Raw genomic sequence first — 116618 nt, 5'->3', positions numbered from 1 at the left:
TTTGCAGTGTAATAATTACCTGCCATTTCTACCTCATTCATTGTCAAGCACCTTCTGTATATTCTGTTTATACTATTAAAGTCATTTGCATTTCTTAAAATTTGCACTTTATCATTATATATATATATATATATATATATATATATATATATATATATATATATATATATATATACACACTGTATAAGATATATATATTAGGGCTTTTTTAATCCAGATTAATTGCATATTTTTTGTAGTTAATCGCGATTAATCACAGATTTTGAAAATGCTGAAATTTGACACCATATATATTTATTTTCCTGTCAAAAATGTATTAAAATTGGAAATACAAAACATTTGCTACATTTATGTTGTTAAAGAAGGCTGAAATTCATCATAGCAGGTCTGTGAAAAGGGTCCATTTAGTTTACATTCATTTGTATATAAACAAAATAAAAAAACGCTAAAAAGGTACTGTCACTTTAAGGGTTCAACGTTCCGGTTCAGCAAACATCAACGATAATCTCTCGGTTTCTTTAGCGCATCAATGCTATTTTTTTTTTTCTTTTTATCTGACTGTAAAGTACAGAAAGGATAATAAGACACATTATTGTAACATTGCTGGCACTGGTAATGACAAAGACGATGGAGTGAAGAACCCAAATGCAAATTTATTCCAAACGTGAAATCCAAAAACCCTAACTACAAACGTGAACAAAATACAAAACATGAACTTGAATATAACATGACAACATAAACTTGACTTGGACTTGGACTTGGACTTGGACTTGGACTTGGACTTGGACTTGGACTTGGACTTGGACTTGGACTTGGACTTGGCTAATCCATCAAAGTACATTCACACACACAATACCTGACAATGGACCATGGAAAACATGAGGGTTAAATACATGACATGAGAGAACACATGACAAAGATAACCAATAAACACAAAGAACTCTAAACAAGATAACAAGACAATCAACCAATGAAAAACAAGACACAAGAACATGGAGGGAAACATGAAATCACATGACAAGGGAACCACATGACATGAAACAGGAACTAGAATTTCAAAATAAAAGACATGAAAAACATGAACCAACAAAATATACATGACAATTATTCAATGAAAGTGGAATCGCCTCATCTTTTTTATGGACTCTGCAAGGAGGAAGCAATCTGTTTTAATCTCAAGCACTTTTCATCAAAACAATGTTTGATGGGTCATTTAATTTATGATCACATGGACAGAAAACAATGTTTCAAATTTCGAAATGCCGAGTTATGCCACGATATGGTTTGTAATTTTTTTGGTTTACGATTCATTGAAATTCGATATATCGTCCCATCCCTGATAGACAGATAGATAGATAGATAGATAGATAGAAACAACAGAACATTTAATGACATAAAAAAAGTTAATTTCATTAAACATTCATATTACTGGCCATACTCAGACTCATATAGTCCTTCTCACCATCCAGGGTAAAGAGTAATTATGTTCCTTTTGTGAAGATCCAAGATAATTTTGTACTCGGACTGTCCATTGTGTTTTCCAGTGCGTTTGAAAGACCTGGGCACCTTCTCGAAATAGTGGTGCCAAGTCCCTTTACTGTTTGAGCCAAACCCAAACACATTGACCTAATCAGATGAAAAACAATCCACAAAAGTATAAATTACATTGGTACACATCAAAATGTTATCATTTACTAGCCCTCATGTCGTTCCAAACGTGTATGACTTACTTTCTTTTGTGGACCCTAAAAGGAGATGTTGGACAGAATGTTAGCCTCAGTCACCATTCTCTTTAAATGACCATGTTTACATGCACTTAAGAAAACGGTTTATTCCAGGGTTTTTGTAGAAAGCAGCGTTCTGAAACATCATGTAAACGAGAATGCAGATTTCCTTATGCTATTTAAGGGATTAAGAGAAAGCGGTTTAACACACTTAGCTTTCTCCCGGAGAACGAGGCTTAATGTGGCCATGTAAACACATGAGCGCCATTCTAACAGGTTTTTAAAGAGTAAGCATGTGCGTGGATCAGACCAGAGATGGAGCCCAACAACATGTCAGCACAGTGGAAAGAATTAAACATTTCTGGGACTATAGTGGGAAATGCACATACACTATATACTATACTCATTTACACACACCAATGTAAAATATTGAAAGCGGTCCCTCACGTTTGCTTATATGCGCTCATACATTGAGGGAATCCCAGAGTTTTATGTAAGAGGGAAACCCCACTATTACAGTGCAATTCCGCTGCATATCGTAATGGAAAGTTAAGGTAACAAACACAGTAACAACTCTGGAATATCTGGAAATAAAGCAAAGAAACAGAGAATAAAATAGTGAAGTCTTCCAAGGATACCATGTTTGTTATTTACACAAGCATTGCAGGGAAATTACATTGCTGTGGAGAAAGCTGAGACACATGTGTACGGGAGTAAAGAGTACGGCGCATGTAAACCAGAACACTGCTTTCTCACAATAACCCGCTTTCTCGCAACAAGTCGCTTTCTGGTGTCCATGTAAACATGGTCACTGTATCGTTTTCCATACAATGAAAATGAATGGTGACTGAGGCTAAAATGCTGCTTGACATCTCCTTTTGTGTTCCATGTAAGAAAGAAAGTCATATGGCATTGGAACTAAATGAGTAAATGATGACAGAATTTGTATTTTCTTTAAATGAAAAATACACTTTATAAAAAACAAAATTGCATAAACAAGTAATCATTGTATGAAAGACTGTGGAAATACTTCCAATTAAGGCATTTCTGGCTACAAATTTAGGCATTAATGGATTAAAAGATGTACCTCATCACAGATGTGTGTGGCAAACATCAGCACAAGGAAACCTGTGGATGGATAAGATCTTGGTGACTTGATGTGCAGCCACGTATTGTGCACGTAATGCATAAAAGCAGGGTGAATAACCATCACCTAAAAGAACATTTTACACAACAAAAACCAAAAATTACTGAGTGCACCTTTAAGACACTTCAGAATCGTATATCTAGCAAAACATTTCCAGCTATGTTAAGTAAAAGAAAGAAAGTAATTTGGGGTTATAACAATATAAGGGTGAGCAAACAATGACTGAATTTTCATTGCTGGGTGAACTACCCCTAAAGTACTTTTGAGTTGCTAAAAGGTTCCCATGGCAACAAGTTTTACAATGGAATTATCTCCAGCCAATGTGTGTAACATGGAATTAGGCTCCATAGAAGATACATTACGTCTCCAGGGTGGAGCCTTTAAGCAGTGACACAAGCACACAACTTTACATTTGACAAATTTGTCCTAATTGGGAATGATACCCCTGGAATCTATGTCCCTGGCTGACATGTCTATAGCATGCTCTTCTTAAGATTTATTACAAATAACCCAGCGACAAAGTTTTTTTATTATTATTATTATTATTATTTTATGAAATTCTGCTTAAAACTACTCAAACACACCCAAAGACAAAGTATTTGGAAAGAAAATGCTTATCAGAGAAATGCTAAAATAAGATTTGAAACAATTTTATAAGGAGAAACTTTAGCCTTAAGGGTCATGATCAGCCTTCTGTTCAGTAGGTGTATTGTTAAATTTAATTACACTGAAATTGTTCCTTGTTAAAATAAAGATATTGTGTGATCTTACATAGTCCTTGTTGGCTTGTATCTTGTCTATAACCTTAAATCTGGTTCTGTTGAGAAATAGAAAAATGAAAAAAGGGTCAAATCATTCCTTGCTGTACAACAAGTGGACAATATACAGTGTCCCCCAAAAGTATTTGGACACTTGGATACACTTGAAAATAAATGTGTATCATTGCATTAGATATATTAGATGTAAAATATAAAGCAAGTGGCATCTGCAAACACATGATACAAAACCTTTTCAGACTTCACTTTCCTCAGTCATTTTTAGTGGATGTATTAAGTCAGTTCTCGTAAAATGTTCACACAGGTATGCTAGAAGCAGATGGAGTTCAACACATTAACTATGGACATGTGTCCAAATGCTTTCTTTAAAATAAATGCCACTTGGTTTTGTTATCTAATGCAATGGCATTCATACTTTTTTATGTGTTGTTGAAGTGTCCAAATACTACTGGGTGACACTGTATACAGTGGCAAGAATATAATCTTCATTTCTCTCTTGAGGTCATTCCACATATGGCGCCCTTTTCACACTGCCTGTTCTTCCCAAACAATTCAACCTTAGTTTCATCAGTCCACAAAACCTTTTCCCAGTAGCATTGTGGAGTGTCAAGTTGGTCTTTGGCAGACCTCAGGCACGCAGCAGTGTTTTTGTTGGAAAACAGCGACTTCCTTTGTGGTGTCCTGCCATGGACACCATGCCTGTTTAATGTTTTCCATATAGCAGACTCATGAACAGAGATGTTAACCAGTTTCAATTATTCCTTCAAGTCTTTAGCTGTCACTCTAGGGTTCTTTTTTACCTCATTGAGCATTGTGTGGTGAGTCATCTCGGCAGGACGGCCACTTCTAAGATTAGATTAGATTAGACTAGATTCAATTTATTGTCATTGTGCAGAGTACAGGTACAAAGCCAATGAAATGCAGTTAGCAACTAACCAGAAGTGCAAATAGCAATATGTATATATATAAAAAATATATATAAACATATATGAGTATATACAATAAAGATTTTTATGGATTGCAAAGTTATGAGGTAGAGAAGCAGAGACCAGCTCAATGCAAATGTCTATGAATACAGTACAAGGTGCAAATGAAGAAGTATAAACACTGAAGGTGCATTGTACAGAATGAAGTATAAATATATATATATATATATATATATATATATATATATATGGCCGGTGACCATAACAGTGCAAGCGGCATCAAGAAGTAGAAATTATGTGCAAAGAAATGTGCAAGGGAATGCGCAAAAAAAATATGTAGTCTGAGTGGGATGTAGTGTTCAATGCCTGAGTTTAGACTTCAGTAGGCTGACAGCTGAGGTAAAGAAACTGTTCCTGAGTCTGCTGGTGCAACAGCAAAGACTCCTGTAGCTTCTCCCAGATGGGAGAGGAGTAAACAGACCATGGTTGTGGTGAGAGGTGTCTTTGATAATGCTTCTCACCTTCCTTAAGCAGCGTTTGTGGTGAATGTCTTTGATGGAGGATAGCTGAACACCAGTGATGTATTGGGCAGTTTTCACCACCCGCTGGAGGGCCTTCTGGTCTGAGAGAGTGCAGTTGCCATACCACACTGTGATGCAGTTTGTTAGGATACTTTCAATAGTGCAGCGGTAAAAGTTCAGCAGGATGTGGTACAGGTGAGCTTTCCTTAGCATCCTAAGGAGGTAAAGGCGCTGTTGCGCCTTTTTGATCAGAGTGGAGGTGTTGTAGGTCCAGGAAAGATCTTCAGAGATATGAACACCTAGGAACTTGAAGCTAGTCACACGCTCCACTTCGTCCACATCAATGTAGATGGGAGTGTATGTGTGGCCCTTCCTAGTCCGCTGGTAGTCCACAATCAGCTCCTTGGTCTTCTGGGTGTTGAGTGTGAGATTGTTGTTGGCACACCACACTGCCAGGTGCTGTACCTCTTCCCTGTAGGCCGTCATCGTCGCTGCTGATCAGACCTACCACCGTGGTGTCATCTGCAAACTTGATTATGGAGCAGGAGCCATGCTCAGGTATGCAGTCATGGGTGAAGAGGGAGTAGAGGATTGGACTCAGCACACAGCCCTGTGGTGCACCAGTGTTCAAAGTGAGGGTGGAGGAGTTGTGGTCTGTTAGTGAGAAATTCCATGGTCCAGTTGCAGAGGGAGGAGCTGATGCCAAGATCAGTGAGCTTGGAGATTAGCTTGGATGGAATCACAGTATTGAAGGCAGAACTGAAATCAATGAATAGCTTCTGACGTATGTGTTGTTTTTGTCCAAGTGAGTCAGGGTGGAGTGAAGAGCTGAAGCGATAGCATCCTCAGTTGACCTGTTGGGTTTGTAGGCGAACTGATATGGGTCCAGTGAAGGGGGCAGGCATGTTTTCAGGTGGGAGAGGACCAGCCTCTCAAAACACTTAGCAATGATGGGAATAAGAGCAATGGGGCGGAAGTCGTTGAGGGCCACTGCATCAGCATGTTTTGGTACTGGTACAATGGTGGCTGTTTTGAAGCAGGTGGGGACAATGGCCTGGGCCAAGGAGAGGTTGTAAATGTTGGTGAAGACATCTGCCAGCTGTTCTGCGCAGGCCCTGAGCACTCGGCCAGTGATGCCATCAGGGCCAGCAACTTTATGTGCATTCAATCTGCTCAAGTGGTGCACACGTCACTGGTGGAAAATGTGAGCGGCAGATCATCATGTGGGAGCTCAGCTTTTATGGGTGGTTCTGTTTTCCAGGTGTTCAGTTCATCTGGGAGGATGGCATTACTGGTTAGGGCAGTGCTGTTCGCTGGTTTGTAATCTGTGAGGGCATGGATGCCTGTCCACATACGTCGGGGGTCGTTGTTCTTAAATTTGTCCTCTATCCGCAGTTTGTAATTGTGTTTGGCTGCTTTAATTCCCCTCTTCAGATTGGCCCTGGATACATTTTAGGCTTCCCGGTCGCCAGATCTGAAAGCAGCATCACGTGCCTTCAGCAGGAGTCGGACTTCCTTGTTCATCCAGGGTTTCTGATTGGGGTATGTTTTAATTGTTTTATGGGTGGTTACTTTGTCGACACACCTGTTGATGTGTTGCAGAACAGAATTTGTGTAGGTATTAATGTCCATGTGAGAGTCCAGGTTGGCCTGAGAAGCAAATGCATTCCAGTCTGTGTTCTGGAACTCATGCTGTAGTGAAGAGTCTGCTCCTTCCATCCACACTTTTACAGTCCTCACTGTGGGTTTCACACGTTTGATTATGGGGATGTATTTGGGGAGTAGGAACAGGAATAAGTGATCAGATTGTCCAACATGGGGGAGGGGGTGGCTTTGTAGGCATCAGAGATGTTTGTATAAACATGATCAAGAGTGTTGTCTCCTCTTGTAGGGCAAGAAATGTTTTGATAAAATTTGGGGAGTGCTGTCCTCAAACTGGCGTGATTGAAATCCCTAGCAATGATAAAAGCTCCATCCGGATGTGTTGTTTGCAGTTTACTAACAACAGAAGAGTGTTCCTTCATGGCTAGCTTAGCATTAGCAGTATATATACTGCAGCGATTATGGTAGATGTCAATTCACAGGGCAGGTAAAAGTGTCTGCACTTGATAAAGAGGTACTCAGTATCAGCAGAACAGTGGGATTTGGTATTAACAGCATCGGTGCACCAAGTTCTGTTCATATAGATGCAAACACCCCCACCTTTGCTTTTACTGGAGTCCACAGCCATTCTGTCAGCTCTATAGTTATTGCGCCCCTCTAGCTCAATCGTGCTGGTTGGAATGGTGCTATTGAGCCAAGTTTCTGTGAAAACCATAACATTGCAGTCCAAAAACATTCGCTGAGTAATCCGGAGCTGTAGTTCATCGATCTTATTTGCCAGAGACCGTAAATTAGCGAGGAAGATGCTCGGTAGTGCTGGGTGATGTGGGTTGAACTTTAACTTAGCCCGCAGGCCGCCCCGCTTACCCCGTCTTTGTTTACGCTTGCGGCGCTGGCAACTGGCACTTCCTGTCGGACTGGCTGACTCACTCAAGTCCGGGGACCGGGGTAACTCTGGAGGTAACAGATGGAGGTCTAATGTTGTATCCACTGTGGTGTTTGTGCAGCGAAATTTGATGTCCAATAGTGTGTGACAGCTGTATGAAGTTAATGCAAAGTTGTGACGAACAACTGAGCTGAAAATAACTAGGTAAATAATAACTAATTTGAAAAAACTGGAGAGACGCTGAGCCTCGCATTGTGCACTTGCCACCATCTTAGAGCCATCTAAGAGAGTATCTAAGGAGAGTATCTACAGTACTAAATCATCTCCATTTACAGACAGTTTGTGAAATTGTGGGCAGATGAATATCTAAGCTCTTCGAAACAACAGTGTTACCCTTTCCAGCATTATGCAAAGCAAAAATTCTTGATCATAGGTCTTCTGAGATCTCTTTTTTGTGAGGCATGGTCCACGTCAGCAGATGCCTCGTGTGAATAGCAAGCTCAAAATGTTTGAGTGCTTTTTATAAGTCAAAGTAGCTCTAACCCACACCTCCAAACTCATTTCATTAATTGGATGCCAGGTTTGCCAACTCCTGTTGATGCTTTTGTTGATGTCATTAACCTAGAGGTTCACATACTTTTTCCAACCTTCACTGTGAATGTTTGAATGATGTATTTAATATGTACAAGAACAATACAATAATTTGTGTGTTATTAATTGAAACAGATTGTGCTTGTTCATTATTGTAACTTAGATAAAGTTCAAACCAGATGTTATGACAAACTTATACATAAATACAGGTAATTCCAAAGGGTTCACATACTTTTTCTTGCCACTGTATGTTCATGAAAGATTTGAATTTATCAATAACAACTCATTGTATGAATTTGTATCTATTATATTTATGTGTGTGTGTTTGTTCACTGACCGTTTGATAGTTCCAGTAGTTAGAGCACTGGTGACCCACTGGATATCCAGTGTTTTAAAGGGCAATAGCACCAGGTGGGTGGTGTTGTCCAGATGGGTTGCACTTTCTGGGTACATGATCCGGTGGGTAGTCCTGAACCCCACGTCATTCTCAAAGCCTTCAATTGGTGCCTTATTCATCCTGACGAAAGGGGGATTGTAATGCTTGATTGTGCTTATCACATTATATATAATAATTATTTCTTTCCTTACTTTTTGCAAGAGTTTACCTGATTACAAAATCATTGTTGTCTATAAGAGGACCATAGTGTGACCCTAAAAGGTTGCCAGAGTTTCCCACAACAGCACAGGTTCGGCAGCGATGTGGACCGGCGTCTCTGTAGTGTCCTTCTCCAGGAATGACTGCAAACAGCTCCTTAATTACTTCAGAGTAATTAGCCTTTATCTTGGAAGACTGTAAACGCTGCAGATGGATAAAGAGTGAATCTGATGTCCTCAATGAGAAATCATCAAAGAAATCATCGTAAGAAAGAGATTTGAAAATCACAGGTAACACTTTGGGTATGTTCCAAAACCTAGTGAGCTGCCTTGCTGTCTCCTGACTATGTAGGCTGGTGCCTTATATGGCAGCATCCTAACTGAGTGGTTCTCAACCAGGGGGCTGAAGCCAACTTCCAAGGGGGCCTCAAGATGACTACAAATTATTAAAAATAAGTTAGATGAAAATGTGATAACTTTATTTAAATGCTAAAATTATTTAAAATCATGATTTAGGCCTACAATATATAAATTGACAGTTCCTGAAACTCCTAGAATCACAAAATTAATTATGATAACCATTTTAAACAATTAACACTCTTAAACTCTTGGCATGGACAATGGTGTTGGACAAGAGGTGGTGCTTCTAACACTCAGCACATGAGAGACTTGTTTTTCAGCTGATATCAATACAAATAGTCAGTTTTCTATCATTTTGAACTATTTGTATTATAATTTCTCACACTTCGTCCGCCACCTTGGATGCTTTTGCTTTGTTACTACATTGAGCTGTTCAGGTTGTGAGGTGTGTTTAAATCCTCCTGGGAAGTTCGTACTTATGAGGTCAGAAATCGTAAATACGATGTGATATGCACTGAAGTGATTTTAGTTTCCTCTATTTTTTTACATACTAGTGTAGGCAGAAAGGTTTTTTAGCGCCAATGCAACAAAATGAAAAGCAAAACCATGCATTAGGTGTTTAATTAATGCATTATCTACCTATTTTATTATTCTTGTAAGGCCACATGGGAAATGTAGTTTTGTTGCAACGCTTGTCGCTGCATAAAGTCTTATTTTTCTGGTAAGTATCATTATTCTTCTAACCAAACTAATGTAGAATCCACAGTCAAAATCCTCAAGTAAAACTAAATTATTATTTAAGGACCACAACAGTTTTCTGCTTTGTCAGGCACGTACTCTTATTTGCTTGTGGTAGTTGTAGTCATTATTTAGCAACTATTTAGCACATTGTTGAAGATCTATCACAGATCTTCCGTGTGGATATCGACTGATGTTTTACATACTGTATGATGCATGTGTAACGGTAGCCAGCTGGTACATGATAGCTGTGCAGTGTGTAAACCTCACTCTCCTGGCCTTAAAGTAGAGTAAGCGATTCCTGAGAAAGACTGCTGATATTTGAACTCAACAAACACACCCCTCCCTCTAGTGCTCCTTCAGAAGCTCATTGCACACGCAATAGTGTTGTGTGGATTGGTTCAAACGGTGCAAACACCAGATTTTTTTTTTTCAGTGCACACACAGAACGGGCAGCTAGCGGACCGTGAGGAGATATTCGCGGAATTTGACAAAAAGTGTATTGGATTAAAATTACTTAATCCACCTTTAAGAGATGCAATAGCAACCGAGGCTAGAGGCCATGACTTTTATAGACTCCTTGCTAGCGCGTATGACTCCCATGCGGGTCAAGTAGGACCAGTGACACATGTAGTAATGTGTAATTAAGGCAAATCAAGCTGATATAATTTGCTATCATAACATTCACAGTGTGTTGCAGATTCAATTTAACACAACAGTAAATAAATATTTTTTATTAAGTTAACAATGTCATCTTATGATTCATCAAGTAAAAATCTAGGATTATCTACCACAATCTGAATGTATTACCAAGATAGAAAGACAGAACATTTGCATGACACTGTGCTAGATCACTTCATATATTGTTTTTGTCTTTGGCAGTGTCATATTACAATTACATCTATACAACAGTCCACTGAAAAAGAAACTGACCCACACCAACCCGTGAGTATAAAATGTTTGGAATGTACTGTATAGCCTACCTGCCACCACTTATAGATGTTGTCAGACAGCTCGCTGTTTTCAAGAGAGAGAAGTGGTGGAATATCTTCTCTGAAGACTTCCATAAACCACTCATCATCATTTGCCGTCAAACATCTTTCCATACATGCACAGGGTTCTTTATGAAAGAAACGCTCCGCCATGGTATTGTTGACAAAATAAATGATATTTTCATAAGGTTCTTTATATATAGTCACAGTACAAATACAGATTAAGCTCAGCAGAACCACAAAGTAAACCTTCTTTTGTTTACAAAGCCCCATTTTGAAATCTGATGTTGGGTTGGCTTGGATGGAAGTTTAGGATGCAGAAGCATCAGTTGATTCGTCTGGTACCTTTGTACTCCTTATCATGAGATCAGCTTTGAGAATCTGAAAAATAAAAAATCAACAATATAAACAATTACAATAACAATATTTAACAATGAACAACTAAATGGGTAAAGTTGTCAAGATGAACTTTGATGTTGGCTTGACAAAGCTTTGTCTTAAAGTTTAGAAAGTTTACAGTGTAAACCCTAATGCTCAAAATAATTAATTGTTTTGAGTAGGGTAAATTAAATCATACAAATCAGTTCAAATAAATTAAGTAGGCGCAGGGGAGGAGTGACTTAAGTGCTGTCGAGTCTGACAGTTCTCACTTCTCGTAGTGGATCAGCCACCTATGAGATTTAGGACAGATATCATGTGATTCGCATTTATGTGCTTTATTGCTGATAAGTGTATATAATTATAATTATGTTGCTTTTAAATGAAAAAAAATATGATGAACAAGACACTCAATGTACCTCTTGTTTAATTTCCCCCATAAGACGTGTCTTTCCATCCATTTTAAGTTGAACACACATTTCAGAAATATGATAACAATCACCTATCCCCCATACTGAGATCGCACTGTGAGAGTGTTGGGAATATTCATTCTTAATTTATACACATAAAAACATGATTTCAGAGTTAAAAATCAAACATTTTATAAAAGAACATAGAATCACAGTGTAACAAAATGGGAAAGGCGGAAGCTGGCACCGGCTTGACAACACACGTAGACATTTATTAACTATAAAACACTTTTCAGGGTCACACACAAAGGGTTTGCTTTTCAGCGGTCCCTGACACATGCTCTGCTTTTCTGCAGACACATTAACACACACACACTCAGATAGCTTAGTGCATCTCTCTCTCTCTCTCATCTGCCACTGTCTCCTCTCCTTAAATACTCCTGCCACCCCTCACTGTAACACGCGACCGGTGTGGCACACAGGTGGAACTCAAAATCACCACTTCCCGGCCTCGCTCCGCCCAGACACTGCTTGGCCCCGCACCGCTCGCCACATACCCCCATTGCCAAACTCAGGTCGGGGAATTCTCCGGCCTGTGACCTACTCCCTTCCCCCATTTCTAGGGAGGGAGCGTTGGTACGTCAGTATGGTCTCCAGGTCCGACCCACACGTGCCTGGGAGTGGGAACAGGATGAAAGAGAGGAGAGGGGGGTAGAATAGAGAGAGAGGAGAAAGCAGAGAGATAGAAGATAGAGACAGGCTCGCCGGCCCTGGACATGGCATCAACTGGCCCACAGCTCACTGTACTTCTTCCGTCCGCAACACTGGGAGATGGAACTGGACCCCTCAGCTGTCCCTTTTGGTTGCCGGTTGACGCAGTGCTCCAGTGCCACCGGATCGAGCACTCCCTCAGCGTCGCGATCCTCTGTCAGCAGCGAGGACTCCTTGACGGCGCATCCTTTCTCCTTCCCAGGTCTCGGCACCAGTGTAACAATTCAAGGATGGGAAAGGAGGAAGCTGGGACCGGCTTGACAACACATGTAGACATTTATTAACTATAAAACACAGCGGTCCCCGACACACACTCTGCTTTTTCAGCAGACACATTAACACACAGACACACTCAGATAGCTTAGTGCATCTCTCTCTCTTCTGCCGCTGTCTCCTCTCCTTAAATACTCCCACCGCCTCTCACTGGAACGTGAGACCGGTGTGGCACACAGGTGGAACTCATTCACCACTTATCTTCCTGGCCTCGCTCTGCCCAGACATCGCTCGGTCCCGCCCTGCTCGTGTCACACGGTTGTGTTATTTAGAAGAGTTTCTGTAATGTTAAAATTTTTGAACATTCCGTCAATATAAGTCTTATGGATTTTTCAAAGATTTGATCATCCGCTGTGCGAAAACTGTAATTTTGATCAGTTCGAAAAGTAGCACACTAAGGGGTCGTTTACACGACAAAGTTTTCAACTAAAAATGGAAAACTTTTTATGCGTTTTGGCTGTTCGTTTACAAGACAACGCCGTTTTGGGGCCTGAAAACGCATACTTTTGAAAACGGGTTTCAAAGTGCACGTTTTTGAAAACGATGCCGTTATCATCTCCGTGTAAACATACAAAAACGAAAATGATAAAGTCATGCGCACGCGTATTACGTGTTCAGTCTATAGGCATGCGTGCGAGTACTTCAAAACAACGTGCAAGACATTCAAAACTGCAATGGCGAACTACAGGGCTGTGTTTGTGCTGCTCAAGATTTTGTCAGACAAAATTGCTCTATGCTTTCGCCATCTTCATTGTTTGAATTCACCGCTCTGTGGAAGCATGCTTATGTGCGCAGGCACATAGTTTCTTTACAAAGTGACATCGCCAACTACTGGCCTGGCATGCATAATAAAGCGTTTTTAGTCGTTTTCGCGGATCCGTGTGAACGGGGATCGTTTTGATGTCATCTCTACGCGAAACTTTTCAAAAACGCAAAGGAAAAACTTTTCAGTTTTTAGTACATCGTTGTCATGTAAACGTACCCTAAATCAGCAGTCTGAAGGTCTGTGCCGAGTTTGTAATTAGGTATTAATTTTCTCACAGATGTTGCTGTAAATATCATAATTTACATTTAAATCCCAACCTCAAAATCAATGCTTAATTGTCAAATGTACATTTTAAATGCGCAAAATATACAATATTATTGGATATTTTTTTTTTTTTTTGGATTTTCTCCCCTTTTCTCCCCAATTTGGCATGCCCAATTCCCAATGCACTCTAGGTCCTCGTGGTGGCGTAGTGACTCACCTCAATCCCGGTGGTAGAGGACAAATCTCAGTTGCCTCCACGTCTGATACCGTCAATCCGCGCATCTTACCACGTAGCTTGTTGAGCGCGTTACCGCGGAGACCTAGTGCATGTGGAGGCTTCACACTATTCTCCGCGGCATCCACGCACAACTCACCACGCGCCCCACCAAGAACAAGAACCACATTATAGCGACCACAAGGAGATTAACCCAATGTGACTCTACCCACCCTAGCAACCGGGCCAACTGGTTGCTTAGGAAGCCCGACTGGATTCACTCAGCACGCCCTGGATTCAAACTTGCAACTCCAGTTGTGGTAGTCAGCGTCTTTACTTGCTGGGCTACCCAGGCGCCCATATTATTGGATATTGCATTGTTGCTACCAAATCAGATTTTCAACTGGCCCTTTAAGGGTGCATGTAACGCTGAAGTGGCCCAGGATCAAACTGAGTATGACACCTCTGAGTTAAAGGGATAGTTCACCCAAAACTGAAAAATCAGTCATTTTGTTATAACCCTATATCACTTTCTTTCTTTTTGTTAACACAAAGAGAGAAATTGTGAAAAAAAAAAAAAGAATTGTGCTCAGTGATGTCACACAATGGTAGTTTACGGTGATCAACTCTTCAAACTTCAAAAGAACGCAATATAATTCAGAAGTCTATTATTCCAAGAAATTATTCCATGAGACTCGTGATTATTATGAAAGCAAACGATTTAATGTATTATTTAGTGAAACATTTACATGTTTCCATTGATTATGGTATAAATAATGGGGGGGGGGGAGGGGTTATACTTGTTTTGATTAGTGTTGATTAAACTACTTTCAAACCATTTTAAACAGCCCAGTCATTATAAACAGCACTGACAGAGAAATCATGAAGCAGTGCACACACACGAATCAGAAGACTTTTAAATCCACATACACATCATAAACCTTACAAACATTTACCACAGATTTACTGTAGAAACACTAGCTGTATTAATTACGGTATTTTGCCAGTAATAGTTTCTAAATGTATTTAGATTACTGTTCCTCCATAGTTTTCATAATTATTATGAACCAAGCTATCAGTTTTCCTTCTGTGTAAAATCTGGTCTCTTATAATGCTGTATGATTGTAGGAAAATTTAACTGGGTTTGTTTGCCTTCATAAATTCTAAGCGATGACTGTACTTTAATAAGAAGGAGCCTGATGAAAGACATCTATAGAGGAGACCCATTTTAGTTGCTGTCAAAATATTACAATTTAGACCTATACAGATTAGGTATTAATTTTCTCACAGATGTTACTGTAAATATCATAATTTACAACTACATCCCAACCTCAAAATCAATGCTTTATTGTCAAATGTTCATTTTAAATGCGCAAAATATGCAGTATTATTGGATATTGCATGGTTGCTAACAAATCAGATTTTCAACCGGTCCTTTGAGGGTGTGTATAACACTGAAGTGGCCTGGGTCGAAATTGAGTTTGACACCCCTGAGTTAAAGGGATAGTTCCCCCAAAAATGAAAAATCAGTAATTGTTTACTCACCCCTGTTTTGTTATAACCCTATACGACATTTTTTCTTTTTCTTAACACAAAGGGAGAAATTGTGAAAAAAAAAAAAATTGTGCTCATTTATGTCATACAATGGCAGTTTATGGTGAGCAACTCTTCAAGCTTCAAAAGAACGCAATATAATTCAGAAGTCTATTATTCCAAGAAATTATTCCATAAGACTCGTGATTATTATGAAAATAAACGATAAGTTTTGATGAGAAACAAACCGAAATTTAATGTATTATTAAGTGAATCTGTGGACCGACCGTCAATCTCCTGTGCGTGTTCATGATAGGGCACGAGAGCAACAGTTCCCGCATCCACCATGTGACAATGGGGCATTCAAGCAGAAGCTCATTTTTATTTATCTAAAAACAGGTCCTCCACAGCAATAACGACAACAGAACACAACTCAGCTGCACGCAAAACAGAAAACATAACTTGTTTTCTATTTTTCGGCATCACACAGTCAAGGGCGTAGATTTGTCTTGAACATTGGGGGGTTGCAGCATGAAGCATTTACATGTTTCCATTGATTATGGTATAATAATGGGGGGGGAGGGGGGGGGTTTGTATTTGCTTGTTTTAATTCGATCAAAACAAGTGCCCCTGCATGCGGTAACTCTGACCACTGTGAACTGCCACCGGTCCAAAAACTTTCAAAAAAATAAGGCTCAGCATAGAAATGCATCAATTCTTCGACTACAAACTTTTCAGACATGTTTAGAAAGTTATGTTCTCTGTTTTCTGTGCAGCTGTGTTGTGTTCTGTTGTCACAATCGCTGTGGATGACCTGTTTTTAAATAAACAAAACAGGTTTTTGCTTGAATGCCTCAATGTTGCGAGGGGGCTGCTTGAACTGTTGCTCTGGTGCCCTGTCATGAACAATACACGTGACCAACATTCAGTGAACATTTTCACTAAAAAATACATTAGATTTTGGTTTGCTTCTCACCAAAGTTTATCGTATGCTTTCATAGCAATCATGAGTCTCATGGGTTAATTTATTAGACTTCTGAATTATACTTTGCATTCTTTTGAAGCTTGAAGAGGCAGTCACTATAAAATGCCATTGTATTACATCACTGAGCATTGTTTCACAATTTCTCCCTTTGTGTTAAGAAAAAGAAAGAAAGTCATATAGGGTTATAACAACACAGGAGCGAGTAAACAATTACTACATTTTCGTTTTTGGGTGAACTAATCCTTTAAGATGAGTGTAAAAGCTTAAGCTGCAATTTTATCGGAAACCCAGCCCGGGTTGATTAGACACTACGCTTGGCAGCCCTTGATTGCACTGCAAGTCACTTCTGATAATAGCGTTTGCTAAAAGCATAGGTTTAATGTCAGTGCAAACTATATTAATAGCCTCAACTGAACAGGTTTTAAGCCACTGGGAACGTGAATCAACCTCCCATGGAGTGATATCATTATATGCAGTGCTTGAAGTGGAGCGGTACGCAGCGGTACCTGCGTACGTAGTACCTGCACTTCTATAATTTTCTCTACAGAATACCGGCAGTTTTTCTTGCGTACCACCACTTCTCAGAGTCTCCCAGTATGATATAATGTCTTTATTTAATGTAAGTCAGTGATTTGATGTGGCTGCCAATCACTTTTATCTGACCTTCCAAATGATTTTGATAAAATTGTGGTAAACATCTGAACGCTCTCTGAGCAAAACTCAGCGGTGAGTTTAACATTACTCAACACATGCAACAGCGTTGGTGCTCGTCAAGCTATCCGTGGTCCAGTTCCGGAGGAGCGCGTGTTTGTCTGGACATAGTTCAGTTTCACTCTTCTCCAAAACATGAACCAGCAACTTTTGGGTGAGCACATTTTATTATGTCTTATTCACGCAAATGTATTTATGCAAATTATTTAGCTGCTGGGTGTAGTCAAATCTACAGACCTAAAAAAAGCTGTTACAAAAGTGGTCAGCTCATATGTACAACCTTTTTTCACAAGAGGCAAATCAATGACGAAAACCAAACCTTAAAAGAAAATACATACGAAAATTTGCTTTTATTCTCCATTCTTTTCTGTAGTGCTCGTAAAAAGATTATGTGAATTGTCATTGAACTTGCCTATGCATATATCCTGGTAGTGTTTGGTTCTACATCGTTCTCAGTCCTGAACATCATCAAATCAGTTTGTTCACCATTTCTAATGATTATTATCTGCACATGTATCTGGCTCCTGTGTGCAAATTGTTGTGTGCAGGATAAGGAAGGCAAATTTTGCCCTCACTGAATGGGAGGATAATAAAAATTTTAAAAAGGAAAAACAGACATAATGCTCTTTTTCAGTTCCCTATTTGTCACTCACTCGACGTTGTGTCGATGTAGTGACACTAGGGGTCACTCTTGGGAGCCCGAAACACCTCTGGTCTTTGATAAAAGGCCAATGAAAATTGGCGAGTGGTATTTGCATACCACTCCCTCAGACATCCGGGTATAAAAGGAGCTGGTATGCAACCACTCATTCAGATTTTCTCTTCGGAGCCGAATGGTCGATGTTCACTGAGCTGAACTCCACAACTGTTCATTCACCTCTGCTGCATCTGACGGCACATTTCAGCGGCTTCTCCCTCCTCTGCACTGGTGCACTACAGAGAACGCCCCTGGGCGCTTTAGCAGAAATAAAAGAGTATATTTCTCTAAAAGAGCGGCACACACGGTCTTTTTAAAGATGCCTTTCCATTTGTGTGTTATTCCTGGTTGCGGTCGTTATCTCTCGCCTTCTGATGGTCACGATTGTCTTTCGTGTCTGGGCGCGACCCATGTGGAGACGGCGTTCGTGGATGGATCATGTACTCATTGCGAGAACATGACCATGGCAACGTTGCGGTCACGGCTTGCCTTCGTAAGAAAGCAAGCCACCCCAGTGGCTCCCCATCTTGGTCCTTCTACCTACGGGTATGAGGCCAGCGCGGCTAGCACTAGGGTCGATTTAGGGATCCCAATGGGACCACCTCCGCTGGGTATCCCCCCACGGACCTCCCATTCCCTAGCATGCTCGTCTGCCCCGATTGGGCTTCCGGATGAGTCCGCCAGCTCGTCTCACGGCAAGTTCGACTTCTTGTTCGGAGCCCCCGAAGGTGATGAGCTCTCGAGCGCAGCATCAGAGAGTGGGCTCGTCCAGTCGGATGTGGAAGCCTCAGCTGGGTTCCCCCCCTCGGGTATGGTCGCCCAGTCACAAGCTGACGCGGAAATAACGGACATGCTTTCCCGGGCAGCTGCGAGCGTCAGGCTAGAGTGGAACCTTCCGCTCTCCCCTGAACCCTCGCGCTCGATGATTGGTTCCTGGGCTCACAGCGCCGCTCACAGCCACGCCCCGCCCCAGTTCCTTTCTTCCCGGAAGTGCACGAGGAGCTGACAAGGTTGTGGGAGGCACCTTTTACTGCCCCATCCCGATCTTTCAGCTCCCCCGCCCTCACTACCCTTTATGGTGGGGCGGCCAGGGGCTATTCGGCGATTGCCCCAGTGGATAAGGCGCTCGCGGTGCACCTATGCCCGCAGAGCGCTACCACCTGGTGTGGGCGCCCAAAGCTCCTGTCCAAGGCCTGTAGGTTTACGTTGTCCCTGACAGCCAAAACCTACAGTGCCGCTGGACAAGCCGCCTCTGCCCTGCACGCCATGGCTCTCCTGCAAGTCCACCAAGCCAAGGCGCTAAAGGAACTGCACGAGGGTAGTTCCGCCCCGGGATTGATGCAGGAGCTGTGCTCGGTGACCGACCTCGCTCTCCGGGCGATGAAGGTCACGGCACGGTCTCTCGGGCGGGTGATGTCCACCTTGGTGGTCCAGGAGCGGCACCTTTGGCTCAACCTGGTCAAGATGGGAGAGGCCGACAAGGCACGGTTCCTTGTTGCCACCATTTCCCAGGTTGGCCTGTTCGGTGACACCGTCGAGGACTTTGCCCAGCAGTTCTCAAGATCCCGCACCCCACCTGCTCGTCACCAAGGGCGTCTGCCTGCGGTGACTGCACCAGCTCCGCCGCAGCCCACCTCTGTGGCCCGGCCTCAGCATGGAGCCCACCGCAGGAAGCAGACACCACCCGTCTCATGGCCGGCCGCCAAGAAACCGCGAAAGGCTTTGAAGGGCCCCTGAGACGGGCGACCCAGGGACGACGAAACCCACTGCTTTGGAGCTGGTAAGCAGACCGCTCCAACCCCAGTGGAGGGCCAGGAGGAGAATCTTTTGTTGCCTTTTCATTTAATTTCGCCACATGCCCAAGTGGCTGCGGTACCCAAGAGTTCAGCAAAAGAGCGGTTTCCTTGTTCCCTGGGTCACATACCTGGTGTGCACAGCCATCATCATGACCACCGTCCACCATTCCATTTTGGCAGGTTTGGCGCTCCAGCAGCGGTCTCCCCGCCCCTGCACGCCCAGCTGTGGCACAAATCCGCCCCTAATGTGACAGTCTCCACGGGTCACGAGGACAGGCCTCTTCCTCCCCTGTCCCAGGCTGTTCCAGGGGTGGTCACAAGGAGCCAGGTAAGTGCTTTGATGTGCCTGAACTCAGCACGGCCACGACACGGCGTGGCACCTCAGGCTCCGCCCCACCGCAAGGCCCCACCCACCGGTACGTCTGACGAGATTGTCCCCTTGGTCCCCCTCGCCCGGAGCTTGGACACGTGGCTTGCGCTTTCCAACCCGTCGCGATGGCTGGTCCGGACCGTCCGACTCGGCTACGCGATTCAGTTTGCCAGGTGTCCGCCCAGGTTCAGCGGCATCCACTTCACCTCGGTGAAGGGCGAGAATGCCGCTACCTTGCGCACGGAGATAGCTACCCTCCTACGGAAGGATGCGATAGAGGCTGTCCCTCTGGCCGAGATGAAGAAGGGGTTTTACAGCCCCTACTTCATTGTACCGAAAAAGGCGGTGGGTTGCGGGCAATACTGGACCTGCGAGTACTGAACCAGGCTTTACACAGACTCCCGTTCAAGATGCTGACGCAAAAACGCATTCTAGCGAGCATCCGGCATCAAGATTTGTTCACGGCGGTAGACCTGAAGGACGCGTACTTCCACGTCTCAATTCTACCTCAACCCAGACCCTTCCTGTGGTTTGCATTCAAGGGTCGGGCATATCAGTACAAGGTCCTCCCTTTCGGCCTGTCCTTATAGCCTCGCGTCTTCACGAAGGTCGCAGAGGCAGCCCTTGCCCCGCTAAGGGAAGTGGGCATTCGCATCCTCAACTATCTCGACAATTGGCTAATCCTAGCTCACTCTCGGGATGTGTTGTGCACACAGGGACCTGGTGCTCTCGCACCTCAGCCGACTAGGGCTTCGGGTCAACTGGGAAAAGAGCAAGCTCCTCCCAGTTCAGAGCATCTCTTTTCTCGGCTTGGAGTTGGACTCAGTCTCATTGATGGCACGCCTCACGAATGAGCGCACACAGTCAGTGCTGACCTGTTTGAAGGCATTCAGACAGAAGACAGCGGTTCCACTGAAACTGTTTCAGAGGCTGCTGGGGCATATATCATCCTCAGCAGTGGCCACTCCACTCGGGTTAATGCATATGAGACCGCTTCAGCACTGGCTCCAGACTTGAGTCCCGAGATGGGCATGGCGCCATGGGACACATCACGTGGCCATCACGCCGGTCTGTCACCGCCTCTTTAGCCCTTGGACCGACCTCACATTTCTACGACAGATGCCTCCAAACAGACTGGGGCACTGTATGCAATGAGCACGCAGCCACCGGCTCCTGGACGGGACCGCGGCTATGTTGGCACATCAACTGCCTCGAGTTGCTGGCAATTCTGCTCGCCCTGTGGAGGTTTTGGCCGTTGATCCAGGGCAAGCATGTGTTAGTTCGGACAGACAAAACGGCAATGGTAGCATATACTGTATCAACCATCAAGGTGGTCTACGCTCCCGTTGTATGTCACAACTCGCCCGCTGTCTCCTCCTCTTGAGTCAGCAGCACCTCAAGTCGCTGCGAGCCACTCACATCCCGGGCGACCTCAACACTGCAACTGTAACACTGCAACTGCAACTGTTGAGGGTAACCTGCCGCTGTCACGGCAGGTTACCCTCAGGGGAGAGTGGAGACTCCAACCTCAGGTGGTTCAGCTGATTTGGAGTCGATTCGGGCAGGCACAAGTAGACCTGTTCGCTTCCCAAGAATCCTCCCACTGCCTGTTACCCTCAGGGGAGAGTGGAGACTCCACCCTCAAGTGGTCCAGCTGATTTGGAGTCGATTCGGGCAGGCACAGGTAGACCTGTTCGCTTCCCAAGAATCCTCCCACTGCTCGCTCTGGTACGCCCTGACCGAGGCACCTCTCGGTATAGATGCGCTGGCACACAGCTGGCCCCCTGGACTTCGCAAATATGTGTTTCCCCCAGTGAGCCTACTTGCACAGACCCTGTGCAAGGTCAGGGAGGACGAGGAGCAGGTCGTCCTGGTAGCACCCTACTGGCCCACCCAGACATGGTTCTCGGACCATACGCTCCTCGCGACAGCCCCCCGGCGAATTCCCCGCCGTGTCTATGAGGGCACCTGTATGCCTTTAAGTGGCGTCTGTTTGATAAGTGGTGTTCTTCCTGATGCGAAGGCCCCCAGAGATGCACAGTCAGATCGGTGCTTTCCTTCCTGCAGGAGAGGTTGGAAGGGCGGCTGTCCCCCTCCACCTTGAAGGTGTATGTAGCCGCTATAATGGCACACCACGACACAGTGGACGGTAAGTCCTTAGGGAAGCACGACCTGATCATCAGGTTCCTGAGAGGCGCCAGGAGGTTGAATCCCTTCAGACCGCGCCTCGTTCCCTCATGGGACCTCTCTGTAGTTCTTCAGGGTCTACGGAGAGCCCCCTTTGAGCCCTTGCAGTCAGCTGAGCTTAAGGCACTCTCTTTGAAGACTGCCCTCCTGACTGCGCTCACTTCCATCAAGAGGTTAGGAGACCTGCAAGCATTCTCTGTCAGTGAAACATGCCTGGAGTTCAGTCCGGGCTACTCTCACGTGATCCTGAGACCCCGACTGGGCTATGTGCCCAAGGTTCCCACGACCCCTTTTAGGGACCAGGTGGTGAACCTGCAAGCGCTGCCCCAGGAGGAGGAAGACCCAGCCCTGACGTTGCTGTGTCCGGTGCGCACTTTACGCATCTATTTGGATCGCACGCAGAGCTTTAGAGTCTCTGAGCAGCTCTTTGTCTGCTTTGGTGGACAGCGGAAAGGAAGCGCTGTCTCCAAGCAGAGGATCGCCCACTGGCTCATTGACACCATAACAATGGCATATCATGCCCAGGATGTGCTGCCCCCGGCAGGGCTACAACCCCATTCTACCAGGGGTGTAGCGGCCTCCTGGGCCTTGACCAGTGGCGCCTCTCTAACAGACATTTGCAGAGCAGCCGGCTGGGCAACACCCAACATCTTTGCGAGGTTCTACAATCTCCGGGTGGAACCGGTTTCCTCCCGTGTGGTGGCAGGCACAAGCAGGTAAGTCCATGACAGCTGGCTGGGTGTATCGCTTGTGCATAGCACCTTTCACCTCCCTGAGCTGAAGACGTGTGCAAAATTGTGTTCCCTGGATGATTTCCTCTGAGCCCTGTGGCAGACGAGTTCATGGAGAAACTCGCTGCTGGCTCAGTACATGTGCTAACAAAGCCCTGTACTGGGGTAGATGCTCCGCATGTGTTGTTTCCCCATAGGTAACCCCATGCGATGTATATCTTCTGCTAATTTGTTTCCCTGTTGGTAAACTGCGTCTTCCTTGGGCAGAGGCCCCTCTGCCCCAGTCACCATGTTTGTAGAAACTCCTCCCCCATAGGGTAGGACCTACCATGGGACTTCTCCACATGACATACTTCCGACAAAGCTCGGCAAGACCATGTGATGTATTTCCACTCAAATACCCCCCTCCGCGGTGTCTTCCCCTTGGGAGGGACACCCCCCTGACATAGATCTGGTGGCCCCAGTCGGTTAATTCCTTTTTTTGGGGGGGAGAGGGAAAAAAAAGAGGATAAGAGGCCACGACTGGGCTAGCCTTTTGGGCAGTTGACTTGTCCCCAAAGGGCCGTTCGACACTCATAACAGCATTGGGGGAGGTTACGTGTCAGCCTGGTGCGCTGACTACGAGGCACACAATGGTCTGCCCATCACACACCGCCAGTTCACGTAACATAGTTCAGCCAGTTATGGCGTTTCGTATAGGGACCCCTAGTGTCACTACATCGACACAGCATCGAGTGAGTGACAGATAGGGAACGTCCTGGTTACCTGCGTAATCTCCGTTCCCTGAAGTTTTACTTAAAACATAATAATAATAATGAAGGTCCAAGGTGCCAACTCAAGAGAACACTAATCACCATAATGGTGACTTCAAACAAAACACAACTATTGATAACAAAACAACAACACTAATTAAACTCAAACTTCTATTAAGTCTAAATAAAAACTTTTGTATATGTTTTTTTTTTCTTTATAATTTCTGTAGCCCCAATGTATTGCCAAAGCATACATGCTTATTCAAGCGCAAAGGCTTATGGGTATTTCGCCATTATAACCTACAATGCAGTTCTATACAGTTATTTTACTGTGTGCAGGTTGTTGTTGTTTTTTCATAAAATACACTATATTGCCAAAAGTATTCACTCATCTGCCTTTAGATGCATATGAACTTAAGTGACATCCCATTCTTAATCCATAGGGTTTAATATGACGTCGGCCCACCCTTTGCAGCTATAACAGCTTCAACTCTTCTGGGAAGGCTTTCCACAAGGTTTAGGAGTGTGTTTATGGGAATTTTTGACCATTCTTCCAGAAGCGCATTTGTGAGGTCAGACACTGATGTTGGACGAGAAGGCCTGGCTCGCAGTCTTCGCTCTAATTCATCCCAAAGATGCTCTATCGGGTTGAGGTCAGGACTCTGTGCAGGCCAGTCAAGTTCTTCCACACCAAACTCGCTCATCCATGTCTTTATGGACCTTGCTTTGTGCACTGGTGCGCAGTCATGTTGGAACAGGAAGGGGCCATCCCCAAACTGTTCCCACAAAGTTGGGAGCATGGAATTGTCCAAAATCTCTTGGTATGCTGAAGCATTCAGAGTTCCTTTCACTGGAACTAAGGGGCCAAGCCCAGCTCCTGAAAAACAACCCCACACCATAATCCCCCCTCCACCAAACTTCACAGTTGGCACAATGCAGTCCATCAGATTGCCAGATGGAGAAGCATGATTCGTCACTCCAGAGAACGTGTCTCCACTGCTCTAGAGTCCAGTGGCGGTGTGCTTTACACCACTGCATCCGACGCTTTGCATTGCACTTGGTGATGTATGGCTTGGATGCAGCTGCTCGGCCATGGAAACCCATTCCATGAAGCTCTCTACGCACTGTTCTTGAGCTAATCTGAAGTCCACATGAACTTTGGAGGTCTGTAGCGATTGACTCTGCAGAAAGAAGGCGACCTCTGCGCACTATGCGCCTCAGCATCCGCTGACCCCGCTCTGTCATTTTACGTGGCCTACCACTTCGTGGCTGAGTTGCTGTCATTCCCAATCGCTTCCACTTTGTTATAATACCACTGACAGTTGACTGTGGAATATTTAGTAGCGAGGAAATTTCACGACTGGACTTGTTGCACAGGTGGCATCCTATCACAGTACCACGCTGGAATTCACTGAGCTCCTGAGAGCAGCCCATTCTTTCACAAATGTTTGTAGAAGCAGTCTGCATGCCTAGGTGCTTCATTTTATACACCTGTGGCCATGGAAGTGACTGGAACACCTGAATTCAATTATTTGGATGGGTGAGCGAATACTTTTGGCAATATAGTGTATATACTGTTCAATACTGGCATCATTGTAAAATATAAGTTTCAAAATGTCACTAGCTTTCACCAAGATAATATCATGATTTTAAATGTTCATATTCCCCTAATGCCTTGAATACAACAGCTATTTACCGTAAAACTAGTGGCTTAACAGTGAGCCTGCTCTTGATCTCCCAGAATGCAACATTTTTAACTGCAAACTATTGTATTTAAGAATCACAGTTGACTGCTGTAGGAATTTGGCCGTAAATTTACAGCAATTTTTTAGAGTGTACGAACACACTCTTCACGGAGGATTCATCACGGATCTGCTCACACATCAACGAACACCTATCACCTTCTTACTGCAGCCAGTGACGGGTAAGGATGTGCGGAACGACTCATTTCACTGACATTTAAACTAAAATGTTGAAGTCGACTAGTCTAAAAAGAAATTAACCTTCAAGAAAACAGTAAAAAAAAATAAATAAAATGTGACCCATTTAAAATTAATTTACATTAAATACAGAACATGACATGCATTCACTGAATCAATGTTAGCGAATTTTTAACAGGCATATGTATTAAAAAACAATTGATTGAATAGTGCAGGACCAATAGAACAACCCAGCCTGCTCTAAATGGAATTCAAAAAAAGTTAAAGTTACTTAACATATTAACAGTCAGTAGCAGGGCCGGAGTGGCAATCAGGAAGATCGGGAGAATTCCCAGTGGGCCGGTCAAAAATTGGGCCGGTTAGGTCCGCATGTTGATTGACAAACTTTCATCATATGTCGCATAACAATTGCCAACAGTCCGTAACATCCGGTATTTAAAGTATCAGAATTGCGTTCCGTATTATAGCAGAAGCAGTCTGTATTTTATCATCTCACACATAACAAATGAGAGAGTAGCCTGTGAAATGAAACTGATGTTGCCCCGCTTCACTTGACAGCGCGGGAAGGATCATGGAAGATCCATCGAGAACAGATAGGCGTCTAATAGCTGAATGGATGAATGTGCTTCAGATAGCCTAAAAGATCATCACAAGTTTAATACTGACTGCAGTCTCACAATCTCAATCAATTAATCTCTGAAATCCTCTTCCCTAGCAGTGCAGAATGATAATAGCATAATTATGTTTTGTCACAAAATAACAGAATACTTAAAGTAAATGAATACAGATGCAACAGCACGACACGGTATGAAAATAATGGGACTTTACAGCTCTCAAAAGATTAAACTCAAGGAAACAAACTGCACAGAATGCCTTCAATGTTGTATCATGCGATAAAACCCTCTTAAAGAGACAGTAACCATTTTGCCTTTGTCCTGAACATTTACATTCCAAGTAAAAGAAAAGTACAAATGTGTTATTTTTAGTCTTTTATTTCACTCTTATTATTGTAAAATGGCACGTTTTTGAATGGCGTGTAAAAATTTAAAAACAATCACTCAACCTTAATTGTTTCACTGGATCTGTTGCTATTTTAATGATCTAAAATACAAAGCACTGACCATTTAAAGTGTGAGCCTGTACATCTTGAAAGAGTTATAAACATTTACAGTTCTATAGTGTTATTATGTGCCTAGATAGTCTTTAAAATAAACTTAGTTCACCCAAAAATGAAATTTCTCTCATCATTTACTCACCCTCATGCCATTCCAGATGTGTATGACTTTCTTTCTTCTGCTGAACACAAATTGAGCTTTTTAGAAGAATTTCTCAGTTCTGTTGGTCCTTTCAATGCAACTGAATGGTGATCAGAACTCAGAAGATACAAAACTCACTTATAAGTAATAAAAGTAATCCATACAACAGCATAAAAGTAATCCATACAACTCCAGTGGTTTAATCTATGTCTTCAGAAGCGATATGATAGGTGTGGGTGAGAAACAGATCAACATTAAAAAAGTATTATTATTATTATTTTTACTATAAATTCTCCTCCCTGCCCAGTATGGGGCGATATGCTTATGTAAATCACCAAAAACAGAAGAAGAACTCTTAAGAGAGAGGAGTGCTTATGAAAGTGAAAGTGGAGATTTATAGTAAAAAATGACTTAATTATTGATCTGTTTCTCACCGCTTCTCATTTACTTGCATTGAATGGACCAACAGTTCTTCTAAACATCTTCATTCATGTTCTGCAAAAGAAAGTCATACACATCTGGGATGACATGAGGGTGAGGAAATGTCCCTTTAACATTCACTTATTTTTACAACACATACAATGATGTCTTATGACAAAGTGAAAATCTTAGTGAATGCCGTATGTGGTATAATGACATGGAGAGCTTAAATAATTTTCAAGTAATTACATATATTGCACATTTTTGCTGTGATCTTGTTTTATTGTTATCATCTTCACCTCCAACCCCCCTTTTGGGTGTGGGCTGACTTGGACATGACATCCTGGGCTGAATATGAATCCCGTTCCGGCCCTGGTCAGTTGGTTACATTGTTGAAAATAATTAACAGGTAGGCTAAACCAAATACGAGAGAAAAAATATGTTACGGAAAATGTGCTGCTATTTCACGATGTGCAGTCTTGCATTAGCCATTGATCGCATATGACAGCTGTTCGGTAAAGAACATTAACCAATAACATGCAGTTACGATGTAAAAAAATAAATAATAATAACAATAATAATAATAAAATAATAATAATTGCTATAGGATAGAAAAAATAGGCCTGTGATGTAGCCTACAATAAACCTAATGTATTCTAAACATGACGTGCACACAGAATATCAGATAGTTACAGTTAAGCAGTCGGCACCTCGTTGAAAATAGCCTTCTTAATCGGCAGATTAAAAAATGGCATACCAAGCCTAAAACAGTCATTTTCTAGGCTACTTACTCAAAAGCGTACAGGGCTGCCAACTCTCACGCAATGTACACTGTTTTCACGCTCTCACGCCACACGTCCCTTTTCTCACACAGTGATGAGTCGCTGAGCAAAATGGACACTGACAGCACACAGACAGACAAGACAGAGCATGCATCACCGTGTAGCGGCGAGTTATTCAGACCAATCAGAGGAAAGCAGCAGCACAGCGTCTCTCCCTCTCCTCTCATGCATTCCAACTTGTCCTAAAATCATGAAGTAGCCTACAAAATCCTATTGGCAATTACTTAAGATCATAAAGTGGAAGGTTTTCTTTCTTCCCACAGCTGTCAAACAAAACGAACCCTTAGGGACATATTTCATAATGGGCCATGAATCATGAAGTCACTTTACAGGCTATATAGGCCTAGTTCATGTGCATTCAGATCTTATATGAATCAAAGGTTAATGGCATTTTAATTTACATTATGTTCTGTAAATCATTATCATTAGTCAAATGTTATTGATGACAGTAAGTATAAAGTTTAAAATTTAAAAACGAGAAAGCACACCAGTTTTCATAGTTCCATGACATTCCTGTGTGATGTTCTTCAGTAAGCAAAACCGGTTTGATATCAAGATATAGCCGACTGGCTTGAGCAGTTAGGAACAATCTTCCGCTGCCTTTCACTTCAATTTTGTATTTTCTTGTATTATAATACAACTATTATTTATTTCTGTATAATAATAACAATAATAAGACAACGGTGAATGAGAAGGAGACCAAGAGGAATAGGCAAAGGTGGTCTGTTGTAAGGAAGCTTCCCTTCCAAACAAATAAATTACATTAACACCTAATCAAATCTTCGGTTCTAAGAGTAGAATCTTCTTATTTATTCTGTAACCTACATAAAACAGTGCTCTTAATCGAATCTTAAAATCGTATCACAAACCATTATAGCAATAACACTAAGGAATTAGTTAAAGGAAAATACATTTACAAACAAACGAGTTCGATAATGTCGTACTCGTGCCACCTCGCATAAAATCACGTTTTCAGACAAGGGTGCATGGTCATTTTTTTTATTTTTTATTATTATTATTATTATTATTGTATGTTTATTGAGATTACTCAAGGTGCCCGAAGCAACATTCATAAGTGGAGGGAAAAAAGCTACTGAATGATCACTGAGAAGGATGAAAGGAAGAAGGATAAACTCACTTTTCAGAAAGCCCTTTAGCCATGAAATAAAACAGTCCAGCTTTGCTATGGATCCAGTGCTGTCTGATCTGATTATTTCAGGATTGTGTAAGAGAGCTTAAAATGTCTTTGAACTGGTTAGATTGGAGAAATGGGCGTGTTAACCTTTACTTTGGACTAAAGTCCAAAGCACCATTATAACATATCCGCTGACATTCATATCAATGTAAGCATTTTGGTACAGTGGTTAAATAGCTGTGTGCTTCAAATGAAAATTCTCTCATCGTTTACTCACCCACACGACATCCCAGATGTGTATGACTTTCTTTCTTCTGCTGAACACAAACTACTTTTAGAAGAATATTTTAGCACTGTAGGTCCTCACAATGCAAGTGAATGGTGACCAGAACTTTGAAAGTACAAAACGCATATAAAGGTAACATTAAAGATATGAATACGATTCCAGTGGTTTAATCCATATCTTCAGAAGTGAAATTATAGGTATGGGTGAGAAACAGATCAATATTTAAGTCATTTTTAAAATGAATTTCCCCCCTGCCCAGAAGGTGGCGAAATGCACAAAGAATGTGAATCCCCAAAAACAAGAGAAGACTAATATGAAAGTGAAAGTTGAGATTGATAGTAAAAAATTACTTAAATATTGATCTGTTTCTCAACCACACTTATCATATCACTTCTGAAGACATGGATTCAACCACTTTATGCCACCTTAATTTGTTTTTTGACCACCATTCACTTGCATTGAATGTTGAGAGCTGAGATATTCTTCTAAACATCTTTGTGTTCAACAGAAGAAAGTCCTACACATCTTGGATGGCATGGTGGTGAGTAAATGAGATAATTTAAATTTTTGGGTGAACTATCCCTTTAAGCATCACTTTTTCTTTTTTTTTTTTTACTCTGTAATTACTGATTTTGAGGATATTTAATTGTGCAAATAAATACAATGGAAACTGTTAATATACATTTTGACAAAGATTATTTCTATGCATTTAGGAAGAGGAGCTTGACCAAGCACAGAAAGGAGCAATGCTTTGGAGCAGGAAGAGCAAAAGTTGCCTTTCAACCCACTGGATGTATTGATTGTCCTTGAAAATGAGCTGGGGACATTTGTCAAAACTTGGGTCAGTGCACTGACTTTTTGGGCTACTTTATGCCCTTCACATCAGCTACCCAAAGAAGCTGATACTTTTTCTTTCTTTTTTGAGGGTATACAGTAAATAGTGTTGCATCTTGATGATGGCAATGTCTGGCCAAGCTGAAAAGATCTTTTGAATGAATAGTTTCATTTATAAATACAAACTGTTTCTGGTGTTTTTGTTACAGTATTAGTTCAGAGAGTTTTCTCCTACCTGCATATATTTCTGCAGTGTGCAGTCTGTTAAAATGCATTTTGAATTGTGTTTATTTAGATTTACTGAAATTCTTTGTCACTGCATAGCCCACTTGTTTTTATGTTTTTTGTTTATCGTCATGATTTTGTTACTATTTTTGTATTTGAGAACATATTTTGGTTCTAGGAGAGCATGAATATCTATGTTAGATTGTGAATTTGTAAACAACAATAAAAAGCTTTGACATTCACCAGCTGTCTGTTATTTCTTCAGGTCATTTTATTTGAAAGTTAATTGAAAGTAAATGAACAGAACCTAGAATTTGAAGCTGCTAATAGCACGTACAATTGAGCTAAATGAGCTTAAAATGCATAGTTGGGTAAACAGAGACTCTTAGGGTTAAAAAACCTTAAATGTAGTAGCTGGTGTGGCACAGTATTTTAAGTAAACATTTTTGAATGGAAGCTCATTAATTTGGCCATAGCCAGCTACAGTTTTTTAGGTAATGTTGCTTAAAATTCCTAGTAGAATTTGCTTAAAAAGTGGGATGAAAAATGATGCACTATATTTTTAAGCAAATCCAGCACATACTTTTTTTTCAGTGCAGAAGTTCACACAGTACAAGACTAAGTCTACATTGCTAGCAATTTGCCTGTTTAGTCATCTTTTCTTTTCTTTTCTTTTTTTCTTTTTTTTTTGTGCTGTATCAAAGAAAAGACTAATATAATTTGAATTTCTTTTCATCACTGATGTATCTGTAAAATGACATGACTGTGTCAGCTGGCTAGCAAAAAGAAAATACACAAAAGTATTTACTGCCACCAAGTTGTCCCTCATTGTGTTTTTCCCCCCAGTAGAATCTTAACACAATCTTTTCTTCGAGAACCCAAATGCTGCTCTTTTATACAAAAATAGTTCATATTGAGCACTACTGTCAAGATCCAAAGATGGTGAAATGTAAGTCCACCACAATGATAATACAACTTCATTAACCCTTGTGTGACCTTCGGGACATTTTTGTCTTTTTCATTTGTTTATTCGTTCATTTTGGCTGTGTTAATGCCAGCGGCATACCTTTTGCCAAAGGTGTGTATTTTTGGGGGAATTTTGATATTCAACCCCTGTTCCTAAAATACATCTATAATACACCGTGTACACAAAATAGTTACACTAAAATCATGATTTCTATGATATTATGCTTTCATTCCAGAGCCCTGGCTTCAAAATTTAGATTTTATATTTTCCATCAGATGGTGCCATTTTTCTCATGTTTAGCCTATGGAGCAAATACATGCTTTTTTCCTATTTTCTGTATTATAGAGCACTGCAGGCCAGTTGAATAAATGATGCAGCTTAAATTTTGTGGGTGTGTTGGTATGGATGTCAGAGTGTGTTTTGTATGCGTGTATTGAGAAATGTGTGTTAAAAAAAAAACAACAACAACAGTGGCATTAAGTAAACAAACTGGCATTTAAAGGGTTAAAATCCTGAAAATGATTGAAAATGTGGTAGTTATGATCAGGACTGTTGTTGGTTAAATTAACTAATTGAAAGTGGGAAAACAGACTTTTTTTTTTTCATCTGTCACTGCACACATAAAAAAAAATAAAAAAAAAAAATAAAAATAAAGCATCAAAATCAATGTTGTTTCTAATCATTGACATATCCCAGACTGTGATAATCCAAAAAAAAAAAATAACAAATAAAAATTATATGAACAATCTGCCATTTACAATCCTGAAAATGAATATTTGGTAGTTATGATCAGGACTGATGTTGGTTAAAATTATCTCACTGAAAATGGAAAATAATATTAATATATAATATTGTTATGCCAGTTTTTGACGTGAATATTTTTGTCCTCGAAGGACCTCAGAGTAATTTTTATTTTTTTATTTTTTTATTTTTTTATTGATGCACAAGGGTTAACTAATATGATGTCCTCTAGGTTCTCAGATACTTTACAATCAAATCTAGTAGATGTACACAATCAGTCAAAAGTTTGGACACACTTGGCTGAATTTATGTAGGCTTAAGTTCTTGTTTTGCAATAAAAATATAATAAACCATTATAATATAAATAAATATAAATTGTGCATATATATATATATATATATATATATATATATATATATATATATATATATATATATATAAAACTAAAACTGTTGTTTGCTTTTAAATGGATGAGTTGTGATGCAAAGTGAAAAAAGACATACATAGGAACTGTTTAAAAAGCATCCCAAAATACCTTGATACTTTATGAGAATGTCAAAAGTGTGCAGAACAGTAATCTACTTTGAAGAATTTAAAATGTATGAAAGCTTTGACTTGTTTAACCTTTTTTTTGGTCACTGCATAATTCACATACTTCCGTTTGTGATATTTCATTCCTGAGTGTGGAAAAGTGTTCTAAAAAGGAATGAATAGGTGTGTCCAAACTTGTTAGTGTAAATATAGGTAAATGTAATATGTTAGACTTTATGTAACAACACATTTTTGTTAATTGGCTCCTGAATCTAGTTGAGATCCGTAATGTTAAAATGTGGATGCAAATCAGGGATTTATCTTGATTATCCTAAACCAATCCACAAGCACGCAAGCAAACAAAAGAATATTTGTTTTCCTTGATTCTAATAATGAGCTTTCTGAATGTTTGTACAAGGTCTATAACATTCAACACACAAAGTCGACCTGAAATGCAAGCTTATGCGAAGAAATTGTGCATACAAAGTAATTTTGCAGTTCATGGCCAATAGCGTGACCACGGCTTTACAGTGGTCAGGATCGATGAGCACAAGCCATTTTGTATAACAACATAAATACTTGTGGCCCCAGTAACATAGTTTCATTTTTTTATTATTAATTTAATTTAGTCTATTTTCCCTTATTTTATAAGCCAACAGTCATTATGTATTTATTTACTGGGGGTTTGCTATTTATTTTTACATAGAATAGCCATTTTAAAAAGGCTTTGAATTACACCAACTCTCTGTTCCCTTGTCTATCTGTCAGTGGATTACCAGCTTTCTGACAGACAGGCAGCAGCTTGTGAGACAGGGGAAATTCACTTCCATCACCTGTACAATCAGCACTGGTGCCCCCCAGGGATGTGTGCTCTCCCCACTACTCTTCTCCCTCTACACCAATGACTGCATCGCCAAGGACCCCTCTGTCAAGCTCCTGAAGTTTGCAGATGACACCACTGTCATCGGCCTCATCCGAGATGACGATGAGTCTGCATACAGAAGGGAGGTTAAACAGCTGGCTGTCGGGTGCAGTCAAAACAACCTTGAGCCGAACACCCTCAAAACGGTGGAAAAAACCCCCAACACTGTCACCCCTCACCATTCTAAACAGCACTGTGGCAGCAGTGGAGTCATTCAGGTTCCTGGGCACTACCATCTCACAGGACCTGAAGTGGGAGACACACCATTGTCCACTCCATTGTGGAAAAAGGCCCAGCAGAGGTTGTACTTCCTTCGCCAGCTGAGGAAGTTCAACCTGCCACAGGCGCTGCTGATACAGTACTCAGCAGTCATTGAGTCTGTCCTCTGAACTTCTATAACTGTCTGGTTTGGTTCAGCTACGAAATCGAATATCAGAAGACTACAAAGGACAGTTCAGACAGCTGAGAGGATCATTGGTTGCCCCTTGCCCTCCCTTCAAGAACTATACACTTCCAGAGTGAGGAAAAAGGCTAGAAAAAACACTCTGGACCCCACTCACCCTGCCCACTACCTTTTTGAACTGTTGCCTTCTGGCTGACGCTTCAGAGCTCTGAGCACCAGAACCGTCAGGCACAGGAACAGTTTTTCCCTCAGGCTATCCATCTCATGAACAGTTAAAACTGCCCTTTTGAGCAATACCTATGTGCAATACACAGCTTAGTCTTTTTTATATTTATCCAACACATCCTACCTCTTCTGCCATTACATTCCCTTGCATTGTATATAATCGATTTGTATTTAGCACTGCATATGCATATGTATGTATGTGTGTATGTATATATGTGTGTGTGTGTGTGTGTATATATATATATATATATATATATATATATATATATACTATATTGCCAAAAGTATTCGCTCACCCATCCAAATAATTGAATTCAGGTGTTCCAATCACTTCCATGGCCACAGGTGTATAAAATGAAGCACCTAGGCATGCAGACTGCTTCTACAAACATTTGTGAAAGAATGGGCCACTCTCAGGAGCTCAGTGAATTCCAGCGTGGTACTGTGATAGGATGCCACCTGTGCAACAAGTCCAGTCGTGAAATTTCCTCGCTACTAAATATTCCACAGTCAACTGTCAGTGGTATTATAACAAAGTGGAAGCGATTGGGAATGACAGCAACTCAGCCATGAAGTGGTAGGCCACGTAAAATGACAGAGCGGGGTCAGCGGATGCTGAGGCGCATAGTGCGCAGAGGTCGCCAACTTTCTGCAGAGTCAATCGCTACAGACCTCCAAAGTTCATGTGGCCTTCAGATTAGCGCACCAGTGCACAAAGCAAGGTCCATAAAGACATGGATGAGCGAGTTTGGTGTGGAAGAATTTGACTGGCCTGCACAGAGTCCTGACCTCAACCTGATAGAGCACCTTTGGGATGAATTAGAGCGAAGACTGCGAGCCAGGCCTTCTCGTCCAACATTAGTGTCTGACCTCACAAACGCGCTTCTGGAAGAATGGTCAAAACTTCCCATAAACACACTCCTAAACCTTGTGGAAAGTCTTCCCAGAAGAGTTGAAGCTGTTATAGCTGCAAAGGGTGGGCCGACATCATATTAAACCCTATGGATTAAGAATGGGATGTCACTTAAGTTCATATGCGTCTAAAGGCAGATGAGTGAATACTTTTGGCAATATAGTGTATATATGTGTGTGTGTGTGTGTGTGTGTGTGTGTGTGTATGTGTGTGTGTATATAATATATATATATATATATATATATATATGTATTGTCTATTGTGTATTCTATATATACTTTTTCTTTTCAATATTTATTCTTTTTTTTTTAATTCAATTTAATTATTTTTTAAAAGTCTTGTAGCTGTTTTGTATTGTTGTGTACTGGAAGCTCCTGTCACCAAGACAAATTCCTTGTATGTGTAAGCATACTTGGCAATAAAGTTAATTCTGATTCTGATTCAGTTATAATTAGGTTCATTATTGTTTCATATGTTATTTCATCTCTCTGAGATGAGATGCACCTATAGCCTAATCATTAAAGGAATATTCTGGGTTCAATAGAAGATAAGCTCAATCAACAGCATTTGTGGTAGGCCTATAATATTGATTACCATAAAAATACATTTTGTCTTGCCCCTCCTTTTGTTTAAAAAAGCAAAAATATGGGTTACAGTGAGGCACTTACAATGGAAATGAATGAAGCCAAGCCGGAAACGTTAAAATAGCCTACCCACGGTTTCCAGTGTACATCCACAAGACAAACAATACGTGTGTTAACATAATGATAGTGTTGGGAAAAAAACCTTTGTGTAAATTTATAGCCAATGTTACAACATCATTGCCATGACGATGTAATGTCAACAAACCCTATAACCGTAAAATAACTGTGAAGATGACTATTTAAACAACCTTAGAGCTCAAATCATGCATGAGTTTTAACATAAAAATTAATGCAAGTGCTTTTAAAAAATTATAAGATTCACATTTTTGCCTGTAAACTTCCAGGAGCTATTAAGTGTCTCACTGCAACTTCGATTTTTCCTTTTTTTTTTTTTTTTTTTTTAAAGAAAAGGATGGATGAGTCGAAGTTAATTTGTCTGGTAGTCTAATCAACATTTTGCCACAAATCCTGTCGATTGAGCTAACTTGTATTGAACATGGAATTTTCCTTTAAAGCTGATAAAACGTGCATTGAATGCACTGCAAGCCGCTTCGGATAAACTAGGCTAAATAGCCTCACCTGGACAGATTTAAGCCTGTCAGTCGACGTCAGTCAACCTCCCATGAAGCATTATTGCATGTATAACAAAGAGGTTTGGCAGAAAGTGGCTTGGAGTTGAGAAGAGATGGTAAATACATTCATTATAAGCTACAAACCAGTTTCAGTGACGCGTGTAATTCTACTCAACACAGTTTCTGTGAGAGTTCGCAATCATTTTATTTTTAATACCAGAAACGATTGAGATAACTGGATGATTGTTAATACTTATTGACAGTGACAAATGCATTTTGCCAGCATCAGCTGAAGTGATCGTCTAAAACCGGTCTAACGGATGAGTGATGGACATAAATTGTCTTTGTGAGGAGGAGTCGGATGCTTTGAGGACTCGGATGTCAACAAGGAAAGATCCTTTCATGGACCCTGATAGACACGGCAAAGTAAATAAAACGGCAAGAATTGGGGAAACTGTCAAACTGATAATCCGATCGATTGGGTAGGTGCACCTTTTACATTCTGTATTTTGGAAACTTTTATTAAAATTCGGATCAAATGTTCAAAATATTATTAAACTTTAACGCTGTTTTAATTCATTATTATTAATAAGACAACCATTGTGTATAGCCTAATAATGTTATGTATCCTTCTAACCCTTTTTTTTTTTTTTTTGTATTGTTAAAATTAAATCATTGTAAACTTACTGTTGTCCACTCGATGACTTTTTAACATTTAACAATAAATAAATAAATAAAATTAAATACATTTAAAAAAAAAAAAAAAAAAAATTTGTTCTTGTCATAATTTTCCTCATATTAGCTAAACCCTGTTTTTAATTTGTATTATTTTTCCTTTTCTTTTATTCGTTTATTCATAATACTATACTTAGTCTGTATTTGAATATTGTTTTATGTTTTATATCAGTTTTAAATATTTAACCTATATCCGATTATAAAACACGTCAAAGAGAACGATCTTAATTTATCATCCTTGCTTGAAATAATCAGTTCGTTATTGAAATGAAATACTAACACATTTTCTCCTCTTTTAGTAACCACAATATAGGCTATTTTTCCGGAAACATTACGGGTGCAAAGATGAATTGCTTCAATAGAGTGCGACTTCGCTCCATCACCTTGTTTTTGAGCTCTATGACAATTGGTCTGTTTCTGTACACCAAAACCTCACCAATGGGTTTTACTGTGGATTATTTTTATGATTTATCCCGGGAAAATGCATGCTCTTGCAAGACTTGCGTAATGGGCTTTATGGAGGATGACTGGTTCGTTTATCGTTACAACCCCACCGTTCCAACTCTGCTCAACAGAAAAAACAGTATGCTACGTGGAGACACCTACAGATGGTGGAATGTAAGTCCACCACAATGATAATACAACTTTAACTAATATGATGTCCTCTAGGTTCTCAGATACTTTACAATCGAATCTAGTAGATGTACACAATCAGTCAAAAGTTTGGACACACTTGGCTGAATTTATGTTGGCTTATACTTAAGTACTTATTTTGTAAAAAAAAATAAAAAAATAAATATATATATAATAAACCATTATATTATAAATTGCACATATACTGTATACATACATACATACACACACACACACACACAGTTAGTTGTGCTCAAAAGTTTGTATACCCTGGCAGAAATGTAGAAATTCTGGCACTGATTTTGAAACTTGGACTGATCATGAGAAAAAAGAAAAAAAAAAAGGTCTTTTATTTAAGGATTGTGATCATATGAAGCCATTTATTATCACATAGTTGTTTGGCTCCTTTTTAAAATCATAATAACCGAAATCACCCAAATGGCCCTGATCAAAAGTTTACATACCCTTGAATGTTTAGCCTTGTTACACACACACACACACACACACACACACACACACACACACACACACACACACACACACACACACACACACACACACACACACACACACACACACACACACACACACGATTAAATGGCAATTAAAAGTTAAATTTCCACACCTGTGGCTTTTTAAATTGTAATTAATGTCCAATTATAAATAGTCAGTGAGTTTGTTAGCTCTCACGTGGATGCACTGAGCAGGCTAGATACTGAGTCATGGGGAGCAGAAAAGAACTGTCAAAAGACCTGTATCAAGGTAATGGAACTTTATAAAGATGGAAAAGGACATAAAAATATATCCAAAGCCTTGAATGCCAGTCAGTACTGTTCAGTCACTTAAGTGGAAAATTCAGTGATCCCTTGATACCAAGCCAAGGTCAGGTAGACGAAGAAAGATTTCAGCCACAACTGCCAGAAGAATTGTTCGGGATACAAGGAAAAACCCACAGGTAACCTCAGGAGAAAATACAGGCTGCTCTGGAAAAAAGACAGTGGTTGTTTCAAGAGATTCCTGAATTTTCCCCATCTTAATAAGTGATTGAACAGTACTGACTGGCATTTTCAAGGCTTTGGATTTTTTTTTTTTTTTTTTTTTAATCCTTTTCCATCTTTATAAAGTTCATTACCTTGTTACATAGTTCTTTTCTACTCCCCATGACTCAGTATCTAGCCTACTCAGTGCATCCACATGATAGCTAATAAACTCATTGACTATTTATACACAGACACTAATTGCAATTTAAAAAGCCACAGGTGTGGGAAATTAACCTTTAATTGCCATTTAAACCTGTGTGTGTCACCTTGTGTGTCTGTAACAAGGCCAAACATTCAAGGGTATGTAAACTTTTGATCAGGGCCATTTGGGTGATTTCTGTTATCATTATGATTTAAAAAGGAGCCAAACAACTATGTGACAATAAATGGCTTCATATGATCACTATCCAAAATTTCACAATTTCTGCCAGGGTATGTAAACTTTTGAGCACAACTGTGTGTGTGTGTGTGTGTGTGTGTGTGTGTGTGTGTGTGTGTATATAGAGAGAGAGAGAGAGAGAGAGAGTGAGTGTGTTTCTTAGAAAACTAAAACTGTTGTTTGCTTTTAAATGGATGAGTTGTGATGCAAAGTGAAAAAGACAACAAATAACAAGCATACATAGGAACTGTTTAAAAAGCATCCCAAGATACCTTGATACTTTATGAGAATGTCAAAAGTGTGCAGAACAGTAATCTACTTTGAAGAATTTAAAATGTATGAAAGCTTTGACTTGTTTAACCTTTTTTTTGATCACTGCATAATTCACATACTTCCGTTTGTGGTATTTCATTCCTGAGTGTGGAAAATCTTTCTAAAAAGGAATGAATAGGTGTGTCCAAACTTGTTAGTGTAAATATAGGTAAATGTAATATGTTAGACTTTATGTAACAACACGTGTTTGGTCAAATTGGTTTAGCAGTCAGGCGAGAAGCTCCTGAATCAAGTTGAGATCTGCAATGTTAAAATGTGGATACAAATCAGGAATTTATCTTGATTATCCTAAACCAATCCACAAGCACGCAAGCAAACAAAAGTTTTTTTTTTTTCCTTGATTCTAATAATGAGCTTTCTGAATGTTTGTACAGGGTCTACAACGTACAACACTCAAAGTTAACTACACAGAGGTGGTGGACCAGCTGTTTTCTCTCTTCCCTGATGAAGATCACTACTCGGATGGTGGTCCAGATCGCTGCCGAACCTGTGCTGTGGTGGGAAACTCTGGAAATCTCGTTGGATCCAATTATGGATCTCTCATAGATTTCCATGATGTTGTCATTAGGTAATCTGTCAGATTATGACAATGTCTAGTATAAATTGCATGTAATATTTAGTGGTTCTTGTGAAGGTAAGCAAGGGTAAGGACATTTCTAAACCACTAATCCTGAGTACTAAAGTTTAGCATGTAACTCATCCCTCACCATTTGTGCTACAGAAATGAAAGATACTTCAAGATACTCAAGCCATTTCTAGGCACCAGAAAATCTTAGAGACTTGAAGGTGGACTCTTTTGACTTGTTTCCTCAAAATGCAATGTGCCAAAAACACCTCAGAACACCTTAGCAATGGCATAGCAACGGCAACCAATGGCAACACCCTAGTATCATGGCTTGGCTTAAGGCTTACGTTTACATTTATGCTCTTACTGTAGCAAATGCTATCAAAACATCTTAAAAGAAAGTGCAAATACCTGGTAAGTAGAAATTGCTGTGACAGTGTCCAGAATATAAGGCATGTGGCAAGCTTACTGTTAGTCTTAAGAGTTAAGGAGAATGATAAGAATAAGAATATTCCTCACTAAGCCCCACCCCATAGTTACTGTACCGTTAAAATTCCCTATTAGTGCTTATTGCTGAAAAGCGATTTGATTAATTTAATTAATTATCATTAAAATGGTGCATCTCAGGTGCCATGAAATCTAATTAATTCTAAAAAACATATGTGATGAAAAGGTATGCTCTAGAACTAAAAAGTGAGAAGGCTCATTGACGTTAATTGAGAAAGTTAAGTGCTACATTCGTTTACCTTGGACGTAGGTGTTCTTACTGATGCTATATGTGTTTAGTTGGATCTAAGACCCTTCACATATAGCTTATTCCATAATGTAACTGCAAGATATATTTTACATTTTGAAAAAGGTGCATCTATTCTGGCTACTCTTTGGGCTCACATTAGTCAGTAGAAATTGTTTGTGTACAATAGGCGGGCAGCAGCCATTGCCAAGGAAGGATTGTTTAGCCCCGTTTTAAGACGGGGTTTAGCGCAGATTCATTTGTGAACACTTTGAAGACAAGTGTCTCGTCGTGGTTCCAGTAGTATCGTTGCTGTAATAACTTGATATAGCCAACAGAGTCTACTATATCAGTCATCTCCGTATTATTTTGCCACTATTAACTCTTTATTGGTACGACATTATTTGATTCCTGTATTATTCTTGCCAAATATCTTTGGGGGACAGTCTTCAACATTTTAACACCTAATACCTGTGTGTTTTTCTTACAGGATAAATAAGGGCCCCACAAAAGGTTTTGAGAAGGATGTGGGTTCTAAGACCACGCACCGGATTCTCTACCCTGAGAGCGCTGTGGACTTGGACAACAACAACACTCACTTGGTGCTTTTTCCCTTTAAGATTCGGGACATACAGTGGCTCATTAGCGCCTTCACCATCAAACACATCACACAGTGAGCATTGTTTAATTAATATAGTTCAAGTACCTGTATGCAAATGTATGAGTTGTGTGGAATGTGTTTTAGATTTGATGTACAAAGTATTGAAACTTTTTAAATACATTTTGAAAGATATAATGAGTATAACATGTATTTCGTCTTTTTGTTTCTCAGAACATATATACGAGTAAAATCTTCAATAAATGCCAACGAGAATAAGGTGAGTCGACCAGACCATATAATTTAATTAATGAATCAATGAATTATAACTTTAAGAGTAAAACATTAATTACAAGGGGTAGATTACAAGCCCTAGAGTGAAAATAATTAGATTTACATTAGATTAGGATTAGTGTATTTCATCAGAGTTTTGTGTGGTTTGTTTTTGTCTAGGTGATGATCCTTCATCCTGCATTTATTAAATACGTCTATGATAGCTGGTTGCAGAAACATGGAAGATATCCATCCACTGGCTTCATTACATTAATATTTGCCTTACACATCTGTGATGAGGTAAACTGTGCTAATAAAACTGTGCAATGCTTTGTTTGTTTGAGTGGTGCTCCTTTGGGGCAGGCTATCTGTTTTGCCAATTTGTTTTCAACCAAAGTGTTCAAGAGACATTTTTGCAATTCTGTCTGATCATGCTAGTGGTGCAAGAATTACACTTTACCATGAAATAAAGTGTTAGAGGAGGTACGATATTTATCTATGAGGTGCAATTACGATAGCAAAATATTTAATACAAATTGTATCTGTTTAATCCTGAGTATCGCAATGACAAAAACGGATTGCTCTGTCTCTCACACAGGTGAAAGTTTTTGGGTTTGGTGCAAAAAACGATGGAACCTGGCATCATTACTTTGACAGATCTCACACTCACTACAATGGAGGCCCTCATGGTGGAGACTTTGAAAACAAAACAATGCATGAACTTGTGCAGAGAAACAAAATTTCAATATATAAAGGATATGGTTAAAGAAGGGTAAACAATGTTTACCTTTAATGAAAACACAATATGGATTCAGTATGCAAATATCAATGGTTAACAAAGACCCTACTGCTTTATGTATAATGATAATGACCTATATGAATTTCTGTATAATCTGATTTCATCTGGAATGTTGAAGGTTATATAAAGCAAAGTATTTCTATTATGAGAAAATCGTGTTTTTCTTGAATATGGTTTTCAATGGTTTAAAAAAGGTTATATTCAGTTGTCAGAAGTTTACATACACTTAGGTTGAAGTCATTAAACTTATTTTTTAACCACTCCACAGATTTTATATTAGCAAACTATAGTTTTGGCAAGTTGTTTAGGACATCTACTTTGTGCATGACACAAGTAATTTTTCCAACAATTGTTTACAGACAGATTGTTTCACTTTTAAATTTACTAGGTCACAATTCCAGTGGGTCAGAAGTTTACATACACTAAGTTAACTGTGCCTTTAAGGAAAATTCCAGAAAATTATGTCAAGCTTTTAGACAATTAGCCAATTAGCTTCTGTTACAAGGTGTACTGAACTGGAGGTGTACCTGTGGATGTATTTTAAGGCCTATCTTCAAACTCGGTGCCTCTTTGCTTGACATCATGAGAAAATTAAAAGAATTTTGATTTTTGAATAATAAAGAATTCTCTTTATTTTTCTGACATTTCACATTCTTAAAATAAAGTAGGGATCCTAACTGACCAAAGACAGGGAATGTTTTCTACGATAAAATTTCAGGAACTGTGAAAAACTGAGTTTAAATGTATTTGGCTAAGGTTTATATAAACTTCTGACTTCAACTGTATATGTATATATATATATATGTATATATATATGCAACATATATTACAAAAATGGTCATTTTCATATATGTAACATAGGCCTATATTTTCCCAATTACTATTGGAATTTGAATATGTACATATATATGCTCAAATATATTAACTATAATTTTATATATATATATATATATTGTCATGGATCCACTGTCCATCTCCCTCACTCCACACAGTGCTCACTCTCCCTTGAGTTGATCACACGCACCTGCACTTCATCTGTGTCTAATCAGGGACTGCATAAGAACCCCCGCTCTCACTCACAATCATTGTCTGTACACATTTTAAGTGTTTTCCTGGAGGCTATGGACTCCCTAGTTTGTTTAGACTTACCTGTAGTTATATACTTACTTGTTATTGTTCTCCTTGTCAGAGTTTGGTGTTAGTTCATCCTCTGTTTGTTCCCCAGCATTTGGATTCTCCTGTTTTGTTTACATTTCCTGTAAAGACCAAAATAATTTGAGAGTGTTCCCTTCATCTGCATATTATATTTCCTTGTTTAGAGTGTTGTGTGTCATATGGGCATTTATCAGATTTCTGTAGTGAATGTGATGGTGAAACTTTATACAATAGTTCTGTTATTTATTCACATTTGGAGTGGTCATATTTAAGGTAAAATAATTGTGGACCAAATCCCTGAAGGGTAAACACTCAAATATTTATCAGTCATTCTTTCTGTACTCTAGAGGGATAGGTGGAATTAACCATCTTCATATATGGCTAATAAAATGTAAAAACTTGTGTTTCTACTGTAAACATTAACAGGATGACAACTTTTATGATACATCCGCTTTATCTGTGCACCAGCAAAGCTGGGTGTGCAATAACTCAGTTATTGAGCAAAGGTCAGTTCAGAGAAACTTGTGGTATGCAGGTGAGGTTCTCTGCACTCAGTCTGTGCTTGGACAACAGCGGATGTGACAACTCTCCAGCAAGTCTCTTCAGTCAACAGGTATGTTCGAATCCCTTCAGTGCTTTCACTCAAAAAACCACTACAGTCTTTTGATTTCTGCATTCCACGTTTGTTCCATCATATCAGTGTTTGGATAGAAAGAGATCAAGTTCAATCTTGCCCCACCCTGATTTGAATGAATTTGACCGTAGCTTTATTTCTTTAATAAAATTAACAATTTTTTTTAAGGGAATTTTATTAAATCAAGTAATTATAAGACATATTTCCGTATATGTACAAAACAGAACGTTATTCAGTGGGTGATGCGCAGTAATATAGGCTGCACAGCGAGGTCATTTGGCCTATCGGTCCTCCCTATAGGCAAACTAAGCAAGTTGCTTAGGGCCTCTGATCTGCCAGGGGACCCCCACACTGTCAAAGACATAAGTAGTTTTACAAACATACTGATGGGGCCCCCCAAACAAATTATTGCTTGGGGCCCACCAAAAGGCTAGAACCGGCACTGCGCTGTATACTGTAGCTACAAATCAATCAGCATCAAGAACTTGAACTATCTGTTTCATAATTAACGTCCTATTTCTATGTAGCTAACTTATTATTAACACTGTTGGATGGAAATGGCCAGGTGGTCGCATACAGTCTAGCAGCACAAGTTGATATATTGGCTACTAACGCATCCGAAACTCAAATCAGATCTGAAAATTGCAAAGCCTAATCCTGCGAGCATTTTAGCTTATGGGTGTTGATCCAGACTATATTTAGAATATATGTAGCCTATTTAAATAAGTCTTTAATTTGAGCATAAACTCCATAATATAAACAGCTTTCACTCAAAAATAGTAATTTGATAATTTATGCATTTCAATTTCATAACAAAATTCCATAAAATTTAATTGAGTAGGGTACAATGGGGCTTAAGTCATGTTCGTTACATCGAAAAACATGTGATATCATGTAGATATAGGGGCAATAGTTATAGGGCAAAATTTGTCAACTAATTCAAATAATTTTGAGACCGCAAGATGCTTTTTTTGAGTAACAAATTAAGATAATGTTTTCTCAAAATAACTACAGAAAAGGGTGCACGATTTCCTGTTAATTTCGAACACATTTAGCATTTCATAACATCAAGTATTCTATAAACAAATTAATCTTCATTGTGAATGGATGTCAATGTGAGCCCACTTTGAAAATTTTTCAGATCAAATCTATTCGCCCCACTTTAAAATAAATAAATAAATGTTTGTAGGTGTCACAGTCTGTCTCCATGTTCTTCAAGGACTCTTATTTTGAAGTTTTCCCCTGCACTACATTTCCCAGAATTCACTGCTCTAATCACTTCCATCTCACCTACCTTCCATTCCCTCATTAGTTTTCTATGTATAAATACCCTCTAGTTTTGTTCAGTGACTTGTCATTCCTTGAAGTGTTGCGTTGAGTTAATGAAGCATTACATTGTGTAAATGAAGTGTTTCCTTAGTTTGCTATTTTGTGATGTTAGCTCCAGTGTTTGTTCCACTCCAGCGTTTATAATTAAAGGATTGAATGAATCTACTCCTGCGTCTCCTCTCTTCCACTCCTAGACACCCAATGTTACAGAAGGACTGACCACACAAAAAATACGGATACACTTAACTGTTCCTCCTAACGTCTTCCTCTACTCCAGCGATCCCACTAATCCTCCTCTCCTACGAAGACTCACCTCGATGAGCACATCACTGAGCATGGAGCCAACGGAGTTATTCTTGGAGTTGTTCAGGCAGGATCTTCCCCTCTTGGAATACACAGCCAAGTTCCTTCACCTGCTGCTTCGACATCAATACCGGATATATACCTCAAGCCCATTTATGGAATGGGATTAAACTTACACAGACCCTCAGCACTTCCGGAGGCGAAAGATCTTCCCTTGGTGAATTACATCCTAGCCACCCTGAATATCCATTACACTTCACTCATCACATTTGATAGAGATGTTGACTCCTTCCATGGCACCTGTCTCTGTGCCTTCCACGGCCCCCTATCTCCAAGGTAACTCCTCTCCAGACAATTCCCCTAAATTGTTTTGGGGGGCTCATCCTCTCCAGGTTCTGGTGGTCGATTCCCTGCCGCAGTCAGCGGTAGTGACCACGGAAGTTGCATTTCCCCCCATATGCTGTGAATTATGGCGGGAACGTCGGGACACAACCTGTGCCCATGCCTGCCACGGTTAATGAGCCTGTGCCCATGCCTGCCACGGTTAACGAGCCAGAGCCAATGCCTGTAGCCTCGACCGTCCCCGTAACCACGCTCCCTGCTGGCTGGAAGAGGAGTAGAAGGAAAAGGACACCTCCCCGGTCTCTGCCTATGCTCGCGACCACGGAGGTAGTTCCCCAGTCTCTGCCTATGCTCGCGACCACGGAGGTAGTTCCCCAGTCTCTGCCTATGCTCGCGACCACGGAGGTAGTTCCCCAGTCTCTGCCTATGCTCGCGACCACGGAGGTCAGTTCCCCAGTCTCTGCCTCCCATGGCTCCGCCCGCATCCACGGAGGTAGTCTCCTCCAGCGGTTCCACCTCCTGCCTAGTGCTTGCGACCACGGCAGACTCAGTCTCCCCAGTCCTCTGCCTATACTCTCCTACCCAGCAGCCTCTCAGGCCCCCCCATGGCCTGCCACCTCCCGTGGCTCCGCCCGCTTCCCCAGAGTTGTCTCCTCCAGCGGTTCCACTTCCTGACCCAGTCCTTGCCCTGTGGCCACCTCCAGACCCAGTCCTTGCCCTGTGGCCGCCTCCAGACCCAGTCCTTGCCCTGTGGCCGCCTCCAGACCCAGTCCTAGCCCTGAAGCTGCCCCCCCCAGTCCCCTGGATCCATTCACAGCCCTGAAGCCGCACCCTAGGCCTCCGGATCCTTTCCCAGCCCTGTAGCCGCACCCTAGGCCTCCTGATCATCCTCCTCGGATTCTTTATCTTCTGCATCACCCTACCCTCATCATCCGTTTTTGGGCACCAGGAGTCGGGGGAGGGGATAATGTCACAGTCTGTCTCCATGTTCTTCAAGGACTCTTATTTTGAAGTTTTCCCCTGCACTACATTTCCCAGAATTCATTGCCCTAATCACTTCCATCTGTTCATCGTCATCCTCACCTGCCTTCCATTCCCTCATTAGTTTTGTGTATAAATACCCTCTAGTTTTGTTCAGTGATATGTCAGTCCTTGAAGTGTTGCATTGGTTTGCTATTTTGTGATGATAGCTCCAGCGTTTATAATTAAAGGATTGAATAAATCTACTCCTGCGTCTCCTCTCTTGCTCTTCCACTCCTAGACACCCAACGTTAGAGTAGGGACCTTTAGCTCCTGCAACAGGGGGGATTTTTACCCCAAATACCCCTTTCACTTATTGGACAGTTATTAAACTTTTGATTTAATGACCTTGAACAAAACCGAAAATAAGTATTGTCTCAAAATAAATGTAATTTCAGGGATTTTCATTAGCTACATAAATTTGCAACATTTAAAATACTAAAATTAGTTTAAATTGCCTTAAACTTTAGACACCACATGCCAATATAATATTTTGGTGCGCATAGTGACAAACGGGTGTTTAGGAAAGTGCTGTGTTAGTTTTTGTTGCTATTTAGTGTTTTGGGAGAAATTGAAATCAAAGAAACCTTTAGCCCCCCTTTTTTTTTTTTCTCAATTCATTACATTTATATAGTGCTTTTCTAGGCACTCAAAGCACCTTACATAGTATAGGGGGAATCTCCTCAACCACCAGTGTGCTGCATCCACCTGGATGATGCGACGGCAGCCATAGTGCGCCAGTACGCTCGCCAAACACCAGCTATTGGTGGAGAGGAGAGTAACGTAGCTAATTCAGGGATGGGGGTTATTAGGAGGCCATGAAAGATAAGGGCCAATGGGGGAAATTTTGGTCATGACACCAGGGTACACCCCTACTCTTTACGAGAAGTGCCCTAGGATTTTTAATAACCACAGTGTGTCAGGACCTTGGTTTAACATCTCATCCAAAAGACAGCTTGTCCCGTCACTATACTGGGGCATTAGGATCCACACAGACCGTAGGGTGAGCATCCCCTGCTGGCTTCCCCAATACCATTGTACCCTAATCTTTAATTAAATAAAATTAACATTTAATGAATAAGACTTAAAATATTTAGGTTTTTTAAACACTACACAGTTCAATTTGATGGAATGTTATGAAATTGAAATGCGTAAATCTTAAAAATTGGATAAAATATTTTTTTTGAGGGTTTAATCTCTTTTAACATTTCATTACCCAAAAGGTAACCTACCAAAGCACGTCATTTTTGCAAGAAAATGAGAAAGACATGCAATGTATGCAGTCCATACCCATTACCGTTAAACAGTAGATTGTATGTATTATAAGGCATATATTATATATGCTAAGCATATACATAATGGTGAGTCTTAAAGGTATAGTTCACCCAAAAATGTAAATTTATCCAACCTCATGCCATCCCAGATGTGACTTTATTTCTTCTGCTGAACATGAACAAAGATTTTTAGAAGAATATTTCAGCTCTGTAGGTTCATACAATGTAAGTGAATGGGTACCAAAATTCTGAATCTCCAAAAAGTATATAAAGGCAACATAGAAGTAATCTATACACCTCCAGTGGTTAAATCCATGTCTTCAAAAGCGATATGATAGGTGTAGGTGAGAAACAGATCAATATTTAAATCCTTTTTTACTGTAAATGGATTACTTTATATGCTGCATTTATGTGCTTTTGGAGCTTCAAAGTTCTGGCAACCATTCACTTGCATTGTATGAACCTACAGAGCAGCGATCTTCTGCTGAACACAAAGATTTTTAGAAGAATAAAGGCATACAAATCTGGGATGGCATGAGGGTGAGTAAATCATGAGAGAATTAAAATATTTGGCTGTATTATTCCTTTTATTCTCTACTGAAACATACACACTGCAGCTGAGACTTGTCACTCCTGTTCTGTACACACAGAGCTTGGTTACTTACAACAGGTACAACCACGTTCTACAATCAAATTCTCTCCTAAAAATTATAGTGACAATTGATCTTTCATTAAATCCACAGTGTGTTTGGCAATACACCAAAATGTTGTGATGTCAGCAATTACAGATTCAGGAGTAACTCCTGTATTCTATTTGTACAATTTTTTTTTTAATAAATTTAAGGGTTTCCAATGCAGAGATCTGTATGGTTGCTAGGCCTTTGATGTAGCTGAAAGTACATTGAAGGGACAGTTTCCCTGAATCAACCTGGAGTTGAGTGCCTTGCTCAAGGTCAGAATGGTGATATGGATTGTCTCTTGCAGAGACTGAATCCACAACCTTCTGGTTACCAACCCTAATCTACGCATCACCACCCACAAAAATGTTCTTTGTTTGTTTGTTTTCAGCAGGAGAGAAGCAGTGGAAATATGCAGGTGTGTTACAGGTATTGCTATTTGACAATGGTCACATGTGTGATTATGGTCTGCATGTACCTGGTCTTCCTTAGCCCTGCAGACGAGCTCACTGAAGACATATGTGCGTGTAAACACTGTGTCAGGCAGCAGAGCCGGAGTACCTGGTTCAATGAACTCTACGACCTCTCTATTCCACCACTGCTTACCAGGGAAAATTATATGCTCAGTGGTGATGTCTACAAGTATTGGAAGGTATTGATGTTAAATTTCTTAAAGGAATAGCTTACCCAAAAGTTATTTCTCTCTCATCATTTACTTACCCTTCTGCCGTCTCAAACTCGTATGACTTTCCTTCTTTTGCGGAATACAAACAAAGATATTTTGATGAAGATGTGATGTGTTTTTATTCATACAATGCCAATCAATAGTGTTGAAAACTTTTAAGCTTCAAGAAGGACATAAAGGCAGGACTTGAGTGCTTTAATCCATGTCTTCTGAAGCGATGCAACTGGTTTTGGGTGAGAAACGTACAAAAATTCCTTTTTCCGGTTGCCATGTTATTTTTTAGAATGACAATTGAGTAAAATTAATGACTTATCAAGATTTTAGGTTAAAATTAGTACAAGATAAATGGTCAACATTTCTTTTAAGATCGTCGCCATTTTTAAACACATTTCTAACTTCACTAGTTCTTTTTAAATGGTCCTGCAGTGTAACAAAAGATTTTAAGTACAATATTATTCCATATAGTATCTCAATTACTAGGAGGTCATAAAAGCTGCATCCATAATAATATACAAAATATAAAATGCTGATTAAATATATTTAGATGGAAGAAATGCCACAGGACATGCAAACTTATCAAAAGTATTTAGTGTCAGCTACACCAAATAAGCAAAAAAGTGTACTCATCATATCATTATACAGTGCAAAACATATAATTGTTGACGGTGAATGTGTGGCAAAAATCTCCTCATAATATTAGTATTATTGCATACATATACTGTATGTTGTTTCATAAAGGAAAACCAGACAAACATACACATTTAAAAAATATTTCCTCTGTCTTAAAATAATAAACGATTGTCAAGATAAGATCTAACTAAATTGGCTCAGATGCATTCAATCGGGCTGAAAATCTCTCCCATACAGGCCGGGTTTCATGGTAATAACGTGGGAAATCACACAATTAAAATAATCGTAATTAATGTTTTTTTTTATTTATTTATTTATTTTTTTCAATTTGATGAAATCCTGGTTCCACATCAGCACGTAGAACGCACATTATAGTAGAACTGAAGCGAGCTGTCGGGTCCAAGATGTTAAAACTATGACAATCGTTTTCTATACCCACATCCTCTGGAGGTGAAAATCTTACAAAGTTCATTACTACAATTGGTTAAAAAGTATCTATACTATACAGGCATAAAACATTGTACTCAGAACAGTCCACGCTTGCTGTAGCATCAGAATTATGCTTGAAAATGCGCTTTCCGATGCACTTTCAATGCCAAGCAGGGACTGATATTAAGTTTTTGGCTCACCGGCCAATGTGGCTAGTGGTATTTCAAAGTCACTAGCCCCTCAGCATTTTCGCTAGCCAACATGCCCCACCCCACAAAAAGTGATAAAACTAACTGGAGACTGTAACCTATGGAGCCCCTTAAGTGACCTTTGCGGGGGAAAAAATATCCTAAGATTTGTGCATGCACACAAGAAACTTTCACGTGTGCACGAGAAAATTGTCGCGCTAGCACAAGAAATGTACACGTGTAAACGAGAAAATTGTCGCGTGTATGTACTGTTTTCCATTTGTCTTTTTTCTTTTCTTTTTTTTTTTTTATATACAGTGGATGAGAATTTCAGTGATGGGAATTTTGGATTGGATTTTTATTGCATATTTTCAAAAGGTCGCAACATGGAAGAGTTTGATGACTTTTTGAGATTGCAAGATGTTCCTCAGTTTAACTGAGAGACTTAAAGAGAATAAGGAAAAATCGCGCTTAGTGGCATGTATAACCAAGTAAAATATGACAATCTGTGTCACTTATGTGCTTTTTTTAAAGGTAAGCAAATTGCAATTGTTTTAGTAATGACTGACCTTTCCTTGTAGATTGATATAAGTGTTATTGCAATTATGCAATTAACTTTACATTTTAAATTTAACTAGCTAGATATGGGGATCATCTTGCAATCAAACCTTTTTCCATCAAAGACTCGCGGTCTGCAAAAATACAAAGTCAACTGCACTGCAGAGATTAAGAGACAAGATGCAAAAAAGGGGTAGTACATCTGCAAATGATGGATGTTTACTAAATAAACTTGCGGGAATCAGAAACAAACATGCATCTAAGGAGACCAGGCGATTGGAGATGGGGTGCTTCATTTTCATAATGGGAAATTCTCCCAAATTCGAAAAAGACAGGGAGGAGGAACATTTCTCAGATAAAAAGAACATTTCTTGATGATAGGGAAAGAATTATTTTTTACCATATAGTTTCAATTTGTCATAAGAATCAAAATGGTGAATGTACTTGGTCCTTTTGAGAAATAGTTACGCCGGTGAAGGCATCGTGCTTTTTTGCTAGGGTCTTACGAGCTAAAAATTAAACGTACGTCTTTAAGAACATGCACGCCTTTTTCTTTACATTTTGCATGCATCCACCCGCATTCATAGAGCTGTCCGGACATTTGGAGTTGATGCTGAATAAATATGTTGGCTTCTTCAATGCTTGAATACTCCTTTCTGTGGAACAGGCCTCTGGACTTCAAAATGCATTTTAAATGTCGCTCGGTGATTATATATCTATGTCGGAAATCAAGTACAGAAACAATGTCTTTGTATTGAAGGCCAATGCTTTAAATATATCTCTATCAATTCATGCGCATCCATGCTCTGAGTACAACTGCATGTTCCATCATTCAAAACGATATTTTTATGGTTTATGTGGAAGTTACAAGAATAAAATGGCATGGTATGCGGAAGTCACTGTCATAGCTTGTGAGGTACAGTATGCATGATGTAAAAACATATTCTAATGTCCATTTTTGGCATATGGACAATAGAAGATATAACAGCAGCCTTCCCTGCTCTAGATGCATGTAATTGCACAATATGAAAGTATATTAAAGAGTATTGTCATTTAATGGACATGTTAATGGAAGAAATGTTAAGTAAACAAATGAGAATCCATCATTTACATGCACGTTCTTACACCAGTTATGCTTAATTAGCCGACAACGCGTGCGTCATGTAAATGCAACAAATCGTGTTCCTTTATCAGTGTAAAGTCCATAAACGTCTTATGAATAACCCGGTCGACAAGGGTAGATTTTTGCGTATTACGCCGATTTTGCGTGCCATGTAAACACCTTACCTAGTGTTCTTGCTGGCTCATCCAGTGCGCGCACGTGTTGAGTGCATGCCTATTCATGGTTTGACGTCGAAAGTAGAGAATAACGCAATTATTTCAAATGTCATGTATACGCAGATTTCTTGCCTTGTCAAACTTTTTAAATAATCTGATTTTAGAGTAATCAGCGTATTGGTGAGCATGTAAACAGGCTCGATATTTCTTTAAATGTACACACGCATTCTTTTGGATGTTGTTTACTGAAGCCTTTTAAAGACAAATCAATGGAAGTTTACACAATTTAATTGGTATGTGTGACTTTATTAGCCTATGCTTAAATTTTCATAACTGTAATTTTTATGTTTTGAAATGTTGACACAGAAATTACTCTCACTGTAACATTTACATATGAAAGCTGGAGTAAATATGCAAAATATGAAAGCTGGAGTACACCTTTCTAATGATGTATAGGTTATCACGATGAAATAAGAATTGGCATTAAATGAAAATACTGATTGCAAGGCTTTAGTCAATCTTTGTGTGACTACACAAAACATTTTTAACAAATCGACCACTGCTTATAAGGCACTGAACATGGAATGAATCCAATTAAATTTATTCGGCTGCATCAGCATTTTAAGGAATCATAGGTAGAACTGTATTGATAAATAGTTCAATCTAATAAAAAATTTACTATTTTACCCAGTATTTGTGTGCTATGTATTTTGATGCTTATTATAGCATCATGATTTTAGCTTGGCAAAATACTAATGGCACTCTATTAAAATCACAGATTTTCACAGCAAGTTTGCTGTATTTTCATAATTTATTTACTGATGATCCCGAAACTTTCAATAATGTCCAAAAATGTTAACTTGTTCTTTGAAGTCTCTTTTACATGATGTTGCAGGATCTTCAGAAAAATACAAATGAAGCCAACTACACAGAAGTGGTGGAGAGGTTGTTTTCGCTTTTCCCAGATAATGAACATTACTTAGATGCTGGTCCAGCTCGTTGCAGAATCTGTGCTGTGGTGGGAAACTCTGGGAACCTTAAAGGATCCCAATATGGACATCTTATAGATCTTCATGACTTTGTTATTAGGTAAAGAATGAGATATAACAGAAATTGTCCAACCCTTTTTTTGAGTCTGTGTCTTTCGTTTTGTCAACATGAAAACAAAACTAACCCAATTTTATTTTTGTAATGAATATTTGTAGTCTTTTTTTCTGATCTGTACATGTTTCTTGACCCAGTCATGCTTTTATTGTTAAGCTAGGATAAATAAGGGTCCAACAGAGGGTTATGAGAAGGATGTGGGTTCTAAGACCACACACCGTTTTATCTATCCTGAGAGTGCTATGGATGTGGACAACACCACTCACCTGGTGCTTTCTCCCTTTAAGATTCTGGATATGGAGTGGCTCATCAGTGCCTTCACCACTAAAAATATCACACGGTGAGACTTGTGGGCTTAAAATTAAAGAACATAAATTGTTAGGGCTTCGATTACAGAGGCTGTGTGTTCTGTTCCCACAGAGAAGGAACTGAATGGTTGATGTACTAATTTTAGTGAGAATCCTTACAAATAGTGTACTGTTTAAGGAATAATTCCCTGCAACACAAAACACAGTAACTATATATTTAGTCAAATTTGAGATATAACCAAAATCAGGTCTCTTAGTCAATGAATTGTCCTGTGTCAGATGAGTTTGACCTAAGTTATGATGACTTAGATTGTAGTATGAAGTAATTTGTTGAAGTATTATGGAACCGTTATGCGGTCAAGACCTGGAAATACTTCATAGCCGTGCAATGAAAAATAATTGCACACCTTAGAACAACTGTCAACCAATCAGAATCGAGCATTCAGTGGTATTATTTTTCAGTAAACGCATGGTTGTGAAGTATTTCTCACACGATTGAAAAATAATTTTAAAATCATGCATTTAACCTCGGGGTGTGCATTATTTTTCAATGGTCCATCCTCAATTATTTCTCACATACTGAATTGCCTTCTTTTGGGGGCCTTTCTCAGTAAAAAAAAAAAAAAAAAAAATGTATATATGCGATTAATTGTGATTAATTGGATTGATTAATTGGCATGTCATGTAATACATTCAATTAATAATTTTAATCAGTTGACAGTCCTACTATTGATCTGTTTGTTTGATATAAATAGCTGCGTTTCCACTATCGGGCCAAATGAGGGCGTGCTAGTGCGTCATGACCAGTTGCTTTCTACTGTCACTTCTGGGGCTTCACTGTGCTTCCTTAGGGCTTTCTCAGGGCCAACAGCCAAGGGAATTTGGCCCGCCAATTGTCCTTGGGCAAAAGAAGCCAACTAGAGATTGAGGCAGGGTCAATGTCAAAGGCTAAGTTTTGCTTAGTCAGGTCAGTGGGTCAGCACCAAGATACTCATTTCCCAATTTTTCATATCTAGCTACCAGCTTCCCTCAACAGATCAACAGAGAATGGAGAACCATCAGTACTGGTCAGTAGATGAAATCAGGGTTCTTCTGAATATTTGGGCTGATGAATATGCGCAACAACAGATCAATGACGTCTACCAAACAAAAAGTATATTGTCGGCACTTGCAAATTGTGTATGCAGCGCACAACGGTACAGGTTCGAAAAAAAAAAAAAGAAACTGTGGGCACAGTACAAATCCAAGTTCATTTTGAGAGCTAGCTAGTCTCCAGAGTCTGATATCTCAGTTTGAGCTTCCCTCTTGCTTGTGAAATGGCGGGGTGTGTGATTTTGGCACCAGGCAGGGTGGCAAATTAAGGGAGGGTTTTAGGGCAACACTGCAGGCTATTGACCCGATGGTGGGAATGCAGATCAATTTTGGTCTCGCGCCTCAAGGTCCGAGGCTATTGCCCCCAGCTGAGCAGTTGATAGCCCTGGCTCGCACTCGCTCGATAGTGGAAAAGCGACTAATGGTGTTCCAGAACCAACAAAACATTGACCTAGAAACAGGTTAGACTTGGCAAAATTATGGACACCCTCATGGGGATTATGTCTAAATAACGTGATTTTGTACCCCCTTATTATTTCGTGTTTGACCTGTTTTTCTTTTCTTTTATCTAGCACTTACAAAAAGGTTAGGCCGAGTGTAAATGCCAACAGACATAAGGTGAGTTCTCTGAAATACATTTGCATTTGGCATTTTTTGCATGCTGGCAAGGGGCTGGTATTACTCGTATCACTGAAGTGTACGTGACACATCTATTGTATCTGCTAATACCTGCCATCCCTGTTCCAGTGCTGGTTGTGAAAAGTTATTTGTAGTCTCAGAATTGCATTGGTTTTGTCACAAAGATAAAAGAAGCCACATGGTGACGGCAATCATACGCAGTACGTGTTTATTACTAATTGAAGAACTTTTGGAATTTGCTGGGAACAAAGCTGAACTGATGTAGAATTTGGACAGCTTATTGGAAACGACATATTTAAAAAAATAAATAAAACATTTGACAGAGTGATGAGATCTGTTATGTTTCACTTCATTGTTGGTATTAAATCTGACCAGTGTTGGGGAATCTACTTTGAAACTTTAGCTTGCCAAGATACAAGCTAATCATAATCTAAAATTGCTGAAGTCAAGCAACCCTTTATAAAAGGCAAAAAACTTATTAATAACTGATTTAAATAACTGATACAGAAAATATATTGCCAAATAGCAGCATTTAAGTATATTTAAAGGAATATTCTGGGTTCAATTCAAGTTAAGCTCAATCTACAGCATTTGTGGCATAATGTTGATTACAACAAAAAATAATTTTGACTCATCCATCCTTTTCTTTATAAAAAGCAAAAGTCAAAAGTGAGGCACTTATGATGGAAGTGAATGGGGTCAATTTTTGGTGGGTTGAAAGGCAGAAATGTGAAGCTTATAATTTTATAAAAGCACTTACATTAATTCTTCTGTTAAAATGTGTGTATTATTTGAGCTGTTAAGTTGTGTACATTGTTTTTATGGTCATTTAAGGGTTAATAGCACTATGTCGTCATGGCAATGAAGTTGTAAAATTGGCAATACCTTTACACAGAAAAGGTTAGTAAGCGATTTTATCACACTAAAATCATAACAAGCATCCCAGATGTGTATGACTGTCTGTCTACAGCAGAACACAAATTAAGATTTTTAGAAGAAGATAGAGCTCTGTCAGGTCCTTATAATGGAAGTACATGGGTGCCAGCACTTTGACGGTCCAAACGTCACATTAGTCAGCATAAAAGTAATTCAAGCAACTCCAGTCGATCAATGAATGTCTCCTGAAGCTAATTGATAGGTTTATGTAAGAAACAAGTCGATAATTAAAACTTAATCATACGAGAGTTCTGACATTTCAAACTGCATCAGAGCCCTGTATGTAGGCGCCGATTTAAAGTTAAAAACGTTTTAATTATCGACTTGTTTCTTACATAAACCTATCGATTTGCTTCAGAAGACATTCACTGATTGACTTGAGTCACAAGGATTACTTTTATGCTGCCTAAATGTGACTTTTGGACCATCAAAGTGCTGGCATCCGTGTACCTCCATTAAAAGGTCCTGAGAGAGCTCTATCTTCTAAAAATCTTAATTTGTGTTCTGATGAAGACAGTCAGGGATGGCATCAGAGTAAGTGAATAATAAGAGAATTTTCATTTTTGGGTGAACTATTCCTTTAATAGATTGGCCCCATTCACTTGCATCGTATGTGCCTAACCCAGATTTTTTGCTTTTTATTTTTTTTTAAGAAAAGGAGGGAAAATATTATATAAATAGTTACTCCCCAACACTACATTCAACATCAAACTCTACCAATATATTCAGCCTCATATGAAATTTGAATTCCACTGTTGATTTTAAATGAAATTGGGTTATCATAATATCAGGACAGCAGCAGTGGAATCTAGATGGAAAAAAGATACAAATCATTCAGTTTAGCTAAAAAAAGAACAATTGTTCAAGCGTCTGATATCTTTTGGTACATTAAAAGTGCAGTGAGGGGGCCTGGGTAGCTCAGCAAGTAAAGACGTTGACTACCACCCCTGGAGTCGTGAGTTCGAATCCAGGGATCATAGCGTTCCTAAAAAGTGCTCAGTGAGTGACTCCAGCCAGGCCTCCTAAGCAACCAAATTGGCCCAGCTGCTAGGGAGGGTAGAGTCACATGGGGTAACCTCCACGTAGTTGCAATAATGTGGTTCGCTCTCAGTGGGGCGTGTGGTGATTTGTGCATGGATGCCGGGGAGAATAGCGTGAAGCCTCCACATGTGCTATGTCTCCGCGGTAATGCGCTCAACAAGCCACGTGATAAGATGTGCAGATTGATGGTCTCAGACGCAGAGGCAACTGAGATTCGTCCTCCGCCACCTGGATTGAGGCGAGTCACTACACCACCACGAGGACTTTGGGAATTGGGCATTCCTACTGGGGAGAAAATCAACAACTATAACAACAACAACAACAACAAAAAGTGTAGTTAAACATTTAGAGTAACAAAGTGCATCTTCATAAAAAGAATATAGTTTTTGCATAGGCAGGTTTGCATGTGATCACACCTGTTTTGTTTTTTGTCTGCAGTTGTATAACATGCTCTTCCATGCTACTGGTTATAATGATCCCCTGTATTCTAGGACCAATTTAAGGTGGGGGAGGATTGTTACACAGTGAAGCTAAAGAACAGGGATATTTTCATGCCATTAGAGCATACTACTGTAATTATTAATTTAATATAATTAAAAAAAAAAAAAAAAAAAAAAAAAAGGGGATTAAAAAACATTTATATAAAACTGCCTGAAATTACTCTATAATCAGAGCTCAGCAATAAGGATAACCCGGGGTCAGTGTGAGGGAATTTCGGTAGTGAATTTAGCTGATTCTGCAAAGGTAACATCAAAATCAATCAAATTGTCACACAACCATATACACAGGTGCAATAGTGTGTGAAATTCTTGGGTGCAGTTCCGAGCAACATAGTAGTCGTGACAGTGATGAGACATAATTACACACAACACAATATACAAATAATAACATACAATGTACATTATACAATACAGCAATTATAAATGAGTAATACTACTTTAAAATCAACCCTAACCTAACAGCAGTGTAATGCATAAAATCATGCAATTACGGGTCATGAGCTTCAGTTAATGTTTACATGAACCATCAGAATGGGGAAAATTTGTATCTCAGTGAATTCGATGTGGCATGATTGTTGGTGCCAGATGGGCTGGTTTGAGTATTTCTGTAACTGCGGATGGGCTACAACAACAGAAGACCACGTCGTACATAAAAAAAAAACAAAAACAAAAAACAATTAAGAACATGAAATAAGAATAAAAAGTAATAAAATAAATGTGAAAAAAAAAAATTAATGATTAAAATGAATAAGAAAAAGAATATTAAATTGTTAACACCATCTGTAACTGTTGTTAACCTTCCCTGATCAAACAGAGGATAACCAAAAAAAATTTATATAAAAATAAAATAAAATGAATCCAATAGAATAATTAAAATGAAAGAAAGACAAAAGCAAAATGATTCAGTGAAATCAATAAGTGCAGCACAGTGCTCAGTCAGAAAATGCACAGCTGAAAATATGTGTTATCAGTCTGGATATAAATGTAGCTACTGTTGCGGCACATCTAAACTCTGGAAGCTGGTTCCAGCTGCAGGTGGCATAATAGCTAAACACTGTCTCACCTTGTTTTGAGTGAACCCTCTGTATGTCTAACTGACTTGGTCCTAATGATCTGAGAGGCCTGTTAGGTTTATATTCAACAAGCATATCTGAAATGTATTTAGGTCCTAGGCTATGGAGCGATTTATAAATGAGTAATAGTACTTTAAAATCAATTCTAAATGTAACTGGAAGCCAGTGTAAAGACCTGAGGACTGGAGTAATATGCTCAGAGTTTTTGGTTTGTGTGAGAATCCTGGCAGCGGCATTCTGAATGAGCTGTAGGTGTCTAATGGTCTATTTGGGACGGCCGGTTAGGAGTCCATTGCAGTAGTCTACCCTACTGGTGATGAATGCATTAACAAGTTTCTCTAAGTCTTGACTGGATACAAAACATATAACTCTAGCTATATTTGTGAGATGATAGTAGGCTGATTTAGTTATTGCTTTCATGTGACTACTGAAACTAAGGTCTGACTCCAAAATGACACCAAGATTTCTTACTTTATTTTTTGTCTTTAGGCCCTTGGAGTCAAGGTATGTATTCACCTTTGGAATTTCACCTTTGTTGCCAAATACAATGACCTCTGTCTTGTCACTGTTTAACTGAAGGAAGTTTTGGCTCATCCAACTGTTAATTTCATCAATGCACTGGCACAGAGAGTCTATGGGGCTGTAGTCATTTGGCGATAGGGCTAGATAGATCTGGGTATCGTTTGCATAGCTATGGTATGCAGTGTGGTTCTTTTTCATAATTTGGCCTAGTGGGAGCATATACAGGTTGAACAGGAACGGTGCAAGAATTGAGCCTTGTGGGACTCCGCACGTCATGGATGTCCACTCAGATTCATAGTTGCCTGTGTTTACATAGTAACCCCTATCTTCTAGATATGACCTGAACCAGCTGAGTACCATCCCAGAGATCCTTACTCAGTTTTCCAATCTGTCTAGGAGAATGTTGTGGTCAACAGTGTCAAAAGAAGCACTGAGATCTAATAATACCAGCACTGATATTTTGCCTGAATCAGTATTTAGCCGAATATCATTTTGGATCTTTGAGCACTGTCTCTGTGCTAGGATGCGGTCAGAAGTCAGACTGTAAATTGTCCAAGTAGCCATTCGAGATTAAGAATTTGTTCAGCTGATTGAAAACAACCTTTTCAATGATTTTGCCTATAAAAAGATTTGAAATTGGTCTGTAGTTGTTCAGTATTGAGTTATCTAGATTGTTCTTTTTAAGAAGATGCTTGACAACTACAGTTTTCAGGGACTTCAGAAATGTGCCTGAAAGGAGTGACGCATTTACTAATTCTAACAGATCTTTTTTCAGACAGTTAAACACATTTTTGTGTGTCAAGACAGCAGGTTGAAGTTTTAAGATGCTGTACTATTTCATCCAGGGTTTTGCCATCAATGTCCTCAAAATCAGACATAGTGACTAATTTCTGAAGTTTTTGTGGTGGGTGCCCTCTAACCTCAGTGCAGCATGAGGACAAGCTGATTGCCATTCTAATATAATTTATCTTCTTCATGAAAAAAGCTTCTGTCAGAGAGCATTTCACTGGGAACCTGTGTTGGGGGGTTTGTTAGTCTCCCTACAGTAGGAAAAAGAGTGCAGGTGTTGTTTATATTGCTGTTAATAACGTTTGAGAAGAAGGTCTGCCTAGCTGTGCCTAATTCCAAATTGAAAACATGAAGGTTGTCTTTATAGATATTATAATGGACTTCAAGTTGTGTTTTCCGCCACATTCGTTCTGCTTTCCTGTGTTTTCTTTTCATGTTTTTCACTGCTGTTGTGTTTCTCCAAGGTGCTTTACGCCTGCCAGTGGTTGTCTGGAGCAATGCCATCAACAGTATTTTTAACTTTTGAGTTAAAGTTATCGAGGAGATCATCAACACAGTCTGCGGATATACTCTGTTTCAAAGAAATAATCTTGATCAATTGCACACAAGTGTTCTCATTTATGTACCTCTTTTTGACAGAGACAGATCTAACTTCAGTGGCAGGAGAAATCAATATTTCAAAGAAAATACAGAAATGGTCTGATAGCGCAATGTCCTTAATAATAGTGGATGAAATGTTCAGACCCTTGCTAATGAGCAGATCAAGAGTGTGTCCGCGTTTGTGTGTAGGTCCATCTACATGTTGAGTCAGATCAAAAAAGTTTAAAACTGTTTTGAGTTCTTTGGCAGTGTTGTGTTCAGGATTATCTATATGAATGTTGAAATCCCCAGCAATAACAAAACAGTCAAATTCAGAGGAAGTTGTTGATAACAGTTCTGTAAAATCATCAACAAAGCCAGGAGAGTATTGTGGAGGCTTATAAATAATTATAAATAGAATGCGTGGAGCACCTTTTAGTTCAGTACTTAGATATCCAAAGGTCAAGTAATCACCATGTGACGCTTGCATTGAAAGACATTTTTAAATATTTTCTCTAATCCTCCACCTCTCCTAACAGCTCTGCAGACACTCATGAATGTAAAGTTTGGAGGGGCTGATTAATTGAGGACTGTTGCACTGCAGCTGTATCTAACCAAGTCTCATTTAAAAACAAAGTCCAGGTTGTTTGTGGTGATGAGGTCATTGACTAGAACCGACTTGTTCTTTAGTGAGCGGATGTTTAAAAGTGCGAACTTGACAATATCTATTTTTGGCCCCACAGTAATGTTGGATTTACGTCTAATATGCAACAGATTACATTGGTTTGCCATACGTATTGAGAAAGCCTTAGTCTTCCTATCCCTTAACACAACAGATATTGGAAAAGCTACTGGCACAGCGGGTTCTTGCTTGTTCTATAAACAGTTGTGAGTGTTGCTGCTACCGTAGCAGGGACCCGATACACATCAATTAGAGCTGTTATCAGCTGTTTGTTGTTCATCAAGAGCAGAAGAAAGATGAGATGTACCCTTGCATTGTGGCAGTGGCCAGAGAGCTCTCTCAGAGGGAGGGTGAGCTGGGCCTGCAGGCTTTGGTGGTAGAGGGGCTCACCGTTTTTGGTTGGTATCTGGGGGATCACAGCAATGGAGTGGGAGAGCTTTCTATCAGCATACACTAGTTCCTCCATTTTCTCAGAGAAGCTCAGCAGTGGGGATGTTGATGAGAGGGAGAAGGTGTGTTGTGACTGAGACTGTGGCTCTGGTTTTTGTTGTTGTTGTTATCTTGGCTCCCTTGGCTTTTTTCCCAGAAATCGTCCTTGGGTCCTGTATCTTGGAGTAGTTTTAAGTCATCACAGTCTGACTGTAGTATGCTCTGTGTGTGGGGCTCAGCCCCATGTTGTTGTATCTTCGCTGTCTTATTGAGGGATTTGTCAATCAAATGTCCATCCAGGTGCTGAAGTGCGATCCTGTGGTTATTTAGACACTGCGGTGGTGTTTGTGTGCCTTCCAGGTTGAGTGGATTTGTGCACATTGCAGATGGATGGAGGGACCCCCATCATCAGTAAATGTTTTGAGAGACTAATCAGAGATTACATCTGCTCTGTATTGCCACTCAATCTTGAACCGTTGCAGTTTGCTTACCGCAACAACCGCTCCACTGATGATGCCATTGCATCTACAATACACACTGCTCTCTCCCACCTGGAAAAAAAGAACACTTATGTGAGAATGCTGTTTGTAGACTACAGCTCAGCATTCAACACCATAGTGCCCTCCAAGCTAGATGAGAAACTCAGGGTTCTGGGCTTAAACAGCTCGCTGTGCAGCTGGATCCTGGACTTCCTGTCAAGCAGACGCCAGGTGGTTAGAATAGGAAGCAACATCTCCTCATCACTAACCCTCAACACTGGAGCCCCACAGGGCTGTGTTCTCAGCCCACTACTGTATTCCTTGTACACACATGACTGTGTGGCAACACATAGCTCCAATGCCATCATTAAGTTTGCTGATGACACGACGGTGGTAGGTCTGATCACTGACAATGCTGAAACAGCCTACAGAGAGGAGGTGCACACTCTGACATACTGGTGTCAGGAGCACAACCTCTCCCTCAACGTCAGTAAGACAAAGGAGCTTGTGGTGGACTTCAGAAGAAAAGACAGAGAACACAGTCCCATCACCATCAATGGAGCACCAGTGGAGAGAGTCAGCAGCTTCAAGTTCCTGGGTGTCCACATCACTGAGGAACTCACATGGTCCGTCCACACTGAAGTCGTTGTGAAGAAGGCTCATCAGCGCCTCTTCTTCCTGAGACGGCTGAGGAAGTTTGGAATGAACCGCCACATCCTCACACGGTTCTACACCTGCACTGTGGAAAGCATCCTGACTGGCTGCATCTCCGCCTGGTACGGCAATAGCACTGCCCACAACTGCAAAGCACTGCAAAGGGTGGTGTGAACTGCCAGACACATCATCGGAGGTGAGCTTCCCTCCCTCCAGGAAATATATACAAGGCTTTGTGTGAAAAAAGCTCGGAGGATCATCAGAGACTCCAGCCACCCGAGCCATGGGCTGTTCTCACTGCTACCATCAGGTAGGCAGTATCGCAGCATCAGGACCCGCACCAGCCGACTCCATGATAGCTTCTTCCCCCAAGCAATCAGACTTTTGAACTCTTGATCTCCCACGATCAAAATACATCAGCACTGCACTTTATTACCCTTATTCTTATATCTCACACCGGACTGTTATAAATTATATTATTATTATATTATGTTCTCTCTTAACAACTGACTATCAACCGACAGCCTGAATGTCAATACAGTACAATACTGTACATTCTATATATATATATATATATATATATATATACTTTTTTTTAATATATATATATATTTTTTTTTATTTTTATTGAATAATGTGTATCTATATAGTAAAAAACAAAAACAAAAAACAAAAAAAAACAGCGTATTGTAAACTGTACAGTGTATGTTATTATTTGTATACTGTTGAGTGTAATTATGTGTATAACAGATGTTTAAATTGTGTTGTGTTAATTTGATGTTATTGTAAATTGGTATATGTCTCATCACTGTCACGACTGCTATGTTGATCGGAACTGCACCCAAGAATTTCACACATCATTGCACTTGTGTATATGGCTGTGTGACAATAAAGTGATTTGATTTGATTTGAGTAGATGTTGTCCTTTAGCACTTTTGCACCAAGTTTGTTTGGGTGAAGGCATTTAAATCTGATTTAAACAGTTCTCTTGACTCCAGAAAAGATTGAAATTATCAATGTATTTCAGTTCTCTCATATTGCAGGTTTGTGCAGCCAAGTGTTTAGACTTAGCAACCGAGAAAACATATTTGTTCCTTGGGCTGGGTGTGGTCCACTGATGAATGACTGAACTTTCATTCTCCCAAGTGTTTCAAAGACTTCATTGAAATCCCTCTTAAGGAGTTCTGATTGCTCTTTCTGAATATCATTTTTCCCCACATATATAATAACGCGATTCACAGCCTTATGGTTCATCAGAATGTTCATAAGTTCCTTATTTACCTCAGAAACCGTTACTCGAGGAATGCAGCAAGTAGTAGTAGCCCTGCTACCAATGTTTCTGATAATGGAGTCCCCCACTAACAGAGTAATAGGCTCGGCTGTGGTCTCAGCTGAATGCCGCTGCCTGCTCGAACTTGAGCGCCTGCCAGCTGTAGTGTTAGCTGCTGGCTGTTGTGATCTAAGCCTGATCACGTATGGGGTTTCTACCTTGACATTCTTTAATGGTTCATGTAAAGAGGTTCAAGCAGGAAGGACACGGGAGGCGGTTCAAAGTCTACGGGAGGTGGTTCAAAGTCTACGTGAGTCAAACTTTGTGTCTTCAGCTCTCAACAAAATATCTGCTTTCAGCTTCACAATAACACATCAGCTTCACAATATCAAGCACCCAGGTAGTGACTCTAGACTCTCTCTCTCCGTCTTGCCACTGGCGTGGTCCCTTTTATACCGCTCTCCCCAAGCTTACTGCAATTGGAAACAGGTGTTAGTCATTATCTGGCTCAGGTGTATGCACCCTTACCGCTTTCTCTCTCTCTGGATGAAAGCTCAACCACGTCCCCGCTGCCACATATCCCCTCTGGCCTGTCTACCACTCCCCCCCATTTCTGGAAAGGAAGTCAGCGACCCTGTGGACCACCTTGAACTTAAATGGCTGAAGAGCCAGATACTAATGGGTGATCCACGTGTTGGTATCTTTCATGCGGTGGAGCCACTGGAGTGGGGCGTGATCTGAGCAGAGAGTGAAGGCCCACCCCAACAGGTAGTACCAGGGAGTGAGGACCACCCACTTGATGGCGAGACACTCCTTTTCAACGGTGCTGTACTTAGTCTCCCTCAGAGAGAGCTTGCGACTGATGTACAGCACCGGGCGCTCCTGTCCCTCCACCACCTGCAAGAGCACCGCCCTCAGCCCTCTGTCTGAAGCATCCATCTGTAACACAAAGGGAGAGAGAAATGGGGTGAGTGTAAAAGTGGCCCCCCACAAAGTGCGGCTTTAACTTGTGTTAACGCCTGTTGACACTGCTCCGTCCACTGGACTGGGTCTGGAGCTCCCTTTTTAGTGAGATCAGTCAGTGGGCTGGTGATGTCCGAATAATTAGGCACAAACCTTCTATAATAGCCGGCCAGCCCCAGGAACAGTCTCACCCCCTTTTTGGTCTTGGGTCTCGGGCAGGTCGCAATCACCGCAGTTTTGTCAATTTGGGGACGCACCTGCCCGAGGCCAAAGTGGAACCCCAGTTACCGTACCTCCACCCGTCCAACTGCACACTACTTGGGGTTTGCTGTGAGTCCCGCCTGCCGCAGCGATCTCATCTCAGCAATGTTGCATGTGCCACTGTCAATGAATGAATGAATGTTACATTTATATAGTGCTTTTATGACACTACACTCAAAGCGCTTTACACAGTGAACAGGGGACTCTCCTCAACCACCACTGTAAATGATGATATCATCTAGATAGGCAGTGACGTAAGCCAAATGCGGTCTGAGTATTCGGTCCATGAGGCGCTGAAACGTAGCCGGGGCCCCAAACAAACCGAACGGAAGCGTCACAAATTGGTGTAATCCAAATGGTGTGGAGAAGGCTGTTTTTTCACGGGATGTTGGTGTCAAGGGGATCTGCCAATAACCCTTTGTCAAATCCAGTGTCGAATAAAATTGAGCGGTGCCCAACCGATCGAGCAACTCATCAATACGAGGCATTGGGTAGGCGTCAAATTTAGACACCGCGTTGACTTTTCTATAATCCACACAGAACCGTACAAACCCGTCACGCTTAGGAACCAGAACAACCGGGCTGGACCAATCGCTGTGGGATTCCTCTATTTCTCCCATCTCGAACATTGTGTCTAATTCTTCCCAGACTACTTTTTTCTTGTGTTCGGGTAGTCGGTAGGGATGGCTACGTACCACTACCCCCCTGGCTCAGTCTCGATATGGTGCTGTATGAGATTTGTACGACCTGGCAGAGGAGAAAACACATCTGCAAAATCTTATTGCAACTTGGCCACCTCTGTGACTTGATACGGTGAGAGGTGGTCTCCACAAGTGACCAGGGCGATATGATTGGGTTTTGTGATCACCTCCGACCCGAGCTCCGCCCTCTCCGGAAGTACAGTAGCCAACGTTACAGAGACTGCCTCCCTCCATAATTTCAGGAGGTTGAGGTGGTATATTTGACGTGCGCCCCCTCTATCGGTTCGTTTCACCTCATATTCGAGATCCCCCACTCGTCGTGTGACCTCAAATGATCCTTGTCACTTGGCGAGTTATTTGGAGATCGATGTGGGAAGTAATATGAGCACTTTGTCTCCCGGTGCAAATTCCCATAGCCGAGTTCCTCTGTTATACAGTCGGCTTTGACGTTCCTGAGCTTGAAGCATATTCTCATGTGTTAGTTGTAGAGTTTTGCTCTAAGATCAAGAACGTATTGAATTTCATTCTTATTGTTTGAAGGACCCTCCTCCCAAGCTTCCCGGACAGCAGCTTGAAAGGAGAAAACCCTGTGGAGGCTTGTGGGACCTTTCGCACTGCAAATAACAGGGGATCAAGCCATTTATCCCAATTTCTAGCATCCTCGTGCATGAACTTACGAACCATATTTTTTAGGGTTTTATTAAATCTCTCAACCAACCCATCTGTTTGCGGATGTAAACACTAGTGCAGCTCGATATAATACCCAACAATTCGTAAAGCTCGCGGAGTGTCCATGACATAAATGTAGTGCCTTGATCAGTGAGGGTTTCATTCAGAATCCCCACCCGGGAGATTATTTTGAAGAGTGCCTCTGTTCCTTTGTGTCCTTGAGGAAGGCACTTAACTCCAGGTTGCTCCAGGGGGATTGTCCCTGTATTCCAAAGTTGCTTTGGATAAAAGCTTCTGCCAAATGCATAAATATAAATATAAAACACAGGGGGAGGGGAGAGAGAGTGGGAGGGCTCTTCCGCCCTCTGGTACGCCAGCTGGACAGCTTCCTCCAGCAACGCCAGGTGGTGGCACTGGACCCACTCCACCGATCCTTTTGGTAGCCGGCGGATCAGCTGCTCCAGCACCACTCCTTTTACGTTGTGGTCCTCCGCCAGCAGCCACTTCCAACAGGCGTCTCAGAGCCGTTGGGTGAAGGCAAATGGGCAACCGGTCCTCACGGTATTGTTCCAGACTGCCTTGGTCTTCTTCAGGTCGGTGTAAACCAGGAGTCCGGCAGTTGTTGGACAACAAGGGAATAAGCCTGGCTGCCCATTGAGCACGTGTCCAATCCCAGATCTCAGAGGTTTGCTCGAAGAGGTCCAGGAAGGCTTCTGGATCATCTTCCGCCCCTATCTTTATGAGTGTGGGCGGGGGCATGGCTGGGGCTTTCTCCTGGCTGAGGCGGCTCCGGATCGCATGCTGGTCCTCTGCTTGAGCTCGGAGGATCTTGTGAAAGCAGCGATCTTGGTCTTGTCGAAGCTCAAGCAGGGCCTGTTGGTGGGTGTGGTGTAGGCCGGCGAGGGTCTTGAGGACTTCTGCCAACTGCGAGGACTCCATGAGGCATACTTCCTCAAACCTTCCTGGGTTTCGGCACCAGTGTAAAGAGGTTCAAGCAGGAAGGACACGGGAGGTGGGTCAAAGTCTACATGAGTCAACCTTTAATGTAAGTGTCTTCAGCTCTCAACAAAATATCTGCTTTCAGCTTCACATTAACACATCAGTTTCACAATATCAAGCACCCAGGTAGCAACTCTAGACTCTCTCTCTCCATCTTGCCGCTGATGTGGTCCCTTTTATACCACTCTCCCCAAGCTTACTGCAATTGGAGTGTAACGTTCGGGCAAGGCAGGACAGTCTGAAGACAGGAACGGACGAGGATGAGACGAAGATGAAGTGAGAACCCAAGTGCAGTTTTATTTTAGAAAGTGCAATAAATCCAAAAACATGAATCCAAAACAAAACAAACATAAATTACTTGACAACATTACATCAACAATACTCGACAAAGGACTAGAGAACATGAGGGCTATAAATACACAGACTAGGTAAACAAGACAACCATTGAAAATACAAAACTGATAACAAGACAATGAAACATGAACCAATAACAAGACTAAACTAATAACAAGATACTAACAACTAGTAATGAGTGTTACATCATGTGGGGGAGGGGGCACGTGGGGTGACAGGCTTCTGTCTCCCCGGGCCCCCAATCTAGAACCGCCACTGCTCCAAACTGTGCTCACCATTGTTTACGTAGAACCCATGTCTCTGACATTAGCACCAGAGGGTAGGTAAACACAATAAAATTGATACAAATGTGTCTGATGGACACATGGGATGGAATGGGGTCGATTTCAGGGTCCAAGAACATTTGGAAGCAACATTTTGATTTCTTAGATGATCATGTTGTAGTTGAGCCCCCAGACAATGCTTCTTAAATCCTTGTATTTTTAGTAAACTGCCTGTGGTTAGTGTTTGTGGTGGTGTGTAATCTGTGTAATTTTTTTTTTTTTATTTTTTTTTAGGTGATGATTCTTCATCCTGCCTTTATAAAATACGTACATGAGATATGGTTGCTGAAACATGGCAAATATCCATCCACTGGCTTCCTCGCAATTATATTTGCCCTACACATCTGTGACCAAGTAAATTTCACCACATTCCTAACCCCCACCCTTCTCATTCTTAACATTTTGATGTACAAATTAATAATTTGCTTCCTCTTTTATCCAGATTTCTGCATTTGGGTTTGGTGCTGACCAATATGGAAACTGGTACCACTACTTTGAGAAAACCGCTTATAACCTTCGTACAGGTGCCCACAGTGGCAGCTTTGAGTTTGACACTATGATGCAACTCTATTTGGAGTACAAAATTCAGGTGTTCAGAGGAAGATAATATAATGTTGTGACGAGGAGGAGGGCAGGGCCGGGCCGTGACTACGCATGCCCAGCCCCCAATCGGGCTAATCAGCCGAGGAGAGGGATAAGGGCAGCCGGATGCGGCAGTTCAGGAGTGCGTAGTCACAGCTCAGCCCCACCCTCCTTTTCGTCAGAAATGTGTTCACATTTGTTATGCAAAGCTTTTGTAAATGCTTTGAGAGCAAACTGTCTATGTGGCATTCTGTGTCATTATGATGATAGAAATTACCACACTGTCATACCTCAAAAGATACAACTTATAGATAAATTTCGAATAATTGGTCATGGCCTTTTTTCAAACACTGAGGCTTTGTTTAATGTCTTTGCCTTGAGCAAAACTGTTGTTAACAGCTAAATTTATACAGTATGTGCATGTAGGCTAAATGTAAATTAGTGTAAATTATTCATAGATGTTCTGTAAATGTTCCCAAGAGCAGCTTCTTTCTTGCACTGGTAATAAATTTGCTTCGATTAAACTTTTTATAATTCTGTCTTGTGTTAGCAAGTGAATTAAAAGTGTACAAAATTATTATTGCATGAATATACATATATATATACAGGTGCATCTCAATAAATTAGAATGTCGTGGAAAAGTTCATTTATTTCAGTAATTCAACTCAAATTGTGAAACTCGTGTATTAAATAAATTCAATGCACACAGACTGAAGTAGTTTAAGTCTTTGGTTCTTTTAATTGTGATGATTTTGGCTCACATTTAACAAAAACCCACCAATTCACTATCTCAGAAAATTAGAATATGGTGACATGCCAATCAGCTAATCAACTCAAAACACCTGCAAAGGTTTCCTGAGCCTTCAAAATGGTCTCTCAGTTTGGTTCACTAGGCTACACAATCATGGGGAAGACTGCTGATCTGACAGTTGTCCAGAAGACAATCATTGACACCCTTCACAAGGAGGGTAAGCCACAAACATTCATTGCCAAAGAAGCTGGCTGTTCACAGAGTGCTGTATCCAAGCATGTTAACAGAAAGTTGAGTGGAAGGAAAAAGTGTGGAAGAAAAAGATGCACAACCAACCGAGAAAACCGCAGCCTTATGATTGTCAAGCAAAATCGATTCAAGAATTTGGGTGAACTTCACAAGGAATGGACTGAGGCTGGGGTCAAGGCATCAAGAGCCACCACACACACACATGTCAAGGAATTTGGCTACAGTTGTCGTATTCCTCTTGTTAAGCCACTCCTGAACCACAGACAATGTCAGAGGCGTCTTACCTGGGCTAAGGAGAAGAAGAACTGGACTGTTGCCCAGTGTTCCAAAGTCTTTTCAGATGAGAGCAAGTTTTGTATTTCATTTGGAAACCAAGGTCCTGGAGTCTGGAGGAAGGGTGGAGAAGCTCATAGCCCAAGTTGCTTGAAGTCCAGTGTTAAGTTTCCACAGTCTGTGATGATTTGGGGTGCAATGTCATCTGCTGGTGTTGGTCCATTGTGTTTTTTGAAAACCAAAGTCACGGCACCCGTTTACCAAGAAATTTTGGAGCACTTCATGCTTCCTTCTGCTGACCAGCTTTTTAAAGATGCTGATTTCATTTTCCAGCAGGATTTGGCACCTGCCCACACTGCCAAAAGCACCAAAAGTTGGTTAAATGACCATGGTGTTGGTGTGCTTGACTGGCCAGCAAACTCACCAGACCTGAACCCCATAGAGAATCTATGAGGTATTGTCAAGAGGAACATGAGAAACAAGAGACCAAAAAATGCAGATGAGCTGAAGGCCACTGTCAAAGAAACCTGGGCTTCCATACCACCTCAGCAGTGCCACAAACTGATCACCTCCATGCCACGCCGAATTGAGGCAGTAATTAAAGCAAAAGGAGCCCCTACCAAGTATTGAGTACATATACAGTAAATGAACATACTTTCCAGAAGGCCAACAATTCACTAAAAATGTTTTTTTATTGGTCTTATGATGTATTCTAATTTTTTGAGATAGTGAATTTGTGGGTTGTTGTTAAATGTGAGCCAAAATCATCACAATTAAAAGAACCAAAGACTTAAACTACTTCAGTCTGTGTGCATTGAATTTATTTAATACACGAGTTTCACAATTTGAGTTGAATTACTGAAATAAATGAACTTTTCCACGACATTCTAATTTATTGAGATGCATCTGTATATATAGATATATTATACCCATATCTACATATATATATATGTAGATAGATATACACACACACACACTACCGGTCAAAAGTTTTGAAACACTTATTCTTTATTATAATTTTTCTTCACATTTTAGAATAATAGTAAAGTCATCAAAACTATTGAATAACATAAATGTAACTATGGTAATTATGTTGTGACTAAACAAAATCCAAAATAAATTAAAACTGTGTTATATTTTAGCATCTTCAAAGTAGTCATCCTTTGCCTAGTATAGGCAAACATGTACTCTTGACATTTTCTCAACCAACTTCTTGAGGTATCACCCTGGGGTGCTTTTTAACAGTATTGAAGGAGTTCCCATCTATGTTGGGCACTTATTGGCTGCTTTTCTTTATTATTTGGTCCAAGTCATCAATTTCAGAAACTTTTTTTTTTATATTATAATTCAATTTTAGTTTTGTAATGAAATAAATTAATATGGTGGCACAATTATATTTTTGTCTACAAAACTAATTTCAAACATTTAAGCATACGCCTTCAGATCAAAAGATTTTTAAGATCATGAGAAACATTTCAGTGAAGTGTTTCAAAACTTTTGACCGGTAGTGTGTGTATATATATATATATATATATATATATCAAATCAAATCACTTAATTTTCACACAACCATATACATAAGTGCAATAGTGGGTGAAAGTCTTGGGTGCAGTTCCGAGCAGCATAGCAGTCATAACAGTGATGGGACATATACCAATTTACAATAACATCAGATTATACAACACAATTTGCAATCTAATATACACATAATTACACAACACAATATACAATAATAATATACAACGTACAATATACAATACACGCAATATAGAATACACATACAATATAGAATACACAGTTACAATAAAAATAGTATATATAATATATACAGTATGTTGTATTGTGCTGTATTGGCATTCAAGCTGTCGGTTGATAGTTAGTTGCCAGTATCGTTAAGAGAATATAATTTATGACAGTTCAGTGTGAGATATAAGATTATAAGATTAATAAAGTGCAGTGCTGATGTATATTAATTGTGAGAGATCAAGAGTTCAAAAGTCTGATTGCTTGGGGGAAGAAGCTGTCATGGAGTTGGCTGGTGCGGGTCCTGATGCTGTGATACCGCCTGCCTGATGGTAGCAGTGAGAACAGCCCATGGCTCAGTTGGCTGGTGTCTCTGAAGATCCTTCAAGCTTTTTTCACACACCACCTGGTATATAATTAATTAATTATTAATTATTATAATTATAAATTATAATTATAATTAATTATTATAATTATAATTATAATTATTATAATTATACAGTATGTCCTGGAGGGAGGGAAGCTCACCTCCGATGATGTGTCTGGCAGTTTGCACCACCCTTTGCAGGGCTTTGCGGTTGAGGGTGGTGCTATTGCCATACCAGGCAGTGATGCAGCCAGTCATGATGCTCTCTACAGTGCTGGTGTAGAACCGTGTGAGAATGTGGTGGTTCATTCCAAACTTCCTCAGCCATCTCAGGAAGAAGAGACACTGGTGAGCCTTCACAACGTCCACAATGTGGACGGACCATGTGAGTTCCTCTGTGATGTGGACACCGAGGAGCTGGAAGCTGCTGACCCTCTCCACCAGTGCTCCATAGATGGTGATGGGGATGTGTTCTCTGTCTTTTCTCCTGAAGTCCACCACAAGCTCCTTGGTCATACTGATGCTGAGGGAGAGGTTGTGCTTCTGACTCAAAAGATACAACTTATAGATAAATTTTGAATAATTGGTCATGGCCTTTTTTCAAACACTGAGGCTTTGTTTAATGTCTTTGCCTTGAGCAAAACTGTCGTTAACAGCTAAATTTATACAGTATGTGCATGTAGGCTAAATGTAAATTAGTGTAAATTATTCAAAGATGTTCTGTAAATGTTCCCAAGATCAGCTTCTTTCTTGCACTGGTAATGAATTTACTTCGATTAAACTTTTTATAATTGTGTCTTGTGTTAGCAAGTGAATTAAAAGGGTACAAAATTATTATTGCATGAATATATACACTATATTGCCAAAAGTATTCGCTCACCTGCCTTTAGACGCATATGAACTTAAGTGACATCCCATTCTTAATCCATAGGGTTTAATATGACGTCGGCCCACCCTTTGCAGCTATAACAGCTTCAACTCTTCTGGGAAGGCTTTCCATAAGGTTTAGGAGTGTGTTTATGGGAATTTTTGACCATTCTTCCAGAAGTGCATTTGTGAGGTCAGACACTGATGTTGGACGAGAAGGCCTGGCTCGCAGTCTTCGCTCTAATTCATCCCAAAGGTGCTCTATCGGGTTGAGGTCAGGACTCTGTGCAGGCCAGTCAGGTTCTTCCACACCAAACTTGCTCATCCATGTCTTTATGGACCTTGCTTTGTGCACTGGTGCGCAGTCATGTTGGAACAGGAAGGGGCCATCCCCAAACTGTTCCCACAAAGTTGGGAGCATGGAATTGCCCAAAATCTCTTGGTATACTTAAGCATTCAGAGTTCCTTTCACTGGAACTAAGGGGCCAAGCCCAGCTCCTGAAAAACAACCCCACACCATAATACTCCCTCCACCAAACTTCACAGTTGGCACAATGCAGTCAGACAAGTACCGTTCTCCTGGCAACCGCCAAACCCAGACATTCAGATTGCCAGATGGAGAAGCGTGATTCGTCACTCCAGAGAACGCGTCTCCACTGCTCTAGAGTCCAGTGGCGGCGTGCTTTACACCACTGCATCCGACGCTTTGCATTGCACTTGGTGATGTATGGCTTGGATGCAGCTGCTTGGCCATGGAAACCCATTCCATGAAGCTCTCTACGCACTGTTATTGAGCTAATCTGAAGGCCACATGAACTTTGGAGGTCTGTAGCGATTGACTCTGCAGAAAGTTGGTGACCTCTGCGCACTATGCACCTCAGCATCCGCTGACCCCTCTCTGTCATTTTACGTGGCCTACCACTTCGTGGCTGAGTTGCTGTCATTCCCAATCGCTTCCACTTTGTTATAATACCACTGACAGTTGACTGTGGAATATTTAGTAGCGAGGAAATTTCACGAATGGACTTGTTGCACAGGTGGCATCCTATCACAGTACCACGCTGGAATTCACTGAGCTCCTGAGAGCGGCCCATTCTTTCACAAATGTTTGTAGAAGCAGTCTGCATGCCTAGGTGCTTCATTTTATACACCTGTGGCCATGGAAGTGAATGGAACACCTGAATTCAATTATTTGGATGGGTGAGCGAATACTTTTGGCAATATAGTGTATATATATTCTTTGCGGCTTTGCGGTTGAGGGCAGGGCTGTTGCCGTACCAGGCAGTGATGCAGCCAGTCAGGATGCTCTCTACAGTGCTGGTGTAGAACCGTGTGAGGATGTGGCGGTTCATTCCAAACTTCCTCAGCCGTCTCAGGAAGAAGAGATGCTGGTGAGCCTTCTTCACAACGGCCACAGTGTGGACGGACCATGTGAGTTCCTCTGTGATGTGGACACCGAGGAACTGGAAGCTGCTGACTCTCTTCACCGGTGCTCCATAGATGGTGATTGGACTGTATTCTCTGTCTTTTCTCCTGAAGTCCACCACAAGCTCCTTGGTCTTACTGACATTGAGGGAGAGGTTGTGCTCCTGACACCAGCGTGTCAGAGTGTGCACCTCCTCTCTGTAGGCTGTTATTCTTGTGTTTCAAGGTTTTTGGTTGTACAGTTTACGGACCGCCATGTCCGCTCATTATTAATACTCAGGGTATTAATTATCACGAATTTGTTTTGCTGTATTGTGGTCCAACCAAATTGGACTGTTGTGCATTTTCGCCATCGCGGGTGAAACCGGCAAACTGAGTTATCCATTAAAGAGTCAAAGAACGCGGGACTTTTACGAGCCGTCCACCTCGTCTCTGAGCGATAAACTAACAGCTGCTTTCTCTCCCACGATCGCGAAATCGGCTTTAGGGCTGTCACTTTATTCTCTCTCTCTCTCGTACTAACCACACACACACACACACTCGCTCTCTCACACACACACACCCTCGTGTTATAGAATTATTTTTATTTCCATATCTAATCATATCACTGTTTAGTTTGTAGTTGTAAGTCGGAAGTTTATTGACTGCATTGTATTAATTATTAATTGATATTACTGCATAAATAAACTTTGTTTATATTACAAAGAGAAGTGTTTTGGTTTGTTTTGCATACACCTGCATCATGCTGATGGGATGTCAGTGCTTGGATTCAAGCCTTCATTCATTGTTTTTTTTTCCCAAAAATCGATATTCTTCAGATGTTATACTAACTGGTTATTAGTCCCTGATTCCAGGGTGGTGCCCCGTCAATGTTAATCCTTATTAATATTCTATTGATTTTTGATAATTGATCATTATCTTTGATGATTGTTGAATTTGAATGATCAATAAGCTAGTGTTAATTTTAATTAATGTTTCATCGATGTTAACAATTAACGATTATCTTTGATAATTGTTGATTTAAAGGATTTGAAAAAGCTAACATTGATTCTCATCAATGTTCTATTGATTTTAATAATTAATAATTGTCTTTGATATTTACTAATTATTGCTAATAACAAAACCCGCTCCTAAACGCAGCACACTACATTTACTGAGCCCCATAATTATTAATTATTTCTGATAGTAACACTGATCTAAACAACCAGTAAAGCCCTACAACATGTTCAAAAGTAAAAATTGTAGCGGGTGACATGGAAACAGGTGAGTCTTCCGAATAGGCAGGCAAAACCCCTTGGTCTGTAAGAGCAGACCTAGCTATCAGCCAATCCCCTCTTTTAAATTCTTATCCTTGGTAGTTATACCAACACCATATTGTGATGCAACTTCCACCAATTGTTCTTTGGGCAAGTTGTTAAGTAAAGTACCAGAAGGATCTTTTAAAAATTAATCAGTTTCTGAAGCCATAATTTCAATATTATTCCAACCTACCTTATTTTCCAAACAATACTAGACAGTTTAACAAAATCCCAAATTTCTTAACCCTCCCAGCTAACAGTACTGAGAGTATAATATGCCCATCACGATTAACATTTACCAACCCTCTCTAACACACCAAAACTACCCAAATAAACCCTAATCTTCGTCTTGCGGTGGGTACTCCTGCACTATTGACTGCAAGCAGAAGAGAACAACCAATAAATTGCCGATTCCTTCAAACTTCGGGCATGCTCCTAAGACAAATTCTCTAACCGCTGACATTGCTTAAAAATAATACATTGTTGAATAACAAACCTGACATATTCAATAAAGAATACACCGCTTACTCATACTGGGAAAGTCAATCACAGGGCACAAACAGTAAATACTCAGTTATACCAAAGTCAGTCCACTGGTGGCCATCTTTGGAACTCTCTCAGGCAGTTATTTTTCTATGTAAACAAGCAGCATACAAGTGCAGTTCCTATCTACTTAAATACAGAAAGACAGAAATCTCCAAAACGGTTTGTCAAGATTACGATCAAAGGACATATTTCAAATCAACAGTAAAATCTGACAACACTGGAATCATAAATTGTGCTTCTTTACCTCAGATTACGCTAAAAAAAAAAAAAAATAAATAAATAAAAATCCAGATTTAGCTAATGCTCATCCGTGTTCTCAAACTGATTAACAGGCGATGTCTGTATCTAAAAGGTGATTGGCTCTTTTAGCTGTAAGGTGGGACTTCCTTTCGACATCCATTGACCGTTGGGAATTCCAATTTTTCTCATTCATTTTAATTGAAGTGGCTGTCTCTGCAAAATAGTCTCTGGTTATACTCAACTGGAAGGAGGGATAGAAATTTATCATCACTATTTGCCAACCCACTTCACTGGCAGTATTATCCACTATTTTACTCACCTTAATTCTACTCGTCTTTCCCAATACAAAATTTGAATTCTGTTTAAAAAAAAAAAAAAAAAAAAAATACTTAATCAAAAGTGCAATATCCCCTGGTGCCACTCCAGCTAAATGTCCCAAAATAAATCTACCAAATACAAATCAAATTCAATAGCCGACTTCACCTGGTGTGCCACGCCAGCTAACATTGATCTTTCCAAATTTACCAAAGCAAAATGACTCATCTGCAACAATAAGATTGTTGGGTTAATGCATCATGATCTTTTTTTTTGTTATTATTTTTACAAATCATGCTTATGAAGTTTTGTATTAATCATTCACAGTCATGCACATTATGACATGTCAAGACAAGTCATTTTTATTTGTATAGCGTTTGTCACAACACACATTGTTTCAAAGCAGCTTTACAGAAAATCATGCATTAACAGAAAATGAAACTGTAATATCAATAATGTCTTAGAGTCATCATTGTGTAGTTTAAGTAAGTGTTAAGGTCAGTGTTTAAACAAAGATTTTGTAAGAACTGTAATATTAATGACTAATGTCTTTGAAGCTTATCCTGGATTAACTGTAGAAGTTCACATAGATGCATTGTCCTTTGTTAGTTGGCTGATGGAGTATTTTGTTGGCAATTAATTGATAGTCTATGTATTCCATTATAAGAGTGTAGTCCATCATTAGACCAAGGTGTTGCAGGCAGAGATCAGTGAGGTGCATCGCAGTTCAACCGGCCGGTAAATTAGGTGAGGTCTATCCTAAATCCAACATTCAGGCAATCAGTGTCACCTGTAGCTGTACTAGATGGATGCACAGTGTACAGCTGTATGCACTGTGCATACCATGAGCACTCCAACTGACCTGAGAAATATTTAGTCTGAATATTTCACCAATCATGAAATGTTTCCTGTATTTCTGTTGGCTGTTTAAAAGAACAAGCAATGCCCAATTTGTGAATGAATAATTCTTTTGAGTCGGTTCTTTTCAGTGAATTGGCCAAACGGGCTTACCAAACGGTCTGAATCGATTTGTGATTCAGTAAAATTTGTTCAGAGCACTCTCTCACTGAATCATTTGGAGCGGTTTCGCACACATTAAAACAGTATCGGGATATTTACGAATACAGAGAACAAACAGCGCTGGATACAGTGTAAATTTATCTACAATCAACTGAAACAAAAGGCTGTCTTTTTGAGAGGTAACTTTGAGAAACTTCAGCTAGTGCTATGTCATGTGAACAAGGAGCTGTTCAAACAGAAAGTGTTTTTGCATCCACTCGTGCTGTTTTTCAATTGTTTCCATGTAAAAATTCACTAGATGGATGTTTCACTGTGTTTTTAGCATCTCTCACAGGAGCGCTGCATTTTTAGATGCTGTGAAGTTGAAAAGAACTTAAAAATGTATTCGAGACACCTGCGTTCTGCTCTGTTCGTTGTGGTATGTTTTGCTTTTTTAGCGTGAAAACCCGTCTGTCTGAACGGTTACTGGAAGAAATGTTTTAGCCAATAGTTACATGAATGCTACTCATACTCGAGAAAATAAAACAAATGCTTATCTCAAAGTCACCAGAATTGATGCTTTGGTGTTGTTTTTTGCAACAATAACACAAAAAAACTCTCCCGGGAGGGCATGCCCCCGGACCCCACTAGGTATACGGTATATTAGGCAGATTTCTGTGCGTACCCTCAGATTAAATCCTGCAGGCAATGGCATATGAAGTATCCCATGTCTTATGGTTGGAGCTGGCATCAGTTCATCCTCTGAAGTCCATCGTAATAAACTGAAGTGATGTTTGGCTGGCACCGGTCAGAGACACGTAGCAGTGGAGTCCAACACGAAGCAGGAATGGAGCTGGACCCAGCCGGTTCTGGTGACCTCAGGATAGGAGTCTCGAGGTTGAGACAGGGATACAAATAGAATAATATTAGCATAGATGCCATTCAATTTATTGCAGAGTTATAGATCATGATCAATGTTTCTGGTTTCTGGTTGCGGCAGACCTAACTAAAGCAGCCTAATTGTGAGTTGAAGGATAAATTAGGTGTATGCCTGGCTAAATATATGAGTCTTTAGTCTAGACTTAAACATAATGAGTGTGTCTGCATTCCGAACAGTGTTAGGGAGACTATTCCATAGTTTAGGACCAAATACAAAATACACATGTTAAAAATACATTCTCTGAACAACCTAAATATCTTATGCAGTGTTGTTTCTAAAACAAAATAAATCAAATTGATCTTGTTTTAAGGATTTTTAGATATTTTTACAGGAAAACAATACAAAAATTATTAACAAGAATATGATTTTTGCCCTAATATCAAAGGTCTTACTGGAAAAAAAGAAATTATGATCCAACGTGAATTTACTTCGTAAATATGATCGTGCCTGGTAACATGTGCATGTAAAATGGCTAGAAATAGCATTTTAGCTTAGCGTAAAGCTAAACAAGGTTTATTTCTATTTCTTCTGCTCCAAACTTACTTCAAACGTACTTCTCCGTCTGCTCGTATGAATGTAACACATCATAAGAAAGTGTTTCACCGCTGTTCAGATGCACTTTGGATCGCATCATTTATATGTATAAATGTTTTCCATCTGAAAGGACTAAATATTAAATGAAACAAATGACAATAAAATGCAAAGTCATCTCTTCAGTAATCAAAATACTTTTTGAATGTAACTCTATTCTAATTACCAGTGATTTAAATTGTAACTGTAGTGGAATACAGTTACTTATATTTTGTATTTTAAATACATATTCCCATTACTTGTATTTCGTTACTCCCCCAACCCTGCCTGCCACCTCTTGTCATTTTGAAAAACTTGTTTAGGAAGTGTGTAAAACTGAACAGGCTCTAAATTATACACTTGAGCATGTTATGTAAAACTGTTGTCAACACAATACAACTAATGATAGACGACTTGTTGTGACAGTAAATTATCACAAACTACTCAACACTTTACTTGAGTGTACAAGATGCTGTTATGCACTTGGCAATACCGCAAAATGAAACAGAAAGAAACATCAATAATCAGTCAAGGTGATTGTGAGCTGTGATGACCGAGGAGTTTGCATATTCCTAGAGAAAACTATCCATTAGCATTCCCATTCATCTTAAAGGAACAGTAAGGCACTTAATATGGAAGTTAATGGGGCCAATCTGTAAATGTTAAAATACTTACTGTTTCAAACCTATAGCCACAAGATGTAAAAAAATATGAGTGTTAACATGATTTGTGTGCTAAAATCTTTTCTGTGTAAAGTTATATCCAATTTTTCAACTTTGTTGCCATGACAATGTAAACCCTGTAATTCCGATAATATAGTAGTCTGTCGCAAAAGCGACAAATTTAAACAACTTTACAGCTCAAAGAATAAAAAGCTCAAAGTGCTTTTATAAAATGAGAAGCATCAAATTTCTGCCTTTAAACCCTCTAAAAATTGTCCCCATTCACTTCCATTGTAAGTGCCTCACAGTAACCTTGATTTTTGCTTTTTTTATTAAAAGAGGGACGAGTCAAAATTATTTTTGTGGTAATCAATATTACGCCACAAATGCTGTCGATGAAGCTTAACTTGTGTTGAACTCGGAATATTCCTTTAATGGCAGTTGAGATTAATGACAAAAAAACTCACATTAACACAAAGTACATTATAAATGCAAAGAATGCAAAGAGGAAAATGTTTCTGATAAGGAATCCTATATTTTATTGTTTCTGAGCTGTTTCTTAGACATCACTGTGAGTAAATCCTGGTAACAGGTGGTTAGCTGGTATATGGGGTAATAAGTATGTAGTGCATGTAGTGGTGACTCAAGATAACACTGTTTGCTTTGCAAAAAAGCATGACGCAAAAGATCTCATTTACAGAAGAATGTTCAGCAAACATTGCTTTTGAATGTGACAGATATAAGACAACATCTATTGTCACTCACATGCATTACATTGGACTATATTGCCCACCATAATGCGGCTTGTTGCTACAAATAATACATTTTACTTTTATGCTTTATACAATCAAGAAGCTGAATGTTATTTCAGCTATTTAACCAACTTTTATCTTTATATGGGCCATTTTAGTTGTATTACATGACAAATTCCCTCTCTAACAGATGAGCTACAGGAACACTGTGTGTTTGCAAATACTGCATGTTTACCATGTTTCCCAGGAATATTTCAGTTCCATTGTTGTATGTTCATAACAGGATGACCTTTTATATCATTTTTTTATTTTAATCATTACAATAATACATATTAAATAGCTACATATAAAACAATGTATTCAAATCATATCTACAGTATGTATGAGTCACTATTGATTGTGGAGGCGTTATTGTCATTTTAGATTATGTGTAGTGAGCAAGAGGTGTCAGCAGAGCCGTAGCATGGTATTCTGTTCCCTGTGACTGTGTATTGCTCTAGGCCCGTTTCCTATTAAAAAAGAACGTTTATATTTTGTTGTGGGGCCCCCCTGGAACTGTAGGCCCCAAGAATCATTACCACTTTTCACACCACTAGCTGTGGCCCTGGGTGTTGGCATCATAGAAACAGTATAAATAGATACCTTATTAGCAGCTGTTCCAATGGACCGTGATACGTTGGCAAGTCCGCCACATTGGAAAGGTCAGAAGCTGTTTGTTAACACATTAAAGTATACGGTCTGCAACAGTCTGGAGTCTTTTTGGAGGGGGGGTCATTGAAAAATAAGGTTGTCTGAGGAGTTAAAAATAAGATGTCATGTGGTCTAACCATAGAGTAAAAGGTAATGTAATACTATGGGTTATGTGGGTTGATATTGTCAAAGACACAGACTTTAACAGATCAAAATATTCTGCCTCAGTTTTCATAAACAATGACCCTACATTGTATGTTTTTATTTTCACATTAAAGTTAATCCAAACCTATTTGTTAGTTAAGAGTGTGAGGTCATATTTGTTCTTCAGCCAGATCAGATATGTCCAGAACTTGACAATGTAATTAAATACTATTTTAATGTAAATAAACATATTATTAACAGTTTTGTTTTTCATGTTAACATGTTAGTTACAATAAAAGTGTTTGGTAAGATAAATATGGAAAAAGAAGTTTGGCCCCAGTTCAGTTTAATACTAACAAGGAGAGTTCCTGCACGTTTTTTCTTCCAATTCAAGCACTAAGGTCATATTGCTACACACAGTAAGTTGTATTTATTTATAGAACTTTTCAGAGGTTTATGATAGTAAGTTACTTTAAATAAAACTTAACTGGTGCAATTTCCTGACTTCTAAAACTAATTTTTGTTGTTGTTGTTGTTTTGTAGCAAACTGAAAAAACAAACAAAACACTAATGAATATATCATGGCAAACATACTGAAAATTAGCACCCAGTCAGTCAATTAATTACTAGATAAACTGTTTCCACACAAAAGCAGTTTATGCAGCGGTCTGAGGCATCACTTGCATTCAAACAGCTCTCTTCCAAACTGGTGCCATGGAGATACACCTAATGCATTTGATTTGAAGATGGGTGCTATGGTGATCACAATAACATAGCAAGGCAGTGTCATGGAACTCTTCCGTTCAAGAGTCTGCATGACATCACAAAGAGGATTCAGGACCAACCAGACAAATAGACTGTCAAGAATGTATAATCACACAAAACATTTATGAACACATGGCAGTCACAGACGACAATGCAAATACAGTGCACTTTAATACCAAACCAAACAATGCAAGACTGTGCAAACATGGTATCACAAGCCTTTCACTGGCCTGTAGTTGAGCCACAGATATACTTTATGTTGTTTATGTTTTTCCCACCTAGATTGGGTGACACTCATAATTGTTTCTTTTCTGGGACTAAGGTGGTAGAAAGATGGAGGCTGTATAAGACAATATACACTCTCAGAGGTACAAGGGCTGTCACTTGGATGGTCCTCTGGGACCTTTTCTATACCTCCTTTTGGGTACGCAGTTCTACCCTAAGGACATATTGTGTGCCTTTAAAGGTAGATAAATATGTTTTGTTCCTCTGGGAACCAAAAATTGACCTTTTTGTCTCCTTAAGGGTGCACTGTAAACACGAAATGTATTTTACAGAGAAAATACAGTATAATTTAACATTCATTCCACATTTTTTTAATAAAAGTGTTAAATTCCACTAAAAAATACATTTATTCACACCAAATTAAAATAAAATCAGGAAATATTGCTTGTTGAAATAAGCAGAATTTACATAGAAAGTTACACTGGTGGCCAAAATGTGCAGATTTAGCTGTTTTGGAAGGAAATTGGTACTTTAATTCACCAAAGTGGCATTCAGCTGATCACAAAGTATAGTCAGGACATTACTGATGTAAAAAAAAACAGCACCATCACTATTTGAAAAAAAGTCATTTTTGATCAAATCTAGACAGGACCCATTTCCAGCAGCCATCACTCCAACACCTTATCCTTGAGTAATCATGCTAAATTGCTAATTTGGTGCGAGAAAATCACTTGCCATTATATCAAACACAGTTGAAAGCTATTTGGTTCGTTAAATGAAGCTTAGCATTGTCTTTGTGTTTGTTTTTGAGTTGCCTGGCATGTCTTAAGGTCAATATTAGGTCAAAAATGGTAACAACAAAAAAAGAAACAGCTTTCTCTAGAAACTCATCAGTCAAATCATACATTTGTTTTTTAATCTAACATCCAAAATATAATATAACATCAATAGTAAGGTCAGTTCTTGAAGTGGGCAGGTACTCACCAGTACACAGTATTTGCACTTCTCTAATTCGGTCAGCAGAATACTGGCAGTTTTGTGTGTGTGTATGTGTGTGTGTGTGTGTGCCACCATGTCTCAGAGTCTCCCAGTACGATGTATTCAGTTGTCTTAATTTATCATTGAAAAATAAGGTTGTCTGAGGAGTTAAAAATAAGAAATCTTTATAAATAAAAAAAAATCTAGTTTAAATTAAAACACTTGTGTCAAGTTCTTAGAAATGTAGTCTTTGAGTTCAGTTTGGTCTCATACATTTAAAAAAAAAACTTTAGAGCATTTTTTTAAAAATTACAATTTTAAAAATGTCATGTGGTCTAACCATAGAGTAAAAGGTAATGTAATACTTTATGTGCACCTTGAATACATGAGAAGATAAACAACTTAATCTTTCATTTAAAAAAGTATTGAAACACATTTTTCTCTGAATTTTTTTTTTTTTTTAAACATACAGTATGATGAATTTTTTAGTCAAAAATATCACTACATTTTCTCAGGGTTACACCACATGACCAAAACAAAATGTGCCTTTTAAAAAAAAATTATATATATACGTTTTTTAAAAACTTCACGCTGTCTTGAGGGTCTTAAGGTGTCCACTCTGTTTTATGGTTTTATGGTCAACATCTACAACAAATAAATGTTGGTTACACCATATGACTTTGATTTTGTGGACAAAAGCGTTTTTAAACATTTTAAAACAATTGTTTCACTGCTTATTTTTTTATTTTTTTTTTAAATAACAAGAAAAAGATTATTCTGCAGTAGTCATGCTAACATTTATTATTTCAAAAAAAATTTGCTTTAATGAGACTTTTTTCTGTTTCTGGACACCACATGACATATTTTACTTGAAGTCCCAGAAAAAATATCAATATGACTTCGAATTCAAAAATTGAAAATATGCTCAAGAGGTGTATTCAAGTAAATGTTTAGTGTGAATTGCATTTTTATGTATTTTTAGTTTAATAGATCCTGGGGGGTAAAAAATTTGCGTCAAGTCACTGACCCTTAAACATGGCCATAATATACACCTGTTACCCTCTGTTATTGTATTTTATGATTAATTTTGTGAATAAAGTCCATGTTATGATCATGAAAGAAACAGACACACACATTTGTTTCTACTCCAATAACCGAACTGTTAAAGGAAGTTATATGAAGGATGCTTAAACAGTGGTGTAAAAAAGTTGTTCTGCACATAAAAGCTTTTTATGGTGAAACCCTGAAAATTGTTTGAATTAAAACTATGTACATGTTGTATACTCATCATAGAAATATCTTATTTTCTGTTCTCTTCTTTTTAAAGAAAGACAAATTATTTTCTTGAACTGTTCTCTTGGCCATTTTTGAAAGTGTGAGAAACCTTTGAAAACTTGCATTACCTTCAGTGGCGTAAGTTTCTTGTGAACACTGAGAAGGACAAGTCAACCCATCATTGCTAAACTCCGACATACCTGCCAGTGTTTTCAGAAAACCAGCGCCTTTTTGCAGTGGAGAGAGAGCTCGCACGCTCATGGTTGCCAGATTGCACAACTAAAGTGTCACACACAGGGGTGTCAAACTCGTTTCCTGGAGGGCCACAGTCCAGCAGAGTTTAGCTAATCGAGGTCTTCAGGAGCTTGAAGATTACAAGGAGGCATTTTGGAGCAGGGCTGGAACTAAACTCTGCAGGGCTGCGGCCCTCCAGGAACTGAGTTTGACACCCCTTACTGGCAGAATATTTCCAAACTGTGTAAGTGTAAAGATCTGATTGAGGGATTTCACCTCTTAAAATCTGGCAACCTCAAACAACTCTTATTCTACATGATAATTTACTTGCATGATTAGTTCTAAGTAACACATGACACAATTGATCTAAAGGGGATGGAAATTTGGTATTTCTTGCAACAAGAGGGATGGCATCCCCTCGCATCCCCCCTCAACTCGAGCACTGGATGTAATGTTTTTATTCAATGTAAGTCTGTGATTTGATTAGTCCCACCAATCGCTTTTACCTGACCTTCCAAATGATTTTGGTAAAATCACAGCAAACATCCAATTGCTCTCTGCGCAAAACTCAGTGGTGAGTTTAACAATACTCAACACGCATCGGTTTCCATCAAGCGATCGTGGTCCAGTGCTGGAGGGGCGCGCATGTTTAAGCTTGTCTGGGCTTAGTTTAGTTACACTCTTCTCCAGCAACTTTTGGGTGAGCACAATTTATCATGTCTTATAAACACAAATTGTTTAGCTGCTGGATGCAGACAAAACTACAGACTTAAAAAAAATGTCAAAGCTGTTACAGTAGAAATGTCAGCTTATATGCACAACCTTTTTCACAAAAGGCAAGTCAATGATGAAAACCGAACCTTCAAGGAAAATAAAAAAATGTGTTTTTTGTTCTCCATTCTTTTCTGTAGTGCTTGTAAAACGATTATGTGAAGTATCACTGAACTTGCCTATGCATATATCCTGACAGTGTTTGGTTCTACATCATTCTCAATCCTGAACATCATCAAATCAGTTTGTTCACCATTTCTAATGATTATTATCTGCACAATTATTTGACTCCTGTGCTGGAGTGACTTAATTTTAGTCAAGATGGGACCAGGCTGTATGTTGGCGTGCAATCGCTCCATGTTTAGGACACTTGTTCTTTGTATGTTTGTTCTGTTTGTGTTTAATCATGCATTAGGACTGCTCCACTTTGGTCTATGACCATCTCACACAATTGAATATTCGATCATCGGCCATGAACTTCTGGAGCCGTGATTCTAGCATGCAATGGTTTACTGAGCCGCCATGCATGTTTTTGGCTTCGATGAAGACTTGCCGTGTGTCTGGCTGCATGTGCTGGAGGAAGAAACACCACAGGAGACGGTGCAAACGAGCGGGAGCTTTAGTGAGATCAAAGAAAAATTTTAGGAATTTGGCCAGTGGATTAACAACAGCTGAGGAGTCGTGGATGTTTCAATGCTTTTACTTGATACCTGTCTTCACAGTTCCATCAAAGTCACTGTCGCGGATTATTCCGATAAAGACTAAAAGTGGAGGAGTCGATCGCTCAAATCTACGCTCTCTGGGTCGAGGTACGCCGACAGATTCAAGTGCTGCATTTTCTAATCAGTCTTTCAAGTCGATTACAGTGCATATGGTTCTGGTAAATGCTCGATCTCTTGTCAACAAAAAGTTTATCTTGAATTACTTTTTTCTATCACATAGACTGGATTTTCTATTTATCACTGAGACTTGGTTAAATGTTGCAGAGATAAGCCCTTTTTCTGAACTTTTGCCTCCAGGATGTGACTTTTTTAGTACCCCCAGGACTACTGGTTGAGGTGGCAGTTTAGCTTTTATTTTTAAGAATATGTTTAAGTGTAGATTATTGCCTGTTGAAAGTTTTAAGAGCTTTGAAGCACAAATAATCATGGTCGACTTGTCTAGGCCGGTGCTTTACGCTCTTATATACAGGCATCCTGGATATAATACGATTTTAACTGCTTTTCTATCTGTTATTTTAACATTCATGTCTGTTGCCCTTAGAAATCCTTGACCAAAGACTTCTGGTCGATTCTTTTAATTTGTTTCATTGTGTTTCTGGACCCACACATGAACATGGCCATACTCCCGACCTGGTGTTATCCTTTGCTGTTGATAATATATGTATTGAGGATACAATTTTCTCGGACCATATATCTATTGGTTTTAATATGACTTCTCTAGGTAATGTTTTATTACATCATCAGCCACCTCCTTTTATATCTTGTGTTTTCACTGATTCCACGGCCAGTGAGTTCTCGACTGCTTTTAGTACATCTATTTTAACATCTTCTGTTGAGTCCTCTGCCTCACCCTCTACAGGACTTGAGGAAATAGTTTGTTTATTTAGCTGTGTTTGCTCTGAGATTCTTGATTAAGTGGCTCTCTTCAAACTGAGGAGTTGCAAAATTAACACACAACCGTGGATAAATAATACTACGCGGAATTTTGGAAAGGAATGTAGGAAAGCTGAGCATAAAATGTTGAAAGATAAATTACAGATATCCTATGATATTTTGAAAGAACGTTTATTAAATTATCAAAAAGCTGTTAAGGTGGTCAGATCCTCAAATTTCTCTGGAATTATTTCACAAAATAGCAATAATCCGAGAATCTTGTTTTCTACTAAAAATAAGGTACTTAATCCGGATATCACTATTTTCTCAGATCCTTCTACAGATTTGTGCAAACGTTTTTAAGATTTTTTACAGATAAAGTTGCTCTCATAAGATCTTGCCTCTCATTATCAGGGAGTGCTGTAGTTGAATTTAAAACCACTTATTTTAGTTGCTTAAATAGTAGTCTAGCAAATGGCATTGTTCCAGTAGTTTTTAAACATGCAGTTGTTGAGCCTGTTTTAAAAAAAATCTAATTTGGATCCACAGGATTTTAAGAATTTCAGGCCCATTTCAAATTACCTTTTAGAAATAAATCTTAGAGAAGGTAGTTTACATACAGCTAGTTTATTTTTTGACAGAATTTATATATATATATATATATATATATATATATATATACACATTTCAGTCTGGTTTCAGGGCTAAACACAGTACAGAGATGGCTCTTTTTAGAGTTACGAATTATATCTTGTTAAGTACTAATTCAGGAAAATGTGTGGCATTAATGTTATTGGATTTGATGCAGCCTTTGACACTATAGACCATACTATTTTGATAATTCATTTTAGGGATTATGTAGGTATTAAGGGCTTGGCCCTTAAGTAGTTTTCTTCATACTTGCAGGATAGAACTTGTTCGGTCAGAACTGGGAACTGTTCTTCATCATCTGTCACTATTTCTTGTGGGGTTCCACAAGGTTTAGTCCTTGGTCCGGTTTTATTTATTCTCATTATATATGTTGCCTCTGGGGTTAATTTAAAAGAATTTTTATGCTGATGACCTACAACTGTACCTACCCTTAAAGCATAATGATTATTTTTCTATTACACTTTTTTATAATTATTTGGCTGAGGTCAAAGTTTGGTTGGCGAATAACTTTCTCCAATTAAATGAGGATAAGACAGAGTTTATTGTTTTTGGTCAAATTCAATGTGATAAGTATACAAAAGACAGTTTTGGTTTACTGTTTGGTAGCATGCACTCTCATTTGAAGAATCTAGGAGTTCTTATCCTCTCTGTTAGAGATTTAGAAAAAGTTATGCATGCTTTTATTTCTACCCATTTGGACTATTGTAATGCCTTATATTTAGGCATCAGTCAATCCTCGGTTTCTCATCTCCAGCTTGTGCAGAATGCCGCAGCGAGGCTTTTAACTAATACCAGGAAGAGGGACCATAAAACAAGAGTTTTGGCAGCTCTTCACTGGCTTCCGGTGAAGTTTAGAATCCAATATAAGTTGTTAATGTTTGTTTTTAAAGCCCTGGATTGGCGCCACTGTATATCAGAGACTTGATCATTCTTCATCAATCCCAAAGATTCTTGCGCTCTACTGACCGGTTGTTTCTTACAGTTCCGCAGTTCCGCTTGAAATGCAAAGGCGACTGTGCTTTTTCAGTGGCAGCCCCTAGCCTTATGGAATGATTTGCCCCTGTCTATAAAATCAGCATTGTGTATTGATGCTTTCAAAACTGGCCTAAAGACTTATTTATTTGCTTTGGCCTTTGACTAAGCTTTAACTTTGTGAATGGTATTTATTTTGGTGTATGAGGCAAATTTGTATCTTTGCACTTGCATTTATTTCCCAAGTTTTTATTTGTATATCTTTGAATAAGTATTTTAGTTGTCATGGTATGTATTTTGTTTGATGTTGAAATGGGAATCTCTGTACAGCACTTTGGTCCATTCTTGTGGTTTTGAAAGTGCTCTATAAATAAAAGTTGAGGTCAATATTAGGTCAAAAATGGCAAAAAAGAAACAGCTTTCTCTAGAAACTCATCAGTCAATCATTGTTTTGAGGAATAAAGGCTATACAATGCTTGAAATTGCCCAAAAACTGAAGATTTCATACAAAGGTGTACACTACAGTCTTCAAAGACAAAGGACAACTGGCTCTAACAAGGACAGAAAGAGATGTGGAAGACCAGATGTACAACTAAACAAGAGGATAAGTACATCAGAGTCTCTAGTTTGAGAAATAGACGCATCACATGTCCTCAGCTGACAGCTTCATTGAATTCTACCCGCTTAACACCAGTTTCATGTACAACAGTAAAGAGAAGACTCAGGGGTGCAGGCCTTATGGGAAGAATTGCAAAAAAAAAAAAAAAAAAAAGCCACTTTTGAAACAGAAAAACAAAAAGAAAAGGTTAGAGTGGACAAAGAAACACAGACATTGGACAACAGATAATTGGAAAAGAGTGTTATGGATCTTAACCCCATTGAGATTTTGTGGGATCAGCTAGACTGTAAGGTGCGTGAGAAGTGCCTGACAAGACAGCCACATCTATGACAAGTGCTACAGGAAGTGTTGGGTGAAATGTCACCTGAGTATCAGGACAAACTGACAGCTAGAATGTCAAGGATCTGCAAAGCTGTCATTGCTGCATATTTAGGATTTTTTGATGAGAACTCTTTGAAGTAGTTTAAGAAGTTCTGAAAATGTTTTTCAAATTGTAATATACATTTTTCATGTTATTAATGTCCTGACTATACATTGTGATCAGTTGAATGCCACTTTGGTGAATAAAAGTACCAGTTTCTTTCCATAAGAGTAAAATCTGTACGTTATTCCAAACTTTTGGCCGCCAGTGTATGTTTGAACTTTTCTTAATTTGGTGCTACATTTGAGACACAAGATTTGAGTTTATGCTGTACTTATAATATGAAGAAATTCAACAAATAATTTTGAGTGTCAAAATTAATCTGGAGTTTAGTAAACACCAAAGTAAATTTGATTTTTGCTGCTCATTCAGTTTACTTCATTAAAATGAAAGCAATGCAATATCACTCTGTGAAATACACTTAGATTTTTAAAATTTACTTAATCCATTTGTAAAAAATATTCTTTTGTATTTTGAATTACTGAAACTGGGTGGGGGATTTCTATAACTGTAAAAAATATAACAATGCTACAGTGAAAAAACAGGTATACTTTTACCCTTAAATGGAGCAAGTAATGAAGCAGTATGATATCTTATAACAGTTTTATAGCAGTCATTGCTCTAGCATGTTTGGAAGAATTACGTTTGTTTATTTTTAAACACTGTAGAACTTTAGGTCAGGGGGCACTTGATTTAAAATAATCCACTACATTATTATTCCATTACTGTCCATTTATAAAACAGTGATAACAATAAATAAATATAAAGACAATACATAAAAACAAAATATATGAATAAAACACAACCAATCCTTTAATCAATATATTTTACATACAAATATAGAAATACAATTCATTAGTCATGTAACAGTATTTAGTTTTTTGGTAAAGTTTGCATTTAGTGACCTAGTTATTGGTGAAACTCCTCTAGTTAAGTTAGTAGTCTTCTTAGAATACTAGTCAGATGTTTGGTGTGGAATACTTCACATATGAAAAGTGAACTTTAAAAAATACTTTACCTTACCTTAAAATACATTAACTATACAGAATCCTATTAAATGTACATATAAAATACGTAGTTGTACACTGCCAGCATACTATTCACATTTAATAAATACATCTATGTATTTAAAGGCAGCCTTTTTAAATGCAAACTTACAGTATATTCAAAACCTCTTCTAGGGACTTCAAACTGAGTTATTCCCAATAATGTTTACGTTTGACTCTTTAAACAGAAGCATTTCATCACTACCACCCTTTATACATAAAGATCTTGTTTCTCTGCTGAAGCTCATTCATAGTTTTATTTTCAAAGTCTCCTCCATGATTACCTCTGCTAAAGTGAGCCAAAGTTCCATCAAAATAATGATGCCATTTTCCGTCACTTCTAGCTCCAAACCCAAAAACATTCACCTGTGTGAGAGACAGAGCAATCAGTAGTTTAATATTTGTAATATGCTTGTATACAATGTAACTTTGTATCACAACTGGATTCTATTTGCACTACCAAATTGAAATACTTGTGGACGTTTTTACACAGCACAAGTTTTTAATTTTCTGGAAGTGGAGGAATGAAACTCCAGATGACAATAGATACAGTGACAAGGGTGAACAAACTGGAAATGTTACATTCACATATAGACTATGCAAAAGAGCATAACTGGGACATTCTACTTCACCTTGACACCACACATCCTTTTATTGTGCACTGTTTGTTTTTTCATGTAAGCAATAGCATCTAGCTAATCTTACAACCATACTTACAGTGGACCAGATGTGTGTTCTAAGAATTTTTACCTTATCACAGATGTGTAGGGCGAATATTATTGTAATGAAGCCAGTGGATGGATATTTGCCATGTTTATGCAACCAGCTTTCATAGACATATTTTATAAATGCAGGATGGAGGATCATCACCTAAAGAATGACAAAATAATTATAAAATACACTTCTGGTGATTCTAACACTCATGAACCTACTTCAATTCATTGTTTTTTTTTATTTTATTTTTTTTATTATTATTATTCAATGCAACACAATGATCTCCTCAGTATTCGTAGGTATTCAAAATACCTGGTACTATGGTTTCCATAGACATCGAAATCAACTATATTACGTACTTACAGCATCTAAAGCATAATTCCTTTTACATTTCAACAACATACACATTTACATGTTCACTTATATTACATACTTGTTGAGCTTTGATGCTAATTAAATTAATCTCTATTCCAACTCTTCATCAGATGATTTGTCAAGATTTGTACATCTCTAAAGTTGTTCATACGTTAAAGTGCTTACATTTTAGATGCTGTGAATACCGCACATTGATGTTGTACGTTTCAGTGTGTATCAAAATGTTCAAAAATATATATTTCTAAATATCTGTAAATATTTAAACTATAGTTATTTTATTTTATTTATAAATTCACGCAAACTGACTAAACAGAACAATATGTGAAAGTCTAAATTTATGTTTAGATTGACTGAATGATTGATTGATCGATCAAGTGTTCTACTCACCTTGTCCATATCTGCATTTACTGTAGGTTTCAATGTAACATAAGAGCTGAGGAAAACACAGATAAATTATATCGACTGACTTGCCATCAATAATGCAAAAGATTTGTGTCTGAATCAGGGCCGGTTCTAAAGCTGGCATCATGATTATTTTCCAGTGATTTTCAGGTGTGAGCTTCAGTTACATAAGGGCTTTTCACACTTGATATCATCAGCCCCGTGTCATTCTAAACCCTGGGTAAACAGAATCCAGGGTTATCCTGTTAAATTTTTCACACTGTTCATTTTTTACCCTGGGTTAATAAGTAATCCTTCTGATTTTTCACACTGTACATTCATAAACCCTGGGTTAACGTTCTTATTTACACATTTGCAGTATCAATGTGGGGTGCTAACCCTGCTCCAGAGCAAGGTTTCATCACCCCAGGTAAAAAGCGGTGCTAACCCTGTTTCAAAATTACAAGTGTGAAACAATGCTTTACCTGGGGTTTAAAACAAAGATAACCCAGGGCTGAGCGCAGTGTGAAAAGCCCTATAACCACGTCAACAACTTTGGGGGCATGTTGAGGTGGGTTTCGCACAGGTCGCCATACAAGTTAGAACCACCACTGGAAACAGGGTCATAAGGTGCAAACTGCACCTAGGGACCCTTCAATGCCCTAAGGAATTTGGCGGCCTTGCTTTACAAAACTTCAAGTTTTATTTTTGGGCCTTTCAACTCAGATCTTTCAAACCATGGTTCAATCCTTCAAATAAAATTTTGTAGCATTCTATAGGGCAGGAATTAGTTCTCCCCCTTAGATTACAGGATTTACCATTCTCATGTCTCAAGCAGCATAGTTCATTACTTAGACTGAGATCTATAATAAATTGCTCTCTTGAAGTGTGGAAATACCTTGTAAGTATCTTGGCTATAACATGACGTTTCATAGATCTTCTTCAATTTGGTTCAATAATCTCCTTTTGACTGGTTCAAGACCTTATGTTTTTTCTCCCTGGTCAGTTAAGAAGGTCCATACTCTGAATGACATGTTGTCTTTCCTCTTCCTGGTTCTTCTTATTTTTTCTACCTCATACTACGGTCAGCTCTCCAGGCTTATGGTGTTCCCTGGGATAGCCAGTTTTGGGACACTATTTTGAATAATATTTTCACTTCATCAAAAAATGTGGCCCATCAGCTTATATCTTTCAAGTTGATGCACAGGGTTTATGTGACACCTTGTTGTGCTTATTTGATGAACTTGTCCAAGGTTAAAAATTGCAACAGATGTATTCTGTTAGTGATTATATTCATATGTTTTGGCAATACCCTTGCATTACAGCTATTTGAATGTATGTGGTTGAAATACTCTCTTTATGCCTGGGCCTGCTTTTCTTAGGCGATGATCCAAACGCTACGCTTAATTTGCACCAAAAAAAGAGTGTTAATGGCTTCTTTGACCGCCTCTAATAAGTCAGTCTTAAAAGTTGGTTTGAACCAGATTGTTGCCTTTTATTGATGTGGCATGTTTATTTATTAGATTTTCTTATTTTGGAGCATGCTACTTCTAGGTTGCATAATGCGGCATCGAAAACAATTCAGAGTTGGACAGCTGCTATAATACTTGTATGTTGTATGTAAATTAGCCCAGTACTTTTATTTTTATAAAATTTTGTCATTATTTATAAATTTTTCTCTTCTACATCCGGGTGATCTTTCTGGCTTAAGATGCAAACTTTGGGAGGGCGTTTTGATCTTTAGGGTGCGCAAGTGGTTGTCTCTTTATTTGACCGGGAGGGGGGTGTCAGAAGTTTCAGGGGGCACAAGGAAAATCTAGGGTGGCATCCATTCCACTTCTCCATACGTCTGATCATGGACAGGATAACATGACGGCTTGCTCAAAAACGGAAGAAAATGATGAAAACCGAAATCTCACAGTCCTGTGAACTCTCTTTTTGGTTTCCTTTACATTGAGTGAAAGTTACCAGGATTTAGGCCTACAGGGTTTACCAGCGCTTCATCGTGAAGTTGAAAAACTGAATAACTTTACACCGACAGGTTAATAAGCGATTTTGTCATACTAGAGTCATGTTAACACATATTACATTTTAGTACCACGGCTGTACTTTTGAAACAGTGTGTAGTTAATGTTCTGTGTATTGGACCTATTTACTTTAATTATGTGCCTTTCTGACAGCAATAGTTTTTCTTAGAAGAAGAGGAGGGGGGCCTGGGTAGCTCAGTAAGTAAAGACGCTGACTACCACCCCTGGAGTCGTGAGTTTGAATCCATGTCTTACTGAGTGACTCCAGCCAGGTCTCCTAAGCAGCCAAATTGGCCCGGTTGCTAGGGAGGGTAGAGGTCACTCGTGGTCGCTATAATGTGGTTCTCGCTCTAGGTGGGGCGTGTGGTGAGTTGTGCGTGGATGCCGCAGAGAATAGTGTAAAGCCTCCACACACGCTATGTCTCCGTGGTAACACGCTCAACAAGCCACGTGATAAGATGCGTGGATTGACGGTCTCAGACGTGGAGGCAACTGAGGTTCGTCCTCCACTACCCAGATTGAGGCAAGTCTACGCCACCACGAGGACTTAGAGCGCATTGGGAATTGGGCATTCCAAATTGGGGATGAGTCTAAATGATTTTCTGTGGTAATTAACATTATGCCACAAACACTGCCAATAGTTGGAGTTTATCTTGTATTAAACCAGAAATATTCCTTGTAAGAATAAATATCTATGACTTTATATTAGGTCTCTAAATAATCCTGGTTTTGGTGGCAATGCATGCTTTCACTTTATTTTCAAAAGTTTGGAAAAAATATTTGACTCTTTGATGTGCAAGCTGTTCTATCATCTTCACTAACCGTCCACCTTTTTAAATATTTTCACATTCCCTTTCTTTAACCTTTTTTTAAGTCCTAGGTGTGAACAACTGGTGCTGAACTAGGGGGTTTCAGGACATTTTAAGCACATCTTAGTTGGCCAAAAGAAATTCTATGAGTGAACATTAATGAAATAACCTCACCGTGTGATGTGTTTAGTTGTGAAGGCACTGATGAGCCAGCGCATGTCTTTAATCTTAAAGGGCAGAAGAACCAGGTGAGTGGAGTTGTCCATGTCCACAGCACTCTCAGGGTAGATTATTCGATGAGTGGTCTTAGAACCCACATCCCTCTCATAACCTTTTGTTGGGCCTTTATTAATCCTGAAAGAACAAAAAGATAAATTCCGCCTGATCTCATGAAAACTACATGACTGTGGCGATATTTTTGCACAGTTATACAGTTCATTACATGTATCGAGGCAGTTCTGAAGTGAAATGTCCGCTGTGTGGCGGTAAAAGAAAGTTACATTTTCTTTCGAACAGATTTTCAAGGTTAATGCTCTATCGTGTTTTAAATCAACAAAACCTACCTCCCTGCCCAAAACCTTAAACTAAAACCTAACCAATAGTGTAATAAAAGCAAATGTGTGATGACAAACGCAGTTGCTGAAGCAACCACGTTATTTTGTGGCGTTTCTATGACATTTTCGGCCCACGTGTCAACTCGCGTGCTCTTTTGGATTTGTACCCTTTCGTTTGCATCTACGCTCTATCAGTTGAGCTACCATGCAACTTGATGACATTTGAATAAGCTTGTAAATGTAGTTGGTTATATAAAACAAAGTCAAGTTATGCACAAGAGTAAAAGTGCTTAGATGTCATAAGATAGCATAGTGTTAGGAACAAAGTGAAAAGTAAGTGTTAATGATCTGATAATCTGCTGTTTTACTCATGATTTGTGTGACAGAGAATCAAAGTCGTTGCTGTAGCACCTCTAGTATTCATTTAACCAGGAAACCACCGTGATAATGAGCCACATAAAAATAATTTAGCAAAAATGTAGGTAGAGTAATTTGATTCTATGAGATAAGGTTGGATAAATTACCTTTTAAAATCTCAAAATAAACCAAGAAACAAGTTTCTCGATTTTTATCTTCTACTGTATGACCCAACCCATAGGAATGAGACACAAATTAGATTTCCTTAAAATCTTAATTGTTTTTCTATACAGCAGTAAGACTAAATAAACTCGAGTTTCAAAAGAGATCTCAACAATGTCCCAGACTGTGCTCAGATTTCCCAAGATACCAGTGTCTGCAATCAAAAGTTTAGATATTTCAATATTAACAAATCAAGGAGATATATTAATATACATTTCTCATTAAATTCCAAAATCCACATTACAATAAAAATAATAATAATAATAATAATAATAATAAAATCTGAAACAATCCACAGTTGAGTTTAAAAATTCTCAGAATAGATGCTACATACAAGCATATATGAATATTTAGGGTATAGAAATTTATAAGGCTCATTCAAAAGAGAATAAACCATTACCTGATGACAAAGTCATGATAATCTATTAGTTGACCATAATGAGATCTGAGTAGGTTCCCTGAGTTTCCCACAACAGCACAGGTTCTGCAGCGATCTGGACCAACATCTGAGTAATGTTCTTCATCTGGAAAGAGAGCAAACAACGTGTCCACCACATCTGTGTAGTTGGTTTTCAAGGTTTCACGTTGTAGACCCTATACAAAAGTCAAAAGATCATTTTGAATAGCTTCGAAAAGAGTGCATGTGACTGGAGAGAAAACTTGAATGATGGCTTGTTCTTTAGTAAAGATATTTAAAGACTCAGTAGAACTCAGAATGTCCAAAAAGGAGGCAAAGGCAGCATAAAAGTAATCCATAAAACTCCAGTTGTTAAATCTATATCTTCAGAAGTAATATGATAAGTCTGGGTGAGAAACAGATCAATATTTAAGCCTTTTTTTACTGTAAATCTACACTTTCACTTCCACATTCAGCCACCTACTGGTTGGGGCTGGTCAAAGGTGGAGATTTATCTTAAAAAAGGGCTTAAATATTGATCTGTTTCTCACCCACACCTTATCATATCGCTTCTATAGATATGGAACTCCAGACACTGGAGTTTTATGGAATTTTTTTATGCTGCCTTTATGCTTTTAACCTTCTGAGTTCTGGTCACCATTCATTTGCATTGTGAGGACCAACAGAACTGAGATATTCTTCTAAAAATTGTTGTTTGTGTTCTGCAGAAGAAAGTAAGTCATACACATCTGGGATGGCATGAGGGTGAGGAAATTATGAGAGAATTTTTATTTTTGGGTGAACTATCCATTTAAACCAGTAGCTTACAATAAATGTTAATAAATAAAAAGAAAACATTATTATTATTATTATTATTATTATTATCATTATTATTACATTAGTGTTTATTACAAAATCAAGAAATAAAAAAAAATTCATATTATTTGATTTGTTGGAGTTTTAGAAAATGGCTATAATTTATCTAAACATGAATATTAATAGCAATAAAAGTATGTAATTATATCAAAATGTGTTATGGATATAGGATTGATTATTTTGCACACATTTTTTTAGTTGCTGTACTGACAGGGTTGTACAGTTTTTTATGAGTTCATCATGCGACACAATGAGCTTTGTGGAAGAACTAGTTGAAAACCATTTGATTTTTGATTAGATATGCCAACGCTAACAAAGTTTATGGCACTGAATCTTTGAAATACATTATACTGTAACACTTTGTTTTATGTCATCATACCACAGTAATTAATAAAAATAAAACAAAATTAAAAAACAAATCTACCATTCGAAAATGTTTTCCACCAAAACTATTTCTAACCTACTTCTAATCAGGCACCGGCCAGTCTGTGCAGGCCTGCATAAAGTCCAACACCCCTATTGTATCATTTTACTGTGTGAACCAGTTTGAAGTAAAACTGATGTTTAGATTGCTGCTCTAACAAAATACATTATTTTACATACAATTTGCCAATGGCCTCTAAATGTCTAGAATCGGCCCTGCAACAATGGAGTATCCTGCCAACATGTGTACATCAATGAGAAAAAAATAATCATTGAATTTATTCATACTTGATCTCTGAGACTCCAAACACTAGAGCTAGTAAGCTCTCAGACATCAAACAATATTTAGATATGTCTTAGATATGTATAATCCTACATTTACAGAGATTAAAAAAAAGGAACTTTTTGATTAAGGATCTGCATACCTTCCACCATTTGTAGACGTCTGCTCGTAACACACTGTTTCTCCTGTTCAGCAGAGGTGGAACTGTCGGGTTGTAACGCATGAAGAACCAGTCGTCATCATTCACATCAGTGACACACTTATCACAAGCGCACAAACCCTCTGGGGTGTAATCGGCTGTTGTTTGGAGGGAAATATATATCACGGCGTTTTGGTAGATCATAAAAATAACGAAGATGCAAAAGCTGAAGATCGTGGAGATGTATCTGGATCCCGGTATTTTGAAGAGACTCATATTTGTAGATGTAATATCCCTGGACAATGGGGTTTGAAATCATACAGAAAGCAAAAAGGAAATGTTAATAATAGCTCGGCTAATTGTATAGTGAATATCCTACTACTAATACAAATAATAGCCTACAGCTATATGAGTTCTTGAAAAGTCTTACTGTCGAAGTTATGAATAACTAAAGATGTAAGGGGTCGTTCAGATCGAACGCGTTCTTGCGCCAATAAATAATCATAAATAATAAATACCTAAAATAAAAAAAAAATAAAATAAAACAAGTTCTGAAAAACGCGGTTTTACAACAACAGTCAAAAACATCCGTCTAGAGTATGTTTATAGAAAAAACAATTACAAAACAGCGCGGACAGACGCAAAAACGCGTTTGGTAGTTCCAAAAAAATGCTTCAATACGAACGAATTTAATTAATTAAATAAATAAATAAATAACGAATTCTTAAGTAGCCAATCTGACCAATGACTTCAGTCGAATAAAGTCAAATATCATCAGTAATGTGCATGTATAGCCTATGTCATAAAACTTAGTAAGAATAGTATAGGCTATTTATTTTTAGCGCCTTTCTAAATCATAAGGTCGCTTTAAAGTGCGTGACAAAAAGCAGGACACTGCTAAGCTAGAACTTGTAAAATAGATATTTTGAAAGTTAACTCACCTGCTTGTTTAAAAGTTTGATTCGGTCAGATAAGCATTATTTATTTATTTATTTATTTTTTTAAAGACAGTTGTCAGAATCTGAAACGAACAAATGTACTATGGAGTGAGTGACCAACATTTGAATAGGAGAAGAACAGGTTATGAAGTGTATCTGAATTTTTATCAGGAGGAGAGGTTTACCAGCAGTACTTCCCCTTGCAGGTGTTGTGCTGAAATCTGAAAGCTGAAAATTGGTCCGCATTCCTGAAATATATCATTGAAAATAGCTGAAGATATGTACATCTCAGAGGTGTCTAAGATATTTTTTGATCTGGAAAGCATCACAATTGAATTAACATTTGCTAAACATCTATAAAAGATCAGAACAAACACTCTAAATGTCTGCTGAATGTCTTATCAATATTCGAGACATAGGCTACTTACTGACATACGTCTCATAGACGTATTGAGATGAGCAAACAACACCTTCCACATGTGACACACATCAAATAGATATCTAGGTGACGTAGGGTAAAAGGCTCCTTTGATTTGATTTTCTCCCAAAACACTAAATATAGGGTTTTTCCCGGACAAGTCCTCTTTTATGGACGTTAAAAAAGCGTCCGGCCGGGATTTCTAAATTTGAGAAAATGACGTGCATCTAATACTTCATTGTGTGTGTGTGCACATAGTTGCATTGCTTTAACCCCTCTTTGTAAGTCCCGCCTTCTCGACACACCAATTGGTCGATTATAAGAGGCTTGCAGTCTCCAAGTGTTTTTGAGTGTAACACCATGTCTTTTTGGAAAGAGGGCACGTGTCATATTCAGTGGCTAAGTCGGGCAGAAGTTCTAGAAGTGTTCAAATTGCTTTCAAAATCTTTAAACATGTCTACAAACAGTGTGGAGCCACATGTTGTTAGTCAGTATAAACAATAGAATAGAATAGAATAGAATAGAATAGAATAGAATAGAATAGAATCTCATTAAAAAGTGTTCACATAATCTGGTTTGAACGTCATCAGAGGTGTGGTGAAGCAAGGAATTTAGATTTAATCATGTGGCCTGATAATATTTAAAATTTTACAGTGAGAAAAGTCAATTCAAGTGTTTTATATTGTAAGCAGAAAGCTACTTGTGTAAATTTGTAAAATCTCAGTAATTATTTATACATTTACATTATGTCACACTAGAATAGTCCTGTGTTTGTTTTCAAATTCCTACTTCAGTTCTAAAATAACATGACATTTACATGAAAATGTTTGAATGGGTAGCATATTCTGTATAATCATATTCTTATTACCTGAAAATGTGTAAATGATTTACCTGGGTGTCTACCTGGGTAGAATTTTTATCCTAAGATTAAATATTAGACACGGCATATAAAGCATCCATTTCCTGATTCTTTGAGAGAATTGTTCATTGAAGAGGAAAGAAATGTTATGATTGTTTTCTTGGCACTTGGCAAGAGATATTGCGCAATAGTTTGTCTTCCACATTGTATTCAAGAAGTATAATCAACATTAAGTAGTGGATAAAGCCAAAGAACACCTTTCCAAACATGATTGTAGATCTGGCACTGCGTCAACAATGTTGTTTCCATTATGTTGCAACCTTAACAACTGTCCAAAGGCACTTTTGAAATGACTCAAATTAGGATGTATTATTACAACATTCCTCTGAGCTTTATTTATTTATTATGAGCTTTTGTAAGTAAGGTTAACTAATAGAGTTTAGGTTCTTACTTTGCTGTATGATGCTTTGGAGATAATTTATTGATGTTACATTACAGTTTCTTCAGATCAGCATATTGGTTTGTAGGTTCTTTAATCCTGTAAAGTCTGACCAGTGTTTTTTTTTTGTTTGTTTTTTGTTTTTTAATGGACCTCTTGATCGAAACTATAGACAAAATCTTTTTTTAAATATTCTTTTGTAACATATTCGACACATTAGGCTTTAATGCTCATTATAGTGAGGTAAAATCATGATAGCTTGTGATGTAAATCATTGATGTAGAGGTTTTAGAAAATCATGTATCGAATATAATATACTGGCTTTATAGATCTGGAAGTGGTATTGGGGAGGCCAGCGGGGGGTGCTCACCCTGCAGTCTGTGTGGGTCCTAATGCCCCAGTATAGTGACGGGGACACTATACTGTAATAAAAAGCACTGTTTTTCAGATGAGATGTTAAACCAAGGTCATGACTCTCTGTGGTCATTAAAAATGACAGGGCACTTCTCATAAAAAGTAGGGGTATAACCCCCAGTGTCCTAGCCAAAATTCCCCCCCATTGGCCCTTATCTGTCATGGCCTCCTAATAATCCCCATCTCTGAATTGGCTACATCACTCTACTCTCCTCTCCATCAATAGCTGGTGTGTGGTAAGTGTTCTGATGCACTATGGCTACCGTCGCATCATCCAGGTAGATACTGCACACTGGTGGTGGTTGAGGAGAGTCCTCCTATACTGTGTAAAGCATTTTGAGTGCCTAGAAAAGCGCTATATAAATGTAAGGAATTATTATATGTGTGTGTGTGTGTGTGCGTGCATGCATGTGTGTGTGTATGAGGTGAGAAAGCTGACATAGAACTTAATTACTTAGCTAATTGACAGGATAACTGACGTGTCTACGTTCACCAGCGCCTGGTGAAAAAGAAATCCTTCAATTTTGATTGTGTTGATGGAGTATACAGGCGACATTAGACATCAGACGTCACGGCGACGTGTCAGAGGTGAGCTCAATGTACACATGGTGGCGACGGAGCTGAGAAATGTATATTTTTTTACTTTGCGTCTGGATAATGTACATGTGGATAAGCACATGGATAACGTCCATCTCGCCTCCAATAGCATAGCCTTATATTAGCCTATATTAGCCTATTTTAAGCTATTAGCTTGACTCCTATTCTGCCTCAAGGAAGGGTTTAAGGTGGTAATGAGCATAACAAAGCCTGGAGGAAGCATTACAAATCCATCTCCCTAGGTCTAGGACTATGATCATGGAAGGCTTTAGTATAACACCCCTGTATGTCAGCAAACACAGCTAATTACTAGTAGATTTTATTGCAAAGTTATTATTTCCAGTAGGCTATTTTTCTTGATGAATTAGATATGTAGGCTACAGCAGACAGCGGTGGAAGAAATATTCAGATTCTTTATTAAGTAAAAGTACTAATAGCACACTATGAAAATACTCCACTACAAGTAAAAGTCCTGTATTCAAAAACTTACATACAACTATGTGTTACTATTATAGCCTATATTATATTTTTGGATTCATATCACTGCTGCATAAATGTTGCATTTTTACTGCTGTAGGTGTTTAAGATTGAGCTCATTTTAACTACTTGATATACAGTTGGGTAGTTTAATCTACAGAAATGCATCATGTTCTATGAGATCATCATATGTTTATAAAAAATTGTAACCCGAAACGTAACTTCTAACTAAAGCTGTGAGACAAATGTAGTGGAGTAAAAAGTACAATATTTGCCTATGATATAGTGGAGTAGAAGTATAAAGTTGTATGGAAATGGATGAAATGGAAATACTCAAGTTATTTATGGTCAAATTGCTTTGCTGTTGTGGTTAATATTTTCTTACTGTAACCTAGTTTAGGTCATGTAGTGTTAGCATTATTACATTTATGGTATTTTATAGGTGGCCTCCAGTGTGCTATAATGGGGCATTAGGGCAAAAAGCAAAGACCATCCTCTCAGAATGTGCTCACCCCCTTAACTCAGACTTTTAAGTTGTTACCATGTGGTCTACATTATAGTGCCCTTGGCCATGAACACAAGTTGCCATCAGGGCCCTAAATGCTACTGGTTGAGGAGATAAATGCTGTCAGTAGATAGTAGTAGTGTTGATGATGATTAGGGCATGGAAAAAATATAGAAAATACTCCATATGAAATCATTTAATTTGAATCTAAAATTTTGAATTTAAAATCCCAAGATCGATCTTCTAATCAATCCTGTTTTTCAGTGAATGTGTGAAGAATTTCAGTTAACGTTATTTCTAGCACGCCTACAGTCCTGCAGATGTGTCTATTTTGCCTTGTGCTGATTTTCAGCTGAACTACTACAGAAACTCTGTTCACCAAATTTAACCTTTGGACATGATGATGATGATGATGCAGTGACAATCATGTTTTGGTGGTTAGGTGGTGACTACATATCCAATTGCACCGTTCACACACTCTAATGTTGCATCTTCTTGTCCCTTGCTCATTATCTCTCCCGTTGTGTTGTGGCTGGGATATGTTGTCATTTTTGGTGTTGTGTTTTTGATCAAGTAGGGAAAAGTTTGAACCAGGGGCTTAAAATCAGCAAACCCAGAGCATTAGCTTTGTTCTGATTTTTAATAATCAACACCCCTACAATTCACCACACAGTCCTCCAAAAAATTTGCACGATGGACGGAGTTCAATGATACATCTTTATTCCATTAGTTTCTCACAATTAAAGAACAATGCGTTTTGCAAATGCGCATCATCAGGTTCATTATGTGTGTGCGGTCCTTTCCTATGGATGTGAAACCTAAGAAGAAGGTTTAATTCTTTATGTTTTCACCTTTTCTTGCTATGACCAGCACCTCCCACTCTTGTGCACAAGTGCTCTCTAACTGAATTAATGTCATCTACAGTTTTATTTGTATGTGTGTGCAGATGACTAACATCTGGCAGATGAGATGGAGGAGGCTGTGGCAGAGGTCAAAATAGGCAGGCAGCCAAGGTGTTTGATGTTCTTTAAGTCCAGCTCGTATCGACTGGGGCTGTCACGTTTTCCCCAAATCAAGCTTGAACAAATGCAAAGTACACGAGAATTTGTTCAAACAATTTAAAACTTTTATGTAATCAGAAATTATCACATTTTCACATTTCAGTCTTAAACCTTTTGAAATGTTTTATGTTTTGGGGGGTGGGAAAACAGCAAAGACACCAACACATTATTTCACCATTTGTATCACCTCAGAGCATTGTGGACTGATTGAATGTGTGGAATGATTTGAACACTCACTGGATTGCACATACTGAAAATCCATGGGAAAAACTGTGTTGATTACTGAGTGACTGACACTGTCTATGGGACACGCTATATGGGAGATCCACGAGCAGGCAAGCATCAAATTTTTAAACTCCCTGCACCCTTGATTTCCCCATGTTTTTCCCCTTTTGCCATAGCTGTTGCATTTTCATAGTTAACCATTTAAATAATTATGTGCGATATGCCACATTTTGCAATTGTGACTAGTCTTTGTCTGAGTTCATTGAGTTGGCTGTCTAAAAGCTATGTATGTTAACAATACTGTATCACAACCACATCAACCGTATTATTTACTTCTACTTGTGTATTCATGGGAAGTGGAGAATGGATAGAATGGACAAGGATTTTAAGCTAAATTGCCATTTCAAGATGTATAGTAAATATGATTTGTAAAATAGTTACTGCAATAATGAAGCCTGTCAGTATTTTTCAATTAGCATTTTTTTATTGATTCGTAGATATATAACAAAGAAAATATTTCCTATCAAACAAATCCCAAAACCCAAGCCTTCTACATGACACCTCCTCGAAACCTGCCACCCTCCTCATCTCCGCACATCACTCCGGAAATGAGGGCGCTCCAGCCGACTTCCATCCCCTTAAAACAATCTGCCTGCCAGTCATAACAATGGTCAGAACCCATTTTTTTATGTGTTTATCCCCCATATTGATTACCACCCCATCACCCAAAATACAGAGTCTGGGGCTAAATGAAATTTGAGTGCCCAATACGTCACATATAATACTCTTAACCTTCAACCAAAATTCTTGGATCTTAACACACCACCAGAAAACATGGGTTGTGTCTCCATGTTCTAATTGGCATCGCCAGCAGGTGGGTGTGTCTTTAAGACCATGCCAATACAATCTAGAGGGTGTCCAATAGAATCTATGTAAAATCTTGAATTGCATAAGGCGCACCCTTGTATCTCTAGATGTAGACTTGATGTTTTTTAGAATCCTAGCCCACGCTACCTCCTCCAATACCAAGTTTAAATCTTTCTTCCATAATCTCTTGATAGATGTTAAAGCTCCATCCCCCAGACTCTTAATTAGCACTGATGCATCATGACCTTTTCCAAAAGCAGTTATCACCTCTCCCAGAGTATCTGCCGCTTTAGGGGTGTGTGTGCTACTCCCAAATATAGTACAGAGCAGGTGGCACAGCTGTAAATACCTATAGAACTGAGATCTGGGAATCCCAAAATGTTGAACCAAATTTTCAAAGGATCTCAACACTCCACTCTCATATAGGTCACCGAGTGTAGTAACCCCACTCACAATCCACTCTGACCAGCAGAAAGGGGACTTGTTAAAACATAATTTGGGGTTCAGCCATATGCTCGAGGCAACATTTAAATAAATGTCTGAATTAAACACTCTGGACACTTTTGTCCATACCAAGTGCAAATGCAAGATAACGGGGTGTAACTTCACTTCTCCGATTAGTTTGATAGAAGGGCTTTGCAATGGCAAAATAGGGGCAAGAACTTCCTGTTCAATACAAAACCAAGGAGGGGCTCTCTCTGGTGGAAGCAACCAATGAGCCATATGTCTGAGACCGAATGCAAAATAATAAAACAAAATCTTGGGTAGGCCTAGCCCAATTTTGTCAATCGGCCTGTGTAACTTATTGAAATGTAATCTAGGACTCTTACCATTCCAAATGAAGGACTTCGCTATGCTATCAAATAGCTTTAAGTAAGAGAGGGGGACATCTACAGGGAGAGACTGTAGCAGGTAGTTAAATTTTGGAATACAATTTTTTAATAACATTAACCTTCCCAATCATAGATAAATGTAATGAAGCCCACCTGCCCACATTGCTCGAAAACCTTTTTATTAAGGGGTCAAATTAACTCTAACTAAATCAGACAAATTTGCTGGGAATAAAATGCCCAAATACTTAATGCCCTGTTTGGGCCACTGGAAGGCACCTGGTTGAAAAGCTGTTACTGGGCAGTATGCTGTCAGAGCCAAAGCTTTGGATTTAGACCAATTGACTCTGTATCCTGAGAACTTAGAAAAGGAATGTATAATTCTGTGGAGGCAAAGCATAGATCTAATGGGCTTGGAGATGAATAATAAAATATCATCAGTGTAAAGCAAAAGTTTATGCGCCATACCTCCCGCCACCACCCCTGGAAAATCATCTTCCCTTCATATCGCGGCTGCTAATGGTTCCAGGGCAAGACAGAACAATAATGTGGAAAGAGGGCAACCCTGCCGTGTGCCCCTATCTAGAATAAAATAATCTGAAATTAATCCATTTGTTTGTACATCTGCTACCGGGTGTCTATAAAGTAACTTAATCCATCCAATAAAAGTATTCCCGAACCCGTATATTTCCAAAATCTTAAAAAGATAATCCCATTTTACCATATCAAACGCCTTTTTGGCATCAAGTGATATGGCAGTGACCGGAGACTGATCATTCGCCACTGACCACATGATACTGATGAAACGCCTAATGTTATCAGAAGAGCTGTGGCCTGAATAAACCCCACCTCATCTATATGTATAAGAGATGTCATAACTTTAATTAATCGTTTAGCCAGAATTTTTTACAATATTTTTACGTCTAGCTGGATCAGGGAAATTCGATGGTAACTCTTATACTCGCTCTGATCTTTGTCTTTTTTAAGAATCAGACTGATCTGGGCTTGCGTCATGGTTGACGGAAGCTTTCCATTCTTTAATGATTCCATATAAACTTCTAACAAAATTGGAGCCAGTTCTGTAGCATAAGATCTAAAAAATTCTGTGGCAAAGCCGACGGGCTCCAGAGTCTTGCCTGTAGGCAAGGCCTTAATTACCTTGCCAAGCTCCTCCAAGGTTATCTCAGAATCAAGAGTATTTTTTTGCTCAGTCGTCAGTTTAGGGAGTTCTAATGGATCCACAAAGTTTCTAATATCTTCATCAGTAGACGAAGACGTGGTGCTATAGAGATCAAGATAGAATTCTTTAAAAGCATTATTAATATCAATGGCTGAGTTATATAATTTACTACCAGCAGATTTCACTGAGGGAATGGTAGAAAAAGACTCTCTCTGCTTTATATATCTAGCCAAAAGCTTCCCTGCTTTGTCCCCTGACTCAAAGTATGACTGTCTTGCCCTGAATAGCCAAAACTCCACCTTCCACGACAAAATAGTATTATATCTGTATTTCAATCGGGCCAATTCTCTGAGGCCATCAGACGACATTCAGCGCTTCAGCTCTGCCTCAGCACTTTTAATATTCCCTTCCAACTCCACAAGTTCTCGTGCTTTGGATTTTTTTGGTGAATGAGGCATACTGTATGATCCGAACCCTAAGAACCGCCTTAAGTGCCTCCCAAGCCACGCCCACAGAGGACACCGAGGACCAGTTGGTCTCCATATAAACACTGATTTCAGCCTTTAACATTTGTTGGAATTCAGGATTTTGCAAAAGGGATACATTAAAGCGGCAACTATATGATTTATTTTTCTCCGTGTGTGGAAACATTTCTAAACTCACCAGGGTGATTTCCAATTGAGCGATCAACAACAGATGAAATGAGGGACTTAGATATATAAAAAAAACCTATTCTAGAATAAATCTTAGAGACTGATGAAAAAAATTATAATCCCTACCAGATGGGTTCAAAAGTCTCCAAATATCTGTAAGACCAAGATTTTTACACATCCTGTGAAGTGTCAGTGTTGCTCTAGGGGGCTTACACACTTTTGCTTCACTATGATCAAGGACTGAGTTCATCAATACTGTAGATTAAAGTCTCCCCCCAATATTATGTCATGAGGGGTGCCAGCGGCTTGCAACATCCCTTCAAGATCTATAAAAAAAGCCCTTCAACAATTCTAGCCAAATTTCCTTCACTTTTCTGGCCAAATCAGCACATAAGTGTCTTTTAATGTCTCCAGAGCCCAAGGATTTTGAATTCTTTGACATATTGTCTTCCTAACGTCATTGGTCACGGCGTCAGTTCATGGCAAGATAAGCGAAGATCGACACAATTGGCTGCTTAGTTAGCAAAGTGTTGTCAGCTTTCACACCCCCATTTACAGATGTGTGTGTGCATGTGCATGTGTTTTTTTTTTTTTTTTTTTTTTTTTAAGAGAAAACAGCAATTTATAGAAAGTTAACTGGAACCTTTAAAGGAACTTAAAAGGAAAAGCATGGAAGTACAAAGCAGCGCTTGCTTTAAAGTAGATGATTCAATTTAATCACTTCACAACCACTAGAGCTGTGATGCAGTAGTAGTGCACATGTTTGCCACACAGTGGAAAATGATGTTCTCACAGGAGACGTAGTTTTTGAGTGAAAACAGGATAGATTCTCCACACAGAAAAAAAGAAAGTCCACCAGAAAGTCTCAGGACAACAGAACAGTAAGTGACGCCTCATCTGCGCCTCTAGTTGCTCAACCAAATAAACATGATCTAAGAACACAGTCTTCTCTGGCAGAGGAATTCTGGGTTATTTGTGTCAGTTCACTTGGATTTTAGTAATCTCTTTTTATTACCGTACCGCAGACAGATGTCATGCAACAGATGTTTTTGTTTTATGTAACACAGTTGTCTACACCTTACAATAGTTAACTTTGTACAAATAGAGAATGATTGGGGTGAAATTTTTTGTTGTTGTTGCTGATGTTTTAGAAGTCAGAAGGTGGAAAAGAAGCAACCCTTCCAGACAGACACAACAACACTGACCCAACCAATGGTGTGAGTTGGGGGCGGGACTATCTGTTTGTTTGATTAATAGAAGACAGGGGGCATATTCGGAAGGCTGTTTAAAAAAAATGATTATTTTTCAATTCCGTTCGATGCCGCAGAAATTACACACTTCAGCTTTAAGAACACACTGTAAGAATTCGAACACTCCTGCAGTCCCACAAATTGTAATTGTAAATGAAATCAGTCTCTTTGACTATGATCTGTACTGTGACCGATGGGTTTGCCTTAACTATGCTCAGATTCAGAGAAAACAGTTTGTGAAAATTGTAGTAACTATTAAATCAAAACTAAAATCAAGGCAATCCACAATACTTTGAAGCCAATGTTCTCAGTTTTAACCCTTCTATTGCATTCAGAATCTGCATACACCTTTTGCATTTGCGGGTCAATCTTGACCCGGTGGAATTCAAGCTTATAAATCATTCATAACCTGATGATTTTTATCTAAAACTATATTGTAAGTCATTAATAGGTTCTTAACTGTTCATACATGTAAAAAGATTAATATTTTTGGCATGTTAACTGACAAATATAAAACTTATTAATTAACGTGCCATTTTTTTAGAAATTCTTTGATATTTCTAAATATACATTAACCACAGCAAAACCAGTGTGATACATGTGAAGAATATAAATATTTTTTATCAACATTTTTGTGAAATGTTTATCTAAATATAACATTATATTAACATCTTATGTGAGAATTACTAGCTATTTGAATGAATTTCTGATTACATATAACTGCTCAATACAAAAGTTATGGTCAAAAGTTATGAAACCAATGTAAACAACAGTACAACTCAAGTATACAACATAAATACTTCTTTACTATGTTTTTAAGCAAAATCAATTCTATTTATTTGCATGAACTGCCGAATGTTGATGTGTGAGTATGCTGCAAGCTGGTTCGGCATTAGATGGCTACAGAGTAAAATATGGACAATTTGCTCTTTCAAGCCCTTTTGATAATCTTGACAAAGTCACAAAGCTTGGTTCCCGTACTAAAAACTATGTGGTTTTTAAAAAATATTATCTACCTTTCCCGGGTCAAAAATGACCCAAATGCAATAGGAGGGTTATTTTGGCACAGTTACTGTGTTTTGCCTTTGTAGGGTAGTGCAAAGTGTAGTAGTGTAGTAGGGTAGTGTACACTTTTGAGTATTTATCACCTAATTTCCTCTAAAATTTACTTCCTTTAAATTTCCTAAACTTTTTTTTTTTTTTTCGGACAGGTGTCATACTACAGAAGTTTACTTAATGCTTTTAAGTCAAAAAAATAATAAAACACTATCTACTGTCTGCAGGGTGTCTAATCCACAATGTGAACAATAGAGAGCTTTGTACAAAATGGGAGTGATTAAGGTGAGGGGTTCTGTAGTTCAAGATAAACCGGTCTATCTACTGAGGACGATGTGAACCACAGGTCCATATATATATATATATATATATATATAGCTAAATAGCTACAATGTGGCTTTATGCACATAATGCCCAACAAACACAGATTTATGATAGATAGATTTAAACATAGAAAGAATAAAATGTCAATATAAATTAAATTAATGAATCAAAGAAAAATATTATCAAATAAAAGTTACTTTACATTAATTACTCTTTTCCATTTTTCCCCTGTTGTGGTGTTTTTTGCAATAATGCAACTGGCCCTGAAAATAAGGAATGTATTATTTTTTTCTGTGTCACCTTTTGCGTTAGGGCTGGGTATTAATATAATTTTCTGATTTTATTCCGATTTTACAAGCTCTCAATTCGATTCGATTCTGATTTTGATTCGATTCAATATCGATTTCCTATGGGTATATTTCAGTTATAATGTCCCTTTTGCTTACATATGAAACAAATACTCTCCCAGCTAATGCTGGTAATTATACAGGGGACCTTCTAACTTGGTACATTATTAATATTTATTTATTAATATAAAAATATAAATTTTACTAATGATATTTTATTAGTTTCTCATTATTTTGGTCATATTTTGGCTTTTTAAAAATGAACAAATCCATGTATTCAATCAATAAATATTGCATATATTATTTTTTGTTACATGTTTATTGTTTAATAACATAATTTGTACTATTGTTCTTCACAGTAGGCTTGGTATTGATGCCTTTTACATGCATCTATAATTGGAAGATTTTCCAGATGATTACTGATATATATATTTTTTTTTTCTTTTTTTTTTTAGATTTAAATAGGGCTGCTCATTGCACAATAGTCTTGGTCTCTTCAGCCACAACATTAAAACCACCTGCCTAATATTGTGTAGGTCCCCCTCGTGCCGCAAAAAGAGTGGCAACCCGCATCTCAGAATACCAATTTGTTACAGAAATACTCAAACCAGCCCATCTGGCACCAATAATCATGCCACGGTCCAAATCACTGGGTTCAAATTTTTCCCCATTCTGATGGTTGATGTGAACATTAACTGAAGCTCCTGACCTGTATCTGCATGATTTTATGCACTGCACTGCTGCCACATGATTGGCTGATTAGATAATCGCATGGATGATTGTTTGTGCCAGATGGGCTGGTTTGAGTATTTCTGTAACTGCTGATCTCCTGGGATTTTCACAAACAACAGTCTCTAGAATTTACTCAGAATGGTGCCAAAAACAAAAAACATCCAGTGAGCGACAGTTCTATGGACAGAAACGCCTTGTTGATGAGAGAGGTCAACAGAGAATGGCCAGACTGGTTCGAACAGAAAAAGTCTACGGTAACTCAGATAAACGCTCTGTACAATTGCGGTGAGAAGAAAATAATCTCAGAATGCTATTCTGAGATGCGGGTTGGCGCTGTTTTGGCGACACAAGGAGGACCTACACAATATTAGGCAGGTGGTTTTAATGTTGTGGCTGATTGGTGTATTTCTCAACACAACTTTGTTAAACTGTGAACGGCAGGGTTAATTAAAGGGGGTCGCACACCAGACGTATCTGGTGGACGACATGGCACATTCTAAAATTCAAAACAATTATTTATTTTCTACAAAGGTACGCACACACTGCCAATGCTTAGCATCAACATTCTGAAGTGCCACGGAGCGCAAGTCAAAAAACAAAGATTATTTACTCCAGTATAACTGGAAGATATATTGTGTATAAGTATCTTTCATAGAGCCTACACAATGTATTTTCAGTAACAAGTATTGTATGTCTTTTTGTGGTTTGACAGCTTGAATGAAAGTCCTGTTCATGGCTACATACAGAGAAATTGCATAATTAACGTTGCGCAGTTACACCAGTGTCACTAACCTGCAAACTATTCAATGTCACTTTGTTCATTCTTGAAGAAGCAAAACCTTTGTAACTTCACTTCAGCTCGTCCTGTGTGTGTGTGTCTGTGTGTGTTTGTGTGTGTGCTTCCGGAAATGTTATATCACCCTCTTATGGTCTCCCAACGCTAATACGTCAGACTTGAACAGAGGTAACTTGAAGAGTGAATTGCAAAGCACACCAATTGGACTATTTCTAATATAAATGTCAGCTCATTTTAATACATCGATGCCTCAAAAAGAGGGCCGTTTCTAGGCATAGGCAAACTAGGCGGTCGCCTAGGGCGCCACCTGCTGGGGGGGTGCCAAAGAGGACAGCGGGGGCAGCAATAGGGATCTCGACTAGGGTGCCAGAATGGTGTGAAACGACCATGCTCAAAAATATATCAATAAAATAACATGCCGATCAATAATCGATATATCGGAATTTTATGAGATTTTTTTCCTTTATTTACAGGAATGTACATTGATTTGTTGAACAAGTGTTAAAAACCGGTACTGTCTCTTTAAGAAAGACGCCATTCCTGTAAAAAGCACCTGTAATTGAGCACATGTTAAGGAAAGAGACTTGAATGCTTTATCTTATCTGTCCTACACGTAATTATAATTAAATGTTTCTTTTTTGTTGTTTTTTATCAACAACTGACTGTAGAGAATGGAAAGGGTGTTAAAAGAAAGATTATTCATTGACAAATAGGTTGCGTGGATCTTGTCTTTGGACACACACACACACACACACACACACACACACACATTACATGGAACAACTCTTACTCTCATCACCCAGTTAAAATTTTCTCACAGCTGAATAATCCACCACTATACTACACAATCACTGGATTTACCAGCCAGTTGCCAATATTTAGTCGCATAGCACGAAATTCGGTTGCTTATGCAAGCGATTTCCTGTCATTGTAGTAAACGGTTGTGCATAGAGTAAAAGATCGACACTCAAGATTTAAGAATGGATATCGAGATCGCTCAAATGAAGATTGTGATGCATCGGAAAATCAATGTTTTTACCCTCTATATATAAATCTATATTTTGCTTCATGCAGAAGACCTTTACATTTTTAGAGTAGGTCTCTCTATGTTGTGTATGTACTGTATGTTTGCTCACTTAATACTACCTTTTTGACTCTATCCGATATCTTTTTGATGAGTCTGAGACGACATTGTAAATCTGTTTTCTTCTTTTTACGTTAACCTGGAAATGCATTTTGAAAAATGTAAAACAAAGAAAAGGGTTGGCGTAAAATCTCCTCCAACTTCCTTCTTCAACTTAACCCCTCAGTTTAAAATGTCATCCCTCCTTTTCTTGTTTCACAATTATTTCAGTATATCTTCCATTTCAACATCCCTCTTGGCTGAATAGAACTATGAGAGTCTCTTTTGTGACCACTAGATGGTAGTGTGATTATGTATACAGTAATACAAGCAAGGCATTAGATTTTAGGTTAGTTTGTATTTGTAGTCATTTCCTAGCAGATAACCTTTCTGAATTGCATGCTTGCTATCTATCTGTTGTTGATCACTAGTTTTGAGCCCCAGACAGAAATAGGATATATGGCAATATATGTAAAGAATTTTTTATTTATTTATATTCATAAATGCTTTTAACTGATATAAAAAAGTCACATACTTGTACATATATCAAACATATATTTCCAAATATTACAAAAATTGCCATTTTCGTATATGTAACATATTTTCCCAAATACTAGTGGAGTTTGAATATGTAGCCTACGCATATGCTCAAATATATTAACTTTAATTTTATATATGTTCATATATGGCCATATATCAAATTCTGTATGGGGTGTCTACTAAATGCCTTAAGTGTAAAGGTAATGTGTCACTGAAGAAGACATCTGTACACTGAAAAGTATAATGGTTTACATCTATTCATTCAAAGAATCCGTACCTGAGAAACTAATGGAAATCTGCACCAGCAAACTTGCAAAATCCAGGAATCCCAAACAAATGAAATGACTGTGGGCTACGAGATGAGAAACCACGTCACAAGCAGTGCTACTTATACTGAGAAACTATAGCCATTGAACTAAAAATACAAAGGGATAAAACCCACCCTAGCAATCACAAAACTTTTCCACAACATTGCTTTTTGATGCAGTTATGTTACGTGACTGCAAAGTTTTACAATCTTTCAACAAACCACAATGTTGTAGAAATGTTGTGAAAAGGAGAACGTGTTTAAAGGTGAAAATACCAAAATACTGTAAACCAGACTGCAACGTTTATGAAAAAGTTGAGGTTAAAACCCCTCAAATTTGAGCCAGAAACTTTTTCAATGGGCGGTGGTCAGGTTTCTGAAGTAAGGTAATTTTAATACATTAAAATTATATGTTACTTTTTTAAACATCATTTTTAGACGTATGATAGCAATGTTATAATAACATTAAAGTGTGGGTTACCTACAGTTAAAAGTTCTGTAATGATTTCCGCGTTCTGAAGCTTTAATGTGACTGAGCATTTGAATTAGCCACGCCCCCTCATTCCAAAACCCCGCCCTCTAAAGATAATTTTAAAATAAAAACCAAGCTAAACAGAAGCACTGTTTGTTCATGTGGCTGCCAAATTCAA

The 116618-nt window shown here is 39.0% G+C and overlaps 4 protein-coding genes across 8 annotated transcripts; 2 read left to right on the top strand and 2 right to left on the bottom strand.

The window, feature by feature from the left end:
- Positions 1–633: 633 nt before the first annotated feature.
- On the bottom strand, positions 634–29369 carry LOC127424799 (CMP-N-acetylneuraminate-beta-galactosamide-alpha-2,3-sialyltransferase 1). Of its 3 annotated transcripts, none has more exons than XM_051670214.1 (7): positions 29292–29369; positions 10849–11238; positions 8779–8972; positions 8511–8690; positions 3643–3688; positions 2812–2937; positions 634–1626 (listed from the first exon to the last, which is right to left on the bottom strand). In XM_051670214.1, the coding sequence occupies exons 2-7, from the start codon at positions 11128–11130 to the stop codon at positions 1459–1461; spliced, it is 996 nt and encodes a 331-aa protein (XP_051526174.1). In that variant the 5' UTR covers positions 11131–11238; positions 29292–29369; the 3' UTR covers positions 634–1458. The 3 variants fall into 3 exon arrangements, with proteins under 3 accessions (XP_051526174.1, XP_051526173.1, XP_051526176.1); XM_051670213.1 differs by lacking the exon at positions 29292–29369 and adding an exon at positions 28103–28241; XM_051670216.1 differs by lacking the exon at positions 29292–29369 and adding an exon at positions 27611–27676.
- A 7221-nt stretch (positions 29370–36590) lies between these two features.
- On the top strand, positions 36591–42799 carry LOC127424796 (CMP-N-acetylneuraminate-beta-galactosamide-alpha-2,3-sialyltransferase 1-like). Its single transcript, XM_051670210.1, has 8 exons — positions 36591–36667; positions 36815–37033; positions 37586–37904; positions 40046–40239; positions 41460–41642; positions 41802–41847; positions 42021–42140; positions 42439–42799. The coding sequence occupies exons 2-8, from the start codon at positions 36879–36881 to the stop codon at positions 42604–42606; spliced, it is 1185 nt and encodes a 394-aa protein (XP_051526170.1). The 5' UTR covers positions 36591–36667; positions 36815–36878; the 3' UTR covers positions 42607–42799.
- Positions 42800–44372: 1573 nt separating this feature from the next.
- On the top strand, positions 44373–70587 carry st3gal1l2 (ST3 beta-galactoside alpha-2,3-sialyltransferase 1, like 2). 2 transcript variants are annotated; one of them, XM_051670220.1, is made up of 7 exons: positions 44373–44407; positions 49768–50025; positions 54037–54230; positions 54406–54585; positions 56218–56263; positions 69743–69862; positions 69951–70587. In XM_051670220.1, exons 2-7 carry the CDS (start codon positions 49786–49788, stop codon positions 70113–70115), a joined length of 945 nt encoding a protein of 314 aa, XP_051526180.1. In that variant the 5' UTR covers positions 44373–44407; positions 49768–49785; the 3' UTR covers positions 70116–70587. The 2 variants fall into 2 exon arrangements, with proteins under 2 accessions (XP_051526180.1, XP_051526179.1); XM_051670219.1 differs by having other exon boundaries at positions 44374–44407; positions 49765–50025.
- A 21629-nt stretch (positions 70588–92216) lies between these two features.
- LOC127424800 (CMP-N-acetylneuraminate-beta-galactosamide-alpha-2,3-sialyltransferase 1-like) lies at positions 92217–101612 on the bottom strand. Of its 2 annotated transcripts, XM_051670217.1 has the most exons (8): positions 101397–101612; positions 101154–101216; positions 100034–100325; positions 98313–98506; positions 96954–97133; positions 93950–93995; positions 93224–93343; positions 92217–92839 (listed from the first exon to the last, which is right to left on the bottom strand). In XM_051670217.1, the coding sequence occupies exons 3-8, from the start codon at positions 100304–100306 to the stop codon at positions 92675–92677; spliced, it is 978 nt and encodes a 325-aa protein (XP_051526177.1). In that variant the 5' UTR covers positions 100307–100325; positions 101154–101216; positions 101397–101612; the 3' UTR covers positions 92217–92674. The 2 variants fall into 2 exon arrangements, with proteins under 2 accessions (XP_051526177.1, XP_051526178.1); XM_051670218.1 differs by lacking the exons at positions 101154–101216; positions 101397–101612 and adding an exon at positions 100972–101137.
- Positions 101613–116618: the final 15006 nt, after the last annotated feature.

Source organism: Myxocyprinus asiaticus, chromosome 34, assembly GCF_019703515.2.
Source record: "Myxocyprinus asiaticus isolate MX2 ecotype Aquarium Trade chromosome 34, UBuf_Myxa_2, whole genome shotgun sequence".
Classification (NCBI taxonomy): Eukaryota; Metazoa; Chordata; class Actinopteri; order Cypriniformes; family Catostomidae; genus Myxocyprinus; species Myxocyprinus asiaticus.
This window is presented reverse-complemented; position numbering and strand designations above follow the sequence as displayed.

Coding starts and splice junctions, on each gene's coding strand:
- LOC127424799 (XM_051670214.1), bottom strand. CDS start 11,130: ATGGGGCTTTGTAAACAAAAGAAGGTTTACTTTGTGGTTCTGCTGAGC. Junction 2,938..3,642: donor TACAAGCCAACAAGGACTAT/GTAAGATCACAC, acceptor ATGTTCTTTTAG/GTGATGGTTATTCACCCTGC. Junction 1,627..2,811: donor CCACACACATCTGTGATGAG/GTACATCTTTTA, acceptor TCATCTGATTAG/GTCAATGTGTTTGGGTTTGG.
- LOC127424796 (XM_051670210.1), top strand. CDS start 36,879: ATGGACATAAATTGTCTTTGTGAGGAGGAGTCGGATGCTTTGAGGACT. Junction 41,848..42,020: donor TAAATGCCAACGAGAATAAG/GTGAGTCGACCA, acceptor GTTTTTGTCTAG/GTGATGATCCTTCATCCTGC. Junction 42,141..42,438: donor CCTTACACATCTGTGATGAG/GTAAACTGTGCT, acceptor TCTCTCACACAG/GTGAAAGTTTTTGGGTTTGG.
- st3gal1l2 (XM_051670220.1), top strand. CDS start 49,786: ATGCAGGTGTGTTACAGGTATTGCTATTTGACAATGGTCACATGTGTG. Junction 50,026..54,036: donor ATGTCTACAAGTATTGGAAG/GTATTGATGTTA, acceptor ATGATGTTGCAG/GATCTTCAGAAAAATACAAA. Junction 54,586..56,217: donor ACCACTAAAAATATCACACG/GTGAGACTTGTG, acceptor TCTTTTATCTAG/CACTTACAAAAAGGTTAGGC.
- LOC127424800 (XM_051670217.1), bottom strand. CDS start 100,306: ATGAGTCTCTTCAAAATACCGGGATCCAGATACATCTCCACGATCTTC. Junction 93,344..93,949: donor TAAATGCAGATATGGACAAG/GTGAGTAGAACA, acceptor GTCATTCTTTAG/GTGATGATCCTCCATCCTGC. Junction 92,840..93,223: donor CCCTACACATCTGTGATAAG/GTAAAAATTCTT, acceptor TCTCTCACACAG/GTGAATGTTTTTGGGTTTGG.